This window comes from Myodes glareolus, chromosome 19 (assembly GCF_982192425.1).
Source record: "Myodes glareolus chromosome 19, mMyoGla1.1, whole genome shotgun sequence".
NCBI classification, from domain to species: Eukaryota; Metazoa; Chordata; class Mammalia; order Rodentia; family Cricetidae; genus Myodes; species Myodes glareolus.
Genome location: NC_142044.1, coordinates 37,517,108 through 37,622,906, shown reverse-complemented (window position 1 = coordinate 37,622,906; position 105,799 = coordinate 37,517,108). Strand labels below are relative to the sequence as shown.

The 105,799-nt window shown below is 49.7% G+C and overlaps 2 protein-coding genes across 2 annotated transcripts; both read left to right on the top strand.

Moving 5' to 3' along the window:
* Window positions 1-2,172: 2,172 nt before the first annotated feature.
* On the top strand, window positions 2,173-83,787 carry Zc3h3 (zinc finger CCCH-type containing 3). Its single transcript, XM_048454450.3, has 12 exons — window positions 2,173-2,303; window positions 3,512-4,799; window positions 6,216-6,412; window positions 31,498-31,648; window positions 57,465-57,649; window positions 63,176-63,218; window positions 63,293-63,451; window positions 63,541-63,610; window positions 65,954-66,085; window positions 80,541-80,725; window positions 81,295-81,626; window positions 83,292-83,787. The coding sequence occupies exons 1-12, from the start codon at window positions 2,216-2,218 to the stop codon at window positions 83,321-83,323; spliced, it is 2,862 nt and encodes a 953-aa protein (XP_048310407.3). The 5' UTR covers window positions 2,173-2,215; the 3' UTR covers window positions 83,324-83,787.
* A 3,774-nt stretch (window positions 83,788-87,561) lies between these two features.
* On the top strand, window positions 87,562-91,037 carry Mafa (MAF bZIP transcription factor A). The gene has a single exon (XM_085679176.2). It carries the CDS (start codon window positions 88,650-88,652, stop codon window positions 89,727-89,729), a length of 1,080 nt encoding a protein of 359 aa, XP_085535302.1. The 5' UTR covers window positions 87,562-88,649; the 3' UTR covers window positions 89,730-91,037.
* Window positions 91,038-105,799: the final 14,762 nt, after the last annotated feature.

Below are 105,799 nucleotides of genomic sequence, written 5' to 3'. Positions count from 1 at the left end.
ATCAAAGCTGTGTTCATATCCATACTTCATTTGCATAATGACATCAGTCTTTTTTAATTTGGCTTTTTTTGTAACTTCTTTTTGTTCATGCCTTTTTGTAACTCCATTTTGTAGTCACTTGCTATTCTCAATTAGGTGAGTATACAAATTAGGTGAAAACCAGGGGTCCCCTGAGTTTTGTCTATAAAAGTCCCTGCAACCCTAAGAAGGGAATCCTCCCATCCTCACTGTGTTGAGAGTGGGGGATGAGTTCTGTGCCTGGCTCGTATCACACTTTGGAATAAACCTTGCTCTTGCATCCAACCCTAGGATTCTGGTGGTCTCTCTGGGGGTAGAGGGTCTGGGCACAACAAAAGGGAATTTATTTGCCCCAGAGGGATAAAGGGCAGGGAATAAGAGACAAATACAGGGGACAGAGGGCAAGGGAGAAGAGAAAGGGACAAAGGAGAGGGGTAATGAATATTTGTCCTGGGGGGGGGAACACAAAGAATTGCCTCTGGATAGAAAGGAGATAGGCGTGGCTCACAGGCAAATGGTGGTTTATAAAGGTATAAACCCTGTGTCAGGATGAGGTGTTGAATTTTAATTGGATATGTTCATTATGAACCAAAGGGGGCTGATGATTTCTGAACTTCAATACTTTGATGTCCTTGCCTATGTGAGTAGATGCTTCATTTGAAGCATGACCTTGGTAGTCAGTTTCTGGAGGAGGAAGTGACCAAATAAGGGACTAGTCCTTGGTGGTTAGCTTTAGGAATGTAATCTAATATTTTTTAGTAAGGCAGAGGGAATGCAGGAGAAGGGCAAGGCCTGCCAGAACCATGTTTGTCAAGCTTGGACTGGCTGGAGCCCCTTCAAAGGTGATTTATAATAGAACACATTTAATTTGGCTTATGGTTTCAGAGGGGGTAGCATCCATGATTGCGAAGGACAGCTAAGAGCTCACACCTTGATCTACAACCATGATGCTGAGTGAACACTGGGAATCCTGAGTCTTTTGAAACTTCAAAGCTGGCCCCTAGTGGCACACCTCCTCCAAGATCACACCCTGAATCCTTCCCTAGTTCTACCAACTAGGGACCAAGTATTCAAATCTATGAGCATATGGAGGACATTCTCATTCATACCACCACACCGCTCATCCTAGTTAGGGTTTCTATTGCTGTGATGAAACACCACGACCAAAAGCCAGCACTTGGGAGGTAGAAGCAGGCAGATCTCTGAGAGTTCAAAACCAGCCTGGTCTACACAGTGAGTTCCAGGTCAGCCAGGGCTAATAGTGAGACCTTGTCTTGGAAACAAAACAAAACACTGAATAATATTTCATTTCCATGTGAATGGTCACTTGGGTTGCTCCTAGTTAGCTATTATGATGTACAAATAAGTTATAATCGGTATTTTCTTTTTTAAAAACATATTTATTTATATAGTTTTAATGTATGAGTGCTGCCTGCATGTATACCTGCATGCCAGGAGAGGGCACCAGATCCCATTAGAGATGGTTGTGAGCCACCATGTGGTAGTTGGGAATTGAACTCAGGACCTCTGGAAGAGCAGTCAGTGTTCTTAACCGCTGATCGGTTTCTCCTGCCCCTAGAGTCTGTATTTTCTAACTCTTTGGTTATACACCTAGACGTGGAATTGCTTAATTACGCAGCAACTCTAGTACTGAGACGCCTTCACTGTCTTCTCGAAGTTGCAGCCTTTCCTACTAACCGCACCTAAGGATTTTGTCGGCTTAACATCTGTTATCAACCGAAAAACAGCCTCCGATTCTTTTCTGCTGTTCTCGTGCTGCCGTAGCAAAGACGTTAAAAAGGCACGCATTTAATTCCAGTTCCGGAAGCAGAGGAAAGTGGATCTCTGCAGGTTCGAGGCCAGCCTGGTCTACATAACGAGTTCCCTAGCTATGCTTCCCCAGTCGGAATACATACTCAAAAAAGTAAAGTAGTAAAAAGGCTTCTTGAGTCCAGGAGAACTGTTGCACATCTCCTTCACGGACCTCCAAGCGGCAGAATAAAGCGCAGGAATTCGTGCGGAAGCTAGATTACCTCGCCGCCACTTCCGGGCGCTTGAGGATGATGAGTCGTTTCTCGTTGTGCCCATGCGCTCTCGCAAGGTTGCCCGGGCGACGGTTGCAGCCCAGCCTCAAATTCACACCCGAGTGGAGCCCAGCGTTCCCTCGGCCCCGCCCGGAGGAACCAGTCGCGCAGCGATGACGTCGCGGGGGCCTGGCTGGGCGTCGCGGACTCCGGAGATGGAGGAAAAGGAGCAGCTGCGGCGGCAGATCCGCCTCCTGCAGGGTGAGGGGGCCGCGGCCCGGGAGCGCGTCCTCTCGGTTTTTGTGACCGCCGTGGACCCTTTCCAAAGCGGGCGCTGTCGGTGGCGGTCTCCTGATGGTCGGCTTGGGTGGGAGTATGAGTGGCCGGTTCGGGTGAGGCCCGTGGGTGACAGACCCTCCAGGCTTCGGGGCGACTGAGCGGGCCTCAGAGGGCTAGCAGGAGACGGCACGGTGGCCTCCTGCGGGTGGTCGCGTCAACCGACCTCCGGGCCCGGCCGGCTCTGCAGCGGTTCACTTCGGCTGCCGTTGAGTACCTCTCTCCGGATTCGGGCACATCCCCCATGTACTCTAAGGCTGACTACCCAGGCAGTAGCTTCCGCAGCCCAAGTCGGTCTTTATAAATTTTAGCATCGTTTCCAGAATTTTCCCCAGAGAAAACACTTAGGGGTCTGGAAAGCCAGCGCTGGGGAGAGGCCAGGTGGCCTGTCCCTTTGGGGCTACTTTTTGGGTTTTCTTCACACCCTACCCGAGGTATCTCCCAGTCTGGGCGTGGCTCTGTGTGTGTGTGTGTGTGTGTGTGTGTGTGTGTGTGTGTGTGTGTGTGTGTGTGTTGAACAGGCCTGCGTTCCTTCTCTCTTCCCTCAGGGCTTCATGAGTCACTTCACCGGAAAATCCTTGTGTTGGTGATACCAGGCTTTTTTCTGTGGGAGAGTCTGTTGTTAGCTGGTGGGTTGTCAGTGGGTGTATTGTGTTGTTTTTGCTGTCTGTCAAGCACTGGGTTACGGGAACGTCGGTTCTGCAGCGATTACCAAGGTGCACTCTCGCATCTTTTCCATGAGTGGGCAAACTAGAGACCACCCTGTTCTTATCCAGGCACTGCAGGTTTCTGTGGCCTGTTTTTGCATATGGAGTGGCACTTGCCCTCAGATCATTGTGGCCCTAGGAGACCAATGAACAGAAAAAGTTACACCTCGAAAGTTGCATTTTCAGGATAAGCAGACAAAATAACAATGAAGTAGCAACGATGGGGAAGAACTCATGGAATTGACAAGATTTGGGTTGAACTTTCTATGGTTTCCAGCACTTAGGGCTGCTCTCAAGTCAGTAAGGGTGGAAGGAGAATGGGTCTGGGTATTAGGGTAGGGTTAGTAGTCTTGCTTGTTGCTGTTTTTATTGCAGGAGGTTTTTATTAACACCTAGATAACTGAGCCTGTGATTCTGCCTTCTCAGGTCTAATTGATGATTATAAAACCCTCCATGGCAATGGCCCTGCCCTGGGCACCTCAGCTACTCGGTGGCAGCCACCAGCTTACCAGGGTGGCAGGACCTTTGGTGCCCGCTACTCTCGTCCAAGTCGGAGGGGCTTCTCCTCACACCGTGGCCCTTCATGGCGCAAGAAATATTCCCTTGTGAATCAGCGTCTGGACTCTTCGGACCCAGCCAGTGATCATGCTTTGCGGACGTCCCTCAGGCCTGGAGACAGCCAGCATCCTGACTCCCAGCAGTACGTACTGGAGAGACAGGTCCAGCTCAGTCCAGATCAGAATATGGTTATTAAAATCAAGCCACCATCAAAGACGGGCCCCACCAGTGCTTCAGGGGTCCAGCAGGGCTCCTTGGAAGACTATGATGAGTCCTTCTGGAGTGACCAAAGACCCCAGGGAAGTGAGGTTGAGGTCCCTGGTGGACAACTGCAGTCTGCAAGGCCCGGAAGAACCAAGATGGGTTACAGTGTGGACGACCCCCTCCTGGTCTGCCAGAAGGAGCCTGGCAAGCCTCGGGTGGTGAAGTCTGTGGGCAGGGTGAGTGAAAGCCCCTCTGAGCATCGGCGGACCGTCAGTGAAAGTGAAATCACCATCAAGGCACACTTCCCATCACCTATTGTGCACACACGGACTGGTGTGGCCCTGGGCCGGAAAGTAGGCCCTCATTCTGCCAGCTATGCCGAACAACACATTGGAGACCAAAGAGCAAATACTGGCTATGCAGATCAGCCAACTTCCTTGGGTTCGGTGGTGCCTCCAGTCAGACCAGCAACAGGAACCAGGCAGGTCAAGGAGGCCTCACTGCTAGTGTCTTGTCGAACCAGCAAGTTCCGGAAGAACAACTACAGATGGGTGGCTGCCTCCGAGAAGAGTCCACGGGCCACTCGGAGGGCTCTCAGTCCCAGAACGATCGTGGAGAGTGCGAGCAAGGCAGAGAAACCACAGCCTAAAGTTGACCCAGAGACCAGGCCTGAGAAACTGGCCACATCATCCAAGCCTGGACCCTCTCCCAGCAAGTACAAGTGGAAGGCTTCCAGCCCCTCTGCTTCTTCCTCCTCCTCTTTCCGTTGGCAGTCAGAAGCTGGTAGCAAGGACCATACTTCTCAGCTCTCCCCAGTCCCATCTAGGTCCCCGTCAGGGGACAGACCAGCAGCGGGACCCGACAACTTGAAGCCCCTCTTTGGAGAGCCACCACTCTCAGCTTACAAAGTGAAGAGCCGTACCAAGATTATCCGGAGGCGGGGTAACACCAGGTGTGCATCTTTCCATCTTGCAATAGCCTAGCTAGGTGGGTGGGGTAGAGCTCATGAAGGCTTTTTGGCTCCCAAATTAGGGAATTTGTAGCCGTTGATTTTAGCTTGTGTTCTCTTCCTGGTTTCCAGGTTGGGAAAAAAGAAGGCCTATGTTGGGTCTATTCAGCACCATAGATGCGTGGCCTACCCTGGGAGCTTCGTGTGTGATTTTGGGTCATGCTTGTAGTAGGAGTGAGGCTGGAGGCAGTGTCATGTCAGGATGTGTCAAGTACAGCTTGAGTGAGTCAGGGCCTGGCATGGGGCGCAGCAAGGATGGGAGGCAAGAGCTCTGAGACTGGTGATGCTGGCAGGCCTATCATTTTGGGTGGTTTCCCTTCTGGGGTGGGACTGGGTTCTAAAACAGGATGTCATGCCAGGTTAGGTGCTTGGGGAGCAGCACTCCGGGTCTGTCCAGTGTTTAGCAGTATGTAAATGCTGCATGGCTGTTCTGGCCAGACCAGTGGGCTATGTGTCTGAGCTGGGTGGTGAACTAGGGTGCCACGTGTGCCTGGACTTTCCTGCTCTGTTTTTATTTGAAGGTGTTAGGTTCCAGGAAGTCAGGCTTTGTGGGACACTGTGCCCTGGCCCAGACAGAAGTGTGCACCATTTGTGTTAGGCTGGGTGATGGTGGAAAGGGCTGGTGCTCTCTGGCCACCTTCAAAGTGTGCTGAGGTATTGTTGGGTGGCTATTATTCCAGAGGAAGCAAATTGGTTTTACATTCCAGCTGATGGTGGCCAGGTGACCAGGCTGAGCTACTGCTTTATGAGTACTTATTACTTCTGAGATCACTACCCTTGCATGACTGTGGGAAACTGAAAGATGGCGTCATAGCCTAGAGTATATGGTTAGAGTCAGAACCTTCAGATCAGCTGCTAATGGCAAAAATATTGTCTGTTTACCAGGCAGAGGGCCTGCTTATGCCATCAGACAGTGTTTTTCTAAAAGACACTTCTCTCCTTGCCATGAATCCCCCTAAGGAAGTTCTTCCTGCGTTCTCAGTTTGATCTTTGGCTCTGTGCTCCAGACTTGTGCTGTATCAGAGTCAGCTATCTGACCCTGAGTGCATAAGGAGAGATTGTTCTTATCAGGCTGTGTGGGGACCTGGGAGGGGAGTTTTGGCACGCCTTGGTGGTGCGTTGGGGAGATGGCATCAGGGCCTGGTGGCAGCTCTCTCTCAGGAATGCGGTCCTTCTCCATCAGTTTTCCCTAGTCTTGTCCAGGGCCTCACCTGGCTTGGAGAAGGGCTGAGGCTGAAACCACTCTGCTCTGCTTCACTTGGAGAGTATGGCAACCTGTGCTGTCTCGAGATGAGGAAGGTGCTTGGGCAGATCTACTCAACGAGCCTGTTGGTAGTTTTTTGTGTTTTATCTCCATAGCCTTCCAGGGGACAAGAAGAGCAGCCCCTCAGCTACCACCACCAACAAAAACCATCTCACCCAGCGACGGAGACAGGTCCTCCGGGGGAAGAATAGCCCCATTCTGAGGAAGACTCCTCACAAGGGTGTGATGCAGGTCACCAAGCATCGGCTATGCTGCATGCCATCCAGCCGGGCCCACCTCTCCACCAAGGAAGGTATGACAGAGAGGAGGGTATTTGGAACTGGCTGAGGATGGACTGCCCTCCACTAAGGTGGTCAGGAACCATGTTAGGAGGGTGGGGCATGGGACCCAAGTGAGAGTCTAGAGAGAGGGGTGGGCTGGACATGGCTGGGTTCCCCTCGGGCAGTTGAAAAAAGGAAAAGGATGGATTGAAGAGGCTTACATTACAGCTTTGGGTGGAGAAGATGGAAAAGTCTGCTAATGTTGCCTGGCAGGGTGTGAGAAAGGGCTGCTCACTGGAATCTTCTAGGCTAGCATGATTTGCTTGTGTCTATGGGGTAGAGTGGCATATAGACTGGGGACAGCAAAGGTTGTTTTCTGTTGGTAGGGCTGACTCAGTGTCCCCCAGCCCTACATGTGAGCAGAGAAGGGTGAAGGGTGAGGGATCTGAGTCCAGTGGCTCCATCTCTGGGGCTTTGGATGTGTTAGGAGGCTACTGAAGCTGTTGCCACTGCCACCACTGGTAGGGAATGGATAGCCTCATAATTATAGACAGGGCATAGTGCCCTGGTGTTCCTATTGTAGGAAGGACTGTGGGCAGTCTTTCCATTCATTCATTCACCTGCTTACCCACAGAGCATGTGATGGGCATGTTGGGGTCAAGAATTGTCTTGCTGGTTCCTGGGGATGCTGAGCCACATCTCACTGGAGACAGGTGGCTTCCCCAGCCCTTATAAACAGACTGGACAGTTGGTTTTCAGTAGTAAAGGTGCCTGAGAAGAAGAAAGCAGAAGACTACAGTTATGGGCTATAGGGAGGGTGTAAACTCTAGGTAGGTATTGGGAGTGCTTCTTGAGGAGCCTTAGGTAAGGAGAGGAAATAACACTCAGATATGCAGGTGAAGGTAGTAGTGGAACATAGGTCAGAAGGGAGGCTGCCTAGCCAATGTGCTTTATAGGGTCGGGAAAGGGGATGACCCCAGTGGAAGGACACTAGGTCATGCCACAGTTAGGAAAAGGAGTAGGTTCTGATTGTGATGTCAGGGAGGGGATAGATGAGGAAGCCAGGAGACATCAGGAGCATCAGGTGGCAGGATTAGGCTAGTAGGCTGGAATAGACAGGATGACTGGCATGCAAGGCCTTGCATATAAGATGTGTGTGGGGTGGGGGAGTTGTCATTTCAGCACAGATGAGCTATGGAAACAAAGGGTGCTGAACCTGTAGCTGGGATGACTACTACATAACTCTACATAGACGGTGGCCAGAAGGGTCGGCTTGGCCAGGGTTTTGGCCAAGGAGATGAGAATGACAATAGTAATTTCTCTAGGCTGACCCTGGATAGATTTGGCTTGCTCCAGGAACTGGTTTGTGGTTTCCCTGGCTCCCTCATGCAAGTCTTATTGTCTGCCTCTTTTCCTTGCTTGTCCAAGAACTCCAGCCTGAATGATGTTCAAGACCCTGGCCAGTCTGTTTGATTCCCTGGGCTGGGGTCTTGCCACACTGCTGAGTGAAGCTCTTCTATCTCTAAGTGGGTATAGCCCCAGAACTCATGTGGCTGTTAGAGGTCAGGGTCTCTCAGTACATGGGGTCTGTGGATAAGGGCTGCCCTTTGATCTTGTGTTTTGGGATCTTCTCTTTTTGCTTTTCTCCAACAAAATGCTTAGCCCGAGTTCCAGATCTCTTCTTCATGCTAGTACCCTGGGGTCTAGGGAGGAACCTGATTGTTTAGTAGACTTTGGGTGCCCAGTAGTGGGGTAGCCTAGCTGCTTCTGGCCCACCCTTCTTCAGGTCACTACTCAGCCATACTGTGTGTTCTAGCAGCCGGCAGAGGGCGCACTTGCCCCTCTTATCCCTCCATCCACCTTTTTCTGGTAATTGATTGCCTAATTTCCTCTTTATGTGAAAGAAAGCAGATATCAAGTAATTTGCAGCAATAACCTGCTAATGCTGGGCCAGTATCGAAACTCCCCTGTTCATTTCAAGTGGCAGATAAAACACTAATACATAATTATCCTTGCAAATTGGATTGTTTTAAATAACCAAAAGGCTACGGCCAGAAGAGAGCGATCCCATCTCCCTCGAGTTACTCTTGCAGCGTAATTGCCGCGTTCAATCAATTTCCCTGGCATTAGAAATTCCATCACAATCAACATTAAGCTTTATTCATTGTGATGGCTAAGAGCCGGGCCATTTCTCCTCTTTTTCTTAACTGGCAAAATTAATCAGGGAAAAGATTTTAAACATTTACCCGTGCGAAAGAGGTCAGCGCTGCCACTATATTGCTCAGCAGATAAGGGGGCTAATAAAAAGAAAATTGAATTACTAATGATCACCAGGAACTGAGTATATAAAACCTGGCAATCGCCAGTTCAGGAGAAGGAGAATCAATTTTCTTGGGACAAGGTGTGCTCATTTTTTATTTTGGCGCGTATTATCAGCAATTTAATTTGAGAGCGCATAAACAGGAGGAAACAGTTAGGGAATAATGAGCCTGGAGGTGTGAAGTGCCGTGGGATATATGCTGTACACAATTTATTTGGCACAACAGATAATCGCTTTAATTGAATTCAAAACTGCATTGTTCAGCAGCCGTGGGGTTGCTCGTGCTTGGGGACCGAGAGTGTCAGGAAGGTTCCAGTCTCAAGTGGTGTCTCCCTTCTGGTCAGCCTTTGGTTGTGGGGTGAGGTGAGAGCCCCAGAGAGAGCCCTGAGGGGGCCAGGGAAGCATGTACTCTAGGTCGCTGCTAAGACCTGCTTGGTCTGCCTCCCATGGACAGATGCTAGAAAAGGCATTTAGGAGGGATGAATCTTTAGGGATGTGGCAATTGGTAAAGTTGCTGTGTGATGCTCTGCCTTTGGTCGGTGTGGGGATATAGGACCTGGGAGTCTTGGAGTGAGCTCCCAGACTTACTCACCTAAAGGCATGACCTATGCCTAGTATGTGACTTGGCTTCCTGAGCTACGTGCATAGGGTGCTGTTTAATCTGACATACTAGTCAACTTTTCACCTGCTGCCCTAAGTTAGGTAACTGCTTAGTATCAGTAAGTCATGGGCTTCTACTCAACAGTCTTTTGGAAGCACTGACTGTCCACTGCCAAGAAAAAGCCATTGTGGGTGAACAGGCTGCCTGTGATCACCTCAGAGGTAGAAGAACCTTCTCTTTTATCTTCCCATAATGGATATGTGGCCATTGCTTGTCCGCTTCTGCTTATAGCTATGTTTTAAATTTTTGGTCTTAGGACTTAGTAGTTCAGTACATTTACTGCTCTTCCAGAGGACCCAAGTTAAGTTTACAACTACTTATAACTTCAGTTTCAGGGGATCTGTCACCCTCTTCTGGACTCTGCATGTCTGCATGCATGTGTGCATACCAACATGTGGACATACATATAAAAATCATTTAAAATAAATTTAAAAATATTTAAAAATCAGGGCTGGAACAATGGCTTAGTAGTTAGGAGCATATACTGCTCTTCTAGAGTACTCCAGTTTGATTCCCAGCATCATGTCAGGTGACTCACAGCTGCCCATAACTCCAGTTCTAGGGGAATCTGACTTCTCCGACTTCCATGGCTACCCATACTCAGGCGTGTTTGTCTTGTGTGAGCATGCGTGCCTGTGTGCGTGCATGCGCGCGCACACATACACACACACACACTGTTAAAATGAATTGGCCAGGCATGGTGGTGCACACCTTTAACCCCAGCACTTGGGAGGCAGAGGCAGGTGGATCTTTGAGTTTAAGGTCAACCTGGTCTATAGAGCAAGTTCCAGGACAGCCAGGGCTACACAAAGAAACCTTGTCTCAAAATACCAAAAATAAAATAAAACAATAAAATAAATTTAAAAAAAATCTTTTAAAGCCAGGTAGTGGTGGTGCATACCTTTAATTTCAGCACTTGGGAGGCAGAGGCAGGCGAATCTCTGAGTTCGAGGCCAGCCCGTGAGTTCCAGGACAGCCAGGGCTGTTACACAGAGAAAACTTGTCTTGAAAAACAAAAACAAAAAGCAACAAGAAATTCTTCTAAGCAAACAAACAATCCTTGACTTTGCCCTGAAAATAGAGCCTTCTTAGGTAAAAGGTTAGTCTGGTAGGTTCTGGGTTAGGGCTTTCTAGAGGACTGGATAATAAGGATTAGGTAAATTTTCATTGTGATATCATGCAGATGGTGGGCTGACCTGAGACCCACCTGCCTCCTACATTTAACATGAGCCTCTTGTTGCCTGCCTCTAGTGCAGAGTCCTCCAGCATGTGGCAGGAACCCTCCCTCAGTTCACTGTGGTAGCCCTGTGCTATGAAGGAACCGCTGTTAACATTTATAGGTAAGAAGCAAACCACTTATTTTGGGTCACCGGCAGAAGGATAGGTAAGAGTCGTGGCTGGTATCCCTCAGTGGAGGTCTTCTTATCCTGCTTGGGGTAAGAGTGGGTGCTCTGGATGGGTGCTCATTCCAGATTCAAAAGTTTTTAAGGAAGAGCTCTGGAAGTCCTCCCAGTGTAAGCACTATTAACCTCTTCTCTGCCCAGTGCTCTCTCTGTCCAGTACTCACTACAAACTAGGTAGCTCTTTGGCCACCCTCTGCTTAGAGCTGTCACCCATGAAGAATTGGGAACCCCTCAGATGGTTAGTGTTCTCTGGGAGCTGATCTTACCCTCTAGCCTCTAGCCATCCTGAAGGCAGCCTCCTCAGAGCTCTGACTAGTCTTTCTCAGTTTGGGTGAGGCCTGCCTTTTTACTGAGGTAGGACAGCTTCTCTGCTGTCCCTCCTGGCTGTATATAGACAAATGTGCTCAAGCCTGCTGACCTGCTTGATCTCTTGTGCCCATCATCTTTCTTCTTTGACCCCCTTAAAGTGCCTTGTGTCCTTGTGTCCCCTGCTCCTGGCAGAGTTCCCAAACAGACATTTGTGATATATATGTGGGTCCTTTCAGAATCACTTTTTTTCGGCTATTCTGGGAAAGGGTCAACTTGCCAGGTAGTGTAGTCATAGCTTCACACTTAGTTTGTCCATTGATTGTGGTACTAGGGATTGAACTCAGGGCCTTGAACATACTCAAGCAAATGCTTGGCTATTGATTTCATTTTTTTGCTTTTCATTATTTTGAGACAGTGTGTTACTAAGTTTTCCAGATTGGCCTTGAACTCACGCTATAACCCAGAGAGGCCTTGAATGTTGTGTGTTCTGCTTCAGCCTCTTGAGTAGCTTGGATCAGTTACTTCACCTGTTTATTTTTAAAGCCTAGGTTATATATGTGACCTAGGCTAAATATGTAGTTAAGGATGATCTTGAACCTTGTGCCTCTGCCTCCCAGTACTGTGATTATAGGCATGGCTACCATCCTGGCTTTCATTTCTCCTCCTCTGCCAAAGTATTACGGGGCTCTTGCCTCTGATTAGGCCTGCCTCTTCTTTGGCTAGATTTGGTCCTTTAAAAATTCTGCCCCCTTTTGGGGGCCTTACTTTTTGGCCAGATCCCACCCCTCCATAGCCAAACCCCATTTACTCTGGCCAGACACTAGACTTTGCCTCTTCAATAGGTCCTGCCTCTGAAGGCCTTTCCCATTTCCAATGCAGCCCAAGGCATGGATCTTACCTTGTAGGGGAGCAGAGAGGGCTGCAATCAGGACCCCAGGATAGATAGCAAGGATGCATGCTGTTTTCTGTCCAGTCATATGGCCCAGCTGAGGCAGCCAGCAGATGGCTGTGGCGAGGGTTATGGGAGTACAATGGAGCCTAGGGTACTTGTTGGGGTGCTCAGGTAAAGCTTGCTGCACCTGACAGGGAAAGGCTCAGGGTCAGGGATCTGGGTGAAAGGCCAGGCTTGATAGGCACCATTTAATGCTGGGTGCTGGGATTAGCCACAAATTCTAGCACTTGGCTGAGATAGTGTACACATAAAGGAGCTCAGCCTGTTACCTATCTGGTTGGTGTCATTGTCTTGCTGAGGGAGTTTGGACCCTCTATGTTCTTTGCACTGCTGGTTTTTTGTTTGTTTGTTTGTTTGTTTGTTTTTGTTTGTTGGGTTGTTTTTGTTTTGTTTTTTAAATCTGTAAAATTAGAGTTGACAGGCTCCAGGGTCTCTATGCAGATCAAGGAACCTTTAAGTGTTTAGACTAGTGTGGTCTTTCTCTGTGCTCTGTGGTGGCTGCTGCTGTCTGGGAAGTCCTGCCCGATGCCTCGGGGTCTGCGATCCATTGTTGCTCACTGGTTTGCAGCTGGGCTGTTCGATTTTACTACAGCAAACACTGTTAAAGGGCATGAGAGCAGTTAAATCTGGAGTCCTGCTTTCATAAGGGAAAAAAGAAAATGCTGAATTAGGCTCTGGGAAAGGCATCTGCAGCGATCCTTGGATCTTGCATAAATTATCAGGCACGCTAGAGGCCTCCAATTTTATGTTTGTCGCAACCATGCTAATTAATTATTCCACAAGAATTGGCATGAACACACATGTGAGCTTGCCCCTTCTGACTCCTGCCTTGGAAAGAGTGGTGGTATCAGGGTGGCTAAAGCTTGTAAGACAGCAGGCCTCCTTACCCTCTGCTTTAGGACAGTTTGGCTAATTCCTCTGTAAACTGAAGTGAGAACAGTTCTCTTGTCACTTTGCTCCTGGTTGAAGAATTGCCAGTCTTCTATGTCCTGACTGACTTTGAATCAAATACTGCACTTTGGCCACTTAACACAGACTGACTTAAGGATTTCCAGAGCTTAGCTTCACACTGGGTACTGGGCTGCAGAGTTGACTAAACTTTGTCCAGCTGCCTCTTGCTGTTCTGTCAGGGCCCACAGATGCTGCTGACTCCCATGAGGATACACTACTGAGCACCCAGAGGTTTTCCCGGGGAACATGGCATAAGAACTGTCCTGGACATCACCTCCCATGACCTGTTCTGTCTTCAGCAAAGTCAACAAGGCCTAGAGGCAGCATGTGGATACAATTTAGCATACTCAGACTTAGTTTGCTACCTGACAGTGGGGCGGGTGCCAGCTGCAAGCAAGTGCCCCTTAATGCGGAGTTAGAGCCAGTCTGTGGTAGGTTGCAGGCTTCAAGACATAGTAACAAGATTCTAGGTAGACCAGGAAAGGGGCCTGTACCCAAACCTGTAATATGAGTGTAGAATAGATTCAGGGGTCAGGGCACAGCCCATGCATGAGCCAACCTTAGTGTATAACTCTCCAGTGTGGGGCTGTGTCCTGATAGTGGGCAGCTTTCCAGGAACCTTTTCATATTTACTAGTCCCCAGTTAGGTGGTCATCAATCTCAATGTAACGGGGCAGGTGACAGAACTCTGTGAGCATGGAGCACACCCCTCTGGTGGGAAGAGGCACTTGATGAACTCCACCCAGCTTGTTCCTGTTTTGTTTGTGACTCTGTGTCTACAGTGGGTCCCTGCTCTGGTATTGTTTCTTAAAGCATTTGGGGCTAGAACCTGGGTATCCTGCATGGGTTTGGCAGACCATGCTGTAAGGATCCAGACAACCCCTCTAAATCCCCAACTCCTGTTTCACCTGATGGAGAACAGTGATGGCACAATGTGCCAGACAACCTAGCCTTGGTGACCAGTTCATGACTTAAGCTGGTCAAGAGCTCTTCTCAGGTCTGCTTTTCCTAAGATGGGGAGAATCTTCCCTCTGGAACCATGCAGTGCCAGAGGCAGTAGCACTGTGATTGGTGCTTAGAGACATGAGTCCTATGGAATAATGTGGACGCCGCCTGGTTTAGAAGGGTGTGCTCCTGATGGGCTTGAGAGCATTCCATGTGGAATTTTTTCCTGCTGAAGACAGCTGGGCATGGAAGACAGCTGGGTAGTTGGTACACAGTGTTCTAAAATAGGGGGAGTTCCTCTTGTCTTCTTGCCAGGGAGCCTTCCTGGGTTGCCTCTACATAATGAAAGGACCTGACCTGGTCTCCTCTGGCCAAGGACACTAAGTAGAAAGGGTGTGATTCCTTGCAGACTTGCACTGGGAGCTCCAGGGCAGCACCCCAGCAAGGGCTGGCTGAGGAGGACAACCAGGCCTGTGGGGGATAGGAGGTGCCTGCTGAGGGTTCTGGGAATAGGTAGCTGAATGGGGAGCCCCTCTCACTCCATGGGCTGGCCTTGTGGTGAGGAGCAGGGTATGGTTTCATGGGACTAGAGGTCAGACTGCCATTGCTGCTTGAGGAATGTACAGAGATCCTGTTTTGCACCTGTGCTGGAGCCCAACGATGACATTCTGAAATTTAGCCAGAGTGCATCTGAGTTTGACATGAGCAGCCAGCTGGCTTGCCTGCTTCTGCTCCTCTGCTTAGCCAATAGGTCTGGGCCTTAGGACTGACAGCTGTGTTATGGTCTCTAAGGGTATGCTTTGCTCAAAAGAGTCTTTAAAAACATTCTTTGGCTCTTTCCTTTATGCCTAGGTCTTCTTATTTTTAGAGGGAAACATATGCCTGGGTGGGGTTCATCTGGTTCTGGCTCAGGATGGTCTCCTATCCCCACAACTTGATCTGGGCATCAGGACTGCTGAGTGTGGTTGGAGAATTACCTGAAGGCAAGGGCTGTAAGCCACTCTGCCTCCTGTGCCAGGGACCCTAGTCTGTTCTGCAGATGAGGATTGGTTGGGGTTAACAGTGCTTGAAAATCAGCAAGCAGTGAGACCAGATAGGGAGGGGCTCATAGTAGGACCTCACCTATCAGAGAGTCCAGTCAGTCGGAGTATCTGAGGAAGCAGTGGGTGGAATGGAGGCTGTATAGATGTCTAAATGTGCGGTCTGTTATGATTTCACTCTAGGTATAGCTTTTCAAAATTATTCCTTGAGGGATTGGGGGGGGGGGGAGAGAGAGAGAGAGAGAGAGAGAGAGAGAGAGAGAGAGAAAGAAATAGTGTGCACACATGTACCACACCATGCATGTGGTGATCAGAGGTTGCCTTCTACCATATGATGGGTCCTAGGGATTGAACTCAGGTTATCAGACTTGGTGGCAAGAACTTTTATCTGCTGAGCCATCTTGCTGGCCTGCTTTAGCTGTTTTCCATATACTTTATAGTTTTTATGTGACTTTTTTCCCTTTGACCCATGAGTCATAAAAGGTACTTCTTAATTTGCAAACGTGGGGATTTTGAAATTATTTTAACTAATAATTTCTTCAGTTTGTGTGTGCAATTGGATTTCAGACCATTTGATGTTTCTGTAGATTTTAGTTCAACTTGTGGTTTGGTAAATTGCATTTGAGAGTGCCAAATCCTAACCACTAGACCACCAGGGACCGACGGTAAATTGCATTTGAAAAGAATGTTATTCTGGCTGGTCTGAAACTCACGGAGATCCACCTGGCTCTCCTCCTTAGTACTGAATGCTAGGATTAAAGGCGTGCACAACCACACCTGGTTTTCATTTAGTCATTTTTTCAAGTCCTCGTCTGAAAGAAAACATGTTAATACTACTTTAACCCCTTTGTGCCACAATATGAACTCAGGGCCTCATAAATATTTTGAATGCTGTATGGTACTGAGCTAAGCATTCAGCCTGCCACTGTACTTTATTTTTTTTAACTTTTTATTGATACTTTGTGGATTTCACGTCATACACCCCTATCCCACTTATCGCCTCATCCTTCCATATCTGCCTTCCACCCTTGCAACCTCCCATGGAAGCTGTGGTTTGCCATGGTGTGTCACACAGTATACCCTTTGCCCAAATAGCTTTACTTGCAAATGTTCATTGCAGAGAGTCATTGGACTGGCTCGAGGCATCTGGCTTCTGCTACGCTATTGATACAGGATCCTCACTGGGACTCCTCTCAGATATCCTGTTGTTGCCCTGTGTCATGCAGATCCTGCAGCTTTGGTTTTTCTCTGTGTGTTTGTTCATTGAGGAGTTACTGCAGTCAGAGTCTAGGTCTTCCTCTTGACACCTGCAGCTCTCCTAGCCCACATCCTCTTTGGGAACGTGTGACCTAGTGGAAATCCATCCTCTCCTGATATCTTGCCCACTGGAATCTGGAATGGAATGTCTTCCTTTCCCTTGGATGCTGGGGTCCCTCTGGTGATTCCACCAAGGAAGATCTGTGGATACAGGATATGTAGGTGTGGCTGTCTCATTGCCAAGCTGTGTGTGCCTTTCCTGCTGTCAGAGCATCTAGATATCATAGAAATCCCTGGAGAGGAGACTACATTCACTGTGGCCTTCTACTTTTCATAGAGTTCCTGATTGCTCATCCCTCTCTTGTGTCCATCTACATGGTGGTGGCTTAGTATTGCCATCAGTAACTTGTTTGGTGTTAAGGGCTCTCATTCTCCACAGGAGGCTAGTGTCTTGCCAGAAGGAGGAGGTATGGATTAGGCAGAGCCTGCTGGAGAGGAATTCTTCTGGGCCAGGAGTGGTCAAGGAAGTGCCTATATAGTCATGTAGCTTGTGTCTTTTCAGGATTCATGGCCTTTTCAATTGAAGATTTAGTCTAAATGCATAGAAATTGATGGAATTTACAAAGAAAATCTATAACTGGGTATGATGACTGTAAATCCAGCAGCTTGTGATCATTAAGTGTCCAGTTATTTGTGACTTTGTTTGCGTGTCTGTCTCTCAGGCCTGGCAGGAAGGACCCTGGCCTTGGAGATAAGCGCCTGGGTCCCAGTCTTCATTTTGATGCTTTTGATCCATGGGTCTTTGGGGCGTCCTCAGGGGCCAGCAGCTGTGCATGGCCTGCATGCTTTTTTCCACTGCTGACTGGTCCCTGCAGAATCAGGACAAAGTAGCTAGTGCAGGTAGACAGGCAAGTCACTGCTAAAGGGGAGTCTTCTGACTAGACGCAAACCACTGTCTTCCCCATTCCATTCCACAGCCATCCAGCCCTGAGCAAGGGAACATGCTTTTTTCCCTTTGCCCCGAAGGTGATGCCCAAGTGGAAATGTTGACTGTGGGCAAACACTTCGAGGTGCCAGTCTTCTCTCCTGGGGCTAATGCACAGGCTGTCATGGATGATCACCTGTCACATGACCAGTTACAGGCTGCTGCTTGGCCTTCTGCTGGTATGAAGGGGTGGAGTAGACTTAGAGGCACAGCTGGTTCTGGGCATCCTGTCTCATTTGGATTTCTCAGCCAGGTAGATCTGGCTCGTGTAGTTAAACATAGGGCCTGACTAGAATCTTGCCTGTGTCCTTTCTTCCTCCTCCTTGGGGAGTATGGCCTCTAACTGGGACACTAGAATTCAGGTAAGTAGCCCACTCTCCTGGTGTGGGTTGGTGTCACCTACAGAAGATAATTTCCGGGTCGTGATCTCAGCTACTTTCTGAGTCCTAACCACCTGAGAAAAAAGTTTTGGAAAGGGTTGGACATTCTAGGAGCAGGAAGCAAAATCCTCATGTGTGTCTCACAGGATGCCCTGAAATTCTGAGTGGTTTATGTGGGTAACTCCGTTGAATCTGTGACAGTCCCAGCCAAGTATTGGGAAGCTTGTTGGGTCTCAGTGGATGACAGGTTCTGGGGAGTTGTCCTTTTCCTGTCCCAGCTGTGCTAAGGGAATAGACTTCAGAGCCCTCGTGGACCTACTCCACCCAGCTACCCTGCTCCAGAGTTCACTTGGGACATGTTTTGGGAACCAAGTGCTAAATATCATAGAGTAAAGTGTTGTGCCTAAAGATGTGTGGTTTGGTTCATGTTCCCCTCTTGGCTTGTTAAAGTATGGTTGGGGGCTATGAGATACGCAGCTGTCCTGGATGCCTTTTTTGTGGGTCAGTCATCCAGAGCCCAGCCTCTCACAGCCAGGGCTCCCTCGTTATCCTTTGTAGTCTGTTCCTCTAAGTTAGTCCTAAAGCTGTGTTTCCTCTTTACAGTGCACTCAAAGCTGCATGGGCTGGGACAGGGTCTGACAGCTCTTCTCTTAATTGCCCTTTCCGCATCAGTAGCAGAACGTGTAAGTGGTAGGGTGTATGTCTCTGGTAGCTCTGGCTCCTGCAGTGGGTTGGTGTTGCATACAGAGGATAAATCCCAGGTTGTGACATTGGTCACTTTCTGGAACCTTAGCCACCTGAGAAGAAGGTTTTGGAAGGGGCTGGGCAGTCTAGCATCTGGCAGTAGAATCCTCATGTTTGTCTCTCAGGATGCCATGGAGTTCTGAGTGTTTCGTATGAGGACAACAAGCCCGTCTGAGCTATAGCCATGCTACGAAGTCTAGTCCTGTGTACAGTCATTACTGTATGTCTAGAAGGTTGAAATAAGACTATGTTTTGGGGATTTTCTCCTGAGACTTATTTTCCAGGCTCAGACCATCTATTTGCCCTTCTCCACTCTGTAGTGCTGTGTAGTTCTTCCTTCAGGCCCAGCAGAGGAGCCCATGCTGGGCTTACCATCCTGGGAGATATCATTCTGGAGTACTCATACCTTTCGTTCTTTTAGGACCTCACCTGTCCCAACTCCAGAGGCCTATGTAACATCTGTCTGTCTCCTGTAAGCCCCTCCTTGAGCCTGGAGAAGCCCACTTGGCTTCTGACTATGTCTTCTAAATGGGCAAAGGCAGTAGTAGTTCTGCCATTATATCTAGGCTTCAGGGTGGGTTCCTTCTTTAGGTCTCATGTTCAGGTGGGCCATGGGGACAAGACTTGTGTTGTTGATACTGATTTGGGATGGTTCAGGATTAGCTGCTGCCATGTGAAGCTCCTCTGTGGTGCTACTAACCCAGAAGAGATATTACTCTGGAGCCCTCGGTCCTTGGGTACTGTAGGTGAGTTTGTAGGTCAGTACCACCCGTCTGCCACCCATCTGCCACTGTAGCTGTCCGCCCTAATTCTAGTTGACTATCTCCTGGTGGGCTTTGTATCCCTCAGCCTTTCCCCAGACCATAGCATGGTTCCTGCTGCCCCCTCCTCCCCTCCCTGTTCCTACCTTGGTGGAGGGTCCTGTGGTTAGAATTATTCATGGCTCTCACAGATGCTGTACTATATTGGCAATCCTTCCTTTCCAGGACATCCTATGCTGGCCCTAGCAGGTTCTGAGGGAACATTACACACAGATGTTAAGATGGTGTCATTGCTACTGGCTGGGAGACTCCAGAGGGAAAGGATATATGTTTCATGTTTGAGGGTGATGGTGCCTATCCTACAGTGGGCTTCATTTGAGGCTAGAGAGGGAGCCCTGCTGTCTGCTGGGGTCTTCACTTGGCTGAGGACAGAGGGAGGACGTTCTTGCTGATTTTTCAAGGCCCCAGTCTGCACTCTTGGCTCTGTGGGCAAGCCTTGCATGTGTGTATGTGTGTTTCTGTGTGTAGATATATGTGTGGAAGCACAGGTAACATGTTGTCTGGAAGCTGTGATATAAACTAGGTCTTTCTCGAGAATGTAGTCCTCACTCTGCCATCTTTGACTTGCTTAAAGGCCTTGTCCTTGGTGCTGAACACAGGGCAGTCTCAGTGACAAACAGATGGTCCTGGTGGTGAGGCCTAGCTCCAAGGGTTCCCCTTGGCAGCTGGCTCACTGTTTCATAGTAAAAGGCCAGGGTTGCCAGAAGGGAACTGAGGAGTGGTCAAGAAGGGCATGGTAACCCAGTGTTAACAAGAGGAATACAGCTTCCCCTTAGTTGTGGCTGTTTTTATAGTCTGGTTTCCAGACTTCTTTTCAGAGCATCTTTTTCTGGCTCTGACTCAGGGAGTAGAGGAGGGTTGCCAAAAGAAGGCAAGGCTGTGGTGAGCAAGGTGCTCATGCGCTCTGGGGGAGTTTATAAGATGGAGTTAGGACCTCAGGCCATCTGGCAACAACCACTCACCTTGTGATTTCTGCTCTTGACTTCGGAGTCTAGTCAGGCTCCAGTGGTGGGAAGGTCGCATGCAGCTCACAACTATGGTTAGGAAGGAATGAGCCCAGTGATGGTTCAATATATGGCTCTTTAGGATAAGCTGAGACTGTCTCCTTACCTGGCTGTCCAGTGAAATCATTTGATAACTTAAGCAGCTCAGGTTTGGGGGAGGGTTTAAAGTGTAGTCTGACCTTTGACTTTTCCTCCCACCCTGCCTTCAACATCAAGCTGATGTTTACATAGCAGAGCCTGGAGTTCTGGGCATGTAGCTAGCTGTGACCAGTAGCAATTGAAGGGACCTGAGTTTGCACTGAAAGGTCTCTTTGGCCTGTCCCCTGAAATTGAGAAGGGCTTGAACATTCTGGCTGTACCTCACTCAGAGTCTAGAGGTGCTGTGCTGGCACAGGTAGGCCCTGTCCTCTGATACTGTGCTTATGCCCATGCATGTGGGAGTCTAGTTCCAGAGGTAAGGGGGACAAAAGCATCCCTAGGAAGAGGGGAAGATCACAGGGTCCCTAAGTCACAGGGATGGTAGAGTGAGGATGAACCTAGTTGGGTGAATTGGGGCTATACATACCCTTAGGGATAGGGGCATCAAGGTTAGGAGCAGGTTTTCATCTTTGGCATGTGCTACATTATGATTTTTGAGTTATAGATAGTTCTGTGGCACAGAGGGAGCACTGTGCCTCCCCATACTTGGAGCTAGTGTCCCAGCAGATCAATGAAGTGAAGTCATTGTGATTCATGATTCAACCAAGACTCACAGTACCAAGGAAGATTCTTTTCCATATGTGTTTGGGGCCTAAGGCCCTGTAGCATATGTAAGTGGAGAAGGCTATTCTCTAGTCAGCCTGGAACCTGAAGTTAACTGGGTACAACTGCAAGCAAACCAGTCGGGGGCTACCTGGGAGGCTCCCTGAGGTGCAGGGCAGCCTGCTTCCACCCTGCTGGTGGCAGTTCTCTGATGGTAGGTGGCATTATTTTCCCTTCTTCCTTCCCCATCCTTTAAGGTCGGATAGAGTGATGGTTAGGAGGGGAGGGGAGATCCACCCCCTATAATCTATAGCGACTGTCACGCAGCAAACTACTCCCATTTCATACAGGCGGGTCAGGTGTCGTGCACGATCGATGGCTAGCGCACAATAATTACAGGAACTAGCAGCTTGTGTTGCTTGAGTGACTTTAGAAAGAGTAGGGTCTCAATCTTCCCTCTAATAGGGCGCTGACAGTCTGAGGCGGCAGCGGCTTTGGTGGCTGAGTGTTGGGCTGACAGTGTTGTCATTAAACACCAGGTAGTGTGGAACAACAGAGAACACGGATCTCGCGCAGGGGGACAGGGTGGCTGACAGCAGTTGTTTGTCATCGCTGTGCTGCCCAGACTCCTCAGACTGCAGTGCGAATGGCTGCTTAGGGTGACTTATGGCCCTGTCTGGAGCTGCCGTTGTGATTTGATAATCTGTAAATGTTTGTCAAAGATGGATTCCTTGTTTCCATGGTGCAGCAATGAAGGCTGATGACAAACCAGCTGGGGGCTTCTGGACAGCCAGGGTTCTGGACAGCCACTTGACCATGTTCACCTGAGGGGACAGAATATCTGAAGTTTCTGGGTCTGGGCAGGTACCTGAGATAGGCCCAGGATGTGATACCAGAGAGCCCCTTCCTCTCACAGGGCTGGGACTTCCTGCTATTTTTGTGTTGGGTGAGCATATGCGTATGTGTGTGTGTACACATGTGTCCCTGTCTCTTGTACAGATTCTGACTGGAAACTAGAAGGCCTGTTGCTATAGCTGCCCATATGACTGTAAAGTCCTCCTCTGCTGGTAAGGACTTAAGGCATGTTTTTCTACCATTTTGGGATTCTGGCAGGGCCTTCCTAGAGGCTAATGAACTTCTGCCTGCACACTGCCTTGCTGCTGTTCCCAAGGGGCCTGCTGGACATACTGGCCTTGTCCTCAGAGTACAGAGCCAGGGTGCTCTGGAGGGGCCAGAGATGCCCTATTATGCTGCCTGCGCATACCCCAAACCCAAAGACCTGGTTGCTTGTGGCATGCCTTTTTCCTTTTGATTTGCTGGGAACTATCAAACACAGGAAAAGTAGAGTGATTTATTAGACTCATAAAAATTCATACTTTGAGATTCCAGTCATCCCACATCTAAAGCTTGTTAGAGCACGGTCTCTGGCAGCTCCTGCCGTGCCAGCGTGGTGGTGGGGAGGGTTCACCAGTCGCTGCCTGCCTTAGCTGCCATCTTGTCTTGTTTAGAGAAACAGACAGACAGGCTCTGGGAGCACATGAATGACTCTTTCTCCAGGGAGGGTGCTTGGGAGGGCAGGAGTTGTGATAATACAGCTGGGACCTTATGACTGAGAGGAGCTGGGTGGAGCCCTTGGTCTAAAGACCTGGGCTGAAACTGGTCAGGTTTTGGAGAGCGCTAAGCATGAATGGTCTCTGGGACTAGTTTAGGTTGGCATTACACCTGTGTGCAGACAGACAGCAAAATCTGCCTATAGTTTGTGGGCATAGATGGAGACGTGGGCATAGCTATAGGTGTGAACAGGTATAGGAAGTCAAGTTCAAGTGGGCAGGCATGATTCTAGCATTTGTCATGGATAGAGGATGCAATGCCCTGTAGTTATTGACCGACTGGTAATAGTAGGTATTGAGCCCTTATGTGTCTTTTAGAGGCTCCTACAAAATCTATTTGACCTGAGCTGGACCTGTGTGCTGAGCCTCTGTGCTAGGTGGTATAGGCAGGCTGTTCTCAGTTCTTGTAAGTCTTGCTGTCGTCTTATCAGTATATTGAAGGGCTGCCATGACCTTCAGTTCTGCCATATGATTGGCATTGTTTTATGTGAGAGCATGAGAGGCAGAGAACTCTGTGTTTCTAGTGACAGGGATGTCTGATCATTTGGCTGTTGCCTCCCTAAATAGTTGAGGGTCTAGGGCACTGGAGAAGCTGGGGGCGGGGGGCGGGGATAGCATTGCAGGGGAGGCAGGGGCAAACCTTCAGCTTTGTCTGCTTTGATTTTGCTTTCTCTCACAGTAGTTGGTCCCCACAGCCTGCCAGTGCCACCAGCAGGGAGGCAGGTGTCATGCATGAGCAACCTGGGATGCAGTACTCATCAGTACTGATTATTTCCTGTACCCTAAGAGGCCCTGCTACTGACTGCCTGGCTGCCATGACTGAGGGCTAGAGGCAGCACATACTCCCATTTATGGTGTCTGGAATAAAAAAAGCAATTAGAACTTCTTAGCTAGGTGTCAGGACCAGAAGGCAGAGGGTAGGCTTCCAGTGGGTCTAGGTTAGGATCAGGACCCAGTCTTGGGACCCTGCCAAGGACTGGCTCTGATGCTGTCTGGGTGTATAGTGGTGTGAACTAATAAGTGGGAAGCAGTACTAGTTCTATCTGTCTGTGGTCCAATGGAGGGAGTTACTGCTGGGTAGAGTGAATGGGACCTGGTGATGTGCCTCTACTCTATAGAAGCAGTTGCCACACACTGAAATAGCCAAGCCTCGTTGCAGACTTTTTTACGTAATAAGAGGTGAGTTGGAGATGGTAGTGATCAGAAAGATTGAGAGACACACAACGGAGCCTCTATGCCTCTGATGTGGCTCTGAGAGTGTGTGCTCAGTCTGACTTTACCTCGTGTCAGTAGGAGCCAGGCTGTTGATGCCATACACAGATGTTCCTCCCCAGGTATACTCCCAACCTGGGAGCTTAGGGCTTCAGGACTGGGTTCTGCAGGAGCTATTATTTCCTTTGGCTAGCCCCAGAACAGGATGTCCAGTTCCAGTATAGAGTCATATGTAACTAGGTCTGGCACAGAGCTGAGGAGTCTGGTCGGATGAAAGCTGGAGTTTTGGTTTTGCCTTGTATAGGAACTATTGGTATCATGCTTGGAAAGCTAGCCACTGAGCTACAGAAAAAGGAAATTATTTGGTGTGTGTGTATGTATGGGTGTGTGGGTGTGTGTACTTTGCATGTCTGTGCAGGAAGCAATCTATGTGATACAGCTACAGTCAGACACTGGGAGGAGCTGAAGCTGAGCCAGAGACAGGGGCATTTAACTCTGAATTGTGGTCCTAGGCAAGCTGCGGTATGGCAGAAACAGAAGAGAAATGGACCTGAGCTAGGGAAGGTCTCACAGTCTTATGGGAGGAGTGGGATGGGTTTAGATGGCATAGGGATCCCCAAGTACAATAGTCTCTTTTGGATCCTTTCTCCTCCTTTTTGATATGGGAGTGTCAGCTTACCTTGTTTGGCTTTCTTCTCAACTACCTCAGGGACTATACACATACCTATGTTTTCCAAGAGTGATGAGCCCTGGGCTGAGGTGACCCTCTGTGCTCAGGAAGTGACTGATTCCATAGTCCTCACTTTGGTTAGGTCTTGCTGTGGTCCCAAGCTCTCGTTACTCTGTGTCACCTGGCCACAGTGTGGACTACAATATGCAACATCTCAGGTCCCAACCCCAGGCCTTATATGGTAGGGTATGCCTGCTTGAGTCAGGAAGAGCTTTCCCACCCAGGAGCAGCTCTTGCCTGCCCTGCTTTCTGTGAGAGGCAGAAAGTCCTGCTGACACTGCCTCTACTCCCTCCTGCTGTACTAGTGGGCACTGTGCTCCTTCCAGGCTTGTGGGGTTTGCAGACAGCTCAGATGTACGTCACGGTTTTAACTGTAGGAGCAGAGGCCTTTCAGAAATGTATGCCGCATGTTCTGTTTAGAATTTTGTGGCTATTTCCCCAAGAGTGCAAGTCAGCAGTTGTGGGGAAGAGGCCGTCTGACAGGGCCCTGTGCTGGCACGGTACACCATATTGGCTCTGCAGAGACAGACCTGAGTGCTGGCCTCTTATGCCTGTCTGTGTGTAACGTAGTCTTCCTGCATGAGTCGTGGAGGGGGGCGGGTTGCTGGAGAGGACTAGTGTCTCCTAGGGTACCTGCTGACTGCAGCAGAAGAGACAAGGGCCTCTGGGAAGTGGGAATTGGATGGAATAAGATGGTATCCTTTTCCCATTGTGCTGTCTCAGCTGCTGAGAGTCTGCCTAGAAGCCACTAAGCTCAAATGACTTCTTACTACCACTGCTCTCTGGATCTTGGTCATCCCAGACAGGCAAGGGGTCCATTCTTACCGCCTCCACTGCTGGGCCTGCCCTCCAGCCCTTTTCCAGCCCAAATCAAGAGGGACGGGGTACTGTCACATGAGATGAACATCTAGGCTTGAGAAATGGGCCTGACTTGTCAGGTTCTTGCTGCGTACTTGCCCAGTATGCCCTGATTCTTGGCAATTTCTAGTTTATCTCTTTAGTCTTATCAGGAATTAGGGTACTCTTGTCTAGGATTGTCCTTGCTTCTTGAAGCCCTGGTACTTCCCTAGTCCTGGCCTGTGGCTATAATCTGTGACCACCTCTGCTCCTTTAGAGTCAGGTGCTCTGGAAATTTGCTCTGGAATGTCTGGAATGATGTTTCCTGTCTTGCCCACTGTGTGTACATATGTCACTGGAACACAACTAATTAGGCAATTAATTATGAGACGTTTCCTCTCATAGGAGAATGGCTGTGCCTTGGCTCTGAAAGCCTTCTGCATGCGTGGCAAGAACAGTGTGTAAGGTAGAAGAAAAGGACTTACAGGGAAGGTGGGTGGGCATGAAGTTGTGTGGCAGTTTTGGGTTATATTATTAGAGAGCATTGTCAGGCCAAGGTGACAGGCATAGCCCCATCTCTGTCAGCATGTTCCTGCAGGTGCTGTGAACTGTAGCTCGCTATCACCTGTCTGTGCCAGTGACAGGTCAGACTGATTCCTGCTGGTTGCTGCCCTCTACCTCATGCTCATGTTTTTCTCACAGGCCAATTGCACCAGGACAGATCCTGAGCCGGCCTAGAGCTTACATCTCATCCAAAACTATGAAAAGGTGGGGAGTGGAGGGGGTGACCCTTTAGACTACTGTCACTGATAAAAGAGATTTGGATGTGTAAATTTAACCAGTACCACTGTTGAGTTGGCCATGTTGATCCTGAGGTGTGGGGATCATGGATGAAGATGCTATTGATGAACAGATAGGACAACCAGCCTATGAGCTGAATGGGAAGGCAGCATGGTTTATAGAGCAGAGTAGAAATCAATGTGGCTTTTGGAAGAGCTGATCCATGATGACTTCTTAGAGCTGTCTTAGCCAGTGAAGAGTATAGACAGTTTGAAGATATTGGAGAAGTGTCAGGGTAGCTGTTGATAAAAAGCAGGTTAGGCAATATTTGAAGAAAGTTGAATCATACAGAATTAGGGACTGCGAGCCTGACTGGGCAGGATACTCTCAGCCTTGTAGCCATCTCTGTGGGTTGGTCCCCTGTCCTCAACCATGAAGGATCCTCAACCTGGGTAGTACTATAACAGCTCTGAGAATCCAGCTCCAGATGGCATTGTCTCTGCCCTCTCCGCTCATGTGCATCCTGGAGTGTTGTAGTCCTCCTGCGGATCTGACCCCTGTCTACCTGTTTTCCAGCATCTACACTGTCAAGAATGTGGAGTAATTTTTAGAGCTCTGTCAGGCAGGTCATATTCTTCTTTGTAGGCCCCACTTCTATTCCACTGGCAGGCACGTCTGCCTGATGGCTGACCCTGGCACTTTCCGTGCTTGAGTGCCAGTCTCTGGCCTCCTTCTTAGCTGACCTGGCTGGAATGGAAGGATGTTTTCTTAAGCCAGAGCCCACTCTGCTGAAGACTCTTACTGTCCTATGCTAGCCACCTCAACAGAAGCTTGCTTCTGTTTCACCTGCCTGTTTCTAGAGCCCCAGCTAGGGTTGATGGACACCATTCTTAGGCATAGTCAGAAGTCTTTTGGCTCTCTGCTCCTGTGGATGGGGCAAGATTCCACGTCAGTGTCCTCTTCTTTCCCGAGGGAGCTTGTGTGGCTTTTGTGGCCAGCATGCGTACCTTGATTCTTGAGATGGCTAGAGCAAGAGGTGTGGAAGGAAGCAGCTTTTTCCTGGGTTACTGTAGGCGTTTCTCTGCACAGAGTGCTAGTCCTCATATCATCCTATTTAGTTGGTTGTGAAGTTAGCAACTTATTTTCTTCCTAGCCATTTCCCTTTGAAGTTTTATTTCCATAAAAGTCTGAACTGCTTCTTAACTCCTGCCTTGTGATACTCATCAGAGGATTCTGCTGTCTGTGGTGGGGCCACCTAGAGAACAGTACTGCTGGACAGTAGCTAACTCCTGGGCCCCCTGGTCAGCCACTTAGGGGCTGTTCAGACTTTCTGGACCGAGTGGTCTCCCTTCTTCCCTCCTGGTAGTATGCACTTGGGTGAAGGTACAAATGTGCTCTTGAGGGTACCCTTGAGCTGCCCCTGACCAGCATCCAGCCTGGGAGTGAGGATGTTGAACCTCACAGCCAGAGAGTTCAGCCTTGGACAGGAGCTGGAACCCTGCTGATAGATGGGGCTCATATCCCATTCAAATATGATGCCAGCAGTTTTTTTGTAGTTTGTCTTCCATTGCGGTAGTAAAGTTTTTAATTAGGAAAGCTAATGAGTTCGATTAGTCATTAGAAGTGACCTCTGGACGGCGGGCGGAGAGGGCTGCATGTGTGGGCCTGATAACACAGCTAGGGCAGCGTAGGCAATAAAGGCGCAAGGGGCTTGATTTGAGTGAAGCGTGCCACAGGGGATACATCATGCGGAGAAAAAAAAATTACAGCCCTGGGAGTCTGTAATGAAGGGAATTAAACCAACATCCTATCTAAATAACATGATTATCTACACAAAACCCTTCAGCCAGCAAGGCGGGGTGGGCTGCCCCCACCTGTGTCCTCTGGGAGGAGGGCCCAAGCTGTTACTGACAGGGAGTCTGGCTGCCCAGTAGCTCTAAGTCTTTATCCCCTGTCTGCCAGCGAAGGGCCCATCCTCCTTTAAGCCTGTCTGGTCCCTGTATGCTAAGCATAGTCTTAGAAACCCTTGCTCCTACTGGCTACTGCATCAGTTTTTTTGTTTTGTTTTTTTTTTTTTTTAATCCCTGCAGCCCATCTGTCTGACAATTTGCCCTAAACCCCCAGGGTCATTGTCATGAATATATCTAAGCTGTGTATCTGGAAAAGGCTAGGGGCTGTGAATAGTTCGGGACCAGACTAGGGGGATACAGCCCCACTATTGGGTAGACGGGCTTCATAATCCTTTCTGTGAACCCCCAAATCATTTCACTCTCATGAGAGGTCTGTCCCTTGGGACCATGGTAGTGATGATGTGTGAAAAAACCCCCACCATTCTTTACAGTGATATGAAGTCAGGGAGTCTGAGTTGTTACCTTGTATTTTCTTGGTGTGACAATTGGGCACTAATAAGTGAAATGTAGGAAGTTCGTGAAGAAATTTGATCCTAGGCTTGCTAATAGGAGGAATGAGAACAGCAGACCTCAGCCTGGGTGCTGCCACTCAAGTACTGATTGTTCTGAGCTCCTGCGTAGGGGGAGATTCTTTCTAGATTTCAGTCCTGTGGGCAGTGGGGGTGGAGGGCTTCCTAGAGGAGGTAACATCTGCTGGATAAGGGAAGGTTATGTTAGCTGAAAAGATGACCAGAGAACAGGAGTAGAGCTGGTTTTGATCTGGTGCAGGCTGTCAGAGGGAACATGGTTCCAGCATAGCCCAGTCCCAGCTTCTGCCATTGGAGTATGCTTGGCTGTGTAGAACTAAGCTTTGTGACTCTAAACTGTGGGTGAGTTTTAGGATTTGTATCTCAGTAGCAATACACAGTCTTAGATCCATGAGCAGGGCATGAACAGAAGAGGTTGTTGGTTAGTTATTGAGAGCCCTGGAACCTTCTGTGTACTGATCTTAGCATGGGGAACAAGCAGGTTGACATCTGAACATTGCTCTGGTTGACATGCTCCTGTCTACTGGGAATGTCCTCAGATAGCCCAACTGTAGACTTCTCATCTAGGGAAGGAATGGTTCTAGTAGGCCACATTCTCATCTCATGGAGCAAGGAGCCTGGGTCTGGGCTGAGCCTGCAGGTAGTGAGGTCATCTCTGGGTTATTGACAACGAGGATACCTACTCTTAGTTGGAACAAACTTGTATTGATTGTTGGCCTCTCCTTGCTTCTAAGACCTTGAAAATCCAATTCAACAAACATTTATTTATTGGTGCCCACTGTGTACCAGGCCCTTCCCTGCATCCTAAACTTGTTGGGTTGTAGGGGCAGTGCTCAGAGTTGCAGATTCACTTTGTAACTCAGCGAGGATCACAGAATTCCAGGTAATGCAACTTCTCTTAAATGTATTATTATTATTATTAGAGACAGAGTTTCTCTGTGTAACAGGCCTGGCGGTCCTAGAACTCCCTCTGTAGACCAGGCTGGCCTTGAACTCACAAAGGTCCACCTGTCTCTACCTCCTGAGTGCTGGGATTAAAAGCATTTATTTTATATGTATCTCTCTCTCTCTCTCTCTCTCTGTGTGTGTGTGTGTGTGTGTGTGTGTGTGTGTGTATGTGTGTGTGTTTGGGTGTGGGCATATAAGTGTAGGCCAGGAAAGGGCTTTAGATTCTCTGGAACTGAAGTTATAGGTGGTTGTGAGCTCCCTGATATGGGTGCTAGGGACCAAACTTAGGTCCAATGCAAGAGCGGTATGTGTTGTTAACTGCTGAACCATCTTTCCAGCTCTAATGTAGTTACTTGCTTTGGTTTCTGAACTCCTGTTTTCTCCTTGGTCAGAACCTGCTGTTCTTAGAGACTTAGAGAGGGACAGACTAGGAGATGGGAAATAGAGTAGACATGAAGGAGAAAGAGAAACTGAGACAAAGATGGGAACAGAAAGAACCAGAAGTGGGGGGAGAAAAAAAAGAGAAAGCCAAATAAATAAATAAATATAAAACTTTCAAAGCTGCAAGAAAGAGGGGGGAGGATCAGACAGGTTGGTGAGATTGCTCAGTGGATAAAGGTACTTGCTTCCAAGTATGAGGACCTGAGTTTGATTCCTCACATGGTGTAAGGAGACTCCCATAAGTTGTTTTCACCTACACATAAGTAAATAAGTCGGTATAATGCGTTCTTACTGATTTTTTAATAGGAAAAAAAAAACACAAGGAGAGAACCTGTTGAATAGGTATGATGGCCGGTGGAGGGAGTGACTGGGATGGGTTATCTGGATGCTGCTAGGACATCGTCCTGGCTTGTATCTGCCTCTATATCTTAGAACAGATAGCTCTTGCACTGTCACTATGAGGGCCCCTCAACCCCAGCACAACCCAGGAGGACTTTGACCAGGTGACCCTGAGACGTTCAATGTATATGCCGACTGCAGCTCTGGTTAAAGCTGTAGCTCTGAGTCAGCGCCTGAGGGAGGGGCTTTTGCTGACATAAATGGGGAAGGATAGTTGTGATGTGGGCACTATGGGCATGTGAGCTCATCTTTCCCCTGGCCTTTCCAGCATCTATTTGACTAAGGTGCTACTGGAATGTGGGAGCTTTGCTGGTCTCCAGCAGATTATTCTCAACTGTCACAGCTGCTGGGGCACTCAGAGCTACTCACAACTTGACCACAGAGCAGGGACAGAAAAGTGTCTTTGAGTGTTCCTGGAGCAGGAGGAAGAGAGGCACAGATGAAGGGAGTTAGACCACCTGGGTATGTTTGGCTTGGCTCTGTTTAGGGCCCTGTGTCTCATACCGGAGGGGAGCAGTCATGAGAGGCGGCCGTGTTAGCTTTAATTATCTGGGCAGTTAGAGCTGTACATTATGAAAGTCGGGCAATTAGGCGCGTTCCTTGAAGCTATGGAAAAATTGCTGGCTATCAAGTGGAAGGGAACTCGGGCAAAACAGATCTCTGCTAATTGCAAGAAACATTCAGCAAGAAAAAGCCATCGTGGATATCACTCCGCAGAATGTTATGAAAACAGTGATTAAGTACATAAATCTGTTTTGGCATGGTGTTGGGAGGTGTTGGAGAGGAAGTGAGTTTTCTCGTACCCCTCTTATGCATGGGGCAGGACTTTGTCAGCTTTGGCCTCTGGGACCAACCCTGGAGTTTAGAGTCTGGGCGTTCTTGGTGTGGACTTTCACTTGTGAGGCCTTCTTGTTGCCTTGCTGGGCTTCTGCTTGCTCTTACTGGGAACAGTCATGAGCAGTGTTCCCATTCTGCCATGATGGCTGTGAGGATGTTCTAGGCTCTCCAGGAGGCCACACCAGCCACCTCTGGAAGCCTTAGCTGCCAGGCTCTTTGGGAACATCTATGTGTGTGCAAGGAGTGAGGCTGGAGGCAGGGGGTGATAGAGATTCCTTTAATCCAGTAAATAGCCTTGGTCCTTTAGGGCTTCCTAGGCCTACCCCTGTTGACTTCCTGCTGATCCATGCTAATGCCTGAGTTTTCTTTGCAGCTTCCAGTGTGCACCTGCGGACTCCACCCTCCAATAAGGTGATTAAGACCCGCTACCGCATTGTCAAGAAGACCCCAACTTCTCCCTTCAGTGTTCCATCTTTCCCCTCATCTCTGCCCTCCTGGCGGGCCCGGCGAATCTCCTTATCCAGGTAGGAGGGCCTTATGTAGGCTTCTGCAAACCTAGGTACTGGCTCACTGTCTACACATAGAGAGGGCTGAAGGTTGAGGCCTAAGACCTCTGGGATCTCAACTTCCTCAAGGAGCTGCATGGTGTGCACCATCTTGATTTGCAAACAGCCTAAGTTTTTTTTTTTTTCATTTGTTTAGCAATTTGTATGCTATATACCTGGCCAGCTTGCTTATATTGCATGCTCACAAAGATACATATGTCTGCTGCTGATGTCAGCTAACCTACTAATTTGTGGGACCTCATGCACCATGGTAACAGCTGTCCTAACATATTTGGGTCCTCTATAGTGAGCTGCCCATGGGTGTCCTTGCTGAAAAATTTCTAGTGAGATAAGCCAGGCCCTGAGCAACCTGTCTGAAAACTACCAACACGCTGTCAAGAATGGTGATGCACGGTTCCTCATTGCCCTATCTAGGCCTTCTCATAGAATGCACTGGCTTTGCTGTAGCTACCGTGTGACACAGCAGCAGGGTGGAGACAGCAGTTTACAGGAACAACCTGTGTATGGCATTTTTGGGTCTCCCTCTGGGTCCCAGGAGGAGCAGGAGGAGGCTGGGTCTTTTGGGACATTGCTCCCACCTATCTTTTTTTTTAGGTGAAAATGTTCTACCTCCAGACACAGTGAGAGGTGGCAATCCAGTGGTAGGGAGCAAGGAGTGGCGTAGCCTTGCGCTGGGGGAGATGTGGGTCTGGAGACTATGGGCGGGCCTCCTTGCAGAACAGTGCATTCCAGGATCTGCCACCTCTGTAGTGCTGCTTTTTCGTTGTTCCTGCTGCTACCCAGAGGATTCCAGGGTTGAGGCTATTAACAGAGGTACATCATACCATGTGGACAGCCCTGCCTGGCTCTAGGGCCTATGGTGGGTAAGACTACTTGGCATGTATGTCCAAAGCCTCCTGGCCTCCTCCCTTACTACTGGCCACACCAGGCTTGGCCCTGTTACTGACTTTTCTGGAGGCAATAGCTGGAAGTATATTTTAAATTAATTTTACTGCACTTTTTGTAATATTTTTGTTTTAAATAGATTTATATGCATCTTGGGGGCTATTTCTACAAATTTATGAAGATAATTTTTACTCTCTCGATAAGGTTAAATTTACACCTGCTATTTCCATATTAATTCACATTGCTAAGTGGATCTAATTTTCTTCCGTTCCTCTATCTGGTGAGCATGGCCTTTCCTAATGCAATTTCCCCCTCACTAAATCACTGTGATCGGGAGTCATGATCGAGCTAAATTAACTTAAATTAATTTACTTAATAAGAGCCCCAGATCATCGTGAATGAGGTTCAGATTTATTGATTCTCAGCTACTGAGAACCTCCCCCTCCTGCAGCCAGTATTAGACCTGCATCCCTCCTCTCATGGGGCATGGATAGGGGCACAAGGTAATGCTCCTTGGGGACCCAGCCATCTTCTCCCTCCAACCTTGGAGAGCTAAGCAGGCTCCAGTGGGCTGGGAGAGTCCTATAAATGGTAGCTGTTTGTTTCTGGCCTGTGGATGCACAGGCAACAGGCTTGTCACACAGCCACTTGTGGAGACTAGGAGGTAAAGAGCAGCCCAGTCACTTCCTGTCCTGCCAATGTGGTACCGGTATGGTTCAGCTGTATTGGTGGGCAGGAGGTGAGGTGGATATTGCCTTTTGATGGCTCAGGTTCCACAGCAGTAGGTGTCTGAATTGAATTTATGTGCTAGGTAGCAGTGTGGTTTTCTAGGTTCAGTGCTCTTCCTGTACTCAGAGGTACAGTTCAGCTTACCAAGGTGGATGCAGTTGTTGAAGATATGTAGAGGGGCCCTTCCACTCTTTCCCGACCACTCACCCTGGTCATTTCTAAGCCCTTGCCAAATACTTGGAACTCTTGCAGGTCATGACTTTTGGACCTAGGGCTGGGGAAGAACAGTTCTCTCTCTCTCTTTTTTTTTTTTTTTTTCGTTTTTTTGTTTTGTTTTGTTTTTCGAGACAGGGTTTCTCTGTGGATTTGGAACCTGTCCTGGAACTAGCTCTTGTAGACCAGGCTGGTCTCGGACTCACAAAGATCCGCCTGCCTCTGCCTCCCAAGTGCTGGGATTAAAGGCGTGCACCACAACCGCCCAGTGGAACAGTTCTCTTAAGACACTGAAAAGAGTGACTGCTAGCAGATTGGGCCTCTCTTACCCATCCCCTGTTGTGGCTGCTTCCTCAGCAGAGCAGAGTGGCTGCCAGATAGTTGTTTGACCTGTTATCATCTGGTTGCATACACTTGCACTTGGTTTATTGAAGCAGCAGAAAGAGCCTGTCTCTAGGGCCAGCATTGAAACTGGTACCTGCTTTTCTGCTGCCTGTGCCCTGTCAGAACCAGGGGCCACAGTGATTATTTGGAAGGCATGCTTCAGTGCAGCTAACTCTGAAGGCTTTTCAGGTCTCCTTGTGCGATAGGAAGGGTTGGGATGGTGTTAGATTCAGGCTACCACAGAGCAGGGACTGCTGTAGTGAAGAGAAAGTAGTGCTATTTACTGGGACTCACCTTGGACCCATAGCTGCCTCCTACCTGGGAAGGGAGGACATCCCTGGAGGTCTGGGGGTAGCCCTAGCAGTCTTGGAAGTTTTGATGGACAGGATTGGAGACTGGTGAACACATGTGATGGGGTGGCTTGGCATGGTATGAGATGGGGCCTCTTTTCACTCTTTGCAGATACTATGGCTAGAGATTTGGGCACTCTAGAGAGGGTGGCTTGCTAAATGACCTTGGCTGGGTAAACCACTTCTTGCTTGAAGCCTTAGTTTCTTAATCTGCCCTTGAATTAGTGTTATTCATTCCGAAGTGTCAGAAACGGAAAAGCAGGTAGTGCGTATAGAAGACATGGATAATGAGTGGCAGGGAGGCTCTAGGGTTTAAGTGGAAATCCTCAAAGGCCCAGAGACCAGCCTGTTTGCCTCATCCTAAGAAGAGCTTGTCAGTGACTGGGCAACACCGTAACTTGTGTGAGGCCTGCCTGCTACGTCCTAGGGCTTCGTGCCTATGTGTCCCTCCCTGCTTTGCTGGGGAGGAAGAAAGTCTCTGATATCATGGGCTGTTAGCACTGCTACTTGTTCTGGGGAACGAGCAGGGGTGACCATCTTGTTCCCTTCTGGGAAGTTCTATATGTTTCTTCCTTAGAGCCTGTGATGACAGTGTAGGGGAACTGCCATCATCTATTGTCTCTGAACACACTATGCCATGAGGTGATCTTACTTTAAGGTCACCAGAAACTGGCAGGAATATGCCGACAGAATACTCACAGGAGGGGAAGTGGGTCATCCTTCTACTGTTGGCAGTCTCTGGGCTGGACATGCTGTAAGTCAGCTAGTGGCCTCAGATTCTTTTGGTTGGTCAGTGCTTGTCTCTGTCTAGGCAAAAGACTGTGAGGCTACTGAGGTACCCTTAGGACTTTGAGGTACCCCCATTCTGGGACTCTGAGGATGGGTGTGCCCCCTGAAGCTGTGGTTGACAAGCTCATCTGTTGCCCTGGCCAGGTGAATGCGTAGAGATCCGTGACAGAAAGTGAAAGGACCAAAGTCTGTTCTGAAACAGGACTCTGACTTTGAGGGTAGTATCTGTGGTGCCAATCTCTGTCTTCCTTAGATGCTTGGCAATGGCTATTGGGTACTGCTCAACTCTGAGGTTGCTCTGTTGAAAGTGGTGTTTGGCTCATGCCCAGGGGTGCTAGCAGGATGGAACCATTGTTTAGCTAGCTCAGACCAGGGCCCTGGGAGCCACACTGTGCCTAATTTGGCCCCGCCTCAGTCTCCCAGAGTAATCCTTGAGCATTGCACACCACTGTTGTCTTGGCACAGGGCTTGTCCCAGGGGCTTCAGGCCCAGAACCAGCCCAAGTGACTCAAAGAATGCTGTGTGCAGGCCCAGGGTCTGAGATACGAGGGCAGAAATGGAATGGGGCCCCAGAGAGGAGCCATCCTAGAACAGAGGCACACATCAGCATGGCAGGCCTTTTTTTTTCTCTCCCTAAGATTTGTGGATTTGCTTGTGTCCTTGTGGCTTTCAGCAAGTTCATTAATCTGAACCGAAGCTGAAATGTGACTTATATCCCTAAACTGCCTGTCACTTTTTTTCTTCCTCCAAATTCATTTGACATGAAAGTGCGAAATAAACAGAAGCCACTGTGCTTAAGCAGATGAATCGAGAGGCTTTTCCAGCCCAACTACAAATGGTCCTGTCACAGAGCTGCTGCTTGCTGGGTTGCCTTATTTTATTTTATTTTGCACCCATGCGGTAAATCTTAAGTAATCTCTGTGCAGTTTGACGAGGTTTAGGCCAAGATTCTGAAAGGCTCTGAAACGCTTCTCCCAAAGTGACGTCTCATTAAAGAGGACTCAGCCAAGGATGGGAGGCAGCTCAACTGCATGGCCGGTTCCTGTGCTCTGTCTCCATGCGTTTCCTTAATGAGCAGGTGCACCCACCAGCCTGGCTGCCAGCAACTGCCCTGCTCCGCCTTCTGCCTGCTCTCTGTGCAGGGGATTGTCTAGTGACTGCCAGGGCTGCCACAACAAAGTGTCATCATGTGTATGGCTGAGAGGTAGGAATTTGCCTCTCACTTCTGGAGGTCAAAGACTGAGATCAGGATGAAGACAGAATGTGGGGGCTGGGAAGGACTTGCTTTTGGTTTATTGGGGGTACATCTTCATATAAGGGGAGAAGAGAGCTCATGAACATTTGGGTTTTTTACTTAAAGGATATTCCATCCCATCCTGAGGACCCGATCCTCAGGACCTAATCTGACTCTTAATAAGCTCCCAAAGGCCCTACCTTCAAATGACATTTCTTAGAGCTGGGGCTGCAGCACTCCATCCATGACAGGGAATGTATGGTTCACTATCAGCTAGACCTGGAGTTCCCATAGCTTCCAGACATTGCAAGAGTGTGTGGTAGTGAGAAGTACTTAGGGATTCCTTATGAGGCCAGTGATCCTTCTCTCTAGGATTACTTCCATCCTGGTCTCCTCCCTGGTCTTGTTCAATCCTCTGGCAGTTTACAAAGGCCCGAGCTCAGCTCAGTATGGGGTTCTGTTAACACAGATGGCCTTAGATGCCAAGGGGCTCAGAGGTCTGTTGGGATCTAGGTCCTAGTAGGGATGGCAGTCTGGAAACACATGGACAAATGAGGCATGTGGTTTTGTGAGTAGCCACTGGTAGGTGCTGTAGACACACTACTGAAATCAGCCCAAAATCAGCAAGTTGGGGTTTGGTCTGAGGGAAGACCCTTCTGGAAGCAAGGCTTTCAGGAGTTAGGGCAAGGGCAGCACAGGCCATAGCAGTAGGGCCTTTCTGTGGTCCGTAGAAGAGTTTAGAATATCTGCTAAGAGGAAAGAAGCTGGTTTCCAAGACAGGGCCCATGGGTCTGCTCCTGGGCCAGTCCAGTATGGGGAATCATGGGTGATTAGGATAAGTATTATTGCCTCCAGGTGAGGAGCAATTTGCTAATGAGGCAGCACTGTTAAAAACCCTCCTTAGGGATTGCACCCCTGGGTCTGCAGGTGAACGGTATCTCTAGTTCTGGCTGTGGTGGAGTAGGAGGTAGGGTCACTCAAGATTGTTCACCTCCTGCAAGGGCAGAACTGGGCTTCTCTGATTGTTACCTCAGCCTATGTGATGCTTTGGCCTTAGGTCCTGATGCTACACAGTGCTACTGACTGTCAGACTTATTTGTCCCCCTGTCTCAGGACAACCAGTTCTACTGTCAGGCTTCCTTCCCTAAGATTAGGAACTTGCTCTGCTGAGTTCCTCAGCATTTGCAGCTTTGGATTTCATGGTGCACCTGACTGTGAGGCCCTCATACTTGTGGCTTGCATGTTGTCAGTAGGATGAGTGGCTTACATTTAAGTCATAGCTCTGAGCTTCACTCTGTGCCTGATATTCTTGCATGAGTACCCAGTCTCTATAGCGTGGAGGTTAATAGGGGTTACAGGAAAGAAGACAGAGGATCCTAGGGTGGTATCACATATAGTGGAGACAGTGGTTAGAAGCCTTGCTGTCCATCTGTGAGCCACTATAGCCTTCTCTGATTCCCTTTTCTCAGCCTAGTGTCAATACTGGGAATGTGAGACAAGACTCCCTTCCCTCAGGGTTGCATGTATCCAAAGGCTATCACCCCGAGTCTGGAGATCCTGGGTACAAGCAGCCCTAAGCATAGGGGTTTCCTGATTCACCCAAGGACATGATGACAGGAGAGGAGTGTCCAATACCATGGTTCTGGGGGAATGGGGTCTCTGATAGGTAGCATAGAATGGTGGTTATGTGGGTTGGGGTTATTCGCCTGATTGGCACCCATATTTTACTTGTTGACTGTGTAGAGGTTGCGACTCAGGTCAGAATCTAGGTTCCTGATCTTTCTTCCAAGCTCCCTCAAGTAGGTGTCATAGGCAAGCCACAGGTGGGTGAGGCCTTCCTTCCTGCTTAGGGTCTAGACCTGAAGTGTCTGCCATCCTGACTTACAGCCCAAGTCGTTTCTTTCTTGTGTGTTCCCACACTCAACAGTATGAAGGCCCCTGCCTACCTGGAAGCTATAGCCCAGCAGAGGCCAGCCTGAACATGTCATTGTTCCTAGGCTAAGGGCAACAGATGGACCTCAGGACTTCTCTGGAGTGGTGGTGCCTGTTGGTGAGTGGAAGGTCATAGGCATAGCAGAGGCTTCTTGGTAGGGGAAATGGCACAGCCTAGATTGGGAGATCCTAGGGAACCCTTACAGGAAGCTGGGGAAATAACAATGCAGGTGCTCAGCTGGGTCTGTAGCAGAGGGGTCTGTAGCAGAGGAGTCTGGCCTTAGAGGATGAATATGGGATCCTGGAGTGGCCAAGCAGACCTGAACAAAGCAAGTCAGCTGCCCTGTCCCTGCTCTTGCTGCAGAGTGACAGTGGTGAATCTAATATCTGTGGATGGGGTTATGCAGCTACTGCCCCATGCAGGGCCCTTGCTGACGTCTTTGCACTGTCCACTGGGGCCTGGTGAGGTGGCCTGTAGGTGGCTGCCAGCAGATCCAAAAGCCATAGCTGTGGGCCTGGGCTGGAGGTGGCACAGGTCTAGGGCTGGAACTTTCCTGACTCTGTTCCTTGACTCTGGTTCTGTGTCCGAAGTGCCCAGCAAAGGAAGGGAGGAGTTGCTATTGGCTCATGGCTCACATGTTTCCTTTCCTAACTAGTTTCTTACTTTTAGTTTCTTTAAATAACTTCTTATTTTGATATATTTTGTACTTAGAAAAAAGGTGCAGAAATAATATAGAACTCTAGTATACTCTTTAAGTCTACCAATTATTTTCATTTTGCCCATTTACTACTGCATTGCCTTTGTGCCTTCTGAACTGGTTCTTGTGACCCTGTCTTTGTGGCTCTGCACACGTCTGTAGGCAGGAGGGACATCTGAGGTCCAACTTGATCTCTGGTTATTTATTTGGCAGTAAAGGCTGCAGGTGTTGTGAAATGTCTCTTTACTGGACTTCTTCCATGTCTTTTTGGAATTAGGTGTAGATTTGCTGTTGAACTGGAATGCTATAGCGGTTCTGATGTGTTCTTAGCTTGCCCAGTGGAACCATGTGATCCAGGAACTTTTGGCCAGACTGTGTTTTACAGGTTACTCTGATCCATTGGTAGGAGATTGTGAGAACTTTTTTTTTTCTTTTGGCTTTTCAAGACAGTTTCTCTGTAGCTTTGGTGCCTGTCCTGGAACTAGCTCTTGTAGATCAGGCTGGCCTTGAACTCACAGAGATCCACCTGCCTCTGCCTCCTGAGTGCTGAGATTAAAGACATGCACCACCATTGTAAGCTTACAATTGTAAGCCAATTGTAAGAACTTGTTGAACTCATGTTCCCTGCTGAGTTATTACCCAGTCATTTAGACCTACCTGTTAGTGACTTTCCAATCCTTTTTTCTTTCTGGTGGATAATGGAACTCTGCCTGTAAGTAGTGACCCCTTGATGGTGTGTAATGGTGTGGTCCTGAACTTACACTGTTAAGTAGGCTGTAATCTGTTTTTATCATTATTTATTTTGGTCTTCAGTCAGTCCTGTCCCTCAGACTGGGTTTGGTTCCTTCAGCAAGGCCTCATTCACTGGACACACACTTTCTGTGGGACAAGGTGCTCCAGGTTCACCCTGGACTTTCCTTTCCATGGTCCCAGAATCAGTCACTTCTTTATAAAAGCCCTGCTCCTTATGGTGTGTCAACACTTAGTCCTTGCAGTGTGTAGAATATTAATAGTCTCTCCTGTGGTCAAGTAGTAGTAGTGCTGAAATTTAGTCTTGGGTGAACACAGCCTACCATGTTGCTTTTGAATTTCCTCTGTATCAGCTTATGCTTGGATGTGTGTTTGTGCACACACGGCCACCGCCATCACCATCTGTGGCTCTTCTCCAACCCAGAGAATCCTCCTTTTACCAGCATCAGTCTGTGTGTTCGTTTGTTCGGGCCTGGCATGCAAGTTGCCTTATTTTCAACTAAGCACAGACAACAGTGACCTTACTAAGTAGAGTAACACATTGTTCTTGGCACGTTGTGAAATGTAGAAATCTAAGTGTGGGAGTCTCTGAGTCTTAGTGAATGCTTATATGGGCAGCATTTGCCTATACAGAGACACAGTCCCCTCCCCTGCCCTGCCCTGCTCTGTTTGACTAATGTTTCTTCCAGTCCTCCAGCCCCAGTGTAGCTCCTGTCCAACTTTCCTCCCTTAGGTTCATTTGTTTGACGCATATGTACTGTCCCTCACTTCGTTTGCACAGTACAATGCTTCTGTTTTGTTTCTTTCTCTCTCTTTCTTTCTTTCTTTACTTATTTTTTTTTGTTTTTTGTTTTGTTTGTTTGTTTGTTTCTCTGTGTAGCCTTGGCTGTCCTAGAACTCACTCTGTAGACTAGATTGTCCTCAAACTCACAGAGATCTATTGCCCTGGCCAGGCCCTATTTTACACTTATCCTTGTGGCTTCTCTTTCACTTATTCCATATTAATGCGAATTCTCCATGGATAAACATTTGAGCTGATTCTTATTTGAGAGGTGAGAGTAAAGGCTGCCAAGCACCTGTGCACACTGGAGCTTCCCTTTTCCTCTAGTGGGGGTTGCTGGAATGTGGAGAAGACAAGTATTCAGGTTGTATGAAGTTGCCTAGTCTTCCTTTCTGTTCCCCTTTTACCTGATATTATTGAGGGGTTTTTGTTTTTTTAATTTCTGCTCTCAGTGTGTGACAGAGCCTCACTGCTCCCCTGGTGACCATGATGTTGAGCACTTCTTCACAGCTTGGTCAAGGCCCTTTGTTCTCTTCCTTCGTGAAAGATCCAGGGTTTTTTGTTTGTTTGTTTGTTTGTTTTTTAACAGTACCATGTTTCCCCTTTCCCATGCCCTTTTCTTCGTGATCAGCCGCATGGATTGGCTGGGTCTCAGGAAACAAAAAGGTTGTGGCTTCAGATGCCTCATTCTGGTGCTCTGGTGCTTGTCTCCTCTGTGTACGTCACCTGCCCCCCTCTGTCACCTGTCCCGTGCCCACATACCTACTGTATGCCCTGCACACACTTCGCTCTCAGGCAGTCTGTCTGCTAACATCGTTGTGCTTTGAGACCTGGTCCCCTGCTTATATCTCAGGGAGCATCCCCTGGGTCCCGTCCTCGCCAGCTCACTCATGTCCTTCCCTAGCCTGTAGGCTGCTCACTCATATTCCATCTGATTCTCTGAAATTTGAGGAGTAGGTAAAGAAAACCAAAGTAGGGTATTGCCCATGGGGAACTGTTGCATTCAGGGTAGATTTGTCCTCTGTGCAGAAGGAGCTAAGCAAGCAGCAGGTGTTGTCAGCCTGTCGCAAGAGATCTCGAGGGTCTCTCTGGTCCAGGGGAGGGCTCTTGAGGATGAGTCCTGGAGCCTTCATCTCCTCCTGCTTTGTGCCCCCACCCCCAAGCTTATCCACGTGGTGTTGAAGGAGGCCTCTTCCGGCAGGTTTTTTAGAATTTTATTTTATGAGAACAGGCGGTTACAGCTCCCCAAGTGCTGTAAAAGTTAATGTGATGGCCTCCCTGCGCCTGTGCTCATTTTTATAATTTTTTATTTTATGAAACAGGACAGGGAGCTTAGTGACTTATTACTATTCATTTCGTTTCAATGCAGTAAATATTGATTCAGTTGGGGGTTTTCAATTTAAACCACTCGGCGATTATATAAAATATTACTGGCTTCTGAAATTATGCTTACCGATCCCTTCGGCTGCTCATTAAGGAAGGAGTGCAATTTTTAGATCCCTTTGCCTTCATCATTCTAATAAATGGGCTGAGATACGTTTTTGCACGGAAGGTGCCACAGAAGTTGCTAGCAGGGGCTTGACAGCACGGATGCAACTCTTAATTTGGAAGTCATTTCAAAGCATGCCTTGGTTATTTATTTCTGTTTGAGGCAGTCAGGCCTTTGAGCTTGGGTCCTCTGTGGTGCTGGGCTGCAAGGCTGAGTGGCATCCTCCTGAGCTGGACACCTGCTGCTTCCACTAAAGCTGAGGCCCACGCTCTTTCAAAGCCTTAGGGAAGGATGGGCAGGGGAGCCATCTTATAAAGGCAGCAGCTAGCCCCTGACCAAAACTGAGACTGGGACATACCCTGAGGAATACAGGATTCTCAGGAAGGGAAGGTACTTTCTCAGAGATCTTTTTTATTTATTGTTGTTTTCTTTAATTTAAGTATAAGGTGCTTTGCCGCATGTATATCTGTGTATCAGTTGCATGTTTGGTGCCTGCAGAGACCAGAAGAGGGCATCAGATCTCCTGGAACTGGAGTTATAGGCTATTGTGAACCACTTTGTCGGTGCTGGAAATTGAACTCCAGCCCTCTACTAGAGCAATACGGTCTCTTAACTTCTGAGCCATCTCTCCAACCCCTTCTTAGAGATCTTTAAACCCAGTCCTTGCTAACTGATGGGACAGAGCCAAGACTGAGACTTGAGCCCCCAGGAGGAAACACTTAGGTGCCCGGGCCAAGACAGTGTTGCTGGCTGAGTTGGTTACTGCTGTGCTGACAGGCAGCGCGTGAACATCGTGCTTTGCTCCAGGTGCTCTTCTTAGACTCCGGCCTCAGAGCAGGAAGCCAGCTGGAGCTTCTGCACCCAGGTCTGTTCCCTTGCTTGGTCATCCCACATCTAAGTTGATAGCTTCAGAATGAGCTTCAGAATGGCCCTGTGACCAGGCCATGTATGTTCTGGACTAAGAATTCAGTGCCCCTGTGCTTCCAGCAGAGCCTGAGTTGTCCCTCAACTGCCTCTCAAATTCTGGAAGAGTAGGACAGGGCTGTAGTCTACAGGATCATCTTTCCACAGGGTCCCACATCCCTCTGACAGCCTCTTCCAACACTGCCACAGATGTTTTTACCAGGCCTTCAGGGCTGTGGGCACAAAGCTAAGAAGAGACGACTAGAGTATCTGTGAAGAAACTATTTGAGAGGAGACGGGCTAGGACCAAGAGGTTTCTGGACATAGAGGCCTCAAGTTTTGGACTTGGAATAGCCCTGTATTGAGTCCATGTGTGACCGAAGGAAGGCAAGGCAGGCAGCAATCTGTTCCCCTGCCTCGCTGGATTATCTGTGGTCTCTTTGTCCCTCTACTGCAGCACTAAAGGTGGACAGACCAGCTTGAGGGCATCAGGACAATGAGCCATCCAAAAGCAGTCCCTACACATCCTCTCTGCCCAGGGCTCTGCACTGATGCCAGTCATGGGTTCTGGTTCATGTTGGTCCTTGTGATATCTCTGTCTCTTGAAGCTGTCTCAATCTGGTATGCTCTGTGGCTGCCTGCAAGTTCCATGTGTTGTCTTTTCTTCCTTCTTTCTCTTTTCTCTTGTCCCTCTGTGACATGCTCTCTCTGCCTTCACTCTTGCCTCTGTGTTTGTGTGAAACTGTGCTTGACCCTAAGGCTCCATGCATAAGTGGAGGATTCTCTCTAGAATATGCTGCCAAGCACAAGGAAGCTGAGGCCTTCCCAGTGGAGGAGTAATTGCCGTGCATGAATTCTGTAGCCCCAGATGCTGTTGCCTCAAGTGCCAGCCTGAGGGATAGCTCAAGTGGGCACACCCTGTCCTCCTCCAGCCTGCCTGGATTCAGCCCTTCTGGAGAAATGTTGCTTTTCCCTCCAGTGAACTCGTCTCCACAGTTCTATTGCACATGGGCAGTCTCTTGGGTTATGATGGTGACAGAAGGCTAGGGCTTGAGGGTAACAGGATCTTCTTTGTACCCACTGAGAAATTTGTGGACTCCAGATCAAGGCTGGCTTCCAAGGCACTGGGCGTTCTCCTGCTTCTGGGCCCCATGTGGCAGAATCTGATTCAGAGGGTATAAAAGTGGTTGGTCTCTTTACCCCTCTTGTTGACTTGTGTGGCTGAAGTTCTGTCTAGGGTAATAGGCCTATAGTAAATAACATCACAATCAGACAGGTATGACCTTACCCCATAATGGTTTGTGGATGGTTTTCCCTCTTCCTATTGGGGGTGAATCCAATAGGAAGGACCCAGGGGCAGGACCCAGGAGAGCCTCAGTGAGACACTGCCACAACATAACTCCAGACCACACTCTGAAATGTTTAATGATAGAGCTGGAAGGCACATTCTTTCACTGTGTCTGAGGATGGTTGGTAAGAAGGACCATTCAGAAAGTCTGTAGGCTTGTCCTTCAGCTTAGGGAGCACTTGTGCTGGCCCATATGCAACTGTAGTTGGTGCCTGAACCCCATGGGTGAAGGCCAGGCATGGGCAGTCCTGGACATACACAACAGAAGAAAGTAGAGATGCTACTCTGACAGGGAGAAACTATCTTTGTCCCTCAGTGCTACCTGGGTGCCTTACATCATTAAATGCTGTTTTAAATACCTCTTTTAGCCTGGTTTTAGAGGTGGTAGTAAAGTGTCATTCAAATAATCAATACCATATCTGACTTCCTCTATATCAGTCCTCTAGCTGGTCTAACCTCAAAACATGCTTCCCCTCCCAGGTTGGTGTTGTGATGGTGGGTAGTGATGGCCTTGCTAGAACTTGAGAAACTTGGCCTTTTTAGCGATAAGTTCTCTCCCATGATAGCTGCTATCTGAAGGGATCATGCTGTCTCTTGAATTCCCTGCCAGGTGCTCACTTAGGGTCTAGGAGGGCTCACCCCAGGAACCCACTGTGTCATGCTAGGAAGGAGGGTGACCAGGGCTTTACAGTACTTTCAGGAAAAAATGATGCTTCTGTAGGGTGTAAGAGTGCCACCAGGGGGCATGGTCTCTTAGGTCAGGATGAGGCCCTTCCTTTGTCCTCTTTCACCTGACTCATGGCCTCTCATCTACAGAATGTTCTGTTCTCGGGCATAGGAGTGGATGACACCCTACCCTGAGCCTAGGGAACAGGCCCCCTGTGGGAGCTGCCTCCTCCTAGGTATTTGGTTTCTGTCCTCCACCCCACCCTTCTCTGCCTGGCATTTGCTATGGCTGTTGGAAGTCTCACACTTCACATGCTGCCTGGGCAGCTGAGGCTCGTGGAGGCCAGATGTGTGTTTTGCTGGTGACAGTTGACCTGGTGTATAGATTGGAGTTGAAGTTTGAGAGACTTCTTTGTTTCAGGAGCAGGCCCAGGTACCCTGCTCAATCTGCAGGTAGATGGGCTGTTTGGGACCCCAGCCACTGCCAACATGAGGCCAGGCTCTTGAGGGCTTTCCCCAAGTCAGCAGGGTGCCTGTGGCTTCTTGCCCCTCCCCAGAGCTGTGGTCCCTTGTGCAATTTGCAGTGGGATGTCTGTTAAGATTGCGTCCACTTCCCAAGTCAGCACTTAATTGGCAAGGCGCTTGATTTAACAGCGTGGGAGCCTCCACCGGAAAAATGGCTTGAATAAATCTCTGCCTGACGCCAGAAAATAGATATAATCTCAGCATTAACTACATTAATAGTAGCAGGAGCTGAATTAAGAAAGCCATAAAGCATAGGTGGGGAGCATAAATTATGGTCCCTCCTCCCCTCCATGTTTGGGTCAGGGAGGTCGGGGCTGGGCAGGACAAGGGCTTATCCACAGAGCCTGAACCAAAGCCTGAGCAGAAGCTGGAGGGACAGCCCTGACATGTCCTGACCTATGGGTGTCAAGGGTTTCAGCTGTAGGGAGAGTGTCTTAGCCCTTCCCTCCTGGCTCTTGATTGTCCCAGGTCTGGATAATCCTGGCAGAGTGGTTCAGCAGTGCCATGAGGTGCTAGAATAGCCCCTGTATGTCATCATTAGGAGTGACATGTCGAGCAGCTCTGAGCTCTGCTACAGCATGATTCAAGACCCCATGCTGTCCTCTGATACTTACACCTAAGAAACCTTCTCCCTCCCCCTTCCCCCACCCCCCACAGGGTTTCTCTGTAGCTTTGGAGCCTGTCCTGGAACTAGCTCTTGTAGATCAGGCTGGCCACTGCCCCCAAGTGCTGGGATTAAAGGCAAGCGCTACCACCACCTGGCCTAAAAAATCTTCTTAAGAAGGCACCTCATTCCATTGCTGATTGGGCAGTCGAGCTCCGCCTCAGGGCTGGCCTTCTGGTCACCATTCTTCATTATTGTTCCTGTGGTCTTCCCAGGGGCATTCTAATATGATAACAGTGGCTCTGGCTAGGGCAAGTACCATTGGCTCGGCTGTTGTATGGGGGCTCTTGTGGGGCTGTTCCTAGTTTTGAGAGACCCAGGGTGGCCATGTCCTGCAGATGAATTTGTATACTGCTCTGTTCTGTTTTTGTTGGCCACTGTCATTAGAAACCTGGACTCCTGAGTTTTGGTTTAGTACTTTCATTGAACATTATTTCTTGTCTTCTTATCTCTGACTTGCCTGTTTCTTGAGGACTCATTGGACCCTTGAATTGTTCAGGGTATCACCTTTGTCATTTTCCCAGTTTCAGTTTTGCTTTTCTATTTAAGGTCGTTGCCAGAAGGTCCTATTTTTCTATGCTGTGAAGTTTCTCTCCATCTTAAGACTCTATGCATCAGTTTCTATAGAAAAGCCTTCCCTGAGACCCGCCTACCTGTTACCTCCTAGCAGTTACGCCTAGCAGTCTGTTACGCCTAGCAGTCTGACCTCCAAGGCTCTGCCCTGAGCTTTTCCTGATAATAGAAACATACAGCAGAGACATACAGCAGACTCTAGAGTTCTTTCTGTTTGCCTTTTGCTGTGGATTGGACACATAAGGGAAAGCTCTAACCCTCATATAACCTCATTTGGAGAAGAGGTCTCTGGGAGTAAGTAAAGTTAACTGGGTCAGACATGTTCAGCCCTCATCCACTCTGACTGACGCCATATAGGAAAAGAAAGAGACTTTAGGAGCTCAGTCCAGTACTCCCATGCAGGTCTCTGCCTCTGTTCCCATCAGTTGCTGGATGAAGGTTCTGTGGTGATATTTAAGATATTCATCAGTCTGACTATAGGACAAGGCCAGTTTGGGCCCCCTCCCTATTCTCAGGGTCTTAACTGGGGTCATCCTTGTGGGTTCCTGGGAATTTCTCTAGTGCCAGACCTCTTGCTAGGCCCATAATGGCTCCCTCAATCAAAACATCTCTTTCCTTGCTCTCATTTCTGTCCTTCCTCCATCTCAACTATCCCAGTCCCTCAAGTTCTCCTCCCCGCTCCTCTTCTCCCCTCATCTTTCCCTTCCACCCTCCCTACTCTCCCCACCCCCATGCTTCCAATTTTGTCAGGCCATCTAGTCTATTTCTCCTTTCCAGGTGGATTTATGTTTTTCTTAGGGTTCACTTTGTTACTTAGCTTCTCTAGGATCATGAACTATAGGTTCAATATCCTTTACTTTACAGCTAGTATCCACTTATGAGTGAGTATATACCATGTTCATCTTTCTGGGTCTGGGTTACTTCACTCAGGATGGCTTTTTTGGAACCATTGTCTTTGGATGGATACTTTACTCAGCCTAGATATAGTAGGGAGGGCCTTGGACCTTCCCCAAAGCAATGTGCTTTACCCTCCTTGAGGAGTGGATGGGGGGTGGGTAGGTAGAGGGTATGGGAGGAGGGGAGGGAGTGGGAACTGTATGTATTGGTATGTACAATGAAAAAAGATAGTTTGTTTTCTTTAAAAAAAAATAAAAGGAAGAGACATGGGTGCACACCTGGAGAAAAGCTAGGTGAGAACATCAGGAAGGCACAGTCTGGAGCCAAGAGGGGAAGCCTCCCCTGAGACCAACCAGTCAGTGGCAGCTGGGTCTGGGACTTTCAGCCTCATGAGGAAGCATGTTCTGTTGTTGAAGCACTCCTGCTTTCTGTGGGGCAGCCTGAGTGGGGCACCTTACCATAGGTCCTTAGACTGTACAGGTTGCTGTGTGTGGCAGTAGCTTTGTCTCATGACTTGTCCATTTTGCTATCGACAAGTGTCTCAGTTGCTTTTTGTTTCGACATCTGGTCACAAAGCTACTCTCAGTCTTGCTGGACATGTCTTGAGGTGACAGAGAACTTTGATATTCATGGAGTTTGGCCTTGGGATGAATGAAAGAATAAGTAGATAAAACAACTAGGTTCCCGTGCTCTTGCCACACACACTGCAGTCAGTTACAGCGTCAGTGTTGCAGTCCCTGTGTTCTCTTACTGTAAAGCTAATGGGGCTCATATATGTTCAGCTTTAATCCAGTCTGATTGATGCCATATAAGAAAAGGAAGAGACAAGGAGCCATGATGTTGGAGTGGGGTGTGTGTATGTATATACACAAATGGAGGTCAGATGACAGTTTGTGGTGTTCTCTTTTCTCCTATTGTGTGGTTTCCAGAGATTGAACTCGGGTTGTTAGGCTTGGCAGCAAGAGCCTTAACTTGCTAAGCCATCTTGCCAGCCCTTTCACTTTTTCTTTGCAAGTAAATGATGTTGAGTGTCTTCCATACTTAGCATTCTGGGCTGTACTTTTTCATGGAGTTCTTCTTCATGTCTTTTGTCTGTGTTTGCCTTTTTATTGTTTGCCGAAGTATTATATATATTATGGATATGTCATTCTCCTAGATGTCTTATTGCATTATAGGGCTTGCTTTTTATATTGCTGATGATGAAGCCAGCTGGGGTCTTGTACATGCTAAACAAGGTCTTTACTACTGAGCTACACCAGCAGTCTGAGCACTTTTTAATGCTTTTTAATGCTTTTTAATGCTCTGTTTTATCATTGTTCTTATTTTTTATTTCTTTTTCTTTTCTCTTTTTCCTTTCCTTTCCTTTTCTTTTCTTTTTTCTTTTCTTTTTGTTTTGAGACGGGGTTTCCCTGTGTAACAGTCCTAGCTGTCTTGGAACTAGCTCTTGTAGACCAGGTTGGCCTCCAGCTCTCAGGGATTTACCTGCCTCTGCCTCCTGAGTACTGGAATTAAAGGCATGTGCCACCACTGCCCAGCTTCTTTCTTTCTTTTCTTTTTCTTTTTTCTTTTTAGTTTTTCAAAGCATGGTTTCTCTGTGTAGCCCTGACTGTCCCAGAACTCACTCTGTAGAACAGGCTGGCCTCGAACTCAGAGATTTGCTTGCCTCTTGAGTGCTGGGATTAAAGGCATGGGCCACCACTGCCCAGCTAGTATTCTCTTCTTTTATATAGATTCTTTGTTTAAGAAGTATTTGCCTACCCAAGGTCATATTTTCTTCCAGCAACTTAGAAGTCACCTCTGAGTCTATGATCCTTCTTGGGCTGAGTTTTATTTTATGGGGTGTTTCAACACTCTTTTGTCCCTCAAAGGAGATAAGAAAGGATCTCCCTCAACTTGCCCAAGTGCATGGTATCAACCGTTACTCAGACTCTTAACACTAGAACTGTTTCTGACCCCTCTGTTTTTAACCAATGGACAGGCTGTTCGTTGGGATTGTTCCTTAAGACTTGTTCTTCCAGGAGAACTTTAGGTATACTTTTGTAGCCTCCCCCAACAACCATCCTTCAAGCAACAAGAGTGCACTTTCTTCTTTCTACCTTGTTTCTTGCACAATCGGGACGGCCCTGCCTTGCTGTGTGTGTATCCTGTTCTCAGTGTTAAGTGAGTGCCACTGCCTCCACATGTGGGCCAGATATACCTGCTGTGAAGTTCTTGCTACTTTTTCTTCCATACATATTATTCCACCTGGTTTTTTGCTTGCATCTTGGAAGGATATTGGTTCTCATATACATTTATCTGTTCATCCCTCTAACTCTAATGAGTTTTTATTGTTGAGCTTTATGGTCTTTCCCTGGTGTTGGTATAGAGGTCACTTCTTAGCGAGGCTCCCCTCATCCAGGCTGCTAACTGAATTCCCTATACAGTCTTGGAGAGATTTTTCCCATGGCTTGGTGGAAGAGCGTTGCTCTACTTAAATAGTATGACCCTTGGATACCTGAGGGCCTACCCATGCCTCTCAACAGCTGATGCATTGGTATTAGTGGGTCCTGGGCTGACAATGTGGGAAAACATGCCCAGTTGCAGAGGACTCAGGGTGCTGCCTGTGGTATATACCAGCCATTACCACCAAGGATAATTGTGTTGGCCACTGAGCCCCAACCTCTTTACCCATGTTGCTGAACTCTGCACTCTGAGTAGGGCCATTAAGGCCTAGCAGTACCTGTTTTTTTGCAGCTAACATACAAAACACCAATAGCTTCAGCTGAAATGGATTTTTAAAAGTGTCATTTTATGGAGAATTTTACTTTCCATCTTGTTGTTTATTAGGCCCTTAAAGGGAAAGCTTGTAATGTATCCATTGATCGAAATACCAATTGAATAGACGTGAGCACATAAAGTACATAAAATCGCCCAGCCCCTCGTAATAGGGCAGCGTCATTTGTAATGGAGGCAGTGCAATTAGCTTTACCCACCACCGCTGGGCTAGGCTGGCAAGGTGTGGCCCTGAATCACTGTTGCTCATTAATGTGAGAGAGAGAGAGGGTGAAGCAGGATCCCTCAAGGAATGAAACCCTGAAGAGTCCTTGGGTAACATAACAGAGTTCTTCCTTGGAGCCCTGTTCGTGGGTCAGCCTTGAGCCCTAATTAGCCAACTTTGTCCCACCTCCTTCACCAATAGCCACTCACTTGCATCCCCTGCCTACCAATGCCCTTACCTGCCCCAGGCTGACCTCTTTCCTTCTATACAGTTTACACAGTCAGCCTTCTCCATGAATATCCTTATCCTCACTGTGGCCCTCCAGGGCAAGACTGCCTTTTCCTTCGTACATGGTGCCTGTATCCCAGGGATAATGAGTCTTCTTAGTTACCTCCAACTTCATGCCTGTGTTCTGCTTGTCCCTTGGCCCTGGTAGTCTTCTCCCCAGGACTGTCTCCATCTCGGGAACCTGAGATGCTGGGTTGTCCAGGTCATTGAGATAAAGCCTGTTGAGGCTTCTCTCTTCCAGAACATTTCATGGACTGCCCTGCCCTGCCCTGCCCTGCCCTGCCCTGCCCTGCCCTGCCCTGCCCTGCCAAGATATGCAGGTACTGAAGCCATTTGGTAGGACTAGCAGTGGGGGAAAGGAGTGTTTGTACTGCTTGGTACCCACACACATGCTCGTGTACTTGCACACACACAAACACACATACTAGTTCACTCTCCTGAGCTGAATGGCTGACGTGGGGTGGCTGGTTTCTGGTGGAAAGCCCTGCTAAGCAGTTTAGTGCCTGTCACGGCGGCTCCGCCTGACCTACTTGGGGATTCACCGTGCAAGCTGCCTCTTCTGCTGACTGCGCACTCTCGATCGCTCAGCTCCAAGCTTTCAAAAACCGTGCTCCATTTCCTGAAAAATGCTTCCCTGGTTGTTTTCTCTGCTCCCCAGCCAGCCTGCCCAACCCCTGTTCCAACACCACCAGTTTGGGCACCCTGGCCCCACATACTAACATTCTCTGGGTAGCAGTTGTTAGGGTCACTACTCTGTCATCAAGTGTCCTCTGACCCAACTCTTCTTTCAAGCCCATTGCTTCCTTGGTGCTCAGCCTTTGATTTGCAGATGGGTACCTTGTTTGCGAGATCTTCTTGTTCTGTTTCCCACTATCCCTGCCTATAACTGACCAGAGCTTTCGACACATCCTGGTCCTGGCCTTCCTGAGAGGCCCTGGGAACCCACACCTGCTCCATATCTGGCACTTGCCCATAGTACAGATTTCCAGCGCTGCCACATTCCACACAGCATGGGCCTTATCCTCCATGAGTCCCGGATGGCAGACAAGGCTAGGTAGAATCCACGCCTTTCCTTGGCTGGAAGGCTTCCTCAAGGACATAATGCCTGATCTTGGACCAAGATCCAGTCCTGTCTTCAGACAGAGGGACAGCATGTGCAAAAGCCCAGTACCAGGAGCACAATACTTCGAAGACCCTGCAGCTTCCTAGGGTAACTGGAATTCTAGACTAGAGAGAGGGAGGATTTCAGTATGGGAGCAGTGACCAGCAAGGACTCGAGCTCAGCCCTGTGGACCTCTAGTGAAATACACAGAAAGAGGAAATTGGGGAAACTTTATCAGTTGACTAGTGTCAAACAAATGGACAGGAAAGAGTAGGTGAAGGAATCCTTAACCTGAACCAGTAGAAGCAAGGCTGGGCTCTAGGTATTATCAGAGGACAAGTGGGTGAGACCTGAGGTTGGAAGGCAGGTAACAAGGCCTTCGTTTCCTTGAAGTCTAGCAGCAGACGGTTCTGGGAATGGAGGTGGACAGATCAGAGGAAAAGGGTGTAGAAAGTAAATATAAACAAGTGGACTTTGGTAGTGAGGGGAGTGGGCACATATGGGCTTTTGTTTGTTTCTTGTTGGGGAGAGGTATGTGAATGTGTGTGTACACATATGCACATATACATGGAAGCCAGAAATCAACCTTAGGTGTCATTCCTCAGAATCCATCCACCTTTTTTTTTTCTCTAAACAGGGTTTCTCTGTGTAGCCCCTGCTATCCTGGAACTCACTCTGTAGATCAGGCTGGCCTCAAACTCAGTCACAGAGATCCGCCTGCCTGTATCTTCCAAGTCCTGAGTTTAAAGGCATGTGCTACCACCACCTGGCCCACCTTGTTTTTGAGACAAAGTCTGTCATTGGTCTGGAGCTCAACAAGTCAGCTATGCTGGCTTGCCAGTGAGCCCCTGGAATCTCTTCTCTTTGCCTCCCTATTATAAGTATACACCTCTGCACTTGGCTTTTTACATGTGTGATGGAGATTAAACCCTGACCCTCTATTTGCATGTCAAGCGTTTTGCAGATAGAGGCATCTCCCCAGCCACCTGTTTCTTTCTCACAGGCAAGGTTGTAGTGTGAGGGATAGCAGCAAGAGCCAGAGCTGAGCTGGAAGGCACAGGAGGGTTCTGGGTGGGACTCTTACTATCTTCACTTAACTTTACATGTAAACTATCTGTGCTCTCTGGTATACTGAAAGGAAATGAACTCAGGTCCCAGCTCCTTGCCCCAGCTGCCCAGGGAACTCTCTTCCCTCATCAGCAGTGTTTGTGGAGACCCACCTCTGATCTCAGTCTCTGTGATTCAAAGATGCTATCGAACCTGGTATATGTGGGCTTCCAAGTCTAGAATTCACCTGGGCTCCTGCATGCCACCTGACTGTGCCCTAGCCAGAGTCTCTTCCAGGTTCTCTGCTCCCTTACCATCTATACTGGATCTGTACTGATCACACTGGTTTCTAAGAGAAGGGTGTGTTGCATGTCAGGGTCCCATTCATGAGAACATTATAGAGCCAAGAGAATGGCACCCAGAGTCTGGGTTGCAGAGGCCAGGCTGCCTGGAGGACTGTGCCCACAGAGGGGCAGGTAGGCAATTGTTAGGAAGAGCTGTCTACCAGGTGCTTGTCCACTGAGCTGCAGTCTGCTGCTGGTGATGTAAGTGTTGGAACATTCTGTTGTGTCTGAACCCTGTAAAGCTAGGGGAGGACAGGCTTAGCTATCCAAGTACCTTCAACCCCATCACTGTCTCTCTGCCATCCCAGACAGCTTCTGACTTGAAAGTTTCCAGTGCTCATAAGGAAGTGGTCACACAGCGCTTCTTTTTTTTTCTTTCTTAAAAAAAAAAAAGAATTAAAAAAAACTACTTTTGAGGTGTGTGTCTTTCTCCCCATTATCACTGCTTTTCATTTAAAATGTTATCTCCCCTTGCCCCATCCTTTGTGCCCCACCCCCAAGGGGAAGAGGGGAGGCCTAGCCTCACCCTGGTGTAGTCAAGGTTATGGTGATAAATCCTGGGGCATTGTCACTTCTATTCGGAGTAAATTGGCTGGCCGCTTTCGGGCTGAAGGAAAGATAATTTGCTGTAGTATTTCAAATGGATTAGAAATGGATTTGAAGGGAAAGTTCATGCCTCCCATTACAAAGGCGAGAAAGAAGACTATCTTAAGGCACTGTTCCCTCCCTGGCCTTCATTATCCACGCTTAATACCTTTCCTATTTTCCAGCGTTAATGAAATTTCCTGGCGGCATGGGCCTGCCGGACGGATGGGAGAAGCCTTTAGATCTGCGGCTCCCGTTGCAGAAAAGGAATTACAGAGCCATGCCGTGAGGGCAGGCGCTTGCAGGGTCCTTGGCCCTGCTATTATCTCATTAATTTTATCCCCTCTTCTCTGTACAGTTCGTTTCCAAAGGCTGTCCTCTCCATTAGGGTAACAATTTACTGGAGTGCTGTGACACCCATGGCAGTAAAAAGCTACAAGGCCCCACCTGGCGCCCTCTGCTGCAGCTTCCAAAGCCAGTGAATTGGCAAGGGTGGGTGTGGGTGGATGGGTGAGGGAAAGGCCTTTGCTTTGACCTGGTTAGCTACAGGGTCCAACCAGATCTCCTTGAGTTCTCATCCATAGCATCACCCAAGTGTAGCCCTGTGCAAGGCTCAGGCTCTTGGTTGAGCAAAGCAGCAGGTAGCACCTGTGCCTATTCCCTGCAGGCCCTGGATGCACAGGACTTTGCACACAGTCTAGGATAAGATCACAGGGGCTGCTGTCCTGCATCTTGCCCAAGTAGATCCACAGATGGCCCACAGTTGTTATCACCATCTAATGAGCAGTTTTTGAAGGAAGAAAGAGAAAGGGACAAATGGGTATTTCCTGATCATCCCTAAGAATTTAAACGCGTCAAGCCAGGTTGGTGTAATCCCAGCACTCAAGAGGTTGAGGCAGGAATGTTATCTCATAGTAAGACCTTGTCTCAAAACAAACAAACAAACAACAAAAAAACCCAAAGCAAAACAAAACAAAATAAGCATGTGGAATAACGAAGGCTGTCTTGGGAAGAATTGTAACCACAGATGAGCCTTTCAGCTCTGAAGACCAATCATGAAAAATTGGCTTGTTCATCTGAGGGTCAAGGGCTGAGAACCAGTTCTGGTCTGAGGCATCCTAGCCCAGCCTGATTTAGTCTGTTTTAGTCTGATTTAGTCACTGTTTTAGTCTGTGGCTCCTTTTCTGTGGTTAAATCTAGGGAGGAGTAGATGGGAATCACATTCAGAGCTCCCTGTGCATTTCTCAGCTCGCTAAAATGCCACTGCATCGGGTGTGTTCTTGCAGGGCTGGGCCCCAGATTGTGGTTGAGCATGAGTGTGCTTGTCTTCTAACTAACATATTTCTGGTGGCTGTGTGTTTGCTCACATTGTAGAGATGGAGTGTGGAGTGCTTGGGAGAAATATTATGGAAAGAGAGTCTGCATGAATCCCAGTCAAGAGCTCATCAGGTCTTCTGGTAAGGACCAGAGCTGGCATCTAGCTTCAGTTGTAGGGTGGCCTGAAGCTAGCTAAGAGGTCACTGCTGCAGAATTGTACTCTTTAGTCCCCTCTTCCTGGAAATGTTACTCTAGCCTCAGGCTGGTGGATGCAGGGATGTTTTCAAGTCTCACATTGAAAAAACTCTAGCAGCTACTGCTCTAGTGCCAGTTTATTTTAACTAAGGATTTGGAATTAAGTTAAACATCCTTTGTGAAGTGACCATAGCTCTGATTAAAGATCAGGACATACCACTGAGCCTCTAGGACTGACAGGATTGACAGTAGATCTCTCTTGGTTGGACCTTTTCTCATAGCTAGTGAAAGCCAAGGGTACAGAGTCTGATATACTAGATCTTGGAGGTCACAGTCTCATAGGACTCCTGTCTCTAACCCAGATGGTACCCAGTAGAGTGCTGATGAAATGTGTGATGGGTAGGGCAGTGAGTGGCCAGGCAGACCAATCACTGCAGCCTGGCAGGACTCTTTCCCTCCAAGATTGGTGTTTGTGAGCTTGAATTTTAATTAAGAGAAACTGGGTTAAGTGCCTTCTGTGGCCTCCCCACTACTGTGTTTGCACTTCCACCGCAGCTTTGGTCCCCTGACGGCTGGCTCGCTTTGCTCACATTATCTCACTAATGAGCCCTCTGAGGCCACTGGCTGGCAAGAGTTAGCCAAACTTGCAAGTGGAGAGACCAAGGCTCAAAGGGGCTGTGGTACTGAATGATAGAATGGTAGCTGAGCCCAAGTGCATGACTGCCCTTCCCCTGGTGCTTTTCTTTCTGGGTGGCTTCCCTTGGGTGACAGATCAAGCTATGGTGGGCAGTGCTGCAGGTGTCTTGGTAAGGCAAACAAGCAAACCCCCTCTGGCTGTTTATTCTGTAGCTCAGTTCTGGGGTTTCCTTCTTGGCCCCTAGTTGGCTGGAGAAGCATCTGTTATAGCTGTGGGATCCTGAGAAACTTCAGACCATACTTCCACCAGGAGCTAGATCTAGATAGGCCACAGGGCCATGGGAGCCAGTGGGAGTACCCTGTGGGGTCTGGAAGAGAAGGGCACAGCCCTGTGCCAGGCTGTATATGTTGTCCTCACCTTCCATTTTAGCTGTCTCCTGGGGAGTGGGGACTGCTGTTGCAAAGGCCTCTGTGTACTCTGCTGGTACATAGCTGGTGCCCATTGCTCACATTTGCCACTAGAGGGCAGTGCACGCAGGCTGTGATCATGTGATAAGTAGTATCTGATTTACATAAACATTACACACCACCAGAATGTATCTTGAAGATTGGCTGCATGCTGAGCCCTCTGGGCTCACCTGACTGCTGGGGCACCAGGTTCCCTCTCTGAGGGCAGTCTACTCAAATCACAGCTAGGCAAGGGCTGTCACATCAAGGCCCTTCCTCAACTTGTTTAGTGCTTGAGCCTCCAGGGGTTCTGGGGTGTCTGGTAGACCTGAAAACAGTAGGGTGGTCTCTGAGGTCTGTTCTCCAAACCACCAATCCTACAGCTGCCCCTTTCCTCATGAACAGTAATTTCTATCTCATACTGTGGACCTGATGAGATTGTGAGATTGCCCTTATACCTTCTCAGTGCAGGGCTCTCTGAGCAGTGGATAAGGAGAGAGGTATAGTGAGCAATAGTTCCCGTTGATCCCATGACTCTCTTATCCTGGGGCAAAGCCTGTACCGACCTTGGCAGAAACCCAGTTGGGTGTCATATACTGGAGCCAAGGGGTCAGGGCCTGCACTGCTTTTCAAAATACAGGTGCCCAGACAGCTGCCTTCTTGGGTGCTCAGGGAACATACCCAGCATGGAGATACTCATCAGTGTCCAGACTAGGAGACAGCAAGGACAGGTGTGTTTTGGAGGAGGCCAGTCCTCTCTGTGACCCTTTGGGGGCTCATGAATTTCTAACCAGTTTGTGTAATACTTGGGTCTCCTTGTCAGAAGTCCTTGGCGCCACTGCTACAGAAACGTCTCTATGAGAGGTAAGGGGACAGAGTTCTCCTGGCAGCGGGTCCAGAGATACCCAGCAACCCCAACTATAATGTACCCCATACAGCAAGTGCTTCAGGCTGGATGTAGCATTGGACACCAAATCTATAGCTTATTCTGGGCCATGTCTAATAGACAGTTTGTTGTCTCTATAGGTCCCTGGTGCTGAACCGTCTGCGTCCAGCCATCACTGGGAGTGGGAAAGCCCCACCTAGTTCCCCTCGGTGGCGCAACAAAGGCTACCGCTGCATAGGAGGGATTCTCTACAAAGTGTCTGCCAACAAGCTCTCCAAGACCTCCAATCGGCCCAGTGATGGCAGCAGGACCCTCCTCCGCACAGGTGAGATGGGATACTGCAGAGTATGTGGATGAACACCAAATGTCAGTGTGTCTTACTGTCTCTGGGCTCTCAGCTGTGGGCATAGCCATGTAAGGGAGCAAGGCCAGGGTCCTGGAACTTAGAGAGCTGAGAGAGTGGATGTACCCAGAGAGAACTGGATGGGCACAGGGCTTTAGAAGCTATCCCTTGTGAAACTGAAAGGGTAGCCAGAATGGGGGCAGTGTTGGGAGGCCCTAAACCCTAGTGTCCCCTGGGAGTCTGAGTGGCGCTTGCTTCTTGCTTGGCTGAGCAGCCCAGATTTTCTGTGGGAGACCATTCAAGAGCACCTGTGTTTTGCTCTTGGACAAAGGATGCACCAGGTATGGTAAACATGCCTGGGTGAACGAACACCTGGGGCCACGGCACCCCTAATCACATTGGTGATGCCTCACCAAGTATATCTGGAGGCAGGCACCATCACTGCTGCAAGCCCCTGCAGCCTGGGGACAGGCTGAGGAGAAAGGAAATGCTTTGGATGTGCTTATTGTACAAATTAACTAGAAAAGTATTTTGGTTTCAGTCCAATTTTACCCTCTTCTGTGCCCGTCAAAAAGTACGGCAAGATTATGGGTTGCTGTGGAATTGCAGAGGCCCAGCTGTGCCCAGCAGCCCTGTTCACTCACCAGAGGGGTTGAAAGGAGAAGAAATCAACCAAGGAGAAGACACTGCCAAGGGCACTCCTAGGATCATGAAAATACAGGGAATATCCCATTTGGGACAGCCAACTCCTCTGTGTCCCTGCTAGGCTGTGCTCGAGAGCTGTTCTTCAGGTCCAGAGCTTCCAGGTGCTGTTCTCTGGGCAAGATGCTCAGGGAATATAGCTCCTGGCATTTCTCCCTTTGGGGTGGAAGAGCCTGGTGAACTCATTTGAGAACTGTGGGAGTAGCCTGGGCTCCTGCTCTGTTATATGCCCTTAGGTCTCTGCTTCCCGATCAGTAGTTTCCCTCTTCCTGTGGCTTTGATCTGTCTCATACTCCAGGCTTCCTAAGCACCAAAGCTTGGGATTAGGATGAACCTTGGGCTGGGAAATAGACCCTCTCATCTCCCTATAGTGACCATCACCTAGTGACTACCACATAGTCCTGTCCTCAGATACTAGGACTAGCCATCTTGTGCTGAGTCCTGATCTGCATTGTTTCTGGCTGGATGGGCTTAAGGCGTGGGGCTGCACCAGCTATCTGAGCTTCTCGCATCGCTCATATCTGGGGGAGGTAGAGATGGGAGGTGTAAATAACCTCTGTAACTTTATTTTGTTTGTTTTTTGAGACAGGGTCCTTTTATTATGTAGAATGTAAATTTTGTCAGGGCAGCAGCAGTGTTGGACTTGGCCTCTCCTAGTCAAGTGTCCTTCACCGGGAGATGATGGACTCTAAGCTACACAGAGGGCTGACTGCTTCCTTGTCCCTTCTCACTGGGAAGCTGTGTCTGTTCCTGTGATCCCAGGACTGAGTACTGAGTTCTGTAGACTCTGCCTTCCTGTCTCCCACACACAGAGCTTCCACATCACCATGCTGTGAACAGTCTATCCCCGTTACTCCGGGCCTGACCTTTTGCCCCCTTTCTTTGCTGTAGACCCAACTAAGAAGGAATTTCTGCTCCCATAAGCCCTTGCAGCCTTGTTTCCCAGTGCCCTCGCAGCCACCTAGAGCCTCTCCCCATCCAACCAGCGCTGTCTAAGGGAACATGTGATGAGAGCAGGGTGGGAGTCCCAGGAGCATCTCTACCTCTACCTCTACTCCTGCCTTTTCTTTTGCCAAGGCTTCAATCTGCTGCCAGTCAGAACATCATTGACCCTGACCTACCTTACCTAAGCCTTGGCAGCCATTCTAGGACCCTTCTGGGGCTTGCGTTTTCTCTCCCTGGGACAAGACACAGGCTGGCAAGACCACAAGGGAGATGACCAGTGAACTGGGTAGCACCTGCTGCCTGGACAGCCCCCCCCACATAACCCCCAACCCACAGTGAGGAAGGTAGATTGCTCCCAACAGTACACTACCGCTGACTGACCCACTTACACTAGTCATAATTAAAGAAATAAATTTCCTTCTCTAGTGTCAGCAAACCTTTGACTTCAACAAGAAAGTACAACCCTTCACAGGAGGGATGGGGCACCAACTCCTCTCCTGGCCACTCCTCCAGGCCCTCAAGGATAGAGTCAGCATTAGCCATGGCTTTCTTCACTTTCTGAAGTTCAGCCTACCCTTCCAGGTCTACCTACTATTCAAATGGCCCCGTTCCTGCACCCTTGCCCTGATTTTGTCTGGGAACTTTATCTTTGGTTGGCTGGACTTGCTGAGAACACAAAGAGCCTGACAGTCCCTTCAGTAGGGGACAGAAGTCTCAGACTACAGAGCTAGCCCTGGCTTCTTGAGGGCCTCCAGGTCAAAGTGAAGTAGGTATGCTCTGTAGTTATCTGCTGCTGACTAGCCGCCTATGTGTTCCTGGGCAAGGAAGGTTTCTGTAACTTCCTTTTGTTTGTTTTTGAGACAAGGTCCTTCTATTATGTAGCTCTGGCTGTCCTGGAACTCATTGTGTAGACCATCTTGTCCTCTAACCACAGAGATCCACCGGCCTCTGCCTCCTGAGTGCTGGGATTAAAAGCGTGCACTATCACACCTGGCCCTCTGTAACTAATTATTTGTGCCCTGCCTTCCCCTCTTTGGGTACCAGGAGGTCACATTAGAGGGGCATGCAGGGAAGCCTTGTCAGCTGCACTCAAAGGGTGCAGAGCTACCAGGTTATAGAGACCCTGCTCATTGCTGTTCCTCACTGTGACTTCTCTACCATTTTGGTTTTCTTTCCAAAATTGCAGTTCTAGGTGCCTTTGTTGAATGTGTCCTACTGGACCTGGCAGACTCTCAGCTGAGTAGACCTGGTCTTTAGGAAACACTTGCTCCAACCTCCTGGGAGCAGCTAGACAACTAAGCAGTAAAACTGAGGACAGATAACTGAGCCTGGTGGGCTCTGCCAGAGTGATAGCCTGAGTGCTGAGGAGGCTTTGACGTCTCCGAAAGATGAGCTCCCTTTGAGGACCAGGGCACAGACAGGGCACAAAGCAAGGGTGGAGCTGGAGGGAGCCAGTATTTATTTTGGGAAACTCCAGGAAGTGAAAGTGCTCCAGAGTGCACAGCAGAAGCAGCACCTTATGCTCCCAGGTCAGGGCTGTGCCGATGAGCTTTTTGCACCTCTGGTTGCTTCTTTTCAAGCCAGCTACTTTATGTGCATTTTTAACACTGCAAAGCATTTGGAAAGGTGCCTCCCATCCTTGTCAAAACTCCCACCGTGAGCCCCACGCTGATGTGTTTTTAAAAGCAGAAAGTGGAAAGATGAGAAAGCTGCTCCCTACCAGGACCTGACAGGTGGCACGTGATGCCCACGTGTTCCTGCCTGGGAGCAGATGGTGCCAGTGTCACCAGCAGGCTGGGTGACAGCCCAGGAACCAGTGCTCATTGACAGACTATCACATTGCACGTCACTAGTTACGAAGACTGGCAGGTGTGAGTATGTGTCTGTGCCACCTGGACATTACTCCACTATCACCCTAAGGACAGGTGTCCTCAGCTAGAAATAGAGACCACCCTAAATTCTTCATTGCTTCTCCACACCCTGAGACCCTTGCCACCCTTCCTTTCCCCTTATTGCTTCCTCCTCAGACCCTGCAGTCCTTCCTGTGCCCTCAGTTCCCTGTCCCTACCTTGAGGTCCTTGTTCATGCTCCAACTGCCTGAGCCTGCATAGTTATGCAACAGAGCCCCTGCTCCCCACTGGGACCCCACGGATATCCTTTTTAAACTCAAGGGCACTGAAGTTATGTGTGGGGCAGCCTCTGACCGGAGAGTCCCACAGAACTCCAGGAGAGTAACGTCCAGCTTCACAGTTCCCTCACACACCTCAGGAACTTCCTAGCAGCAGACAGGATTTCCCTAGCAGGCCTGGTCTTGTCTTGGGCCCAAAGTCCCTAAGATACCAAGGTTCAGCATATCATTCACCCCTGTCTAGGGAAGACTAAAAGGGTGTGGGGAGCTCTCAGGGCCACATAGCTTGCAGGGTGCCCAGGGATGATGGTATGAGTTCCCAACCAGTGAGACCTGAGGGCTGCGGGTCTGGAGTGGGGACTGAGGGGTGCTGCTCTGGAGCAGGTCCCGGGAGCTCTGATTGTGTGCATTCAGGCACTTTAGAACATCCCCTTTTAAAACCTAGATGGCTTTGTCATCACCTCAGGTCCTCAGAATTTCTGAGTGATGTCACTTGTGCCTCTTAATGCAGTATTCATTTCAGCAGCTGCTCTGTAGGAAATTGGATCTGGTCTGGGAAGGGTCATGTGTGTATTTGAGGAACCAGGGAAAGCCACCCTGAGCAATCCCTGCCCTGCCTGCCCTGTGATCCTGGAGTTGGCCTGTGTCTTTAAAAGACCGGCAAAGCTGTGTGGTGAGCTTGGGCATCTCCTCACACAGATGCCTTGAGGTTTTCAGGGAGCCCCTTTCCTATTCCATTGTCTTTGTGTCACATTGGTCACCTCAAAAAGGCTAATTGGATTTTGGTGTTTGGGAGTTTGAGGACTATGAGAGGGAGCCTTCCAACTTTTAAGTAACAAGATCCAAATGGACCCAAACACCCTTGTCCGCAGCCACTTTGCAGAACTGCAGGTCGTATTTTCAGCTGTGCCAACACATTCTTCTTTCTCTTCCCCTTCTCCCTCTTCCTCCTCCCCCCTTGTCTCCTCTTCTTCCATTTCTCCCTCTTCCTTCTCTTCCTTCCTACCCTCCCCCTCTTCCTTCCCCTCTTTCCACTGTCCTTCCCTCACACTCCCCTTTTCCCTCCTCTCCTCCCCTTCTCACTCTCGTTCCCCCCTCCTCTTCTCCACTTTCCTTCCTCCATTTCCCCCATCTTTTTTTAACAGTCCTTAAAGTCTAAAAAAACAATTTCTCTCCTATACAACCAGGCCCATATTTTCCGCCTTGGTATAAGTAGCCTCCTCTGTTCTCTTCTCAGGCTCTACAAAATAGTTGCTATCACCCTTTGCCATTTGTATGATGGCCTCCTTGGTAGCCAGGCCAAGGACAGAGTCTAGAGACATGTCCATGAGCTAATCTACCTCAGTGCAAGGACCTGCCCCTTGAGCCTCCTGGGCACTGAGGGGGAGCAGGAAACTGGGAAGCCAGCAGGGAACCAGCAAACACCAAGTTGATCTTAGGTCACCTAACTGGTTGGAGACATCAGGGACTGGCAGTCTGTTCCAGTCCTTGACCCTGGCATGCTGGATCCAAGACTGCCCACCCTCAAGATAAGCCAGACCCAGGGCCCAGCATTGCCTCACTCTTGATGCTGTGTCCCTAGAGGGAAGGGCTATGCCTGAGCTAAGTGCTAGGGGGCTCCAGGGTACTTTGCTGAGATGATTTGGCAGGAAGAAGGTGTGAGTCAGCCAGGGAAGGTTAGGTAAAGACTGTAGCTGGGATGGGCCTGATGCGACCTGTTTCTTCCCCTGTAGGACGATTGGACCCTGCCACCAGCTGCAGTCGTTCCTTGGCCAGGTGTGTCCCTTGAGGCTGGGAAGGTAGGGGCTCCCTGCTCACTCTTGGGCTCACAAACCTCTCCTTATGTACAGCCGGGCCGTCCAGCGAAGCCTGGCCATCATCCGGCAGGCGAAGCAGAAGAAAGAGAAGAAGAGAGAATACTGCATGTATTACAACCGATTTGGCAGGTGTAACCGTGGCGAGCGCTGCCCCTATATCCATGACCCTGAGAAGGTGGCCGTGTGCACCAGGTGCCCTGCCCATCCTTACTGACTACTTGGGGGGTTAGTGGCAAAACCTGGCACCAGCCCTCCCCAAACCTTCCTGTCCCATGCTGCAGATTTGTCCGAGGCACATGCAAGAAGACAGATGGGTCCTGCCCTTTCTCTCACCATGTCTCCAAGGAGAAGGTGAGTGCTGTATGGTCAGCAGGTCTGCTCTTCCAGATGTTCCTGGGTGCCATCCAGCCTTCAGACATACTGGACTGCATAGTTTTCCTTGGTCTTAAGTTAGCAGCTCCCACCTCCAGTGTCCACATACTCATGTATTCCTCCAGCTCACCCCTTCACTCCCATGACCCACTGTGTTGTTCTGCCTCTTCCTCCTGCTGGAAGCAGCACCAAACCTGGGTTCCCAGCATATCACAGACAAGAGTCTCCTCCTGTCTCCATCGCCCCAGGTCCTATAATGATGCCAGGCTACTTGCCACCTCCATTACAGGAACAGGAGAGGGACGCCTTATAGATGGTCCTATAATATGAGGCCAAGGTCTTTTCTGTCTTCTGTCCCAAGACTGTCATAGGTGGTGTAGTGATCAGAAGAGCCATGGAAGTAAGGCCAAGATTGCAATGCCTAGGTGTGCCCCAGCCTGGAAGGACTGAGAGCACTGCAGTCAGGGCCACAGATCTCTTGGCGTTAGCTGTACCCTCTGACCTCTGAGAAGATGGCCATGAGTGTGAGGAAGGGCCTGGGGCCAAGGCCGCAGTGCAGAGGAGGCGGGTGGGTGAGGCCCGCTGCTGCTCCGACAGCTTTTCCCCTTGAGAAGCTTGGAGAGAATCAGCATTTTTCTCCCTAATCGAGCTTCGAAACTCTGTCGTGAGCAATTTGGAAATTCACGTCGAGTTTCAGGTTCATTAAGCGCCAGCTCCAGAGCCCGTGCGCACTCCAAGCTGTCTAATGTGTGGGCCGCACCAGCGCCCTGAATTAATGTTATTGTTATTTGTGTGGACGTGGCAGGGTGCAAACAAGGTTAATTGAAATGAGAACGCAGTTTCCTCTTGGTAACGGCCCCGCTCTGACAGCCAGGAGGAGCTCTGTTTGGTGCAAGAGTTGGCTTTATTATCCCTTTTTATTAGAGCTAATTTGGGCTCTATATCAAAAACCACATTAAGGGAATTGTCTACAGCTTCACCATCGCCAGCCCAAACGGGGCCCCCGGCCCCTCTCCCCTCTGTGGCTGCAGTTAAAAGACAATTAAAAATAAACTCTTGCTCAGTAAATCACCCTTTGTTTCTTTGATTTCCTCCCTCTCTACTCCAGGGCTGCTGCCCAGCCTCTTCCTCTTTGGCCTCCCTCAGACAGGTTCCTGCTTTCTCCTTTCCCACATTGCCCAGAAAAGTGACTTTTTAAAGCCCAGGGTCAGGGAAGTACTCCTCAAACCCAACTGCTGGTCCAAGTGTCCATCTGTCATCAGGCTGAGATGTGCATTGTGACTTCCTGGGGCCTAGGAGGATGTGCTGGGCAAGGACAGTGACAATGTCCATTCTCCAAACAGTCCAGGAAGGGCTGGTGGTTGGCCCGTGGAAGGGGAAGGAGCCTGGAAAATTTGGAGACCACCTCTTCCCTGGGTAGTCTCAATCCAGGTCCTGTGCTGTAGGTTTTACTCATCTTGGGCTTGGGTTGCCCATCTTCCCCTCCAGGCCAACATGGTGCCAGCAGTCATCAGGGCTGTCTTGCAGCTCCCTGTTGAGAAAGGAACAGGATATATATCTAGGTCCTGGGCTGAGTCACTTGCCCAGACCTGTCCACTCACAGCTGCCAGGGTGGGTCCAGACTTCCTGCTCCAGGACCCAGCGTACTGATAGGCTAGGTCTCAGTGCTACCATGTGATCAGTGTCTGACCTGGTATACTGGATGTCCATCTCCAAGTTTGCCCTACCTAGATAATAGAACTATATCCCAGGGCTCCCAACATACACCAGGCCATGGGTTGGTGGTTTGGAGCCCTGTTTACTGTGTTCACGTGTAGGGAATAGCACACCTAGGAAAAGCCACTGCACTCCATATCTTCATTTTGGCAGAGTTAGAGCAGATAAGGGAAGCAGGGGTTTGATATAGAAACATGGCTCCCTGACCCCAGCTGCTGCTGGCTGGCATTGTATATTCATTCCCATGGGGTTTATTTTTTTGTTTGTTTTGTTTTTGTTTGTCCCCCCCCGCCAGAATCTCACTATGTATATAGTCCTGGCTATTCTTGAGCTTAATATGTAGACCAGGCTAGACCAGAACTCACAAATATTCAGCCTCCTCTGCCTCCCAAGTGTTGGGATTAAAGGCGTGCACTGTTACACCCAGCTTTGTGTCCATTTCTCTCAGGAGGGCCATGGTGAGGGTCTTCAGGAAGGATCTGAGTGGCTGTTGTCCAGCTGTGGGACCCTATCAGGGGCCTGCAAGTCCTGGTATTTGTACTTGTGAAATGGGTGTGGTGCAAAACTCTAGACTGTTGGGCCCTCACCTTTCTTCCCTCCCCACAGATGCCTGTGTGCTCCTACTTTCTGAAGGGGATCTGCAGCAACAGCAACTGTCCCTACAGCCACGTGTATGTGTCCCGCAAGGCTGAAGTGTGCGGTGACTTCCTCAAAGGCTATTGCCCATTGGGTGCAAAGGTGAGGGGGCTGCAGGCGGGCTTGGGGCATGTTGTTAATCTGTCTTCAGTACTTTCTACATTGACTTCTGTTGTCTTGTATAGCCCTGAGGTGGTCATTGTAATTCTGTCCATCTCGCAAATGACTTAGAGGTGCAGCTACTTGCCCAGGATCCCACAGGGCCAGGTAGCATTCCAGGTCCTCATGCAGGAACAAGGGATTAATAGTAGAACCTGCCCAAAATAGGGGAGGGATATAGTGACTGAGACAGCAAAACCCAAGGATATTGCTGCGAGTTAAGGCCAGTAGTGACTGAGAGAGATGTCAGAGGTTTGAAGCTCTACAGGACTGAAATAACTGTATGGCTGCCTGCTTCCATAGGAGCTGGTTGTGTGTGTGTGTGTGTGTGTGTGTGTGTCTCTCACAGGGACAGCAGAAGTACAGTGTATGTGCCCCACCCTACCTGGGCATAGCCCTCTAAAGTTGCTTGAGCTTTTTTATGCTTTTTGTCTTTTATCCTAGCTACCCACCAAAGTGGCTCGAGACTCCCTTCCAAGGAGGGTCTAAGCAGTGACTTCCTTGAGCCTACTGAAGTTTCTGTATTTCTACTGACAACATGAGCTTGACAGGAGCTGTTGGGTCACCTTGAAGGGCACTGATCCCTGGCAAGGAAGCCCTTCCGGGGAGGTGGGGACTGGCAGGACCTGGCAGGGTCACTTCTAGGCGCTCGCCCAGGTGAGGGGCAGGACCCCATGGAGGCTGCAGCTGATTATTGTAAAATATTCCAATTTAAATGAAGATATCAGAGCGATATTTAAGTCCTGCTTCTATTAGTGGAAGTGCTTACTGCGTCCCTTTCTGCGTGTCAGCGCTGCGTCCCTGCCGCATGATGGATAGCAGCTTGTAATTATATATGGGGGAAAGCGCTGAGCAGGCCAGATCCAGCGGGAGGGGAGGTAGCAGTCTGGGCCTGTGAGGGTTAATTTTATTCTCTAAATAATATAAAAAGTGCTGAGTCGTCACCTTGCGCCTGAAGTAGAAGTCCTCAAATGGGCCCTAGAGAGTTTATAATATTCCACTGAATCAAGTGAAACTGTTAACCTTGCTTCATAAAGCCAGGGCTTGTTAAAGAGGCACATTCCCTTTCCTTTTGAATAATTTAGGCTGGGAGTAAGTCTCTGTTCCTACCCTTTCTGGGGGCCATGGGGCTGCTCCAGGTCTTCCCACTCAGGTGGTAGCCTCTGCCAGCTGGCAGGACAACTCTCCTGGACTTGAGGACAGTTTGGTGACAGCAGGCTGGTGACTGTTTTGTAGAATGCCTCTCACTGTCTGGGTCTGGTGTATCCTCACACTGTAGTAGAAAGCAGCAAGTGTGGCACTGTGTCTCTTCCTCCCGTTTCTGGTTATGACCTAGGGCACACTTTGATGACTTGGCGGATGTGACGCCACTAGCTTTGCCTCAGCAGGTATCTCCTTAGATCATGAGTATTCTGTGTACATCTGCCCCAGGGCACAAAGCTGGCAAATCTAGTCTCTGTATATGTATACCTATGCATTTTGGGTATGTGTATGCCTGTGTGTGTGCTTTTGGGAACCATTCATTCATGCATATGTGCATGTGTGTGGAGATTGTATGCACATGTATCCCTACTTCTTCCACCTCTCTGCTGAACCTGCTACACAGCTCTTCACTCTACTCAGTGCCTCCTGCTCTGCCATCCCCTGCATGTGCTTAGGCCCATCCAGGACCCTGACTATTCGGTTTCAGCTCTCTACTAGTCCATCCTAACCCTCTTGGCTACTGAAACATCCCGAGTCCTCCCTTAGCATCCTTGGTTTTCCTGCCCATTGCCTCATACTATCTGTGCCTTGTGAGGGGGGCATACTTCAGTCAGCTCAGATCTTTATTCTTGTATGCAGCCCTTCCATTTTCTCCATAATTTATATGCTGAGTCTGTTGAGGGCCCATCTTCATCCATGATCACAGAAAGCTTCCATATTTGGTATTGCTGACTGCACTAGTTGTGGTGAGGTGGTTGTTGGTAAGAGGTCAGACTCAAGTCCAGCCTATCCTGCCACTTGTAGTCACTACCTGCACAGCTCTTAACCACTAAGGATGCTTCCTTTCCTAGAGATGAGGGCTCTGCCTGCCACATGAGGCTGTGAAGGTAAAAAGAGCCATGTGATAACTGTCTCTTCTGCAGGCTGCCATGTACACCCCGGAATCGCTATTGTTGATTTGTTTATCATGTGAGGCCTTTACTTGGTGTGTCTTTATATAGTTAGCATATTTCTCAAATGACATCCTAATCTGTCTTCCTTTTCCTCTGAATATGGAGGTTTTAGAGGAAACATTAGATTCATTGAGATATAACTCAGAGAGCGCACGGTTTCAGTGGCACAGCTTTTGGTATGTTATTTTTGTTTCTTTGTAGTGCTTGGGATTGAGCCTGGAACTCATGCACACTAAGCAAATACCTGCTTAGTAGAAATAATCCCTCATTGCTCACGCTTTGTTTCTTTGTTTTGCTTTGGTTTTGGTTTTTAATTATGGCTAGAAATGAATTTTAAAAAAAAAATGTGATATGGAGCTGGGATGTGATTCCATGGTGAGGCACCGGCCTAACGTTAGCAAGGCCCCGAGTATGAATCCCAGAACTATGGAACAAGTCTGTGGTGTGACACATACAACAGCACCCCTTATCTTATCCATTCTTAAGGCAGCAACTCTGCCTTTAATTAAATTTACATTTAAGCCAGGGCATACATCCGTAATCCCAGCACATGGCACAATGCCAGTTTATGCCCAGTCTGCTCTACATACTGAGTACTAGGCCAGCCAGGGTCACACAGCACGACCTGTCTCAAAAGTAAATAAATATTCACAGTTAAAAAAAAAATCACAGTAATCTGTCTGCAATCACCACCACTGTGAAATATTTTCAAAACTTTTTCAGCACTCCAAACTGAAATACTATAAATGTATTAAGCAGGAACTGTTCTCCTCCCTGTCCCCAGCTTCTGGCAGCCTTGTCTGGACATTTCACATGATAAAATCAGGCAGTGTTTGTTCCTCTGTGTCTGGTGTCTGGGTTCTTTTTCTCACCATAGTGCTTTCAGGGTTCATATTGCAACACATAAGAACATCATTCCTTCTTATGGCCACATAATACTCCATCACATGCATGCAGGCATTATGTTCATCCCTGTATGTGTGTAAATAGACATGGGTGCGTGGGTTAGTGCCACCTTTTGGCTGCTATGAATGACGCTATATTGAACACTGGCATGCATGAATCGGCTTTTACTTCCTTGCTGGGTCATATGTCAGTCCTATATTTGTCTTTTTGTAAGCCTGCCAGACTGTGTTCCATGGTGACTGGACGACTTCATATTTCCATAAACAGGAAATCCTCCCCACTGCATGGTGTGAACTCATTTGTTAACACTGATCATTTTTATAGATTCCTTGGGATTTTTGAAATATAAGATCTGTCATCTGAAGACAGACAAAATGTTACTGGTCCTGTTTCAGTCTGAAGGCTTTTTGTTTCTTTTCCTCACCTAGTTGCTCTGGTTGGTAAGTCAGTACTGTGCTGAATAAAAGTGCCAGAAGTGAGCATCCCTCCTCTTGTTTTCTGTCGATAAGTGTGATGCTAGCCTTGGGCTTTTTAGGACCTTATGGGAGAAGTTTAGAAATATGTCTTTCTTTCCAGTTATGAATGGGTTTCCATGGCTGCTGCTTTCTGACCCATGGGTTATTCAGAAGTGCGCTGTTCAGTTTCCAGGAGTCTGGAAATGTGTCTTGTTATCTTTCTGATCTTGATTTGCTCCCCTCATAGTAAAGAATATACTCTGTATAATTTTAGTATTTCTGCCTGCCCCTATACCCATCCAACTTGGACTCAAACCCATGCTAGGTAAGTGTTCTACACTAAGCTACATCCCTAGCTTTTTCAGTTTCTAAGCACCTGTTTGTTTGTTTGATTTTGGGTTTTTTGAGACAGGCTTGTAGCATCAAATCCTTCACCCACTGAACTATCTTGCTTGTCTTAGAGATGTTTTTGAGTTCTGTATTACATCCTTTCTGACTTTTTGTCTAGTTTTCTCTTTTCTGAGACATGGTTTCGTGTAGCCCAACCTGATGTCTAACTCATTATGTAGCTAAGAATGATCTTGAACATTTGATCTTCCTGCCCTTATATCCAGAGAGCTGGGATTGCACGTGTGTGCCACCCTATCCTGAGTTACATGGCAGAGGGCACCAAACCCTGGGTTTCATGCATTATAGGCAAGCACTCTGCCAGTTGAGATACATCCTTAGCTCATAGGCATTGAGTTTTCCTGAGTCTGTTTATTTCTTTTTTATGTCAGTAAGTTTTTTGTGGTTGTTGTGTATATACATATGTCTGTGCATGTGTGTTCTGGCCTATGTGCTCATGTGTGCATGTGTGTGTAAAAGTCAGAGGTTGATAACAGGTGTCTTCCTTACTTGCTTGTCACCTTAATTTTTGAGACAGGGTCTTTGAAACTGGAGCTCACCAATTGGCCACATTGGTAGACCCTGAGGATTCTGCTGTCTTGCCTTCCTAGCACTGAGATTACAAATGTGCTGCTGTGCCCATCTTTTACATATCTTCTGGGGACCATCTCAGGGTCTTCGTGCTTGAATAGCAAGCACTTGACCAGATGAGGCCATCTCTGTAGCTCCCACAGAGCTCTTTCGTGGGGCTGGAGTGATGGCTCAGCAGCTGAGAGCTCTTGCTGCTCCTTCAGAGGACTTGGACTTGTTTCCCAGCAGCCACATGTTGGCCCGTGAACATCTGTAGGTCCAGTTTCAGGGGATCTGATGCTATCTTTTGACCTCTGAAGGTACTAGGACACACATGGTACACATACATACTAATCTACTAATACACACAAAATAAAATAAATAATTTTTTTAAAGAAAAAGTTATTTTGTTTGGTACATATGCATTTTAGGTTTTAATTTATTAGGTTGGGCTTGCTGAGACAGGATGTCTGTGTTAATCTAGAACTCACTCTTAGAGGAGGCTAGTGTCCAGCTTGCGGCACTTCTGCTCCTGCTTCCCAGTGCTGTGATTACAGGAAGTGCAAGCATGCCAGGTGGGGCATGTGCACTTTAGAATTGCTTCATCCTCTTGACAGAGTCACGGTCTGTCATTGTATAATACCTCCAGCTCTGCTTTCTTTGCTCTGCAGCCTCCTTTTCAGATTGGGTTATGGCCATTCCTTTCTTCAGTGGATAAACTCTGTATGATCTAGCCTTTTTTTTAATGTGTGTGTTTGTGTATATATTGAAATTTTATTTGTTTTTGTATGTGTCTTGAGTACTTTGCCTATATGTATGTCTGTGCATCTCTTGTATCATGTAATATTCTTGGAGGCCAGAAGAGGGCATTGGAGCCCCTGGAACTATAGCTACAGATAGTTGTAAGCTACCATGTGGGTGTAGCCAATGCTCTTAACCTCTGAGTCATCTCTCCAGACTCCCTCCCTTACGTATGTATTCATTTTCATTTTATTTTTAATCATGTAAGTGTGTGTGTGTGTGTGTGTGTGTGTGTGTGTGTGTGTGTGTGTGTGTGTCAGGGGGTGTTGGTTGTGGACATGAATGCAGGTTGGTGTTCATGGAGGCCAAAGGCACAGATTTATCTGGAGCTAGAATTGCAAGCAGTTGTGAGCCACTTAACATTGGCACCAGGAATAGTACTCTGGTCCTCTGGAAGAGCAACACAGACTCCAAATTACTGAGCCATATCTCCAGTTTCTCCATATATACACATATATACATTTTTTTTTCTTGAGACACTGTGCAATCCTGGCTGACTTGGAACAGGCTGGCCTTGAACTCTCAGAGATCTACTTATTTCTGCTTCTCGTGTGCTAAGATTATAGATACATACCACCACACCTAGCTTCCATATTTTTATTTTCAATTTACCAGTTCATTATATTTGAAGTGACTTTTTGTAGACAGCATATAACTAAGTCACTTTTTTTTTTTTTTTAAAAAAAAAGTACATTCTGCCAATATCTGTTAGGATTTTTGTTTGGTTATTTGGTTGGTTTTGATTTTTTTTGAGACAAGTTTTCTCTGTGTAGCAGCCCTAGCTGTCCTGGAACTAGCTCTGTATGACAAGGCTGGCATCCAACTCACAGAGATCTGCCTGCCTCTGCCTCCTGAGTTCTGGGATTAAAGGCGTGTGCCACTACTGCCCAGTAATATCTGTTTTTTAGTTAGTGAATCTATGCCATTTATATTTAGTGTGTAGGGTCAAACCTAAAATCTTAACACTCAAGAGACTGAAGTACTCAAGGAGGCTCACCCTTAGCTTGAGGAAAGCCTTGACTACATAATGAAGCTCTGCTTAAAGCAAAATAAATAAAAATTAAAAGCACACTAAAAGCTGTAACTTTCAAGTGTAATATAGGAAGCTCAAGAAAAAACAGAAAGGTGGGGGTGGTGGAGCATTCCTTTAATCACAATACACAGAAGCAGACTGATCCCCATGAGTTCTAGGCCAATCTGAGCTACATAACAAGTTGCAAGATAAGCAGGGCTGCATGATGAGAACCTGACTCCGAAAACAAATAAGCAAAAAGATTCTAGCTTAGCAGTATTTTTTTTATTTTTATCTTGAAGAAGGTTACGCTATTTTTCTCTTCATGGTCATTTCATTCCCCTGTGAGAAAATAACTATTTCTCTTTTGGGTTGCTTCAGGGTTATTTCTTTGTCTTCAACTTTTATGCATCTGATCATCATGTATTCTAGGAGAATTTCTTGGTCTGTCCAGTTTGGGGTTCATGCTACTTCTTGAGTTCGAGTAGTTTTTCCTTTCCTTCAGTGTCTTCTAGTGCAGTACAGTTAGGTCTTGGCTTACAGTTTCAGGTCTCCTGGTCTGACTTTGTCTCTATGGCTCTTGTTAGTTTCCACTCCAGTTCTGTCCCTTTGCCCACTGCTGAGTTTGTTTCAGTCATTGTACTTTTCAGCTCTTAAGATTTATTGGTTTGACTACATCCTCCTGTTTTGACATTCTCTGTCTCATTAGTTTGGAGCATGTTTATGATGCTGCTTTAAACTCTTGTCAGTGGTTCTAATACCTGTCTCCTCCTGGTTGGCATATATTCATGGCTCAGCATTTAATTGTCTTAGGTTTCTATAGCTGTGATGAAACACCATGACCAGAAGTCACTTGGGGAGGAAAGGATTTTATGGTGATTTGAAAGAAAATGACCCTCAAAGAAAGGAAGTAGCACTATTAGGAGGTGTGGCCTTGTTAGAGTAGTTGTGGCCTTGTTTCTCCAAAGTGTGTCAAAGTAGGGGTGGGCTTTGAGGTATCCTGTGCTCAAGCTACACCCAGTGTTATGGTTTACTTCCTGTTGTCTGTGGATCAAGCTGTAGAACTCTCAGCTCCTTTTTCAGCACCCTGTCTGTCTGCATGCTGCTTGCCATGATAATAGTGGAGTAAACTGCTGAAACTGTAAGCCACCCCAACTAAATGTTTTCCTTTGTAAAAGTTTCTGTGGTTATGCTGTCTCTTCTGAGCAATTGAAACCCTAACTAAGGCAGGTTTATTTCAACTTGCAGCTTGTAGTCCATCATCTAGGGAAACCAGGGCAGGAACCTGGAGGTAGGAACTGTAGCAGAGGCTATGGAGGAACACTTTATTGACTTGCTCAACCTGCTTTGTTACAGAACACCCACAGTGGCCTGGGCTCTCCCCCATCAATTACTAATCAAGAAAATGTGTTACAGGCTTGCCTACAGGCAAGTCTTTTTTTCAAATTTATTTTTATTTTGTGTTCATTGCTGCATGTATATTGCATGATGGTGTCAGAAGTCCTGGAACTGGAGTTAGTCAGTTGTGAGCATCCGTGTGAGTGCTGGGAATTGAGTCCAGGTCCTCTGGAAAACAGCCAGTGCTCTTAACTGCTGAGCCATCTTCCCAGCCCCTACAGGCAAACCTTAATGGAGGCATCGCCTCAGTTGAGAGTCCCTCTCCTAAAAGACTCTAGCCTGTGTCAAATGGATATAAACTAGCCAGGATAGTAGCTCCCTGTCAATTTGACACACCAACACAACACTATTGAACAATAATATTTCTTATTCTTCATCTCTAAGATATCATATTAATTTCATAATATAAATACAGTATAACTTAGAAGTTCCATAGTCGTTAAATTTTCAATACGTTAAAGGTTCAATCTCTTTAAAATATCTGAAGTCTTTTTCAAAGTCCAAAGCCTCTCTAAAATACCCAGTTCTCTCTCAAATTACCTAAAATCTCTCTGGCAATCCAAAGTTTCTCTAAAATATCCAAGGTCATACACCTGTGACATGAGTCATCATGTGTCATTTCCTTAGTGGAATAAATTCTTCTTTTTCTGAATATTTATTTATTTTCATTTTCTATTTCTGTGGTGTATTTTTGAAGAAGAAAAATTCTTACTTTTAGTATATGTAGATTTGCTTCTTTTGTTGTTGTTTTACTATTTTATTTGTTTGTTGTTTGGTTGATTGGTTTCTCGAGACAGAGTTTCTCTGTGTATCTTTGGCTGCCCTGGAACTCACTCTGTAGACCAGGCTGGCATTGAACTCACAGAGATCCTCCTGCCTCTGCCTCCCAAGTGCTGGGATTAAAGGCGTGCGCCACCTCGCCCAGCTAAACTTGTTGTTGCTGTTTGAGACAGGATCTTACTATGTAGTCCTGGATAGCCTCAAACTCACAATGTAGACCAGGCTAACCTTGAATCCACAGAGATCTGCCTATCTCTGCCTCCTGAGTGCTGGGATTAAAGTTGTGTGCCACCACGCCCAGCTAGTTTTCACTATATTTACCCTCAGTCTTCCAAAAGTATGTTTTACTCCATTCATTCATTCATTTTGCACATGCTGGGCAGGTATAGTACCACTGAACCTGGAAATACAATTGAGATTCACTTTGTCAAGTTAAAAAGATACTTGGGTTTTGTTTGCTTGTTAATTTCTTTTTTTCTTATTTTGCTGTTTTAGTATTTTTAATTTCATTTATTTATGACTATGCCTGTGTGAGTGGTATGCACACGTGGGTACATGTACAAGTGATAAGATGTCCATGTGCATGGAGGCCAAAAGAGACCAAGGTATTTGGTTTCTTGGAACTGGAGTTACAGGCATTTGTGGAATGCCTGACTTACATGGGTTCTAGGATCCAAACTCTGTATTCCCAATTGCTCATCAAGTGCTTTTAACTGCACTTGATGAAGAGCGTGCTTCCTCTTTAGCCTCATGTTTTGTGTTTTCTTTAAAGCAGAGCCTTGCTGTATAGCCCGGGCTAGCCTCAAACTCAGAATTCTCCTGTCTTGCCTGCTGAGTGCTGGGGTCACAGGTGGGTTTACCACACCTGGCACACTTGGAGTTCTAATTGGGATTGTTGAATCTGTGGGTCAGGGCAGTGAGAACGGACATGGACTTTTATCACTTTATCATGGTGAACTTTCCACCATTAAAGTGACACTATTATAAATAGACTATAGTGGGCTAGGGACTTAGAGCTCTTGCTTAGCCCTGGTTCAGTCCCGGGTCCACACAGTTTTATTTTCTCCCTATTCATTGATAGTCTTTATGTCGATTTGTTTCCTGCTATCTTGCTACATGGTATCTGTGATGGTAATTATAAAGATTCCTAATTAAACACTGGTGTTTTAATCAGTGAGGGTTTTGTTTGTTTTTTAGTCCAAGTACATTCTCCTTTTCTTTCTTCTTACCCATCTTAGATGTAGTATATGTAGATTATAGCAGTGGGAGCCCCCAGCCTTTCCTCTCCATCAGGCATGCTTTCTGGAAGTTTGGGGGGCGGGGTTGTTTTTTGTTTTGTTTTTGTTTTTATTTTTGGTGGTTTTTTTTTTGGTTTTGGTTTTTGCTTTTTTAAAGATTTATTTGTAGCCAGTAGCGGTGGTGCACGCCTTTAGATCCAGCACTCAGGAGGCAGAGGCAGGAGGAACTCTGTGTGTTCGAGGCCAGCCTGGTCTACAGACTGAGTCCCAGGACAGCCAGGCTTGTTACACAGAGGAACCCTGTCTTGAGAGAAAAAAAAAAAAAGATCAATTTATTTTTATTTTACATATGAGTGTTTTGCTTGCGTGTCTTCTGTGGACCATATGTGTGCCTGGTGACTACTGAGACCGGAAGAGTTTGTTTGACCCCTGGAACTGGAGTTAGATGGTTATGATCCTCCATGTGGGTACTGTGAACGAAACCCAGGTCCTCTGCAAGAGCAGCCAGTGCCTCTAACCACTGAGCCATCTCAAATGAAGCTGGAAAGAGAGGGAGAAGAAGTCTTGGGCGTAATGAGCTGCAGTGCTGACCCAGAGCTTAGTGAGCACTGCAGGGAGGGAAACCTGTGGCGGCCCTCCTCGGGACAACATGTTTGCTTTTACTGCTGTAGTCTAAATCTCTTTACATTATTTATTTAGCACATCTGTATATGTGCGCACACAGTTGTGCCTGCATGCAGCTGGAGGTAAGGGGACAACTTGTTGGAGTTGGTTCTCTTTCCTTCCACCATGTGTGTCTTGGAGATTGAACTACGACCATCAGAGTTGGTGGCAGCTGCCTGAACGGAGAGTCATTTCTCTGGCTCAGACTTTTTTTTTTTTTTGAGACATTCTTACTGTGTAGCCTTGGTTGTCCTGAAACCTAACAAATAGACCATGCTAGCCTCAAACTTGCCGAGATCCAGTCAGTTGTCTCTGCCTTCAGAGTCCTAGGATTAAAGTGTAGGCCACCATGCCAAGTCTGGGAGGTTCTTATAGTAAGAATATGTTCCTTTCCTTCACCAATTTGCCTAAATTCAACTTTGAATTAAGGTTGGATTTTATTAAATAATTCATTTTTATGGAGATGATCTAAGACTTTGTCTTCTTAGTTAACGTTGTAATATCATAATTTTTGTTTATCAATCTTTTTTTAATTTTTATAAACCATTTATTTGTGTATTTTTGAATGTGTGGATGAGTGTATCTTGTTCATGCAGGTGCCTTCCGAGGCCAGAAGAGGGCATTAGATACCCTAGAACCTAGTTAGAGGTAGTTGTGACTTGATTGACATGAGTTCTGGGAAACTGAAGCAGATTCCTCTCTAAGAGCAGTACTCACTGTTAGCCAGCAAGGCATATTTCCCACCCTAGCTACCCTGGAACTCATTGTGTAGATCAGACTGACCTCAAACTCACAGAGATCCACCTGCTTCTACCTCCAGAGTATTGGGATTAAAGTCTTAAGCCGCTATGCTTGGTGATTTTTATTTCAATTTTTAGTTATTATTGCTGTGCGTGTGAGGGGGCCCATTTGTCATGGCAAATAATGTGAAAGTCAGATGACAAATGTAGGTTTAGGTCTCTCATTCCGAGCCTTTATGTGGGGTCCAGAAATTGTACTCAATTCCTCATGCTTTCAGGGCAAGCACTTTTACACCACAGGGCCATCTTGCCAGCCCTCAATCTTTCTTTAATTAACTTTACCTTTGTTTTGTTTTTGTTTTATTTTGTTTGAGACAGGGTTTCTCTGTGTAGCTTTTGGAACCTGTACTGGAACTCGCTCTGTAGGCCAGACTGGTCTCGAACTCACAGAGTTCTGCCTGCCTCTGCCTCCCAAAAGCTGGGATTAAAGGTGTGCGCCACCACCGCCTGACAACTTTTACCTTTTGTTTGTTGATTTCCTCGTGGTCCTGGTTGCTTAGTGCCTCTTCATCATGCAGCTTCTTTAGGCCCAGTGTTGGCCTAGATGTTCTCATGACAAGCTTTTTTTTTTTTTTTCCCAAGATAATTCTGGCTTTATAGACTGTGGTTTTCTGTTTTACCCTCTGTGGATTTGATTTGTTTATGAAGTATAACTGTGTCTTGAAAATTCTTGGAAGATTATAATGAAAACTCTTTGAGTTAGAATTCTTAAATACTGATTGAAATTTCTTTATGGCAATAAGAAAATCCAAATTTTTTTTTAAATTTCTTGTTAATCTTTCTGGAACTTGGCAATGTCACCTGTGTATTTAGATTGGTTGGTATAAAACTTGTTCTTGATGTGAAATAGGTCTTTTTTTAAGTGCAGATGATTGGGGCAAAGACTTCCCACACCCATGCTTACACTGTCCCACCGAGCTGTGCCCTGCCTCATGTCTCTGTGCATCCTTAGCATCTGGTTTTACTCCTGTACTAGCATTGCCTGTGTTGCTCGTCCCTTGCCTCCTGATTATTGATTATGAGAAGGGGTACCTTTTGAGTTTCTTAGCGTTAATTCCTGCTGTTTTACCTCTTTCCTTCACTTTTTTTTTGGCTCATTTTTCTGCTTTCTCTCATCTCTGGAGAGATGGGTTCTCTTTTCTTCACAAACATCCAAGGCTCTAGGATTCTAGGAACAGCACTGCCCTACACAGACAGTGGTGTCCTGCCCCAGAGCTCCTGCATGGCTCCTTCCTTACAGTCCAGCTGGCCGTGTGAGAGTGAGAGTCTAACTCCAGATCCTTGGCTATATTGCTGGTCAGGCCTTTGCATCAGTGAGTGGCCTGTGTCCAGGTCTGGGAGTGAGGCGATCCCTGATTTGTTTCCTAAATGCCCATATCCAGGTCTAAGAGTGAGGTGGCCCCGTCTCTGCTACCTAGGAATTTTCTTTAATCATTTGCTTTCTCATAGCTCTTGGATGATCTAAGGAAGCTCTTTATCTTTCTTCCTAGAGTTTTTGGTGCCTCTCAGGATCATTAGACCAGCTTAGCACTTTCTGGGAAGAATGCACATATGTTGAGGGGAGGGGGGACAGAGAAGTGGAAGTTGTTTTTCATTCAATCAAAAATTTTAATATGTAGTCAATAAAAAATATAATTTCATATTTTACATTCTTTTTTTTCCTGCCGACTTTAAAGTCCATCATGTTTGACCACTGCAGTGTACCTCTGCTTAATTCCAGCTCATTTTAGGTGCTTGTAGGCCACAGTATAGAGTAGTAGGGTCCAGGGGCTGCCTCTGATCCAAGCTCTGATGGTCTATTACAGCTTTGATAAACATGTTTGTGGGGCACTTGATGCTACTTGAGTGTTACTGTTCACACTGTACACACCTGCACTGGCTCACATGGCTACATGCCCACATGCATGCTGGCAGTGAGTCTTTTGTTCTCTGACCATTCCAGCTTTTATTCTCTCTGTCAGGCTGCCCTGAGTTTTAAACCCCAGGTTGCTGGCTGTGCCCAGTGCACAGGAGCTCACATTCCTGGTAGGAGTAAATGAATGAGTCTATGAAGGGAGGAACCTTGCCTGCACCTGCTTGCAGAGCAGGTGGGGCACTCACAACGCTGGAGCAAATCACAGTAGGGTGCTTACTCTGTCTAGCTCCTCTCACTGCAGTTGGACACCTGCCGAAAAGGGTGTCCCCTACCCTGTGAGGCACTCTGCCAGTCTTGTCCTAGTTGTTGGTGGCAGGGCAGGGGATGCCCTCCTCCCTCAGAGGATACATTCTAATAGGGAGGTCATAAGGCCTGAGAGGACGTTGCTGTAAGACCATGAGAACTATTTCCTGCTGGCCTACCATTCTGTACCCATAACTTAGCCTGGGCTGCTCTGGTACCATGACTGATTTTGACAAATCCTGTGAGTTCCGTGAAGTGTCTCATTTTGACCTGGGGCTTCTTGTTTCCTGGTCCAGTGGGAGGTATAGTTTGGGTGCCTAGGATTGACTAGATTTTGGCTCGCTCTTTTAAACTATGGGGGAGTAGTAGCCCCTTCCTTGGATAAGTTTTGGGTTTTATAGCAACTGGGTTACAGAGTAGAGCTTGGGAGCCCTGAACACCAGTCAACATCTCTGCGTGTCTCCTCCTGGATAGGCCTAGCCACTGTACACTGTGCAGAGGCTTCTGGAGTCCCTGGTGTGGTCTGGTGGACAGAACTGAGTCTAAGCCTTGGCCTGGGACACCTGCTGCCTGGCATGCCCTCCCCCTACCCTCTACACTGGTATAATTAGCCCCATGACAGGTGCCATGGATCGAGTGCCTGGCCCAGCCCTAACCCAGTGATGCCCGGCCTCAGCCGACCTGCCTTGCCTTGCCTGCTAGCCTGGGCTCCTGGCCCAAACCCTATTCCATGAGGTCCCCTGAGGCCTCAAGCCCCACCCACCTTCCTCTGCTCCAAACACACCCACTGGAACATAGACCGACAGACAGGGCAGATAGGAAGAGCCCCAGCAGTGGCCTGGCCTCAGATTCTGGGAATCCCCAGGCAAGTGCTGGCCCTGGCCTTGCCCGCAGTGCATGTCCAGGTGGAACAACTCTAGCCTAATGGCCTCATTATTCTAGCAAACAGCCTTTGACCCTGAGACCTGGTAGGTAGCTTCCAGTCAGTGGGCTCTCACTGGGCGATATTTGGCCCTCCTTCTGTGTGTAGCCATAGCATCTGCTTAGTTCTATCAATGATTATTCTTCCCCTAGTGCAAGAAGAAGCACACGCTGCTGTGTCCTGACTTTGCCCGCAGGGGTATTTGTCCCCGTGGTGCCCAGTGCCAGCTGCTCCATCGTAACCAGAAGCGACATGGCCGGCGGACAGCTGCACCTCCTACCCCAGGGCCCAGTGATGGAGCCCCCAGAAGCAGGGCCTCAGCTGGCCATGTACTCAGGTGACAGATCATATGGGTGCTGCATATTTGATCTTATGTGACTGGAGGTGGCCCATCCCTACTCTAAGGACATTTAGGACCCTCACCCCAACACTCTGGGCTTTAGATTCAAAAGGGAATCTCAGTTGGAGACAAGAGCTCCTACGATGTCTATATTCTAGATCTCTGAATGTGGACAGAGTCATAAGCACTCCATGTATGGAGGCTTTCAGAAACCCACTCCGTACTGGGGGGGAGGAAGCCCCTGAAAGGTGGGGTTACCACAGTTGTGCCCATCTCCTGTGATTTGTGGAGACTCCCTGCAGATGAACCCTAGGCCCCAGAAGGTGAGGAATGGAGCTGGAATCTCACAGGCTTCAGCCGTATTCCCCTCTGGTTAAAGGCTTTGGAGCTAGCCTGTCCCTGAACTGTATGATCTGTATAGACATGTGCAGTAGCCTCTGGGGTTGGGTATGGAGGTGAGGGGCTAGAAGCTCTGTTATAGGAATGAGTGCCATGCAAATAATTGACCAGCACCCCCCTCCGGTCTGGGAGAAGCCACCACTCTTACTTTGTCCCCTTTCGTGCAGGAAGCCCTCTGCTGCTCAGCGCCCTGCCAGACAGATGTCCAGAACTGAGGGCCCAGTCTCCCAACCCCCCTCCCCAAGGGTATTAGCCTCCACCTCTACCCTGTCTTCAAAGGCCACCGCTGCCTCCTCCCCTTCCTCCTCCCCCTCTGCTAGTTCCCCCACCCCATCCCTGGACCAGGAAGAAGCTGCCTCTGGGACAGGTGGGACAGGCTCAGGAACAGGCTCCAGCAGCCTCTGCAAGCTGCCATCCTTCATCTCCCTGCATTCCTCCCCGAGCCCAGGAGGCCAGACTGGGCCCCAGGCCCCCAGGGGCCCCCGCATCAAGGATTCAGGTGAGCAGTCTAGCCATTCCTGGTCTTTTTAAGTGTTCACTTCAGAATGGCATCCTGGGTGGGGCCTGGGAGTCAGTATACCAGGTGCCCAGGGCAGGCCAGTGAGGAGCAAGCACAGCAGTGGCCGCCTTGAAGACCACCCCAGCGAGGACTGATTTAATTAGAAAGCACCCATTTCTGTTAATTTGTTCTGGAAGATCACCGCACACTCCTGGAGAGAACAGATGTTCCCTCTCCCCAATGAGCGTTTGGGGCTTGGTAAATGGCTCCACTCAGCCTTGTTTAGGAGAGAAAAGAGGATTTTATGGCTGCAAACGACCCTTTCTGTAAACATTTTACAGCTCTCTGCGCGTTTGAGTGACGATAAACCCCACGCAGCTCGGCGGGCTGCAAATTTGCGACCATACGGCTATCATTTTATTGTCATATTTCACGGCCGTAACGTTAATGGAAGATGCTTGCTGCAGGCTTCTCTAACAGCCCCACTGAGCACACTGAAGGGCCTGCTGTAGGGACTGCCTCCTGGTTACATCGTCCTTCTTGGGTGCAGAGTGGATGATATCAGACCCTTGCCCAACTGGAACCTAAACGGGCAACAGTTTCTTCATGTAGGTGGCCACTGACTGGTGAGAGCCGGGGATCCTGAGGCAGCATGTGGCTTTAAAGATCATGAACCCAAAAGTTAATCTGAGGACCAAAGGAGCCACAGAGGACCTAAAACCTGCGTGCAGTTTGGGCAGACTAGAAAAGGGCTCCAGAAAACTCTTGAGGCTTGTTCAGCCAGGAAAGGAGCTGGAGGGGCAGGTGCAACTGAGCCTGGGACAGTCTCTGGCAGGAAGCCTAGCTGTGCCTGTTGAAGCAGTCCAGAGGACAAATGGGGGCTAACCTGGCCGAGGCAGTTGAATCTGCAGGCCTGTGCCCAGCTGCTGCGCCTCACTCCTGTCTTTGGCTGGCTGGACAGTGAATGGAATTAACAGCCCTGAAGAAAGGAACCCCGTCATGAGAGAGGTCTTACAGGGGCACGTGGGTCATGCCACATAGCCACATTGAAATAGCTGTGACCAGCGAATACTGTCACTTGGGAGAGTGACACAGAACATTTATGAAAAGAAAGCTCTCACCAGGCAGGAGCCATTAGGGCATGCTACTCCAGGGACCCTCTTTTTCCAGCCCTTCCTGCTTCCAGACCCTGTCAGCTTCTATTGGTCTTTTCACCCCACCCCTTTGGGGCCACTTGCTTGCACACACTGCAGTTTTCCATGTGGAAAGCACACCTGCCTTGTCTGTGTCTGGCAGCCTTGCTCCCAGGTGTGAGTGTGCCATGTGCCTGCGTGTCTACACGCATTCAGTATTTATAGCTCAACCACAGAATGTTGTGGCTCCCACCTGTGGGCCCGCCCACTCTACAGGGGCTGCCTGGCCCTCCTAAGCTGCTACTCAGCCCAGGAAGCCCTTGAACTGGCAGAGTCCCCAGATCCCCTTCACTCTCTACCCCTCAGGGCCAGACTGGTGGCAGGGGCTGGAGGACAACTGGCCTCTTGCAGACCCTTACTGGCAGGCCTGTGCGGGTCGTTTTCCCTGTCCTGAGGCTTACTTACTTACTTGGAGTGGGGAAGTTCTTTCTGGACTGAGTGGCTTGATACTTGACCTTTGCTCTCTATGTAGGGAAGCCGCTACACATCAAACCGCGCCTGTGAGGCTTCCTGGGGAACCAGCCCGCACCTACCTCAGACCCTCACCCCTGGAGAGGATGGAGGCTCTACCCACCACTGCTCCTGAGGAGAAGCAGCCTGCCACTGAGCCCATCTGGGGCTATAAGCAGGGACACATAGCTCCTCCCATTTGGCTTATAGCCTTTGGAGGCTTTGTGTGCCCAGACCTTGTTCTCCTCCCTCAACCAAGCCAAGGCCCCATCCATCCCCTGTTCTCCCCTACCCCTCAAGGCACTCAGCCTCACACTAGGACTTGTCCCTGACTCCCACCCATCAGAGTACCATGTGAGGTTTACCCCAGTCTCTCTCCTGTGGTGGGTGTGGTAATAGCTGTAGGACTTGCACCCCAGCCCTCCCCATCCAGGACTCCTGCCCAGGGAAGAGGCCATTGGCCAGGCTTCTCTGGTGGGTATTTTATGTTCAGCAATAAAGGTTTTATCCTGTGTCTAGTTGGCCTGTCTTGACTACCTCACAACCATAGGACTCTGGATATATGAGGGAGAAAGTCTCCTGGGAAACAGATTTGCAGGAGGAAGGCCTGCCATAACCAACTCTGGTGTGACTTAGAGGCTAGAAGCAGTGTTTCCCTTTGACCAAGTCATCACAAATGGGATTTGCTGGGTTGTGGGGCATAATCCGATGCTGTGTGGGACAGGTTGAGACCAAGGCAGATGAAGAGAAGGCTTGGCTACACCGGGGAGGGGCATGGCTTGGAGAAGCCTCCTCTGCAGGTGTCTCCAGCAGACTGGGTTGAAATTCTGGTTCTTTCCACATAGACACTGGATAGGGAAAACTGGGCACAGGGTCACTCAAGTGCCCCTTCCAAGGATGAAGCATGGACCATCAAAGGATTTGCTCACAGGCCCGTAGGGATGCAGACCAGCAACCTCCTGGTGTCTGTACTAAATGTTTGTATGGGTCAGCTACTGCCCATGCTATAGTGTAGTATGTGAGACCACTGCCATGTAACCTGGGCCTTTACTTCCCCTTGTGACTCAGTACCCCAAGTCCCTCAGGATCCTGGTGCCCAACCCACACACAGGTGGTAAAGACCTCTATCCTCAAGGCTGTTGGAAGTATAGCTGTGCCATTTCATATTCTACCACAGCCCCTGCCAAGGAAGTGAGTTTCCTTACCTAGGCCTCAATGAGAAAACACACTTATCCACAGAAACTGTCCAGCATAGGCAGGTAGCAGCATAGGCATGTAGCCAGGCACAGGCACCTCCATTACTGTTATCAAGGCTCTACTGTGGAGAGTTGAGTAGAAAGGTAGACTCTAAATCCTTGTTTTCCAAAAGAAAACCTGAGACTCATCCATCAGTGAACAGATTGGAGTCCCCTGATACCAGACCCCTGGAGCTTGATGGACAGGACCTATAGGAGGATCAGGGTGGGTTTCCTCCTGTTGGCAAGTCCCACCCAGTTAGGTGTCCTTGCCTGGCATGCATTGTGGCTCCTAGATGCCTTATTGGGGGTTTCCCTGTGCCACCTACAAACTTGGCCTTCAGTGGACAAGCTATTACTTAACTGCCCCTCAGTTTGCCTTCCCTCGTTGTTTAGCCAGGGTCCCCATATGAGCACCAGCAGAGGAGATGGGGGTGGGGGATGGAGGAGGCACACTTTGCTGGACCAGCAGTATAGTGGTTGCCTAGATTATGAAGTGCTAAAGTCCACTGAAATGAAGTACGACCCATAGCACAGCCACCCAGGGCCACTGGGCTTACAGGGCCATCTGTATCCTTCTCCCCATGCTTCTGAGGTACTCACCTCTGAGATACTATGAAAAGAAAGTCTCTGGCAAGCAGATCTGTCTCTCTCCTCTGCCTAGGTAGGAGGAGGATCTGGCTCCCACTGCAGGATGCCAGGCTGCAGCACTCCCCTGTTCCCTGCCCCCCACCCATGGCTAATACCCCCACAGGTTGACAAAGGGGCACAGCTGGGGTCCTTGAGCACTCTAACATAGGTAGGTTCTAGGCAAACCTACCCTCATGTTTTGTACTCACTTCCTCGGTGAGCATCACTGCAGTCAGGACTCCTGACTCAGCCAATGGGCACCTGTGCTCAACTGGTACTGGCATAGGCTGAGACGGCCATTGTAGGTACTGCTCTTCTGGCACACACCAGTAACCCCGGTACCCAGTGGGCAGAGGAAGAATGACCTTTAGTTTAAGGCCAGATTGTGCTACATAAAGAAACCCTTTCTAACAAGGACAGGGGGTGTAGTTTCATTTCTGTGTAATGTGGCCCTCTCCCTCACCCAGTAGCCGCGTTCCCATGAATGAAAAGCAACAAAAGACAGGTCCCATTTGCACACCGCAGAGTGCTTTCTGATGGGTGATATTTAGAGACTCCGCCTACCATGGAAGTTAGATCAGCCTTGCCTGCAACTCATGCCCTGAGCTGTGACCATACCCCAGCTGAGGCCATAGAGCTGCCGAGCCGAGAATCCGGTACACTGAGCCCAATAGCAAGCAGCAGCCTTGGATGGTCTCAGGAAGTGAGTGGTACTGGTTGTTGGTGTGATGGACACCCTAACCTCCCCATCACTTCTCACAGTCCAGTTCCCCTCTACTCAGAGCCCTTGAGGAATCCCCGGGCCACAAGTGATCTCCCAGGCTCCTCAACATCCCCCAGAGGTCTGACCTTGAACCAACTGCCCTGGCCATTCTGCCAAGCAGTTCCAGTCCAGGCTACCTTCCCAGCATTCAGGGCTTACTCTTCCCTCTGCTCATGCCGTGGGGCGGGGTGGGGGGGGGGCTGTCCCCCCCCACACACACACTTCACTCAACCAATCCAGCAGCATCCAGCCAGCAGCAAGTCAGCAAGTGTCCTAGAGTCAAAATAAATAAATAAATAAGTAAAAATAAAAATACACTGTCCTAGATGAGACCACAGCTCACTGCAGCCTTGGAAATGCCAACAGAAACCCCTGCCAGGCTCTGCCTATGTTCCTGACCTGACACTCCGAAACAGTGAGTGAACACACTCTGAGCTGCTGAGCTTGTGATGGCACCCTGGGAGGGAATTAACATTCTCTTTGCTTTTTGCTTTTCTTTCTCCTCCTTCCTTCCTTCCTCCTTCCTTTCTTCTCTTTCTTTCTTTCCTTCCTTCCTTCTTTCTCAGAGATCTGCCATTCACCAGACCTGGCTTGCTTTCCCCCCCACCTTTTTTTTTCTTACTGCAGGCAGGCACAAAACAGGCTGTGGAACCCAGAGGAGGCAGGGTGTCCAATGTCCAAATCTCCCTCCTCTGCTCTCTTTTCAGTGTGCCCAAGACCACATGCAATGCCCAGACTTGTAGCTCATCTTTTAAAGCCTTTATGGATTCAGGCTGGTCCCCTGGTCCCACGCCTTTTGCCAAGCTGTAGGAAACATAGGCAGCTAAAATATTGGCTCACTTGGTGAGGCCTCATGATCCATCTCAAAGGCTTTGTGCCCAGGTTCATCTGATGTGGGTCATCTTGGACAAAGCCTGTTACTTTTTTCAGCCTGTTTTCTCATCTGTAGAATGGACACGATTATACTGAAATGGCTGTGGCCACCACCTCAGCACTAAAGAGTCCCACAATACAAGTTTCACTGAAGCCTCCTTGGCGAGAGGCTGAGACTTTTGTGGTGGTTTCTTATGCTTTTGTTTGTTTGTTCCTTCCTGCAGAGAGGAATATGAAGGGGAGTTGAGTCAGGACACCACGGGACATTGTGGGAAGGAGCTGGGAGCTTTTCACTCCTCGCTGCCAGATATTCCCCCTATAAAATAGCAGGCACCTGTAGAGGGAGCAGGCAAAACTTTTGACATCATGGCATCCTGGGATAGGTATCCTGTGAACATCCTTCCAGGCTTTTTTTTTCTGTGCACAAATGGTTTACATTTAAGATTTTTATTTTTAATAGTTAAAGGAGTTTAACAGCGATATAGAGAGGGAAAACCCCCACTCCAAGTCATGCCCAGCTGTTGCTCCTACATGTACTCCTTTTCCATCTTCTTTGGGGTCAGAAATTCTGGTGGGGGGTCGCAGAATTCACATCTCCTTGTCACCACTTGTTCCCCTGTGTTTCTCTTGCTGTACAGACCTTCAGCGGGAATGAGACTAGCAATCTGTTTTCCACCTGTCATGCGAACTCTCGCCCACCCTGTAAGGCACCTCCAAACCCCAGTGGTGGGCAGCTGGGTCTGAGAGTCCTTGTGGGCCCTGTTTGGCAACTCTTCAGCAGGAGTCCAGACCTGTCAAGGACCCTCAGGTAGCCCCTGAGACCTGCTCCCCTAGGCCCATGGTGGTCCACAGGCGTCTGTCCCTCTCCACCTTACACACCGTGGGTCAGAGGCCTGCGGTTCCACCGTGCATCCCGCTGCCGGCCCGAGGTGCCAGCAACTTTGTTGACTGAATTCCTGAACCCGTCCCAATCACAGGATAAAAATAGCCAGTGCTCCCGGGCAGCTCGGAGTCACCCGTGTCAGGATGGTTAGAGGTCCCCGTTCTGGGGACTCCAGTCCTGTCGGGCCGGGTGCGGGACACAGCCAACTAGGCCACCTAGCAAAACCGAGACGTTGAGGGAGTCCCCTGGGCGCGGGCCTCCTCAGCTTCATCGCACTCTTTGGCTGTGCAATCCTGGGACCTCAGGGCCGGGTGGCAGAAGTCTGACGCTTGGTCTCGCGCCCTCCGCTGTGCAGTCCCACGCGGCGGCCACCAGGGGGCCCTGCCCACTCCTCTTGCCGGAGGCCCATTCCCACCCCTTCCCACAGCTGTTTCCCGCAGGAGATTGACAGCTGGGCTCCCGGTTGCCATGGGGATAGGCAAATGAGGGCATCAGGGCTGGGCTTCCGATTGGCCCGGGGGCGCCGGCCCCCACCTGGGGAGGCGGGCCCAGGAGCGCGTCTCTATAAAGGCTTGCACGACTCCGCGCTAGGTCGAGGGAGGCGGGGCCGGCTGGCAGCGCGGGTGGGGCGCGGGGCGGGGCAGGAGAGTCCCGAGCGCGGTAGAGCCCCGGGCGCGGCCTCTGCACCCTCCAGGCTGGGACGGCGGAGAAGCAGGAGGAGGAGCGCAGGATCGGGGCCCTTCGCCCGCCCGCAGCGGGCTGGGGGGCCGCCCGAGAGGCCTGGCCGGCGGCGCTCCCTGAGCGCAACCCGGAGTTGACTGCACGAAACTTTTCCTGCACCCTTCGGCGGCGCGACCAGAGTCTGCGCTCACCGCGACACGAACCTCGGCCCGGGGGGAGCTAGGGGGAGAGAGGCCCGCGGCTCCCCCCGCCCCCCCGCCGCCCGTCGGGGCGCGGCCGGGCGCGGCGGCAGCGGCGGGGCTGGGGCCCCGGGCGATGGCCGCGGAGCTGGCGATGGGCGCAGAGCTGCCCAGCAGCCCACTGGCCATCGAGTACGTCAACGACTTCGACCTGATGAAGTTCGAGGTAAAGAAGGAGCCGCCCGAGGCCGAGCGCTTCTGCCACCGCCTGCCGCCCGGCTCGCTGTCTTCGACGCCCCTCAGCACGCCCTGCTCTTCAGTGCCCTCTTCGCCCAGCTTCTGCGCACCCAGCCCGGGCACCGGCGGCGGCGCGGGCGGCGGGGGCAGTGCGGCTCAGGCCGGGGGCGCCCCGGGGGCGCCGAGTGGAGGCCCCGGCACTGTCGGGGGCGCCTCAGGAAAAGCGGTGCTGGAAGATCTGTACTGGATGAGCGGGTACCAGCACCACCTGAACCCCGAGGCGCTCAACCTGACGCCCGAGGACGCCGTGGAGGCTCTCATCGGCAGCGGCCACCACGGCGCGCACCACGGCGCGCACCACCCGGCGGCCGCTGCGGCCTATGAGGCCTTCCGGGGCCAGGGTTTTGCGGGCGGCGGTGGCGCGGACGACATGGGGGCCGGCCACCACCACGGCGCCCACCACACTGCCCATCACCACCACTCTGCCCACCACCACCATCACCACCACCACCACCACGGCAGCACAGGTCACCACGGCGGAGGCGCGGGTCACGGCGGAGGCGGCTCGGGCCACCACGTGCGCCTGGAGGAGCGCTTCTCCGACGACCAGCTGGTGTCCATGTCGGTGCGGGAGCTGAACCGGCAGCTCCGCGGCTTCAGCAAGGAGGAGGTCATCCGACTGAAACAGAAGCGGCGCACGCTCAAGAACCGCGGCTACGCGCAGTCGTGCCGCTTCAAGCGGGTGCAGCAGCGGCACATTCTGGAGAGCGAGAAGTGCCAGCTCCAGAGCCAGGTGGAGCAGCTGAAGCTGGAGGTGGGGCGTCTGGCCAAGGAGCGGGACCTGTATAAGGAGAAATACGAGAAGTTGGCGGGCCGGGGCGGCCCCGGGGGCGCGGGCGGGGCCGGCTTCCCTCGGGAGCCCTCGCCGGCGCAGGCTGGCCCCGGTGCAGCCAAAGGCGCGCCCGACTTCTTCCTGTGAGCTCGGGATCCTGGGCCTCGCCGCCGCCGGGGACAAGTTTGCGCAGGCCGCCCCGGCCTCGGCTCGAACTCTGAGGCCCGGGCCGCGCGTGCGGTCGGTGCAGTTGCGGTGGTCCTCCCGTCCGCCCTGTGCGTCCCGCCGCGACGCCCCAGCTTCAGGTAGCTACAGCGGTGCGCCTCCTCGGCCCGGCCCCCCAGATCTGAACGTCCTCCGGGTCGCCGTCTAGACATTATTGAGGTCCCTCGGCGCCCCGGGAATGGTGACTACTAGGAGAGACCAAGCCAGGTCTGACTTCCTCGGCAACGACCACTTAAAGACGTGGAGCGCTCTTCTGCGTCCCGACCTCCGCCCACCCGCAGCGGGGCCGCGCTGCCACCAGCTCCCGGTAGCCTCCACTGGCCCTGCGCTCCTCCGTCGTTTTTCAGTCTCTTTCCTAGCCCTGTTTTTACTCCTCCCCATCCTCCTTTTTAAAGCGGTCTTATTTTCGCAACATTAGTATTTATTTTGCTTGGTAATTAGAAAAGCCGGAGGAATCCCCTGGTCCCCGTGCGCCCTCGGAGGTCGGCGAGTGCCCGCATGTGCCCTCGCTCGCTCGCTCGCTCCGAGGGGTCCGGCCCTGCCTGCCCTCCAGCCCGCTTGTCCCCACCCTGTCCGGTTCTCCCTGTAGAGGAAGCCGAGGAACTTACCTGCGTGTCGGTCCCACTGCCCTGCTATACTCGACTAGGGGAGGGGGGGTGGGGAGGGTGGCCGTGCTCAGCCGGGTGGGGGCTGGCCCGGACTCCCGCGCTGCTATTTCTCTATGCACCAGATCATATTTATGACTCCTGGGGAAATATATCTTATTTTAACCCTCCAGAGAAGTGGAAGAATTTTAAAAGTAATGCACAGTTATAGAAGAAAATTTTTTAAGAGGAGGCTTAGGCCTGAACCTCCTGGCATGGGCGGGTGGTAAGGTGTTTTTATTTAATTTAAATTGTGTTTTGTTTGTGGAATCTTTTTTAAAGCTTGGTCGCTTTTTGGACTAGCCGGGAAGAGGCCCGGCGGTTAGGCACTCTAATCTGGGCGCTTCTGCACCGACTGAGATCTGGTTTTTCGAGGCTGGCTCCGGTGCTCTGAGGCTCCTTCCGTCCTCTGCTGCTCCCAGGAGGCTTCTGCTGAGTCTTCTAAACAGGACGCTAGGCAACTCGTTGAAAAAAGAAATTTGTGTTGTTGGTTTTGTTGTGTTCTTTTTTTTTTCATTTGTTACGAAACTGAGGAAAGGAAAAAAATTTAAAAAATAAATCTGTTTAGATCCAAAAGTCACTGGAACCTGACTGTCTGTGGCTTTCATTTTATACGTGTTTCTCTTTGAATAGGAAAAATATGAAGTCCATGGATTAAGTTTTACGTGAGCTGGCATGTCCAAATAGCAAGAGCGGGGAAAGATTGACCAAGAGGCAAAAATGCGTGTCAGTAACCAGTTCTGTGATTGATCTAGGAGCCTGGACTCCTATCGAGGCAGGGCAGGGCAGGGCAGCGGAGGCTGCAGGCGTCAGTAGTGCTGAGTTCAAGTGCACTGCAGCCTGTCCTGGTGGCCCGAGCTGCCCTGGCCTTTCTTTCCAGCTGTCCCTCTCCCCAGGGATGGATGGTCCAGTCTCTGTTCTCCTAAGGGTGCAAGCCCCACCTAGGTAATGAGAGAACTCTGAAAATCTCATCCTTCAAGGCTGTGGGCAGCTACACTTGTAGATGACAGTCCCCTCCCTTCATTAGAGTAAACCGTGAAGGTCCAGTTTGGGAATTTAGAGCCAGCAGCGGGGATCCTGCCTAGCCTGCAGCACTCCGTCAGAAGTGGAAGCTCTACTTCTGCGACCACAGCAGCTTCAGTCTTGAGAGAATCACCCGTTTGAGTCTCAATCCCAGATCCCAGAAAAGCATGTCCGCCGCTCCTTTTGCGTTAGAGTAACTCAGAGAGGGCCGTGTAGCACCCCAGGCTGGGAGCAGCTGACCCAGCATTTTTGGGAGAAAATGCTGTTGAAATGGAAGAAACGCACACTGGGGGTTGAGTTAAAAGAATGAATTCAATGTGAGGCGAGACTTGCGGGTTCCAGCTACAGTGGGGAAGTTCACATAAGTTGTCTTCCCAAGAAGGGGCTCTGAGTTGAGGGAAATGCGGTTGCTGGGGGCCCAATTGTACATCTAAGTCCTAGTCAAGAACAGGACCCAGGGCACCTCTGTGTTCCCCTCCCATTGCTCGGAGTCATTCCAGGACTTCCTCTTGGAGGAAGTTCAGAGATGGGTCCTGAGTGACCTCCGCTGGACTTCTTTTGGGGAGAGATGGCAATCGCCGTGTCCACCTTCGCCACCCAGCACACTGGCCTCCAGTTCTTGAGGCTTTGTCTGTCGTCTGAGCATCTGGGACTCTACTGTAGCATGGCTGGGTGTGGTGCTCGGGAGCCACCATGTGCTGTTGTCCTCTTGGGGTTGCTCTGTGTTCTCGCCCTATTTGTGAGGGATTCTATCTCAGTTAACTTGCTGCCTTCTCCCTTCTCGCTCTTCACTCTGGTTTTCCTCTGAGAGTGAGGCTGAGGTATGCAAATGAATGTGGACCTTTTGATAGTTGTAGCCACTCACTCTGGAGTTAAAAGATAACCTTTTCTAGAAGCCTATTTGGGGAGCTTGGAAACCCCACACGTGGGAAGTTCTTTGGCTTTCCCTTGTCTTGTGCAGGGGATGAAGCACTGACTTGTGTATAAGGCGGGTACTCCTAAACAAAGGGCTCCCCCTCTTTTTTCTTTTTGGTTGTCTGAAACAGGGTTTCTCTGTGTAGCGCTGGCTGTCCTGGACCCCATTCTATGGGCCAGACTGTCCTGGAACTCAGACAGAGAGATCCACCAGCCTCCGTCTTCCAAGTGCTGGGATTAAAGCCACCACAGCTGGCTTAGGACTCCCATTTTCTAAGAAGGTTTCTGTGTGTCCCCTAGTACCTTGCTGAGGACGAGTTAGTGAGGGTGGGAGGGCTTCAGGTATCCAGTTTCCTGGCTCAGAGGTTGGGGTGGGCTGCCAGGGACTTTGAGGAGCCCTAGTGTTCCACTTAAGATGATCTTGAGAGTCCTGCAGGTGCCAATGTACGTACGTGTGTGTGTGTGTGTGTGTGTGTGTGTGTGTGTGTGTGTGTGCCGTGTACAGATGTGCGTGCTTGTCCATTCTGTGTTGGTGTATCAGGGCAATAGCAGTACCAGGTATCAGCCATGACTACCTGGACCACAGGGCGTAGAGGACAATATAGTTCTGGGACTGAGGCACAGGTGATCACCGTCCGGACAGTGGAATTAGCCTTCACTTAATGCCTTGTCCGGTTCATCCAGGGTCTTGCCTGCTCCCCAGTTGCCCCAAGAGATATCATCAAGAGGAGCCTGGTGTTTCCCGAGCCTCAGTATGAGGAACCAGAGCAGATCAGGCTGCCAGTCCTTTCCCACCAGCCATTCCTGTCTGAGGATGTGGGGTGGGGTGGGGTGGGATGGGGTGGGGCGGGATGGGGTGGGAGAGATACCTTGTTGCCGAGGAGGCTGCCTGGAGACCACAAGATCTGCTCGGTTTTTATCCCATGCCCTGCACCCAAGCACCTCCTCCCCACATCCTTCCATCTGCCTCCTGGGGACCATCAGGGACTAAAATGACCAACAACAGATGTAGCAAGAGAGTCCAGCTGTGCCCTGGAGGAAGGTTTGAGGCTGTTTGACCTTTTCCTGTGGTCTGCAAAGATCCCACAACACAGCACGGACTCCAGCAGACTGAGAACTTCAAGCCTGCAAACCTGGTTCCATGAGTCTTATTGTGCTCCAGGTAGCCCTGACCTGGCCCTGCTGCTAGTTCTGGGCAACTCATTTACAAGGCCCCGAGCTGCTGCACATGGAAGACCCCACCTCAGCTACAGCTGGGTGCTTCTCTGCCTTCCTCCACTTCCTCCCCTGCACACTAAAGCCCCCCACCACCCATCTCTTATTTATAGCCAGCTCTACAGTTGGGGCAAGACAAGACCTGCGTGTCTCCAGCACGTGGAATGCACACCACAACACTGTGTACACACACAGACACCAACCCTTGGAGATGTGCATGCAGAGCCACACATGCAGAATAAGTCCAGACAGACACCTCCCGTCCCAGTACAAGGCACAAGGCTGACTCCAAGCAAGGGCACAGGTCCTCTACTACCTAGCAGCAGATAAAGGCCTATGGGTCTCACACAGCTGCACGAGGAGGAGGAGAAGTGGTTTCAGGAGAGATGGTCCCCTGGCACAAGCCAGACAGACAGACAGAGCAAGCATGAGGATGAAGCTGGCCATACCAGCAGGCTGTCCTGGAAAGAGTAACTGTGAGAACGTTGAGCCAGCCATGAGAGCCACAGGGAAGGGACACCGATCCTGCTGGATCCACAACTCTCTTGTTCGTCCCCCCGACCCTGTCCTTAGGACCCAGCTGCCTGATCAGCAGTTTGTGAGGATGTGGAATCAGGCTAGAGATCAGGGAGGCCCTGTTGGGTGCAGAGACTGGGTCTTGAGCCCAGTCCAGGCCAAAGGGGAGGCCGGGGATGGGGGGGTTGCACCATGACCCATCACCACAATCCTTCTGCCCTTGTCTCCTGGGAGGCATGTCCTGGAAAAAAATGGGGTGCCCTGCAGAGGCAATTCATTTATTTGAGCATTGATTGAGCATCTACTGTGTGCCGGGGGGCTCTTTTAGGGGGTGACATCATTCTGGATATGACAGAGCCAACCCAGAGGTGAGAGATGAGAGTCTCCTTAAAGAGGCAGATGTGCAGAATCCCGGCAGAGAGAGAGCCAGGGTTGGGTAGCCTGGGAAGAACTTCCCACTCTGAGGGAACTGGGAAGCATCAGAAAAAAATGTACAGGTTATGGGCAGCCTCAGAGGAACAGATGGCAGTGGGCCCCACCTTCATAGTATGACACCCTGGTGGCTGTGTAAGACCCAGGAGCCAGAGGGGAAGCAGGGGACACTGTCAGCAACGGTGGGGAAGAAGCGTTGGCTTCCTGGAGCTGCTCTGTGAGTAGAAGGGGGTGCGACTAAACCCCATCTATCAGGGTATCCTGTGGTGGAGGCAAGTGGCTACCCTAGGAACCCCAAGTATCCTCTAGGGTCCACTGAGAAGTGTGTGAAGTCAGAGCTTCATCCCCGCCACTAGCCAGCAAGGACCAACCAGAGGCAGGGGTGCCAACGATAGAAAGCGAGATCGGGGCTGGAATAAATGAAGAGATCATGAAGTGCCTGGGGCGGAAAGGCCGCAGGAAGGCGGAAAGGTGAGACCCTTGGTCGACAGGAGGAGAAAGGACGGGAGACTAAGGCTTGCACTCTCTAGCCCTGTGCATTCCTGCCCTGCCGAAGTGCAGGCACACAGCATACTACAGTGGAACTCACACCCCTTCGGCTGCTGCAGGAGCCAGCACAGCAGAGGCAGAGTAATTTGCGACTGGCGGCTCAGCGCCTGCCTAATTCACAGCGACACTGCTCAGCTGCTGAGGGCTTGAGCTGTCACAGCCAATTAGCCCGGGTCTGGGGAGCTGGGAAAGAGTGTGCTGGGGACCGGCTGTGGGGACCTGTGACCAGAGCCAGGAAGCCCCTGTCCTTGATGTGAGTGAGCGTTGTCACTAATTTCAATGCTTCCTTCTGACCCTGACGATCACTTCTGTGCTGGCTGCGGTGGCTCTTGTCCACTGACATGAAGGTCTAATGTCCTGAAGACAATTAGAATTGGTGTTCCTCCCCAACACTGAGCATCACCTTGGCCAGAGCTCTGACACCCCTCTGTCCTGCATCCCTCAGTGCTGCCTGGCGGGCAGGTGCAAGTCACCAGAGACCTACCCTGCCTCAGCTGCACCTCCCATCCACAGGCTCACAAGGGCAGCCCGCTCTCACTCCAAACCTGTGCTCAGAGATGAGCTGGAGACACATACGGCCTGTTTGGACTCCTTGGAGTGGTCTTGCGGTGGCAGCCACTGACTATACTGATGACATTGCTAAGGCAAAGAGGGGTCAAGTATTACCCAATTTCACCTTACTAGTGTGCTGCCCCTGGTAGCTTTGAGCTTGGTGGTACAGCTACCATAGACCCCACCCAAGCTTCCCCTGATTGACTGGCCAGAGCTCTTTAACCCAAGTTAGGCTGTCCCTTGGTGAAGGTCACCACCAAGTCTTTCAAAGCTAGCCCATGATCGCTGCAATCTAGGCAGTGGGGTCTGTTCCCATTGCATTGCCCACTCATTGCCCTGCCTGGTGCCCCAGTCTTGCCTGGCTGGCATCTCCCACTCCTCCACTACAGTTCTTTGTCAAGGTGGGGTGTGACTTTGGCAGGTTCCGTTGAGAGGCAGCACTTGCAGACGCACGCACATCTTGTGTGTCTTGGTGTGTGAGACGCTGACTGGGTTACCCCAGGACCTGGAGCCGAGCAGGTATCACTGGGACCTGAGAAGTCAGAGCGGCAGGTAAGTGTTGCACCCCACGGGGGACAGTGCAAGCTGTGTGGCTCAGCTCAGAGGACGGAATCAAAGGTGCAGATATGAGACCGCAAGAGTAAGCAGGAACGTGAAGGGCTTCAGGAAGTCTGGGGGAGGAAAAGAGGGGTTGGGAAAGAAGGGGTGGGGAGGAAGAAAAGGAGAAGGGGGCTCGCTTGGGGGGAGAGAAATGAGGAAGAGGAGGGGTAGTGGAAGGAGAAAGGGAAGAGGCAGTGAGGGAGGTTAAAAAAAAAGGAGGAAAAAGAGGGACAAGGGGGGAGGAGGGAGGGCCTAGGGAGGAGAAAGGAAGGTATAAGAGGGAAAGAGAAACACAAGGCTAGGAGGAAGAACACAGAAGGAAGGTGGCTAGGAGGGAGAAGGAAGGGGAGGAGCAGAGGAAGACAGTAGGTACTGGGGAAGGACAGAGCCAGAGAGAAGAAAGAGGAGGGCTGGGGGCCCAACAGTGAAGGAAAACGCAGCTCAGGTGTCTCACTGGGCATAAGCAGGACACCTGCTTCTGGGACCGTCAGTTTTGGGAAGGCAGCCTAAGGAAGAGGCTTCGGGCTGTGCACCCATGGCAGCTTCTAGCCATCTGAGGTGTAGTTCCAGTTATTCTAAGCGCTGTATGATAGGAGCCGATGTAACTGAATCCACTTTCCCCTGTATCCTAGGGGACTAGGTGGACCCAAGGGGGCGATGATGGTCTCAGCAGGGCAGGAGACACAATCTTCACTTACTGCACAGTCCAACTAAGCCCACTCCCAGCTCTGCCACATCCCCTCAATGGTAAAAGGATATCGAGTTGTCCCCACCCACCCCTTCATGGAGGGGCGTGGTGAGAACTGGCAGGCCTCTCCACCATCCTTAGTCAGTCTGAAAAGTGCTGACAATGGAGGACATGAAACTGATGCGGGGCGGGGGAGGGGAGGAGAGGCGATCCATGGTCAGAAGCATCAGGTGCTGGGACTCCAGAGTTGCCTGTCCATGGGGATGAAACTCAGCTCATCTCCGTCCATACCCTCCTCCCTGCACTCTGCAGTAGGGACTGATATGTCCAGAATGAGCCTGTCCCCCGTGGGTCCTATGAGCCTGTCCCCCGTGGGTCCTATGAGCCTGTCCCCCATGGGTCCTTGAGCCTGTCCCCTGTGGGTCCTATGAGCCTGTCCCCTGTGGGTCCTATGAGCCTGTCCCCCGTGGGTCCTATGAGCCTGTCCCCCATGGGTCCTATGAGCCTGTCCCCCATGGGTCCAATCCAGCAGGCAAAGCCCAGGACTACCCAGTCCTGAAGGTGGTGTTCTGGGGACAGGCTAGCTTAAACCCTCAGTGTATTTTTTTCTGTTGAGTTTGGGTAACAGGGTTGAACACTAGGGAGCCCTGGACTTGGGGTCACATGAAGATCAGAATCCAGGGAGGCATGATCTTTAGAACTCAGAGAGAAATACTCCACAAGAACTCACAGGAAAAGCCCAGAGACATTCCCAGACCCCACTGTCTGGCATATTTTAAACACCAAACCCACACCCACACATTAAACAACATTGGAAATGCATTGTGATGGAGAACAAACATCTTTTTCATCGCGAGAAAGGCATTAGCAGAAAAGGCTGTTTATGGCCAGACGGAGCTGCAGCCCACAGGGTCCCAGAGTCCGAGTGGAGAAAACCATGCAAGAAGGCTCCAGCACCCCTTCTACCTAGAACCCCGCTTTCTTGGAGACAATGAGAAGGGGCAAGAGAGGGGCTTCTCTACCTTGAGTGAGCAGGGACACACCCTTACCCATCTTTGGAACTTCTGGCTTGAGTTGCCCGGAGCTCTTCCACACCTCTACCGCAAACGGCAACACCGCGCAGTGAACAATATAAACGCAGGCACTAGAGCTGAGTGAGCTATGACTCTGGCAAAGCAGACAAAACTTTTTGAGATAGGGTCTCAGGTATCCTTAACCGGCCTTGAACTCTGTAGAGCTAAGGATGACCTTGAATTTCTCATCTTCCTGCTTCTACCCCCATCCCCAGTGCTGGGGGTACAGGTGTATGCAACCGAGCCCAATTTATTTCAAGCTGGGAGCAAACCCAGGTCTTTGTTCATCCTAGGCAAGAATGAACTCATTCTTGAGCTACATGCGTAGTATTGCAAGTTGAATGTTTATCTTATAAAAATCTAGAGGTTGGTGGTCCATGAATGCTTCATGAAGCATGCTGGGATTGAGGCTCCTTCTACCTGGGCCTACATACTTTAAGTCTTGTGGTCCAAGCTAGCTACTTCCGCTCCAGGCTTCACAGCTAGATTCTAGGTAGGAGAAAGAAACCATTTCCTCCTCCTTCTCCTCCTCCTCCTCCTCCTCTTCTTCTTCTTCCTCTTCCGCTTTCTTCTTCTTCTTCTTCTTCTTCTTCTTCTTCTTCTTCTTCTTCTTCTTCTTCTTCTTCTTCTTCTTCTTTTGTTGTTATATCTTTCTTATATAATCTGGGCTGGCCTTGAATTCACAGTTTAGCTAAGGACTTCCAACTAACCTGCCATCAAAGGCCTGGGAAGCTGTCCTACGTCTAGGAAGACCTGTCTGCCTTTGTCTTATGACCTGAAGTCAGCCACATGTCCTTGTCTGGCTGTCAGGAGGCTCAGGAACCTCACGTTTTAACTGCTGAGTCCATATGGAAAGACCCTAGAAAGAGGGTAAATGAGTGACCCCACAACTCCATCCAGGAGCTGAAACAAAGGTTTGGGGGACAGTAAAGAGTATAAGGAGGGGGTCATCCCAGGTGTGAGGAAGAGAGAATGGCTTGGCTCTCGATGTGTCACCTGAGGAGGGGCTGCAGGCAATGAAGCTCTTCCTCTAGAGAAAGCTCCAGATGAGCTACCGACAGCTGTACCCCAAGACCCTCCGAACCACAGTCAAGATCACTATGAGAGAACCAGAGCCCGGGAATCAGGGATGATCAGCCGGTGTGGGCAGAAGACAGTACATAGGCAGTAACGGAAGCCTGCAGTGAAAGAGCAGGAATAGGAAGAACGAGAGGGGTGGGGGAGGATGGTGACTGGGTAGAGGAATGCATAGATGGTGCGGAATGTGGATGTGCATGGATGTGTGTGTGTGTGTGTGTGTGTGTGTGTGTGCGTGGATAGATGGGAAGGTGGGTTGTGGGATAGGTGACTAGATGGACGGGTGTGTGGATGGATGGATGGATGGATGGATGGATGGATGGATGGATGGATGGATGGATGGATGGATGGATATGGTAGATATGTAGACAGATGAGGGGAAGTAGGAGAGATGCATAGTTGAGTGGGAAGGTATAGTCCGTCCAGGGAAGCTCCAAGTTCACACAGGAGGCCTCCTTCCTGCTTGTCTCCCCTCTCTCTTCGTTGTCCTCTTCAGGGCTTACTCACCCATGTCCAGAACGCCTGCATAAGGCCGGAGAACACTGCAGGGCCCTTGTTTATTCTCTCGACTCTTCTTGCCATCTGATTTACCAGCTGATCTCCAGCATCTGTCCTGACAGCCACACTGTTAGCAAAGGAGCACAGCGCTGTGTGTTTCCACGATTGGTTCCTGAGCCTCTCAGAGAGCCTGGCACTGAGGGACACTCGATAAGGATTTGTTGGAGGAAAAAGGAAAAAAGGAAGATGTCTAGATGGACAGACCAGCAAAAGCTCCTCTCAGTTCCACTTAACCAGCTCCCTCCCTTCCTCAGTGGTCAGAACATCTTCCCCTTGCCACTGAATTTCCCTTCTAAACCCTCCCCTGGCTCCTCCTCCATTCAGGTAGGCCTGGGTGCTACTACTGGCCTTGCCTTTCTCCCTCTGTCCATTCAGACGAGATGACGCTGGCTGCTCCCTGACACAGTTTCCCTCTGCTCCTCTCCCACCAGTGGGTCTTGATTCCACCTGCTATTACCAGCTTTGGAGCATTTGGGGGCTTTCCTCAAGGTTACATTGGATTTGACTGAACCTTTCTGTCTGGAGGCTCATGTCTTGCAGTTCCTGGAGGTTCCAGGTCATTGTCCTGTGTTGGCTCCCTTGACCATTGATTGACTCCTGCAAAGCCAGGAGGCCCTGGTGCTGTCCATGACTAAGGTCTCCTTGAGGACCCTAACACGCATGCTTCTACTGCAGATGCAGCAAGTTGGGCCTCCAGGATCACCCCTACATTGTAATAACACCTCTACTTTCTATCTGTTGTTTATTTTGTAATCTTGCTGGCAGCTACATTTCCCCATTAAACTTTCTCTTGCTCTATAATTGGGCATCCTCCCCTCCCCCATTGCTAACTTTGCCACTCCTAGATTCTTTGACTTTGGGGAGATTTGTGTGAACTTATTCGGCCAAAACTCTTCTATTACAGTGTTGCTGACCCCTGGGGCTGCACGGTGAGGAGTTCCTAACTACTGAGCCATTTTCCAGCCCCACATAGTGAACATTTTCTCATCTGCTTGTGGTCTGCTGATGCTTAATTGTCCCAAATTAGTCACAAGGAAGACATGGCATTATAGCTCCTCTGTGGCGGACAGGTTTTATTGGAGTGGGGCCTCCCCCAAAGTGTGCCCGCCTGCGGTCTGGCAGCTTCTTTTGAATCATTATTTCCAGAGGCCAGTCTTTTCCCTGTTTGTGGAAATCCTCTCAGTGGAGGCTGGTCTGCCTCTCTTTCCAGGTGACAGACTCCTGGTGTCCTTGGTGAGAGGAAGAGGAGCTGAGTTTGAGATGTCACTGAGTCTCTTGTGTTCAGTGAGGGCCTCGTGCCTGTCCTTAGTAAACCTGGGCCTAGGAGTCTCCCAGGATTCAGAGGGAGGTGGTCTGGTGGCTCAAGCCACAGAGGTTTACCAGACAGAGCCCCAACATTCTGTCCAGGGGCCGTCGGGTCACTGTCCTTGCAACTCTCAAGACTCCACTACCTTCCCACTTACCCTTACTCCCCACATACTACCCCTCTCTTCAGAGTCTGCCTTCTTTAGGTGGCATTTGGGAGACCCCAGGATCTGAGCTCCGGCCACTATGTCTAGAGGATGTCTAAGTTCTTGGGGTTTGCAGGACCTCTGAGTGTTTTTCCAGGAGCCTAGGACAGAGTTTTTTGAGGGCTTTTGGAAGCTCAGAAAGCAGGTTTGAAAGATGGGATGCAGCGGCTGCCTGTAATAGGCCTGAGGCAAGCCACCCTCCCTGCCACTCTGGGGCAGCCCAATGGGCTGTAGTGTAAAGGCAACCAACTCCAGTTGCTGCCGACTAGCCAACCCCTGTCCCCATTAAGGGACAATGGGGAATAAGCACTTTTCTTTCTTCATTTCCCCTGCTGTCTGCTAATATCATCTTGATGATAATTTCTTTTAATGGGCTATTTGTGGTAATTATGATACACTGAGTGAGTAATTGTATGTGACTCTGAGCACCCACCATGGGCAAGAAAGGTCCATAGGCCTCCACACTTCTGGCCCGGAGAGCTCTGCCTGAGACCTGCTCCCACCTGCAGCCCTGGCCCCTTGGCTTTGCCATTCTGGGCTATCAGCTTCTCCCCTGGGCTAGGGTGGGGCTATCTGCCTGGAAAGAGCAGTGTGCTTCCTGTTGGGGGCTTTTTCCTGAACGGCAAAGGGGCCCTCTGTAGATGGTGCCAGGGGCCTCCTGGCTTTTCAGGATGTGCCCTGGCTAGTCTGTTTGCAGGAACTCTTCCTGTTCTAGCCTAGCTTCAAAAAGCATCGACACCTGCCCAGTGCCTCAGCTTGCCTTTGGAGAGGAAGCTCACCCAGATGAGGTTTCAGACACAGCAGGAGTCCTGTGAGGAAGCTGCTCCTGTACCATGTGCTTGGAGTCTGGCTTCTGCCCTCCCCTGACGTTCTAGTCTCTTCCCTGAGTACTGCTACTTTTTGCAAGCCTACGTTGGTCCTTCCAGGTCTCATCACTGACAGGCCACCAGTGATTGGGACCTCCCATGCCAGCTCATGACCTCCAAGGTCAGCCAGCCAGAGTCCTTCCTGGAGGTTTTCCAGCTATGGGGGGGGGGTGGCGGGGGGAGAGGCTCAGGAAGGTCTGGAAAGACACAAGAACCCCAGAAACCATCTAATGTCTGACCAGGACTCCTGACTTCCAAACATCTTCTAAGAACGCTGCCTTCTCTTTGGACAAGAGGAGGCCTCGACACCCCGAGCCTATGTTCAAGACACAGACTGCTAGAGTCCCTGCGGGTGTTGCTGCTAGGCAGAGTCCATATGGCAGGGTGGGCTGCAAAAGTATCATTCTCAAATGAAAGCCTCTCACCTGGACTAATGCATCGCCATCCCACTGTCATCCGCATCACCATCACTGTCATCACCACTGCGATCACCACAGCTCCACCAGCACCGCCAGCACCTTGACTACTATCACCACCATCACCACCACCACACCACTATCACCACAGCACCACCATCACCACCATCACTGTGACTGCTATCACCACCATCACCACCGTTATCACCAGCACCACCAGCACCATGACTCCCATCACCATCACCACACCACCGCTATCACCACAGCACCACCATCACCACCATCATCACCATCACCACCATCACCATCACCATCACCACCACCATCTCCTTTGCTTCCACCACCACCATCACCATCATCAGTGAGTGCATGGTGAGTCCTTGGGTTCAACCATCCGCACCAGCCCCCTTTCCCAAACACACACAAAGAAGATTGAAGCTGGCCATAAGATGGTACCCACATGTACTCCTTCTGTGCATGTGATAAAGCCAGGCAAGGAAAGGGCATGGGGCTCAGATTAATGTGGTGTAGCAGCCCAACTGCAGAAGCAGCCCCCTAATTACCATCCTGTGGGCATGAAGAGTTCACACCCAGCTTTCCTCAGAAAGTATGAATGATAGCGAAGGTGAGAGACGCTGTGTGACTGGTCCCCCAAGAGGATTCGTGTGCTAGAAGTTTGGTCCTCAGCAAAACTGCATAAAAGATGATAGGACCTTTAAGAGGCGAGATCTAGCGCGTGGTCCTCAGATTGCAGAGGGCTTCCTTGGGCAGAAGAGGCTGGCGGGTTAGGTAGGGACTTGAGGAGGGGGCTGAGGGCACACACGAGCGCGCACGAGCACACACGCACACACACACACACACACATACACATTGGGTTGAGGAGCTACTTCCTGCTGCCTGCCCTCCTCCGTCAGCACTGCCAGCCTCATGGGCTGTAATGGCAGCTCTTCTCGAGTGCCTGTTCTGGTCAATAACCCTCAGCTCCTGGAGGAAGCTGATGACACTGCCCCCTCTGTCATAATTAAGCTCATGACGCCTAATTAATTGAGTGGTCAGGATACTAATTATCGTCTTTATTGAGACTGGAGGAGGGTGAAGGGCAACCTTGGCATTGAGCACCCCCTGCCTGGCAGCTTTGCTCTTGAAGACCCCAGAAAAGCCTCAGTGCCATCCTCAGCCCCTGCCATCCCTTGGAGACCCCACTCCCACCCCCAGGGCCCCACCCCCATCCCAGCCCTGGTCTTTTTGCTTCCTTTTTTGTGATTCTGGTTCTGGATCTCAGACACATCTTCTCTGGTCCTTAGTCATCAGGTCCACTCGTGCCTCTCTGGGCTCCCACAGGTAGCCACGGATCCGGAGGTGACACAGACATAGTGGCCAGCAGGTAACAGTGGCCTGACAATTTCGAGGTGGTTCTTTAAGCAGCTCCTCGCCGCCCATGCCCACAGGCTCCTGGAGAACCTATGGGGTTGGCTTAGAGCCCTTCCTCCATTTTCATCCAGCCCACCAGCAGTGGGTTCTATCCCTGCCACACCTCTTTATCTTTGGGCCCTGCATAGGTTGGCCATACCCACTCTGAGATGGTAATGACAAACCTGTTGGGAGTTGCTGGGAGAAGCTCAGTGTGATGCTGTCTAAGGTAGCTGGGGGAGGGGGAGGGAGGGAGTGGGGAGTCTTGGGAGAGCTTGGGAGAAATGAGCCTGGAGAATGGCCTCAGCTGGCCTCTGGGAGGGGCATCTTGGGCTCCGGGACTCTGCAGAGGAGCAGCTAAGCAGTGGGGATTAGGGAGTTCTCATACCCTGCGTGGGGTCAGCTGAGCTGGGGCAGACTGGTGCTTGAACCGGATTTTAGCCGCAGGCGAAGGTTCAATTGCTGGAGATTGGGAGGACTCCTGTTGGAAAACTGGGCCCCCGGCACTTGCTGTTTCTTTGCCCTCCTCAATCCCAATCCCTGCAATTGGTAAGCCTTCGCCCAGAGAGAGCACCTCGAGGGAAAAGGGACCCACGTCGCAGCAGGGGCTCTGGGGACAGGGTGGGAGCACCGGCCTGGGCCAACTCGTAGGCTGGCGCGGTTCCACGGCCGACAGATGGCAGCATGCGAGGGGGTCCGGGCCTAGCAGAGTGGGGCGTCAGATGGCGCCGCCCGGGGAAGCGCAGGGGCCCTGGAATCTGAGCATCTGGAGGGGCTGCGTGCCCGCTGTGCCGCGCGGGTGGCAGGGGAGGTGACACGCTGAACTGCCACCACCGGTGCCCCGGGCTGTCCCAACCCGGGCAAGTGGGATGAGGTGGGAACCGCGGATCGCACAGCTGTCTCCAAGCAGCTGTGCGCCTTTGGAAGGCAGCCCTTGCGCAGGCGCTCAGGCCTGTGTGCAGGCTGAAGTACAGAGCAAAGGGCGAGTACAGGACTTTCGCGGACGTGCTCCGCTGTGTTCACAGATTCCCTTACCGCTGGGGACCACTGCCCACCCTACTGTCTATAGCCCATCTACCTGCTTGCAGCTGACCTTATGGCCTGGGACACTAGTACCATGGAGTTGGAGTAGAGATTGGGTCCCAAGAGATTGGGGAGTGGGGGAGAAAGCAATTTAAGTAGCAGAAGCAGAGGGTTGGGGACAAATTCTTGCCCCTCAGGAGCCCTGCCACGGTAAGAGAGCCCAACTGGAAACCATGGGATCAGAGCACCATAGCAGGAAGCAGAGCCGAAGAACTGGGCTCTTGACCACAGAGGGACAGCTGCAGGCAATGGCCTGGGCTGACTTTGAGGCCATGTGCCTTTTTTATTTTTATTTGAGTTGGGGGGTCTCTTTATGTAGCACTGTCTCTCATGAAACTTGTTAATGTAGACCGGGCTGTCTTGAACTCACAGAAATCTGCCTCTTCCTGAGAGCTGGGATTTGAGGTGCCATTACTCCTGGTCCCACTATACCTGGCCCCATATACTTTATTAAATAGAAAATTAACTGTGCCTACCTCTCAGTGTATTTCCTCACAGTGAGGAAACACACTAGGCAGTTTATCCGTCAAACCCACAGGGCATTTTGTAGATGAAGGAGAGCCTCAGGGTCTCAGGGTAGGGAAGACCCAGGGAGGAGGGTCTTTTCACCCAGATATTTCAACCCCCCCAGGAGGCTGTCAGGTACTGAGGGGGATCCTGGGACACATCTTGTGATAGACTTTATTAAAGGTACCACAAGTAAGCCCTTAGTATAGAAATGATCCTGGGTATGTTTCCTGCTCCACCCAGGGAACCTAGGGGTCCACGGGAAGTCTGAGCCTCTGCATTTTGACAAACACCCTTGCAATGGTGCCGCCTGCTCCATGAGGACTCAGTCAGGTGTGTAGGGATCAATGGGCAGGA

What these genes read in the sequence shown, in the direction of transcription:
- Mafa (XM_085679176.2), top strand. Translation starts at nt 88,650, where the DNA reads ATGGCCGCGGAGCTGGCGATGGGCGCAGAGCTGCCCAGCAGCCCACTG.
- Zc3h3 (XM_048454450.3), top strand. Translation starts at nt 2,216, where the DNA reads ATGACGTCGCGGGGGCCTGGCTGGGCGTCGCGGACTCCGGAGATGGAG. An exon ending in CGGAGGCGGGGTAACACCAG is followed by an intron (nt 4,800 to 6,215) that starts GTGTGCATCTTT and finishes TTATCTCCATAG; the next exon opens with CCTTCCAGGGGACAAGAAGA. An exon ending in CCCCCGCATCAAGGATTCAG is followed by an intron (nt 81,627 to 83,291) that starts GTGAGCAGTCTA and finishes CTCTCTATGTAG; the next exon opens with GGAAGCCGCTACACATCAAA.